The following is a 144,179-nucleotide window of genomic DNA, read 5'->3' as shown; positions in this document are numbered from 1 at the left end:
ACGCAGCCAGTGACTCACTGTTGTATGCGACTGTCTCGTGTTCAGATATATGGATTCCATTTCCCGTGCATACATCTGAGTTCTCATCTGTATCGTGTTCTTTTCTTTTTCTCTTTTTGTCTTGTGTTTCAGCAGTTTATTTCAGCACATGTTTATGCTTCCACCGCTGCTCCACTTCTGACATGGTATCAGTTTTCAGGATTTGTGTTTCTGCTGTGTTTTCTTGCTGATTTCAGGACTGTTTTGTACCCCTGCTGATCAGACGACTGCAGTTGCAGCCAGGCGACCTGTTTTGGGGCTGTTTTCAGCCTGCGTTTTTTGCAGTTTTGCCATCGCCTGCTGCCTCCGCACCCTCTGCTGCCTGCGTTTTTCATCTGCAGCTGCTGGCGACAGTTTTCTACCTGTTTTCTCCAGTTTACAGCCTGCGTTTTGCTGATTCAGCATCTCTCGTGGCTGGGTGACTGTTACTTCAGGCCGTTTTCTCTGTTTTTGGCAGTTTTTGACTGATTTTTTGACTTTCTGCAGCAGATTTTGTCTTCTATTGATCAGATTTTGGGTTATATTGCATGTGAACTCTCTTTTTCTGTAGTCTGTGCTTGTGTTTTGGCTGTGTTTCCTCTCTAAATTCCATCTCTTCTCTACTTCTCTTCTTATCCTCTCCATATGGCTCCTCCGTGCACTTCCACTGATGATAAGTTACATGGACCTGATTATCTCACATGGAGTGCTGTCATGAAAGCTTGGTTTGTGCAGAAGCGGTTATGGTACATCGTCTGTGGAGCTACTCCTCGTCCTCTCCGTCCTTTTCCTCTTCCTGAAGATTTTGATGAGGACAACCATGCGACATCCTTGAGATTACAGGGGCGGCTTCCGGCACATTATGGAGGTGAGGCTTATGTAGCTTCAGAGAGGGGTGACGGGAAGAAGAAGTCGAAGGCCCAGTGTTACCACTGTGGCAAGAAGGGACATTTGCGGAAGGACTGCAAGAAGTTAGCGGCTTCCAGGAAGAAGGAGCAGAAGACGAAGCGGGATGCTGACTCTACCGATGACTCCTCTCCTTCATCAGACTCCGACTCCGATCCTCCGACCAAGGTGAAGTCCAAGGGGCGGAAGGGATCCTCTTCTTCAGATCGCGGGAAGGGCTTGGTGGCCCCTTCCTCGGCTGCTTTCTAGTGGTGGTGATGAGGTCATCCCTCACGACTCTCTTGTGCCAGAGAGGGAGTGTGAGCGGGTGTTCAGATGGGGCAGCCGCGCCTCATCTATACTTTTATACAGGTGCACAGGTTCCAGAGAGGGACGTCCCTGACGTATCGACTTCAGTCTGGCGGAATCAAATCCTGGAGCTGGGATTGACATCCAGGTTCATGCTGAGCTGGTTATCTGACAGAGAGCGGGAGGCTTTCGTCTGGAGCTCACATGAGGGGACACTTTGGCGGTCTGGCCAAAGGCGGGGACTCCATGGTCACATATGTTCAGAGGCATTTTTGACAGGATGGTCTTGTATGCTACTGCGAGACATTGGTGATGGACACAGAGACATGCTATGATCTTCTCTATTTTCAGGTGTTTGGTACGATCGACATCGACATCAGGTTCTCTCCGAGGCACCTTGGTGGTGGCTTGATCACCCACTCCTTGGGTATCCATGGTTCTACTTGGTGGTTCTATGTTATATAGTTTCTGATCCCTTTTCATTGTACTATTGTATTGTATCAGATCACTCATGATCTGAGAGAGGGTGTTAGCAGAGTATTTGTCAGCTCATGTGTGAGTCTGAGCTTGATCTGGGCTGGGCATTTTTATTAGGTATTTTAGGTATTTTTCTAGTGTGGCATTTTATGCCATTGGGGCATTTTATGCACCAGTCGGCCAGCATTAAATGCTGTCCGACCAGCATTATTGCTCCCCACTTTTTCAGCCTATTTATACTCAGTGGCTCCTCCTCAGTCAGTCACTTCATCTTCACCATCTGCAGACTCTGTGGAGAGAGGAGCCAGAGCCAGTGCCAGTGCCCACGCAGCCAGTGACTCACTGTTGTATGCGACTGTCTCGTGTTCAGATATATGGATTCCATTTCCCGTGCATACATCTGAGTTCTCATCTGTATCGTGTTCTTTTCTTTTTCTCTTTTTGTCTTGTGTTTCAGCAGTTTATTTCAGCACATGTTTATGCTTCCACCGCTGCTCCACTTCTGACATTACCATCCTCTCCATCAAGGAAGATTGGTTTCACCATTTGTTGCTCAATTTTGTGTTCTTGGTTGCATGGTTTATACATTGATACTTGTGTACCATTGCAAAAAATTGGATCACAATGTTGTGAAATGCATCTTTGTAGGTTATAGTTTTAAAAGTAAAGGTTGTAGATTATATCATCCACAAACTAAGCATATTTTGATTAGTCATAATGTCATCTTTGTGGAACATGTTGCACAATTTTTTAAAAAAATGTACCAAGGAGATATTTATACATTCATAAGACACATATGTTATAGTGTTTACGTCTTTTAGTGGTGGATAGTGAAATATAGCACATGTTTTTTTCAGCCTATGTAGGTTTCTAATGAATCTACAAATCTTCTTATGCAGACGTGGATGATGCACTTGTTGATAAGAGAGCAAAGATTGAAGTCTAAGACTACGCCCAAATGACTAGTGCAGAGGTTATGTGATAGTAAATTGGATGCACTTTTGTCTAGTTGTACTCATTTTGGCTCTCATAGTACATCTTATACATTAGATTGTTATGCATTGGCTATTTCCAATATATGTGATAAGGATATGTCTATTTCTTTTGAAGAGGCATCAAACTTAAAAAATTGGATGGTTGGTATGTAATTTGAGTACAATACTATTATTAAGAACGACACTTAATTCTTATGTGACTTACGTTGTGGCAAAAAGACCATTGGTACTAAGTGGGTTTACGAGTTGAAACGTAAGCTAGATGGTAGTGTTGATAGCTATAAGGTTAGAGTTGTTACAACAAAGGACATTGACTTTGATAAGATCTTTGCTTTCACTTGTTATATAACAACAATTTGTAGCATTTGTGCATTAAGAAATTATAATGGTTGGCATCTGCATCAAGTGGATATCAAAATTGCACTATTGAATATTGATTTGCATAAGAAAGTATATGAATTTTGGCCTGGTGGTTTTTTATTTAAAAAGGGAAGAAAACAAAGTGTGCAAAATGAAGAAGGCATTGCATAAGCAAGCACCTTGGGCTTGGTATACAAAAATATATGCATACTTGGCTACACATGGTTTTTAGAATATTTACAATTAAGAGTACATTTTATGCTCGGCATGAGGGTGTTGCGCCTCTAATCATTGTGGTCTATATCGATGTTGTGTTGCTTATTATTTTGACGTTTAGATTAATGAGTGTGATAGTGGCATTGCTTTGTACTAGTGTGTTGAGAAATTGTTATAAACATTTTGACTTGAAAGCCCATTGTGGAAACTTCTAGTTGTGAAGTTGAGTATATAGCATATTTCACACCTACGATTATGTGTGTTTTCTTTAGACGCCTTTTAGTTGATTTAGATGTTGGATAGCAAATTGTCAGAATCATCTTCGCTGATACTTAGAGCGTAGTGGCAATTTCATGGAACATAGTGTTTTATGCTCGTACCAATTCACATCGAGGTGCATTATAATTATGTCAGCGAGAGAGAGTCTATGAGAGAGATCAATTTGGCTTGTCAAACATATGATAACCTTGAAAATCTTTTCACAAAGGCTTTGCCTCGTGAGAAATTCGAAGCTCTTCGCAAAGCTTTGGGCTTACTGTCCTTTTTTTATTGATCATAGTGCACCATGCTTGACTCTTACCTATCAACTTTGGTTCAATGCATCACTCCCAAGGGCAATTTGTTAGTATATTTTGAAAGTGATGTGTGTGAGCACACTTAGGACTGCCAAGGTACTTTTTCCCTATCTAGGAGATCTTTTTCCTCAACCTTGTATATATGCCAATTCTCTTTAGGGAAAATGTAGTCTAATATATATTCTACATTGCTTTTTCTTAATGTAGTTTGTGTTGTGTTCTCTCAATCTTCTTCTCCAAGCTATATGTGTGCTTTGTTGGAACCCTAAATCCAACATTGCAAAGATTGCCTCAGCTCTTTATGTTTTGCCCAAAAAAAAACATTGTGCATACTTTAGATAGGTTGGAAAAGAAATTGCAGCTTTTTAAAAGTTGAAAGAAATCCAAAATTTTCCATTGGGATATTTTAGGTTACAAAGGAACAAACCAAATAGTTGATTCAATATATAGTGCATTCAATTTGGGTATGGAGGATCCTTTATTAGATGTATTTGGTGGTCATGGATACGAAGAAGGTTACTACAAAATCATTTTCCAATGGAACAAAACCTTGATTGGATCCCTAGTTTTATTAAGGAAGAGAAATATTTGCCTTCCTCATTACTCATAGACCAGAAATTGTTTTGCATACGTCCATCATGAAAATCATCCATACCAATAGGAGAAAGGGAAATCATCATTAATAGAATCTGAAATGATAGACATACATGGCATCGGAGAGAATAAGTATGAAGGCAATGGAGTGTACTCTATGCCAGTTTCTTTGGATCCAATGTTGATCTTGCCACATTTTAAAAAGGCTTTAGTATAATGTATGTGGAAACAACATTGGTGCAACTATTATGCAAGAGCGGTATATCGAGGCTTATGAGAGTAGAGTTTTTTAGGGTGTAGAAAATAACTTGCAGATCTATGAGAAAGAGCAATTGGTTATTATTTGAGCTCGTTCTACTTGGAAATACTACTTGCTTGGAGCCGATTTTACTATACAAATAGATCATCAAACTTTGTGATACTTCCTAACATAGACTACTTTGGCTGTGATATGAAGTATTACCAACTTCTTATCCATGTTTCACTTTTAGATAGTGCATACGCAAGGTAAAAAAATATTTTGTGGTTCAATGTAATGTCAATGAAATCACAGGTTTCTATAGTGTCTTTCATATTATCATGAGCCAAATGAAATAAAGGCACAATATGCAAAGGATGGGGATTTTGTAAGAGTATATAATCAATTGTGTGATGGTTTGCAACACAATCATACTCTTAGGCATGGCTTTCTTATGTTGCATGATTGCTTGTGTCACAAAGTAGTTGAGGGCACATGTAATACTAAAAGTTATGGTTCATTGTATGCTAGGCATAGGGTTTAGACATTATAGTTCAGCTAGTGAAACAATTTTTTTATTTGCAGTTTTGAGATGTTACACTAATAACTTTGTGGGGACATTCATCATTTGTTAGAGGGTCAAGCTTGATTTATTCTTGAGCTTAATGATTGGTTGATCTTCGAGGAGAATAGGTATGTTAGGAAACTCAAGAGCCTACATTTTGACAAGGGAGGGGAGTTTGTCTCCAACAAGCTAGCCAAGTTTCGTGCAGATCATGGCATTCACCAAGAGTTTGTCAATACAAACACACCTCAAGAGATCAAGATGGCATAGACTATGATGGAGCATCGAGTAGACACGTTAGTGTGTATGGTTCAAAGCAATGGCCATTGCTGTCCACATCTTTAATCGATCCCTTGCATTGGCCGTGGTTGATATAACACCTTTTGAGGCGTACTTTGGTCAAAAGCCTGATGTGTCATATTTTAGGGTATTTGGGTGTGATGCCTATCTTCACATTTGAAAGAAACAAAGGGACGAGTTTAAGCCAGCTTTCAAAAGACAAGTGTTGGCGGATCATAGCTTGGAGTCCCAAGGATATATGATTCATGATTGCGTTTCACGAGAGATATACGCGAGTCAAGATATTTGGTTGGTATTCCCAGCTATAGAGGGGGATGTTGACCATTGCGTCCTTGGAGATCCAGGTGCCGGTTGGGCACCTAAGCCAGTGCCTTTGGAGCCTATGCCTCTTGAGGCTCAACGGAGAAGGAGATTGCTTTACCACTAGATTCACTCATTGAGTCAGTATGAGTGAATGCTCCAACTTTCAGAGACTACATCAAAGCAAGGTGGCGAGGGGAGTATTGGTCTCCTCCTCGTTGGGCATGTGATACACTTTGCGATGTTGGGATTGAGGGAGTTCTTGAGAAGTGAAAGTTGCAAGATGGCCCGTGTGAGCTTGTTTATACTAATTGTTGCTTGATATCTCATGGCATAGAGGATAGGGAGACCGCCTTTGTGAAGGAGGCTTTGCAATCACAACATTTGGAGAAGGCTATTGTGTAGAAATTAGATGTAGTTGAGCAGAATGTCACTTGGGATCTTGTGCCTCGACCTTCATAGGAAGATGATCGAAATCAAGTGGGTCTTCAAGTTCAAGTAAATGGTAGTCTAGATAAGCATAAGATATGGTTTGTTGCTAAAGGATTCGCACAACTGCTCAGGGTGGATTTCCATGATGCCTTTGCACATATAGCTTGGATGCTACCATTAGAGTTGTTCTTGCCTTAACCAGTCCTAGGAGATGGCTTGTTTATCAGCTTGGTGTGAAGACTGCATTCCTTAATGGAGATTTGAAGGAGGAGATATATGTTGAGTAAGCTTTTCCTCATCAAATGGCAAAGTGTACAAGTTAAGGAAGACCCTTTACGACCTCAAATATGCTCCGCATACTTGGAATGAGAAGATAGATTCGTTCTTCCAAGGTAAGTGAAACCGGTCTATGACTCACATAAAACGGTCGTTTCTTCAATTAATACTTGGTCTTTTCACACACACACATAAACAGAGACCTCACTCCCTCGCTCAACACTAGATTGGCCCTGAAGACCAGCGCCCCTCTCAGTATTTCTTTATCAATTAAAAGATGGAAAGTTACAAAAATAAAATGTTCCAAAATACATAACCTGTGAATAGTTGGTTTTCATCCTTTTTGAGTAAATCCCAATTGCATAAGGATAGTCTAGCATGATCAAAACAATATCCCTTTTAGGAAAGCATTTTCTGTGACCATAACTCAATGATTCATGTGCAGAATTGCAATCTGCAGAACTCTGTATTTACTGTTCTCACTGTCCAGCATATCCAGAACATCTCTTTTAGGAAAGCATTTTTTGTGACCATAACTCAATGATTCATGTGCAGAATTGCAGACTGCAGAACTCTGTATTTACTGTTCTTACTGTCCAGCATATCCAGAACAACATCCCTTTTAGGTTGGCATCATTCCAACAGTAAAAGATTCCCACAAATAGCACTAAATCAGAGCTGAAAAACCCTGTTCCTGTGTGGCATGGTCATCACTTTCTTTAGTTCCTGCATTGGAGAAGCCAACTGCTCCTGAACTGGGACAATGAGGCTCTTGCCTCAACAGAAGTGCAAAGAGAACACAGAACGGTACCTTCGATGGAATCAGCCCATCATGCAGAGCATTTCCTCTAAGAATAGAGAGAGAGTTGACCAGAGGGAGCAAGCTCTACCTTCGTACATGAGTCAGAGACGAAGAAGTACTCTCCATAGCTGATAAACTTGTAGCAATTTGCCCTCAGCTCCTCCAAACTTCATTTTCAGATCTGCCCCTCATGCCTATTACGTTTTTTTTAAAAAAATGCTCTCTCTCTCTCTCTCTCTCTCTCTCTCTCAGGAATTTATGCTACATGACATACGTGTAATAATTTTCCCGTTTGAACCGTCCGGTCTAAAATTCTCCATGATTGGTGCAAAGTTTGATCTCGGCACAGATCAGAGAATTAATCCTAGTGCAAAAACAAAGATAATGACACGAACAAATTTTGGGGTTCAAAAATAGTAACTTCCTAAATTTTAGGGATGGTGATCCCTGCATTTCTCAAGTTGTTCTGAGCAACTTTTATCATTGCAACCACATCAAAAAGTGTAATATGGCTCAGTTACAATGACTTTTATTCCGTGGGCATTCTCACATGTGCATCTTTTGTCTTGGCCAGGCTCATTGTCCTGCACCATCTCCAGTGGCTAAGCACATAGTTTCAAACCACTGGCATTCTATTCTTTAGTGCCCATTCAATATGAAATCGGTCCTAAGGCTCAAAGAAACCATTAGTCCAATTTGTCCCAATGGCTGCCTCTTCTGGCCATGCAAAGATCTTGGCTTAATCCAACAGAACTCTTGGGGTAAAAAGCAAGAGCAACTAAAGAAAAGAAAAATAAAATATTTATGTAAGTAAATAAGAAAAGCAACTGCAAAAAATATCACCACCTGGTGACATACCTCTCTCTTGAAAGAAGCAAGCGACCTCGATTGCATGCCACACATGTTAACGGATGACACAAGATGATAACACGATTCTCCATGTTATTAGTGCCATCACATGTATCACTTGCTAATAGATGACATGGGGCGATGGTAGGAGTTTCCCCACTACCATTTGTGTCATTGCAAGTTCAAGTCTCACATAGGTGGAGAATCACATCCTATATCCAACTATGATTACTAGGAGCTGTTCTAATATACATGTTTTCGGATGCAACACAGGGCAATAGCACGTATCCCCGAACTATTAGTGTCACAACATGTATAATCATTCAACTGAAGTGTAACAAATACGACTTCAAAGCACTGAGATTTCATTCAATGATACACATGTTAATGCTAAGTATAAACCATACATTGTGCATTATTCAATGAGATGCAGTATTCAACTGTACAATAGAGAATGTACATTGCTTCAAAAAGCATTCTAAGTCACTGTAGATTCCAATAAGAAAGCTTCTCGGTAAAGTTGCAATAACTGAGGCGAATCTGCCAATTTAGCCTCTTCCATTCATTTGGCATCCATTGGTGAATAGTTCTTGAACTTCACCAAAAATCTTCTTATAACTCTACCTTTGACTTTCCTATCCTTATGTGCTAAGATTTGCTCAGGAACTAGAATCTCATCTAATTTCTCTACTTTAGGCTCTTCCTCTTGAATCATATTTTCTGGCACTTCACCAATAAAAGGCCTCAATAGGCTCACATGAAATGCATTATGAATTTACAAATTCTCTGGCAATTTCAGCCTATATACCATGTCATTGATCTTCTCTGAGACTTGAAAAGGGCCATAGTAACGCATACTCAGTTTTGGAAACAAATGTTCCTTAGGCGCATTATCAGCATTCATTTCACCTGTCTTAGCTGCCATATACCCACTAGGCTGAAAAAAACTAGCCGTTGCATTTTGTACTCCAGGCATCAAATAAGGACTCTACAAAGTTTGATAACCGGGCTGTAGATCAATATTAGCATAAAGTGGGTTCACTATCTCAATAGGCATCATTCCTAGTGGCCCTCCAGGCAAGTATCCCTTATAACCCGTGGGTAATCCAGCCATTGCTTGAAAAACTGACCCACCCCCAAAGTAACCAAGATAAGTAGCAAACTGAGGAGGAATAGTTTGTTGTGCCACTTGTGCATAACTGCCCTGACCATTTACTCCATTATCCTGTGCTTGTGCTTCTTGTTGCACTGGACTTGTCTCCATGTTCGGTATCTTTTCCACATGCTCCGTACATTAGAGGTTTGCCTTTTTGAGCGCTCCATCGTATGATGTGATGACTCAGCCTAAGAATCCTCATTATGTGACTTCAAAATTTTTTGCATTCGAGGATTCTTTACAAGCTGTTGGAAAGAGCCAACCATATTGAGGAGTTGTGCCATAAACAAGTTCTCCTGTTTTTGCTCCTTATCCTGTGGTTCAATGTCGGTTCTAGAAGATGTTAACACTTGTGCACCAATACTCTCTCTTTGGTGTTTGTGAGTAGAAGAAGAACTCTCTTCTTCATGAGGGAGTTTTTCTTTTGCTTTGTCCATGTCTGTCATCTCTCTAGTCCGGTAATCTTTGTAAAACTTGTGTGTATGGCCTTTTCACCTAAAATTGTCCGAGCTCAAATTCTTATAGAAAAGAATTCAAATCCCGGCAATGAAACCATGAAACCGGTCTATGATTGATAGATGACGGAGAGACAGATCAACCAAAACGATGAAAAGCACGAGTATCCTTTACCTCCCAACCACGCCTAGATAAGTGCTGGCCTTCTACCCGGATTCCTTTGCCAGCCGTCAACTTCCTGAAGTCCCACTATTCCTGGACTCCCTTACTCTCTAGGCTCCCCTTAACCCCGTTCGGGCGCCCAAGAGCCCGGACGGTCATTCTCGTGCATGTTTCCCTAGATTTACCTTAATGTGACATTAAATGTCACTTTTAATGTCACATTCCATATTTATGACCTTAATGTGACATTAAATATCACTTTTAATGTCACATTAATGTCACATTTCCTTCCCCTTAAGAATCGGTTTCGTCCTCGAAAACGATATTTGGAAGGTCCAAGTGTAAATCGGGAAACCTTTTCTTTAAAGTACTTACTCGCTCCCATGTTGAGCTTTCTTCTGAACAATCTTTCCACTTAACCAAACATTCTTGATAAATAGTATTCCTCGTTCGTCTATTACGAACATTTAATATTTTTTGTGGTTCATGTGGATTAGATTGGTCATAGAATAACTCCTCAATGTCATCATTTAAGATTAGATTATCCAAATCACCCAGCTTCTTCCTTAGTTTACTTACATGAAAAACTGGATGTATTTTACTACCAGCAGGTAGTTGGAGCTTGTAAGCCAATTCTCCCACCCTTTTAAGTATTATGAAAGGACCACAATACCTTGGTGAAAGCTTTGGACAATGTCCCTTTTTCATAGTTTTAGTTTGTTCAGGCACCTTAAGATAGACCAATTCTCCTTCTTCAAAGGAGATGTCTCTTCGGTGAGGATCTGCATATGCTCTAGCTCTATTTTGAGCTTTTTTAACATTTTCTTGAGCAAATTTTAACATACTATTCATATCCTCCAAAAAGTCTTTAGCTGCCTGAACCTTTTCCTTATGCAGTCCTACTGCAAAAGGAGCTCTGGGCTGAAACCCATACATTAACATAAATGGACTATATCCAGTGGAAGAGTGCTTGGCACTGTTATATGCAAACTCTGCTATCGATAAATACTCTTCCCAATTAGTTTGCCTTTTACTTACATATGCCCTAAGCATATCTTCAAGAATTTGGTTAACCCTTTCAGTTTGCCCATCTGTTTGCGGATGATCCGCCGTACTCATGCTAAGTTTAGTATCCAATTTCTGAAATACCGCACGCCAAAAATGGCTATCAAATTTTCTATCCCGATCAGAAACTATATTTGCCGGAAGGCCATACAATCGGTATATGTTCTCTACGAACAATCTAGCCAATTCTGGTGTTTTAACATCAGTTGAAGTTGGAATAAACCTAGCCATTTTGGTTAATCTATCCACAATCACCCACACAGAGTCGTGCCCCCTCTGTGTTCTAGGTAGAGCAACAATAAAGTCCATGGAGATACTCTCCCATTTTCCCGAAGGAATTTCTAATGGATGGAGAAGTCCTCCCATTTTTAATTTTTCAGCTTTATTAACCTGGCATTTATTACATTTGACCACATAGTCAAGGACGTCCTTATTCATTCCAGGCCAATAGAACTGCCTTTTAATAAGACTATAAGTCTTATTAACTCCTGGATGTCCCGCACTAGGGGTATCATGACACTCAAAGAGTATCTGGCGCCTTATTTCTATATCTTTCGGGACACATACCCTACCCTTGTAGAGTAAATAACCATTATCAATGGTAAAATTCTTCCACTTGAATCCAATTTGAGCAACCCCTGATGCTCCATTTCCTTGTTGAACATCCTCAGATATTCCTTCCTCAGTAGAAGCACTTTCAGTTGGATCCCCATTTTTTATTGCTTCCCATATGTTGGAATATACCGGATCAACCTGGCATTTCCCTTTTAAAGATTCAAGTAAGTTGGAAGTGAACTGAGTAAAACTCAATTCATTAATGATGGGCATTCTGCTGAGTGCATCAGCTACTATATTATACTTTCCTTTTCTATATCTGATCTCATAGTCGAACTCTTGGAGGAGTTCGGCCCATCTGGCTTTACGCCCGTGTAAATCTGGTTGATCATTAAGCCACGTAATGCTTTCATGATCCGATAAAATCAAAAGTTTGGCACCATACAAATAGTGCCTCCATTTTTTCATTGCATGTACTATTGCATACAGCTCCCTCTCATAAACAGAATAATTCTGTTTTGCACGATCTAATTTCTTGCTTTCAAAAGCAACTGGTCGACCTTCTTGTAATAAGACCGCGCCTATTGCCTTATCACTGGCATCAGCTTCAACCACAAATGGTTTGTTGGGATCCACTATTAATAATACTGGAGCTGTAGCAATAGCTACCTTAAGTTTTTGAAAACTTTCATTTTGGTCTGTTCCCCAATTAAAACCTTTCCCTTTCCCTTTAAGTTGGTCTATCATTGGAACAACTATTTTGGCATAATCTCCAATGAATCTACGATAAAATCCAGATAAACCTAGGAAGATCTGCAGCTCTTCCAGGTTCCTTGGAGGTGGCCATTCAATAATTGCCCTTACTTTTTCTGGATCCATGTTGATTCCCTCTTTCGAGATAATATGCCCTAGATATTTGACCTCTTGTGCAAAGAATTCACATTTAGTTTTCTTCGCATAAAGGGAATGTGTTCTTAACAGTTGGAATACTAATTGTAAGTGTTCCAAATGTTCTTCTCTTGATTTACTAAAGATCAAGATATCATCCAAAAAGACTACTACAAAATGTCCTAGATAGGGCCGTAAAACACTATTCATCAGCTTCATAAAGGTAGCTGGTGCATTAGTGAGGCCAAAAGGCATCACCAAAAAATCATAATGCCCATATCTAGTACGAAATGCCGTCTTGGAAACATCTTATGCCTTAATTCTTATTTGGTGATAGCCTGATCTTAAATCTATCTTTGTGAAGAATTTTGCCCCTTGCAATTGATCAAAAAGATCTTCCATTCTGGGCATACGAAATTTATTCTTCACCGTTATTTTATTAAGTGCTCTATAGTCAACACAAAGTCGCATAGAACCATCTTTTTTCTTTACCAATAAAATTGGTGAAGCCCAAGGTGAATTACTGGGTTGAATAAACCCTTTATCCAGGTAATCCTTAATTTGTCTTTCAACTTCTTGATGCTGTGTTTCACTTAACCTATACGGTGGTTTTGAAATTGGGTGTGTATCCTTATTTATGTCAATTGGGTGATTTATATCACCCCTATCTGGTGGAAGGCCACTTGGTAAATCAGAAGGAAACACATCTTTAAAATCATCTAACAAACTGTTCAATTCATTATTAACATTCAACTCACAAACATAAGAAAATTGTTGCTTTATATTACAGAAAGTAAAAGTATTCTGTACAGGAAGAGACCATAACATATATACCTCACAAATTTCCTTCTTTATCAGCTTTTGAACTTCAGTAGAACACAGCAAAGGATTATCAGATACTTCATGTTCACCTTGAATAACAAAAGTCTTACCATCCCTTTCAAATTCCAGTGTATTATGATGATAGCTACGTTTTAAGGATGGTTCGAATCCCCATAGCCACTCCCTCCCTAGAGCAATATCAGCTCTTTCCATGTTCATTATTTGGAAATCAAGCTTATCTTTATATCCTTGAATCTCAATTTTCAAATTGGATACCATTGTATCCCATATTTTATTGTCTTGGCCTTGCATCATACGAACAACATATTGATGCTCACTGTTTTGTTGGGGAAGTTTCAATTTTTTGACAAGTGCATAATTTATAAAATTATGTGTGGCAGAGTCATCAATCATGACTCTAACCCGTTTTCCAGCTATCAATCCATGTACTCAAAGTAAATCATGTGGCCCAAAAGTAGGCTGCCACATAGAAGTTGACATACAACACTTATGTTGTACATCCATGTGCAAGACCTCTAAAGATTTATACTTTTCATGGCCCTTTAATTCTAAGGTCTGCACTACATGGATTTGTTTTTCTTTTCCCTTGCCCTTGTCCTTTCCTTTGTCTTCCCCCTTTTTCTTTTGAGGGCAATTCCAAGTAGCATGGTTAGGGGATAGGCAATTAAAAGACAATTTTTCTTTTTTGGCCTTATCAAAGTCATCAGGACTTAACTTTGGCCTCATATATAGTTTCTTTTCAGAAGGTTGTTTTTTACCCTTGAAAAATGGCATTTTCCTTTTAAATTTGCCCACAAATTTTGAGGTTTCCAATTCCTTAGACTTGGGCTCCGTATCAGTGAGACTAGTGAGTGTCCCTGGACGCGTACTATCTTCATAGATTAATGCAAATTTAATTGCCTCTTCCAGCGTCTTAGGTAAACTCCGTTTTACTTCCTTTTTACAGGCTTTATCCAGTCCCCTAATGAATCCTCTTGTTTTTTGGAATTCATCAATTCCTTCCAGTTTGAGGATTATCTCACGATATTCCTCCAGATATGTCAGTAGGGGTCGTCCCTTTTGTCTGACATAATCCCAATCTTCCCAATTTCTTTCCATTTCATTTTCAGGAAGAAATTCTTTTAAAAAGACGGATTCAAATTGAGCCCAAGTTTCAGGTATTTTATTCGCCTCCTTTAAAGTTCGCCACCACTTATATGCTTTGGGCCCCAAAGTTAAACTAGCCTCCAGTGCTTGGAGATGTGGTGGGGTATTTTTCAATTTATGTAAATCTTCCCATTTTTGGAGGAAATTAAAGATTGTGTCTTTATTCCTATCTTTTTCCTCCCCGTAAAATTGAGGTGGTTTCATATCCTTTAAAACTGGATTATCCCTCAATTTATGGTAAGTCTGGGGTTCCTTAGGATCTCGCATAGTCACATCTAAATCTTTCGATGAAGATGGGACATCCGAGGTTTCTATCTTATTTTTATCTCTTTCCAACAATAAAGTTAATTGAGATTTTATTTCAGTAAGTGTTTGGGTTAAAAATTCCATTTGAACCCCCTGAGTTTGCACACGAGCAGTAAGATCATCGAATTGCTCTCGCGTGGCAAAAAATTCTTCCCATTGTTCTTCTTGTATGTCTGGTTCATGGGGATCTACCATAGGTTGATCCCCGGAACTAGAACTTTCCATTACCCTTTCTTTCCCTTTTTCTGCCATTAATACACTGGAATTGGAAAGTAAAAATAAGAAATTTGCATACAAGATAAAGTACTTCCCTGGTTTTTAATGGCAGGCTGTGGTTGCTGGTTTGGAAAGAAATCCGAAAAGTAAGAAACAGATTGTATCTTCCCGGATTAGAACAGTGAAGTTATCATGCTGGAAATTCAATTTCCTGACTTCAGTTGTATATGACATTCTTCTGTCCCTCTCACAGCAGTCGCAGTCATATCCGTCTCAGGAGCAGTCACAATTGCCCGTCAGCAGTAATCGTGACAGAATCACGTTTTTATTTTTTTATTTTTATGACCCACGTCTGATGCTGGTGGCTCCTCGCCTGATCTGGTTCTCGCCTGGTCTGGTCCTCGCGAGATGACGGATTTCTTTTTCTTTTTCTCTGCCCGTAACGAAACGGGTTACATTAATGTGACGTGGCGCTGCGCTTCTCCGTTTCGCTTTTCTTCACGGCGCCTGGTAGAATGTGACGTGGCGCTGCGCTTCTTAGACGTGACGTGATGTGACGTGGCGCTGCGCTTCTAATGTGACGTGACGTTTCTCTTCCTCATTTTTCTTCACGGCCATGATAGATGACGGAGAGACAGATCAACCAAAACGATGAAAAGCACGAGTATCCTTTACCTCCCAACCACGCCTAGATAAGTGCTGGCCTTCTACCCGGATTCCTTTGCCAGCCGTCAACTTCCTGAAGTCCTACTATTCCTGGACTCCCTTACTCTCTAGGCTCCCCTTAACCCCGTTCGGGCGCCCAAGAGCCCGGATGGTCATTCTCGTGCATGTTCCCCTAGATTTACCTTAATGTGACATTAAATGTCACTTTTAATGTCACATTCCATATTTATGACCTTAATGTGACATTAAATATCACTTTTAATGTCACATTAATGTCACAATGACTCACATAAAGCGATAGTTCCTTCAATTAACACCTGGTCTTTTCACACATAGACAAACACAAACAGAGACCTCACTCCCTCACTCAACACTAGATTGGCCCTGAAGACCGGAGCCCCTCTCCGTATTTCTTTATTAATTAAAAGATGGAAAGTAACAAAAATGAAATGTTTCGAAATTCATAACCTGTGAACAATTGGTTTTCATCTTTTCTAAGTAAATCCCAGTTGCATAAGGACAGTACAACGTGACCAGAACAACATCCCTTTTAGGAAAGCATTTTATGTGATCATAACTCAATGATTCATGTGCAGAATTGCAGTCTGCAGAACTCTGTATTTACTGTTCTCACTGTCCAACATATCCAGAACAACATCCCTTTTAGGAAAGCATTTTTTGTGACCATAACTCAATGATTCATGTGCAGAATTGCAGTCTGCAGAACTCTGTATTTACTGTTCTTACTGTCCAGCATATCCAGAATGACATCCCTTTTAGACTGGCATCATTCCAGCAGTAAAAGAGTTCCACAAACAGCACTAAATCAGAGATGAAAAACCCTGTTCCTGTGTGGCATGGTCATCACTTTCTTTAGTTCTTGCATTGGAGAAGCCAACTGCTCCTGAACCGGGACAATGAGGCTCTTGTCTCAACGGAAGTGCAAAGAGAACACATAACTGTACCTTCGATGGAATCAGCCCATCATGCAAAGCATTTCCTTTGAGAATAGAGAGAGAGTTGACCAGAGGGAGCAAGCTCTACCGTCGTACATGAGTGAGAGACGAAGAAGTACTTTCCATAGCTGATAAACTTGCAGCAATTTGCCCTTAGCTCCTCCAAACTTCATTCTCAGATCTGCCCCTCATGCCTATTACATTTTTAAAAAAAATGTTCTCTCTCTCTCTCTCTCTCTCTCTCTCTTTTGGGAATTTATGCCACATAGCATACGTATAACAATTTTCCCGTTTAAACCTTCCAGTCTAAAATTCTCCATGATCGGTGCAAAATTTGACCTCGGCATAGATCAGAGAATTAATCCTTGTGTAAAAACAAAGATAATGATGCGAACAAATTCTAGGGTTCAAAAATAGTAACTCCCTAAATTTTTAGGGATGGTGACCCCTGCATTTCTCAAGTTGTTCTGAGCAACTTTTATTATTGCAACCACATCAAAAAGTATAATGTGGCTTAGTTACGGTGACTTTTATCCCGTGGGCATTCTCACATGTGCATCTTCTGTCTTGGCTAGGCTCATTGTCCTGCACCATCTCCAGTGGCTAAGCATACAGTTCCAAACCATTGGCATTCTATTCGTCAGTGCCCATTCAATATAGAACTGGTCTTAAGGCTCAGACAAACCATTAGTCCAATTTGTTCCAATGGCTGCCTCTTCTGACCATGCCAAGATCCCGGCTTAATCCAAGAGAACTCTGGGGATAAAAAGCAACAACAAAGAAAGAAAATAAAAATAAAATATTTATACAAGTAAATAAGGAAAGCAATTGCAAAAAGTATCACCACTTGGTGATAGTAAGTTAGGGTATTGATGTTCTTATGTTGATCCCTACTTGTATGTCCACACCTGAGCCAAAGGGCAGCGTTATTCATGTTTTATGTGGATGATCTCATTTTGATAGGTGACCATGCTTAGAAGATCAAGTAGACAAAGAAGGCACTACATGAGATGTTTGAGATGACAGATATGGGCCTTATCCACTTCGTTCTAGGTCATGAGATTTGGCAAACTTTGAGGGGGATTCTCATCTCTCAACAGACATATGTGTAGGAGCTTTTATTGACTTTTAAGCTAGAGGGGTGCAAGGCTATTTCTATTCCCTTGGATCTAAATTGAAAGGCTACGACTCATGTAGATTCATTGGTGGCAAATGCTACCCACTACAGGCAATTTATTGGATGGTTGATACGCCTTCTTAATACTCAAGTTCATGTGTGTTTTCTTGTAGGTGTCCTTGCAAGGTTCATGAGTGAACCTCTCATGAACCTAAGCTAGTTCATTAGTAGGTTGCTATGAGGATTTTACTTTTCCTGAGAGGGACCTCGACTTAGGTATTTATTATCTAGCAGGTACAAGAGATTCAGCCTTGGTTCTACAAGATTGGATGGATTCCAATTGGGCTTTATATGATATTCCTTTACTTTGGGTGTAGGTGCTATATCTTGGAGTAGCAAGAAGTAGCCCACAATTGTCTATCATCTATAAAGGCAGAGTAAAGAGCGGCGTCTTTTACCACATGTGAGATATTGTGGCTTCGATGGTTGTTAGGAGAGCTTGGCTATCTTAGACAGGTCCTACTACATTACATTGCAACAATGAGAGTTACATTGCTTTGGCATGAAATTGCGTATTCCATACTAGATCGAAGCACATTGAGATCCAGTACCATTTCATTTGGGAGAAAATCTTGAATGAGACTATTGATATGGTGTATTTCAAGATGTAGGATAACTTGGTAGGTTTGTTTACGAAGGCTCTTTCTCAAGCCATTCTTTGATAACACTCCAAATTCTCAAGCCTTATGCCCCATCTAGGATTTGAGAGGGGTTGTTAGAGATTTATTGATACCCTAGATAGGCATTGGTAGTATATTGTTGTACAATTAGCACTCTCGGGCACAATTATAAATTTCTTGGATATAGTTTTGGTAGTTTTCTAGTGTTTTCTAGCATAATAGAAAGATACGTTAGAAACATTTAGAAATGAAATGTTAGAAACATGTTTCATAAGTTTCTTTCAAGAGAGGGCAAAATAAGAAATATGGTTTTTATATAGGGATTTTTAAATAGTTTTAACTAGGGAAAGAGGTTTCAAACCTCTATGGAATTCTCTCTTAAACAAAGAAAGGTCAATCAAGCTTGAGTGATAATACATGAGAGTCAATTGAGAATAATATGTTACATATCCATGATTTATTATTGCCTGATATCAAAGTTAGTCTTTAGACAAGCTATACTATGGTTCAGACCTCAAAATACATATCACACAGAAAATTGAAATAAACACGTAAATAGCTCATGTACAATATGGATCAAGTCAAGTTGCAACATCATGATTCTCATTCCAAAACAAATTGACAAAATGTCAAAATTCAGAATGAATCGCTAAAAATGCATTAGCTTTACTTAAACAGCCCCAAAACATGCTTAATTAATAAAGAAACCTTGTTTATTTAAAAGAAGCACGATATTAGAGAGTTTCTGTGTCCCACATGCACAAATCCTTTTGGGAGGGCCCAAACTTTTTATAAATAGGTATGCTGCCCTCCATTCAGCCCTAATCTCGTTTTTGCAGGTTTCATGTCATCTAGCTTTACTGCCCCCACCCCGTTCACGGAGGACATCTTAGCACAAGCTGCCCCTTGTTGTCTACTGTCATCTGGCACCCGATTCCACCCTCCTCCACCTTCTATAGCCATCGCCAGTGCCTGGGAGCTATCGCCATCATCCACAAGCTTGCGTTTGCTGCATCAAAGGCCTCCATCATCTGTTGCCATCATTTTGTAGCTGTCGCCATCATTTTGTAGTTGTCGCCATCATCATCCAACTGTCGCCAATCTCCAGAGTGCTTGCATTTTGTTGATTTTCTCTAGAGGGCTTGCGTTTCGGGTCTCCTGTTGCCGTTTGTCACTCCTTGTCAGTTTTCTATATCTTGCACACTGTCGCCTACTGTGTCCTAGCTTGCGTTTGCATCAGACAAGCTTTTGCTACTCCATCAGGTACTGCAAGCTTTGTGTTTGCATCTTTCTGCTCTTCTGCATTGCCATCTGCATCAGGTCCAGCCTCCTTTGGCTGCGTTTACTGGTGTTCGACTCACAGAGGCTGCCTTGCTGCAATTCGGTATTCGTTCGGCGTACGACACACTCTCCAACTCATTACCCCTGCCCTGATCCTTGAGATACAGGACTTCGAGGTTCAGTATTCATTCACTGCATACTGTGTTTGCTGCATGAGCATCGTATATTCAGTAGTCATATCACTTCATTCATTTATTGTGTTCATTGTCTTTGAGTTACCCTAACCCTAACTGTGTTTTTTAATCAGTCTGTGCTTTGTCGTACGGCTTTTGATTATGTTTTTGTGTTAGGGTATTTCTTTACAAAGAATAGATACTAGATTAATAGAGCCCAATAACTAAACAAAATCCCAAAAAGTTAAGTTAGTCATCCAAAATCTTGAGTCCTCATGAGTCATTTTTCATTATTATGATCATATTTAATATTGACTAGCAATTTTTGTGAAAAAACCCATGTTTTTGGATCCACCCTTAAAAGATAAAACATTGTTTTTTATTGTCAGAAGCGTTTCTTACTTTAAGAAATGTTCCGTAAGTTTCGAAATCAAAGAGGGGTGTTTCTTTGCTGCTATGTTTTCCAGCATTGCTGGACAGTACAGGCTGTGTAAATGCCATGTGGCATAGGCTGAAAAGCATAGCATTATTTTATTATTACTTGTTGCTGCAATTTCTTATTTGCAGTAGTTGGTCTGTTTTAACTGGCCAACCTGATTATTTTAATGTCTTTTTCTTGCCTATTTATAGGTTGGACAGCCTCTGGTCATCTCCACTTTGGTTTTTTTGGTGGGAGAGAGATTACCTTGGGGGGACACATTCGATAGCCCATTTACATTCATTTGCTGCAGATTTTTTTGTTCTACTATCTCTTTTCTCTGTTCATGTTCGTTTTCTTTCAATCCGGTCATACGCTTCCACATTCATTGCACTGTGAGAGTAGAACATCTTTAAGTATCATGGCATGACTACTTTGTTTTAGAGGGGCATTTTGGGGAAGATGGACACTACACTGAGGCTCTTATCTTCTTGTTAGCTATGAACTGATGGTGAGTTTGAAGCAGCTAACTCTACTATCTTAGACCTGAAATGCCATATGTTTGAGAATAAAACAAAATGGGAACTCTATTTGCCACTAACAGAGTCTGCTGACAACAACATTGTGTATCCTTTCATAGGCAAGGCGCCATTTGAGATGGTGGAAGGGGGAAAGAAGTCCTACCCATTTCACATATAAAGGATAAGATCTTTGAGGCCAACAATTAGCAAAAAGCTTTGGACAGCATGGATTTGCATGTATCCACATGTTAGAATATTTTTGAGACAGTAGCCTCTGGAAACCCCAAAGCACTGCCTTTGGTCATGTGAGGAGGCACAGGTCGTGTGGAGAGGAGCATGCCGCATCCTTTGCCATATAGCACCCAGCCTTGGATATATCTCATGGGGAGCTTTCTGTTGGCAGGCAGTCATCCAGGGCCGTCACCTTCTGTATGAGGCTGGGATGTAGGACACGATATTCATTATCGAGACAGGGTCGTGCGCAGTGGTTGATTTGGAGGTTCTACCCATCCGCTAGGTACTGGAGCCCACAATAGACTGCTCGGAGGTATGGGAGATCATAGGGAGTCTTACTGGATGGCATATTTGGACGGCGCAGTGTCAGGAGGCTTTCGACGGAGAGAGACTTTCAGTACAGACGACCTTAGCAGAGCTTTGGACCTCCATCATCCACTCCCTCCGCGGCCAATGGGATCAGGTGCAGGGTGACTCCAGGGCTTGTCAGGAGCTCCGTTCTCATTACACGCGCACTTGGGGCGGCCAGGACCTGTTTTTTGTGATGCAGGCAAGGACCCCCATTTGGTGATCCCCCCCCCCCCCCCCCCCCCCCCCCCCCCAACAAAAAAAAAAGGCTTCTTGCCCCCATGCCCCCAAGACCGCCTTGAGAGGCTTGTATACATGATGCATTTGTGACTTTGCATCAGCTCTAGCTAGTCTGTTGAGCATGAGCACTCTGTTGTAATCAGTTTTTTTTTAGTAATATAATCAGCCACATTTTACTTGCAAAAAAAAGAAGAAGAATATTTTTGGGACAGTTTTGTTGTGCACAATTGCCATAGTTGGTGAGAGCATTTTAGTGCAAAGAGCTAATAGGCAAAGCTAGAGCCTTGATTGTTTGAAGAGCTGATGTCGGAAGATCATTGGCTGATTGAAAGGTGGTTTGTGGCAAGAGGGATCGGATTTCTTGGTGTCTTGAGGAGGGTTCATCATAGATAGTACACCTTGGAATCCTTAATCCATGGCTGCATATCCTGATCTATGTACCACTCTTAAAAAGGATGAAATTCTGAAAGGGGTCCCAACCTTTAGGGCCAATTTGTGTCTTGGTTCTCAAGCAAGAGCATTCTAGTTCCTTGTGGCTGCAGGTTCTTTTGTTGATTTGTTGATTTATTCACATGTGTATGCTAAAGTAATATTTACTGCCCTATAGTTAATTCTATAGGCTGGTTTTATACAGTTATGAGCTGATACTATTGATGACCATGGGACTTAAAGAGAAAGTACAACCCATAGCCTCCTTCCTGCATGACATGCGGAAAATATTAGTGATTTCTAGCCATCTCTATAATCCTCGTGGTTTCTTGATGGTGTTGTGGATGAGGTAAATGTACCAAAAGACCTCGATATGATGCACACTGACAAAGAAAGCAATGTAGCCTCTTAGCTAGATTTGCCTTTGAATATCTGTGTTGGGGAAATAAACCTCTTCTTATTACCTAAATAACTAGCATAGCCTCTCAGTTAGATTTGCCATCAAATATCTATGTTCATCTTCTGTCCCATTTATGCCATTTGAAGGAATGCTTGGTGCAAGGTGAATTGATTATTATGATTGAGAGAGTCCTTGACCTTGTTGATATGATTTGTTATGTTCCACTTGAACTTGAATTGATTCTTGGTGGTAGGATTAACAAGTCCCATTGATTTGATCAAGTGCAAGAACCACTAGAGGCGGCGCTTACATGGAAGTTGGTGTGGCTACTTCAAGTTGCCTTTAGTCTTTTTTTGATATTGTCCCTGTGCATATTGTTGAGGACAACAATCATTCAAAATCCTTGGACACCTTGGATGGGCGCTCATAGCATTGACCATGGATCACTTACTGTTAGGTCACACTACAAGTGAACGTGCCTTGAGGCTAGGGTAGTTAAGGGGTCTTGTACTGTGAACAGGCCCTACGGCTAGGTTAGTGAAGGGGTCTTGAACTGTGAACAGGCCTCCAAGGTCAGCATTTTGGCTCTTTAGACCCTTAGGCACTCCCATCCACATGCTAGGGTGGTGTGGGTTTATAGCTGGGAGGTATGTCTTGAGTGCTTGACAGTGAGCTTGTATGGCTATGCCATGTCATGTCCTCTCATCAGACTATTTGCCTTTGGATGATTCTGACTACTAGTGGTCGTAGTACATACTGCACCTGCTTTTCATGCTATGGACTTGGAAGAGGTGGTCTTCACACCAAGGCAAGTAGAGGATTTTGAGACTCCCTACCTAGACTGCTTATGTGTCTCTCAATCATCCTGTCCCTTGATATGCCTTGTGCCATACCAGGTTTGTAGGTTAGGATCTATGGCAATTCATGAGGGTGGTTTGAACTTTTAAAGAAAAGTTCTCTTTCCTATGAACTCGATTCTGGAAGTAGGATGTCAGCTGACTGCCCTTGTATGATGCCGACTACCACCACATTGTCATCCCACACCTACTTTTTGTGCTAGGACTACGGAAAAGGTGGTCTTCACACTAGTGCAAGAAGAGGGTTTTAAGACACCCTACATAGCCTGCACTTGTGTACATGCATGCCTCCGTTATCCTCTCCCTTGCTGGATTCCAATTCTGTCAAGTCACTGCTTCTCATCTTTGGTGTTTCTTTGGACAATATTAGTTATGACTTTCCCTTTGCATCACCAGCTGCATTTCTTTCTTGCAAGTGCTGTGATGGAACACTTGTACTGGTCACCTTTTCTGTTTCATCATAGTCAATGTTGTATATGGCTTCTTTTGGAAATTAAACAGGAATTCTTTTGCTTTGAGTAACTTCCATATCTTTACAAAGATCTTAATGCAGATATGCCATTTCAACTTGAGAGGAGACTTTTAGTTACCCCTTTGTGAATTTATTCAATGTCTAACAGTTTCAATCTTAACTTTTATATCTTTACAAAGATCTTGATGCAGAGCTAACAGTTCAAGTTAAGGAGACCCCTTTGTGAATTTCACCTCCATGTCTGACAGTTTCAGTCTTTTATTCTAATGTGCTTGAGGGACATGTTCCAGTGGTTGCATTCCTCGGCGAAGCTATTCTGCAATATTTGCGAGATCTATGTAGCTCATAATCTCTGATCTCCCGGGACATGACAAACCTCTCAGGCATGATACACATGTGCTGAACAGCTAAGATATTGCGATATCAATGACTGGTTAGCTTCACCAAAAGGAGTTACTCTTAGTTAGCGGTTTAGCGGGTAACTTGTGGGGATGGACACCACCTATGAGATGACAACCTAGCTGGGTATGGCACTCTCTTTGCAGGAACCAGTCGGGAGGGGATTTTTAGTGGGTGAAACCCCCACAGTACCTGGTTTCGCTTCGGGGTGACCTGGTCCCTGGTACGCCCCTCTGTCTTGGACAAGGGTCTTCCAGAATCTACCCAGAGGGAGGTGATTCTCCCTTTTTCCCTAAGAAAGTTGCAAAAGGTGCACTGGGGCGGCCTATATTGCACATAATAATCAATTACCAAAAGGTTTTGATCCCTTTGAGCTTTGCCTATGCAAGTTACAGTGTTTGAATGATGAGCATTTAGCTTATGCAAGTTCCTCCACTGTAACCTGCACCCAACTCGAAAAAAATTGTAAAAAAGATTTAATTGGATGTTCTATAGTGTGCTGTGATGAAACTTGGTGTATGTTGTAGAGAATGAAGATCCTATTTCTCTACAACGTACACCAAGTTTCATCGCAACATACACCAACTCTGAATAGAATGAAAAGTTTGTGATTCGTTTATGCTGATGAAGATACAGTTAACTTACCTGAGAGACTGAGGCCTTTGGACAAGAACACATTGTTAAGGTGTCCACATTCTACACTTCTATTTACATGTGGTTGGGATAAACGTTAATGTCACAGTTTACCATTCTCTAGTTGGTGTACTTTCATGTTTTGGTTTGATCCTCGTGACATAATGTTCATAGATACAGCTGAATTTGTCCAACTCCTAGGGTGGGGTTTCTGGAAATGCTTATCATTCATGCATAGTGAGCATCCTTTTGAGTTCTTGGCATGTTGTCTTAACTATTGCCTTTAGTTCTGAACATTCAGGGCTATAGCTCTGCTGTTCTGGTATTTTGACACTATGTATGTTTGTACACCTCTTCTCATAGTCACTGACTTGGATTGCTCATTCAAAATACTTCAGGCATATGAGACTGAATGAAGCTGAAGCATTTTCATGGAGTCGCTGAGGACACCTACCAGTTGCCTGGTTACTATAGAGCATCTTCCCTTGATATGAAAAGAGTTATTGGTATGACATATGCTCTATGTTAGGGTATAGGAGTTTTAAAAATGCCAAAAGAGGTGTAGTAAGCTTTAATTTAACTCGTTGGATGTGTCCAACTTCAGGGTTGAAGCAAAACAAGGCAAAATCTTATGCTGAGGTGAGAAACCTTGGTCTCCCAAGTTCAGATACAAAACAAAAACATGGACTACCTGTGTGAAGAGCTCAGCAGATCTTCCCCAGCTGTGCCAGAAAAAAGGGTTTTCTACCTCTTCCTCAACATTCCTGAAGGGATGAAAAGTGATTCTTTCATCTCTTCACTCTGCATTCTTGGATGAAGGATACATCAGGAAGATGAGTGACAATGGCATTTTGCACTCACAAAAGCAAGGTTCTAACAAAGGATTATTCACAAGAATTTACATGGTAATCCCATCTGGAAAAATAGTTTGTCATTGTTGTGAGCAACAGGTGTAATGAAATTTAATCCTTGTTTTGTATGCAGTTGTGACTTGTGGGGGTGTTGTACCTCTTCATTTTATATTTCTTATAGCTTAATGTTATCTTTGCAAGTCCTTCGGTCTATCTTGTTTCTGCTTGCTTACTTTTTGAGTTTGGACTCCTCAAAATTGGATGTCTGAACCTCATCTCAACAAGTCAGGTACATGATAAAATTGATACAGTGTTGGGTGGATAATTGCCTTAGAAATTAATAAGAATGGTGATGACACATGTATGATCACAATATCCTTGTGGCATTCGTCAAGCTAAGCTTATCATAATCTAGTAACTTGTGTACTGGTGCGTGCTTACAAGTTATGTTGGTAGAAGTTTTTATAGTCTGCAAGTTACTTTCACTTGTGCGATTGCATTGTATGCAAGTCATCCACTAAGGCAGCCAAGCCATCTTTGGAGACTTGCAAGAACTCAATAGATATTACCAAATCTAAGTTAGTGTTCTAGAACATGGTACTTCTATGTATATTCATCTAGATATTGCTGTTACCAAACAAATCAACACGCACCTGGAAGATTATACTTCTTTATGCATTCATAAATATGAACATAGACAAAGTGATGAGAGCTGGGTTGGGATACGGAGGGGAGTTGACATTTTATGCGTTCCAATCATTTTGTTCTGAAAGTAATCTGCCCCTCCTATCTGGGTATGTGTGAGGTGCAACCCACAATCTGCTTTGCAACATTGATTGCTTCAAGCTTTGAGGCTTGCTTCAAAGCCTTTCGACATGGCTTCATAAAGTTCTTTAATTATCAACCTCTAGAACTTTGGTGTGCGTCCCAAATCTTGGAGCTCTTACTAATTTGCCTTAATCAGAAATGTTAGTGTGGCATCTAGTAGTGAAAGTAGAAAGAGTTTCGAGTTTTAATGTAACATCAAATAAGATTGATGATTGGTTAATAGCACAACCAGTAATGTTTTTTAGCATTTTAACAATGAGTGTTCATGGAAAGTAAGGTCTGCTAGGGAGATGCTTCATAGAAACAATTATCCTCATAATATGTATTTGTACTTAGTAGTTGGTTTCTATATACTTTAGCGTGATTTTGTCACCTAACTTGATGGAATAGTTGAACATTTTTTCATGACTGGGGAACTGAAGCATGGTTGTAAAGACGAATGATATTGGATTTTCCAAATTGTAATATTGAGTTATTTATTTTTTCTTGAGAAGTGGTATTGAAACCATATCCTAAGATGCTTCTAGTTTTCATGGTTGTCTATGGCTAGACTTGTTTCTTTGCACTTTAATGCCATTGTATTATTCCCCATGGGTCAAGCGTGCTAGTTAGAAAATAGTCACAAATTGTTATAAGCTTAAAATATGTGCTTGATCAATGATGGTACATCCAATACTGGTAGCTGAAATGTTAGTGTCCACAAAGTATCAAAGATTGTGTACGCTTTATGTTACACATGTCTCTCAAAGTGTGCTAGCATGTTTTGTAAAGGCATGATGTTGAAAAGGTTGAAGTGTTCCAATGGCTCTTGGTTAAATCACTAATGTGGGTTGAAGTTTTAGATAAAGCAAGGCCGCAACACTTTTTCATGGTTCTTTTTTTGCTTTGTTTTTAATTGTGTTTGTTTTTTCCTCTCATTCTTTTGTAGTGTTTTTGAAAGGCGCAAGTAAAAACCCAACACAACCATTTTAAAAGAATTGTTACAAGGCAATGCTCCAAGACAACAACTTTGCCCTTGTTCCAATTTATGTGTGCATATATTTTAAATTGAAATACAAATTTCAAAATTTCACATTAAGGGAGTGTGCTTTTAATCTTTGTTATTTTGATTTATGTTATCTTTTAATGTGTTCACTTCCCCAAAGGTTTGTAAGAGTGTGAGGGTATGCTTTTGTAATACTTGGAAGGGCCACAATGAATCTTAATTGAATTACTTCATGCATCAACTCTTTGTGTAGGTTTTCTTCCTTGTCTTTTCCATATTTCTTGTATTTTTCTCTCTTGTCTGTGTGTTTTTTTGGAGGCCTCAATAGAAATACATTGCTACCTTTAGAAAAGAGCTCATACTACAACAATGTAGTAATGTAGCTAAGTAAGATGCCTTGCTTTGGTTGCAATATGCTTTGGATTTAGTAATTAGTTTGGAAGTTTACATCAAAGGCAAGATGATTTTGTGAATGAATCCTTCGCTCATGTCCTATTGATAGGAAAGCATGTGAAGTTTAAGTTGAAGGCTCGCACCCAACTTACATGTTTGAAGACCCTCTTTGAAGTTCCATCGTGGTAGTGAGTTTCATGTGTTTCGATTTAGTTTTGGACCTTGGTTTTGAAAAGGAATTGGGGGCTTAAGTTCTTGAGACTTTTTTGGATTATGACATGTCAACTTTGCTTTTGGTTGGCCTTGATATTCAAATTTATTTTGGGCAAGCCATTTTTGTAATTTTCAATACATTTCTTGAAGTATCTTTGATGCAACCTTTCCATTTGTTGGATGTATTCCTCTAAAAACAACAAATTCTTTGTTTATTTGCATGTCTTTAGGACTTGTTGGCCGGCTTGATTTAAGCTAGATATTTTTGGTTTCAGATAGACATTTTTGAACTAATGGATCAATATCAAACGATAACTTCATTTTTAATTCTTTGAAACCTCTAAACTTACTTCCTTACCTATTCCACGATTGCTTTGTAAAATAGAGGTAAAATGATATTTTAATGATGGAATGCCATTTTAACTATACTAGCTAGCCTAGCCAACGTCACCAATTAGCTCCCTAATTGTGATTTGTGTGGTTTGCATAGTTGGGAAGCTCACCTCACTCGCTTCGCATTTTTGGTGACCAAAGGGAAGCAACCAAGTGATATTAGTTGATGCACTATCCACCCTAAAGATAACCTGTATTATAAAATGGTGCAACATTTTAATATACTTTAGCCTTCCATACAATCTTGAATGAACATGAAGGCATAACTTTGACAATGGGAAAACAAATTACATTTCAAAGAATACAATTGTAGATACTATCAAAGAATCGTCTATTCGAGAATATAGATGGATTGCAATCATACAAAGCTGAATGTAAAAAGTACTAAGACATTAAGTAGACTCTTGCAAAGCATTAAAAAAGCTTCATCATATTTATACAAATCAATAAGTCATTCAAAAAGTCTTTTTTTTTTTGCAAATGGGCTTTGTTAGTCCACATTCGAGCATCCACCACATGGTGATACTTGCATTGTTTTTTTTTTAAAAACACGAATAATTGCTACCATTCATTTTTGTAAACTTTTGTTTACCCAAAAAGCCACATGAAATAATTATTAGTAGGAGATTTGTGTTAAAAGAGATGAAGTTGAGGATAATGAATTCACACTCACTAGATTGGGTAAAGGTACGTCAATCTCAATTTCATTTGCCATGATTCATCATGCAACTACTGATGCACCCTAGCCAAGGATGATTGATCCATGAATTCATGATGTTCCCAAAACCAAACAGTGTGCAAAGAATGGGTTTTTTGTATCGTAAACATATCCAAAGGGGCCTACATGTGAAAGCATTTGATGTAAGTTGTATACTGCACATCTAAAATGTTCAAATGATCTAAGTACGAGAGTGTAAGAAGGTGCTTGACAACTAAGCAAGGCTCCTACATATGATTGGATCTATCAATAGGGATGAGAATTGTTCCTGCAAATGCAACCAATTTACTGAAACCTGATAATATGCATATGTGGAGGTAGACATCTAAAAAAGGAATTGCAAAAGGAAAGATCTTGAATGATGTAAAAGAGCAAGAAATGTCAAATTGAAAGAGAGTCGACCTATATATATGCATAAATATCAATGGTTTTATAAGCCGGTTTATAGAAAACTCCATAACACACAATGTAACAACTAAACTATCAAATTTCCAAAAAACATGTAAGTCATCATGACATTTCAACACAATACTATTTGTTGAAATCAATCACCAAGTAAAGGCACTCTTAGTCCTGCAAAGCAAATAAAAAGAGAGAGAGCGTTTTTATTAGTATTCTTGAATTCAATAATCAAGTAAAGATAATCTTAACCCTACAAGTAAAAAAAGAAAAACAAATTGAATAACAAACTTTTAGTATGATAAGAGTCCCAATGTAGTTACACAAAGAAAAGTACTTGGCCTTTCAATTAGTAGAAAGTAAAACTAATTATAAAAGCATTTCTTGAGAAGCCTACATCTCAAGTGAGACCCATTTGTATCAACAAACCATTAAATCTTAGCCCAGCCATCTTTAGAGGCAACAATTCCTTTTGCATAAATGACACTTTAACAAATCTAGAAAAAGACATTATGTCATCTTCCATTGAATCTAATGTGTTACTCTCATTCTCCGTTCCACGAAAGAAATCCTAATTTCCTTTATGACGACATCTATTAATCACCTTGTTTCATATATAGCCTTTGTTACACCTTTCACTTTGTAACACAACATGTTAATGATATTGTGTAAGGCAACCCGTGCAATCTTTATTTCTTGAGCAATATAATGTAGAATGTGTTTCCATTTCCCTGGAAAAAACGTTAATGGTATTGCAAACATGACTCAATGCTTTGGATTCAACATCAAGAGAGTAGTGCAATGGTTATGGAAAAGTTAGGGAGAGCTTAGCACATCCTAATTTTCCAAAAAATGTACACAACATGTCGAATACACCATACCTTCTTGAGTGATACCAAGAAGGCAATTGTCGAGATGTAATGTTGTTATCTTTCATATTTCACATATTCATTGGATTCAGAGATGTGGTAAGCATTGTATTTGAAATGACCATAGAAACTTTTTGGTGATAGGATTCTCCACATCCTATCACCATGTGGAAGTTAACTCAACACGACATTTCTCTTTTCCAACAAAACTTCGACAGAATTGGCAAACTTAACATGACAATGCAACATAAAGTTAGCTGTGGTGGGAGACCACTGGTGGCATGAGATAGAAGCCAGATAGGTCAATGCCTAATGTTGAGACTTGTTATTCATTGCAAAAGCAAAGTGAATGGAGAATTGTCTTCTTCTTATAATGAATGCTAATCCTACTAACACTGGAATGAAGAGAAAATATTACCAATATATCCACAAAGAGTCACCAATGGGATAGAAGAAGTCGAAATATCACTTTTTGAATCTTTGATCAATCATGTTTGAGAGTGGATCAACATCAATGAAAAATAGAAGGGGGGGCAACTGCCAACAATACATTCACCGATTGGTGTAGATGGGAGTTGTATCATAGGCCCATTGATGAAGGTAGAAGATGAAGCATTCATAAAGACGGCACCAACCATTTTGGAAAATTCAGATGAAGAACCAAGGTTGAGCATGGTTACTATTATGAAGTCCCACGTGATATAGTAATATATCTTATCTAGGTCCACAATGGTTGGGAAAAATTGGTCACCTCTCTCCATAGCATACTCAATGGACATCACAAGTTTAAGGATAGTGTCATGTATATTGCATCCAAACAGGAATCTATATTTCCTTTTGTTAACCTCAGTTCAAGATGGCAGAAAAATGAAGCAAAAGTGAAAAAAGAACAGAAAAAGAGCAAAGGTGTAGAGGCAGCTCCTAAAAGCTAAGCTGAGGCAAAAGCGCAATTTTAAATAGAAGGCGCCTAAAAAAAATCTTGTAAAAGAGCGCCAGGCTCCCTCCTGTGCCATTTGTAAAGGATAGACGGGTGTAGGCTCAAGGCATGAGGCAAGAAAAGGGAAATAGGAAAAAGAACCTTGCCACAAAGGTCAATCATGTAAAAAGGGATGGGCGCCCATGGAAATCTAGGGCTTGCATATACAGTTCAAAAAGTGAATGGAAGCTCATTCTTTGGTGTGTGGGTAACAAGAGACCTCTCTTCTTCTCTTCTCTTTGTTTGTGTGTGTGCTCTTGAGAGAGGGAGTGTGAGAGTGTGAGGGAGTGAGTGTGTGGGAGTGAGGGATCAAGAGGGTGAGGGAGTGAGTGAGTGTGAGGGAGTGTGTGAGTGTGAGGGAGTGAGTGTGTGGGAGTGAGGGATCAAGAGGGTGAAGCTCTTCACCATCTCCTCTTCTCTTCTTCTCTTCTCTTCTCTTCTCTTTTCTTGCGTGCGCACGACTATGGTGGATGGAGCTTGATGGAGGAGGCTTGAGGATGCTTGAATTAGCATCTAGGATCGTGGAGCTACCAGTGTGTGCGAAGGAGGAGTCAACTCATTTTGGCATCGAGGTAAGCTCACTACATTCATAGGTTCGAAGGCACATCGGCTATGTGAGAGGTAGCCATTAGAGCTTACTTGGAACGCTTGAAACAATAAGTGGTCCATGGGTCTTGGCGGTTGAGCGAGAGCTCCCACACCTTTGATGTAATATGCTACATAATAGGCCTTGGAAATAATTTTATACGAGACATTTAGCATTGTAAGTGGCATGGCTTGACTATATTGACAAACTTAGGAATGAGGTTTATGAGGTCTTCATTATTGAAGGGAGGCATCTCTCTCATACTTCTACAATTGTTGGTAAATGTGCAAATATATCTACAATGATCCCACCATGCATCATAGACCTCAATTAATAAATCCCATTTGGCTCTAGTTTTTTTCCTAGTTTATTCTCTTAAGCACAAATATTTTCTCTTCCTCTACAAAGGACTACAATAACAACACAGATGCCTCATTATATTAACCTTCCTTGAAGGTCTAAGGAAATCCCACCTTCTGCTTATAGTATGGGCCAATGAGTGGTTGGGAGTGTAAAATAGTAGAGAGGTGTTCGAGAAACACATGTACATTCAACCAATAATAATTTTGTAGGACACCATACTCATCCTCTATGATAGTAATAATGTCCTATTTTTACTTGCTATTGAGAGATTAAAAACAAAGGGGAGATGCAACATCCCCCTCCAACATTCATTTTCCTTTGCCTTGAATTACATTCTAAAGCCTAGCCCTTTCTTGAGTTTCAATGAAATCTTAATCCTGTAAGATCAATTGAAGAATACAATCATTAGTATAAAAAGAAATAGCATTGAGCACACATCTTGGCATTTGTAACCTCCATATATATTCTTCCTCTTAGAAAGAGCCTAAGAATAACAACACTTCTTTGTTGCCACCATCACAACTTTAAGACAATCTTGGAGCTAGGGGGTCATCCTAAAGCATCCTAGCTTCCTCCAAGGCCTTTGTACGTAAGTGCACATGCATTTAATCATTCACAAAAGAGGTGTAAAATTTGAAAGATGGCAAGTCATAGTTGGTCTAATTGGGCCTAAAGGCCACTTCCAAATGGCTAGGATTAGATTCAATGATGTCTCCTAATACTCTAAATTTTGGGGAGGCAGCCATCCACCATGCACCCTACCTTGTACAACTCCTATTCAACCTAGTGGTCATCCACAAGATGTCGTTGTGTTGATAATGCTAGGGAAAGGCCTCATCTTTTGAATGACCAAAAGAATGCAAAGGTTTGACCAAATAGTATTTAGAGTAGAGAGCATTCCAACTTGTCCTTTTATCCACTACCATAGTGCTACAAGCATACAACCTATTGACTCCATCCGTAGTCATATTCTAGTTGCCCACAAGCAAGGTATATTCATGAAATTATTTTGCATGAAGCAAATCCCACGTGTAGAAAGGGCACATCAATATACCAAAATGATTATTGCTTTGATACACTCCACCATGGCCATTGTCTCAATGATGTGACCATCTTCATCTTTCCATTTGATTATATGTCTTTCTTTGAGAAGCACTAGAGTCTACCCTTGACCCACAAAGGGGACATATCTAGGGAATGGATGAACCTTGGATAATTACTAAGATTTGTAGCCAAAATGTTTTACATGTTCATACAAGGTGCCTTTGCATGGATGTTGTATATTTGATCACATCCATGTCAATCATTTTCTCTCAAAGATACCTATGCATGGATGTGTATATGCCTCCATGTCCATCTAAACCTCTCTCTCCCACCTCATGGCTACAAAACATGCAAGATCAAAAGCTTGATTAAGGGAGGAGGTTCTTTATACTTCCTTATGCACAAAATGCTCTTCGTAATAACTAGTGTAGAGACACTAAAGTCAAAGAACTTAGAAAGAAGAAGTTTTGTGATATCAATGCATATTGTGTTATACAAGATGAAACTTACAATCATGGTTACAAATAACACTTTCCTTCATATCTTGAAACAACAAGAGAACAAAGTAAAGCATTGATTCATAACCTTGAAATTTGCATATAACACCACTTAGAAGACATAAGCCACTCAAAGACAACATCCCAGAAGTCCTCGAAGTCCAACACTTGAAATGTACATACCAATCCACTAAGAAGACAACATCTAAGAAGTCCTCAAAGAATTTCTTGGAAAGTACTATGCAAACTGGGACAAGTTTGTTATGAAAATAAGTCCAATGAGAAATTTGTTTTCATTTACCTTGCCAAAACTACAACTCAAACGGGTTCTATTCTATCATCTATTTTATAGAAGTTGCTAGCCCAAACCATCCAATCCATTCGCATACACCTTTTGGAGATTTCCAATGACAAAGGGGACTTTTTGTTTATGATTTCCCACATAGTAAGCCTTGCATGAGTGCTAATGTAAAGTGTGCAATGTGGTTGGAGAAGGAAACTAAGATGCCATGTGAAGTGAGTTCACCAATGGAGATTAAATATTGTTGTAGTCCTAGCACATAGTAGACTTTGTCTTATATTGATTTGGTGCCATTAGAAGGAACATTGTGACTTTTCCATATATGTGAGCATGTTGTGCATGGTGATCCCCCATAAGAACATCAAAAGAATAGTCAATATTTTGATAAGAAATGAATAAACCAAAGTGACATGCCATGTGACGTGTATTTGTTGTGTCTAAATACCATATGTAATTATTACCTTTAAGCATAGAAGTGCCCATAAACCACCTTAGAGTAGTGTGGATGTCCTCAATAAGATATGCGGAAAAAGTGGATAATGTGCTTGTGCTTTGTGATGAGATCTTTGGGAGCTACTATAGATTTTGTCTCTTGAGTGACAACCTTTTACAATATGCCCATACCTATGGAAATAATTGCATTAAACACTCCAAGTACCTTGTAGTGTTTGAGTAATGAGAACCACTTTTTCTATGAAAATTCATGTGACTGGCAAGAGTCATTGGTTAGGAACCATTTGAATTATCCCTTAGGGCCTCCTCTTGTTGGATTTTAATGACCAATCTTTGAAGTTGGAGGTTTGATATAGCCTAGGTGGTAGTGAAGGGCCTCCATGATGATAGAGAATTACATGAAACTTGAAAGCACTTCTAGGCTTTCTTGTGAAGATGAGGAAGAAATGTTATGCCCCACAAAGAGGTGAAGGCTTGAATAAGCAAAAGCACTTGTTAGCTCAAGAAGAGACGAATGGTGGATAGAGTGAGGATGCTTAGGTGATGCTTTGAGCTTGCTTCAACTCTAATACCTTGTGAGCTCATAAGCATAGAGAGAGAGAGAGAGAGAGAGAGAGAGAGAGAGAGAGAGAGAGAGAGAGAGAGAGAGAGAGAGAGAGAGAGAGAGAGAGAGAGAGAGAGAGAGAGAGAGAGAGAGAACACGATGAAAAGAAGCACTCAAATTTGAACTTAACTATAACGCAATCCTAGTTACAATGCATCCCTTAAATAAATGGATATGCCTCAAAGGTAGCCATTGGCTTAGGCTATTACTAAGTGTGATTTGTGGTTATGAGATGGAATTTGGCTTCCAGTGAGACTAGGATGGCTACTATTGATACATTCTAAGGTGGAATCTTGTTTGACTTTTCACAAATCCATGGCTAACCAAATGGAGGTGCTACAAGGTGAAACTATTGTTGGCCATATTAACATGACCTTAAAGTTGAAAGGTGGTGGTGTCACCCTCATGCATGGAGTCTCAATACTAGGTCCTAGGATGGCATACATGGCTAGTTTCCTAAATCCCATTTCACTTGCAAATTCCAACATGCAAACATACTCATATATGGGATGATATGCTAGCATTTGCATCTAAAAACTTGGAATCCACTTCAAGATGTTGCCATTGAGAGTGCACTATGAAGATCCATTCAATCAAAGTATTTGGTTAACTTTCTAGTGACCTTAGGTTTTGTAGCACTCATGTTCCTATAGTGCCTCTTCTACTCCTTGACAAACCTTGGCCATTATGCATGTTCCTACTAGTATGTTGAGCACAAATTTGCTGGCAAGATTGACACAACCAAGCATCCACTTGCACGCATAGCACAAGTCAATTGATAATTTTTGTGTTCCACTATGAAGTGGCTAGCTTGATGAGTGCCTTGCCACTATCCTAACAATCTTATAGGATTTTTAGTAAGGCCATGTTACACGTCCTCTTCATACTTGGGTATAAACAATGTGTCAATTGGGCCCACTTCCCCTTAGACGTGTAAATATGCACACCACAAGGTTCTTCGTCTAAAACTAATAATTCACATATCAAGTATCATATAGAATGGTGAATAATAAAGAAAATTGAGATTCAACAATAACTTTCAATTTGGCTTATTCATGATGGGACTATTTCTTAACTTGTAGCATGGTAGGTCATAGTACTAGGCAACCACTCCCACGAGCTAATAATGTTGCTAGTCCACAAGAGATGTGGACAAAAGTACTCTCAAGATGCATGAAACTTGTGCCAACCCCCATTGCTATGTCTCTAAGGTTTGCACTCCATTGGTTCAAATGTGGAACATCTAGAGAACTTTTGCAAGGTGGTGCTGCTTGGCACATTTTCCCACACCAATTGGTACCCTTGGCAACAATTGGTCTCCGACTCACCAAACACAAATTGTGATGCAAATCCTCCAAATTGTGCCATAAGTATATGAGAGATTTTATGGAAAGCTCGAAAGAAAATCAATACCTCACCATGAGTGCAAGTTATATCATTTGTGCTGGCAACATCATGTTGTTTGGTTATGTAATGATTGTATTGGGCCTTTCTACCCTTGCTTTCCCTTGTTTCATCAGATGATCAAAAACACATGACACAAAAGTAGGCGTACCTAATCAAAGAAAAAAGTTGACTAATGATAGCTCAAGCAAAAATACATTTTTGAATTCAATAAACATGGTCAACATCTTGTGCCTACATGGTAAAATCCCAAAGACAATGAACCATTTGCCTTAATCCCATTGCAAGTCTCCTTATGTTCCTTCCCTAAATCACTGATTCTTGCCAATACAAGGGTTTAAAATCGTTTGCACGTTTCCTTGATATCCTTTCAGTTGTTTGTTATGGAAAATAGATATGTTTCATCAATATTATTTCACATTAAGGTAATGTTGATCATGCAATGCCCTATGATCTTCTCAACTACCTTCGTCTCTTGCAATTGAAAAGCATTGCACAATTGCATATCCATGCCACAATGAAACCCCATATAAAGTCAAAGGCGGCAAATTCAATTTAGGGATTGGCATTTTGCTACACAACCAATTTGAAATTGTTTTTGAATTGCAACATTTACAATACTCTTCTCCGAAATGTCTAAACATGTAATCCTTACTCACACTTGGAGAGTGAGAAGTTGAACCATTCACATGCATATGATAAATATGCTTTGAATCAACCCCTTCAATCTAGGGAAATGTAGATATATGAGGCGTTTGAGGTATAGGCTTGGCATATTCCAAGAAGTAGCAAAAAGAATTGAGAAGGCAATCTCCACGAATGCAAGTATAATGAAGGTGCTTGTTGTTGAAGATGGCAAGCATGAAGCATTCAAAGTGATGTTCAACAAAGATATCACAAATGTTGCTACTCGATCCCCTACTATCCTAATCAGGATGGAAAAGGGAGATTGTACCTAGCATGCAAGCACTTCTACATTATGTTCTCATGAACTTTTTAGCCTCCACCAAATGAAAAATGTATATATACCAACCAATGCTGACACCAGTAAACTTGTAGCATTGCATCCAAAGAAGAAGAACCTATCCCTAACCTTTGTAATGAGTTGGGCTCTTTGAAACGTAAGCATTCATTTCGTGTCCACAATAGGTAAAGTCTACATGTCCCTTAAGTGCCATTGTTTTGTGCAAACAAGTTGTATTAACGTTCCTTCACACCCCCTCCTCCCCAAACAAACAAAATCCACGTGCCCACCCACACACAGGGAACCACATAAATGACTCTCTCAAACATGCACACCCATGTACAAGCACACAAATGACACGGGGAGAATTTAACCCCTCATGCACAAGAGCACATGCACCAATCATGAAGTCTACACAAACGCATACATGCACGATCGCCAAAAACCAATGTCTCACAGTCCACGCCCCCTCCTCCATTCCTTTATTTATCGTTCTTGTTTCAACTCTTCCCCATCCATGCCTCTGGACGTAGGTAAATATTGCCCCCCCGCCCCACCTGCAAACCCCCCATACCCTTCCTCCCTTAGCTCCCTCTATTTCTCTTTATCTCAACTATCCGCTTCTATATCCCTGTCCATGCCTTTACACAAGCCATATCTCCACCCCCCTTCCCCCTTACAAACCCACCACTGTGAACCCTAAACCATAACCCTCTATCCGTCGGTTCCGTACCATGACATATCATGCCTCCATTCCCCTTGCTTACCCTTCCGCTCTACCTAACCCAACGGTCACCTTTTTCCACAAGTATTTTCACCCAATTGGTTACATTGAAAAACCTTGACAAGGTCATGCTAACTTGGCAAGTTTTATTTACATGGCTTTGTGTTTTAGGCACTCGGATTCATCAAAATGGTTCTACGAAAGAATTTCAACTGTTCAACCACCGGTTGTAATATGTATGGTCTTGTAACCATTAAATGCTGATAAAAGCCTTAAAATGCCCAATCAGTTGTCTTAAACATATCCCAAACTTGTTTTTAACCACCTAAACAATGTGATCGTCTGTGTTCTTAGGCTGCTTTTTGAAGCATGCATGCTACTTTGTATCTAGCAACAGCTAAACATGACATATGACATGGACATGAAACATATAATGATGAACGATCATGTCATTTCTCAAAAATAAATTCTGGTTTATTGCATTGAGGCTCCCAGTCCTATTCCAGATTGAGAGCCTTCCTTACCTGGTGATTAACCATATCTTTCCAGGAAAAACCAGCGTGTCAGCCATTATTGATGGTGAAATTTTTTGCTGGAAGTTTGAATTTAGTACTGCCGTTATAATCAAATTAGGTGAACTACACAACTTTTCATCTCATCTATTTTTGGGAAAATCCAATCATGCGATCATTAAGTACACCAGTGGTTCAGATAAAGGTCAGAAAAAACCAAAAATGCTTGGCTTGACCTGTGTTCGTTGCCATCTCAACCGGTTTCTCTGCTTTAGACCTGTAAGACGGTTCCCATGATTGACCTCCCATCATTCTGTATTTTCGGGAGCTTGCGTATATACAGCCCCCATTGCAGAGCTCTCTTTGTTTTGGGAACGTACTTTCTCAGTGGAGTATCAAGTTTAGCTTGCATCTGTATGGCCCGTCCCCTATGTCACGTCTTACAGTATGTCACATGCTTTAGTTGCGGTGCTTTGATGCTTCACATCTAACAAGATCCACCAATGAAGTTAAATCTTGATGAGCAAATCATCGCATAAATACCAATATCTTCCACTCAATTCTCAGCTGAAATTCGTCCATATTGCAGATTCAAGCTCTGCTCTATTCTCTCTCAAGGATATTTCTGATCTATGCATGAGAGAAACCGTGGAAGGCTTCCAAACTCTTTTAGCAGTGCAGTTAAGTTCCATGCTCCTGTACCAATTCGAGAGCTCCGTTTCTTTACTTCCGACCAATGTGCTTGTCAAGGAATCCTTGATTTAACACTGCATTTGCAGGATTCAGCATATCCATGGCAACTTTTGTGATACAAGCAGAAGACACATGGAGCCCTGGTATAATACTACATAAGCACAGAAGACACATGGAGCACTTCTATAATACTGCCAACTTTGCAACACATGAGCACTCTTCACCATAATGCCCCACATCGACATGTAGATGCAACTGCTGCATGTTACAAACAGCTTGGACTAATGTTTCAGATGCGAACGGAACCAATCTGCATGTTTCAATGAAAGGTTAACACAATGGCATTGGCTTCAAGATCATCGAGGCCTTACCTTTGGCCATCTCATGTAATAGTTTGCAATTTTCAGAACATTACCTTAGTCAAATGAAGGAGAACCTTTGCAACAAAAGAATCTGCATACACGCCACCTCCACCGCCGTCGAATGTACCTTTTGTCTGGTTGGGCCATCTTAACTGGACTGCTATTCCATTCAAATGGTAGGCTGAAAATCCATGCACACAAAACTCCCACAATGAGTAAGAACTCATAAAATAGTAACCACACTGAATCCGATTACCTGGCTACCAATATGTACCCGGCTGAGGGGCTTACATAAGAATACATCTATATGATTGGTAGCATACTATATGACTCAAATGGTAACAAAACTACATTGTACATGTAAGACTTACATTGGAAATGCAAAGGAACGAGTGCTGGCAGTGCTGCTGTCAGAACGGTGGGAGAGGCTTCCAGAGTAAGGGATGTGATTTGAATGACCAATGTATGATATGGGTCCAGAGAGTGGAATTGGCCCAGAAAATGTTGCTGATACTGAGCCCACATCAGCATCATCAGACCATTTCTCTGAGCATCCGACACTGTTAATAATGGCTGGTACCAAAGCCCCATTGCAACCTTCAGCTTTGAAACAAGCAGGAACCTCTGATCCATGAGTCTCAGGTTGGTCATCAGACATCAGTGACTTACTCCCAGAAAGTCCTATGACCGATTTAGTTCTCCCAGCATCCAGCTCTCTGTAACACTCTGATCTTAGTTTCATTCCCATAAGAAGATGTTGATGGTCTCCTTCGAAGGCCCTGAAGAATTCGCTGATCTCAAATGCTAACTCATCCACTGAACCTGTCGACATCCTCACTATTTCACCAGTTTCATCCATAGAACTTGTTGATATCCGGTACTCACAGGCCTCATAGAGTTCTGTATACTCTGAGGGCATTCTGAATGAGACATCTACTAAATCTGAAGTAGAAGCTAGATTAGGTGCAGCCAATTGTTCAGGTCTATTACTGGTCCTCTCCTCCCCATTGTCACTGATGTTTTGCACCACTGAATTGTCATTGCCGAAACTTTCCACATTCATTACTTCTATATTGTGATCACTGTTGTCGACCAAGCTGATCCGACTACTGTTAGTGCCATCAGGAAGTTTCTGGATCTGGAAATTTTTATTGGTAACATTTGAGGTAGAGGTGGAAAGCTCTGGTACATTATGTGTCCCATTTGATTGGACATAAGATAATTTCCCATGGGCTTCAGGCAAAAAGCACAAAAAAGAAGGTGGCACATTAGATGCTGACATTTCTGTCCTTATAATATCACTCTTAGTTGCACTGGATGTTGCATCAGTGTAGGTCTGGCAGAGAGTATAAGAGCTAATCAAAATCTATAAGTGAACCATAATAACAATCTGCCAATACAAGACCTATGAAACACTGAACATAAGTCCAACACCATCTGGAATTGAAGTATGGTTGCAGTCTGCCAACACCAAATCTATGAAACAGTGAACGTGTTACTTCCCCAGACATAATCTGTCAGGTAAGTATGGTAATAATCTACCCGTAATGTTGCACAACTGCTATCCCAGTTACTGTAAACGCTTACAAAGGGCCTGACAGAAGGTCATCAAGAACAAAATAATACTGCATGCTCTCCAGTTGCCCCTATACTTGGATACACAGGGTGTAGCTATAATTAATGAATTCCTTGTGTATCCCTAGAACCATATATCCTGCACAAAATGTACATTAAGTAAGAGAAACAAAAAAGCACGCTTGTATATACATTACTAGTAGACACCAACCAACTAAGTAAGATCATTTTCAGGTGACCAAGTGCATCCAACTGACTCCTATCTTTCTCTGATGGAACATTGCAATTCTCATTTTGATTGTAGAACCTGTAGCTCATAGAGCTTAGGCGGTACAGATGCCCATAAGCGGGCTACTGAAAGAAAGATAGTGCAAAAGTACTCCATCAATACACACATTAGATCCCTGCTCCAGCATTCAACTATGTTAACTGCTAGGTTAAGGAAGAAGCCAAGATAGATTTAGATGACCCATAATATGAGGCATTGAGATGCCCAAAGGATTGCTCTGAAAGCTTTCAATTGTAAAACTAAGCACAACTTCAAGCATGTCAAAAACTAACATCTTGTTCTTCGTAAAAAAAATTGTGTGTATAAAGCTCTCAGAAACATTGTTTTTAATCATCATAATGATTTGCTTAAGAATTTAGTGATTTTGAGTTGAAAATCAAATTTGAAGTAAGATTTCCAATTACTAGGTGTTTTTAAATACTTTTCTGAGCCATCAGAGTAATTATATGAAACCCTTAACAATTTAGTGATTTTGAGTTGAAAAACAGATTTGATGCAAGATTTCAGATTAATAGGTGTTTCTAAATACTTTTCTGAGCCATCAGTATAATTTATATGAAAGTTTATATATAAATAACTTATAATGCAACTACCTCCAGTTTAAATAGCTGGCTGCCAGGGTGCCCATTTGATGAATGGTCTGCACCATGCATTCAAAGCGACTATCCAGAAAATTTTGATTTAAATTGTTGGATTAAATAGGTAATTTATTATTTTTCTGAGCGGGTCCGCACTCATGCATTGAGGACACCGTCAAGACAATTTTCATCAAAGAGAATATTGCATCTGGACATGCTGGCACACCAATCAAGGCAACAATCTTGAACCTTACCTCAAGAAGCGTGCTCGCTGTGTGGGGCACTATGCTAAAGATACCTCAAGTGCCACATGGATGATTGTATAACCTGGTGGGCATACTTTTCTCTCACCCCCCCCCCCCCCCCCCCTAATTGGGAGCCTACAAGTACAAGACCTCACCCCCCACCCCCCCCAAGAACAACGTACCACCTCAACATTCTGTAGGATGCACATAGTACAAGCTACCATTATGCCACTGCTGCTCCAACGGGCCAGCACCACCCTCTTGACAGCCCACCGGTTGTACCACCATCTCATCTGAACATCCCCTCTCCATTCACTTGATAGCCCCAAAATCTCGTAAAAAACACTCACCAGAGTCCACTCCCAAACTGCCCGAATTTTCCCCCTCTCGAGTGGAAGCCAGCATCCAGATGATCAGGGCAGCAACAGCAGATGGTCACAAGAGCAGCTGGAGTGGTATGTCAAAAGATGATGTACCAGCGAGACAATAGGGTTTGCAAGGAGGAACACGGAGTGAACTCCACCTTAGTCGTTGACAAAACATGCAAAACATTATGCATGCATGAAAAGGAAAAATAGGAAGAAAAGAAAAATCATCCAATTAGTCCATTTCTAACTAAAAGCCAAAGAGTAGTTAACTAAAAGAGAGAAAGAGTTCAATTGTAAGTAGGACTTTACAAGAGAGAATGACACCTAGTGAGAGAGAGTTAAACAATGATTCGAAAGAGTGTGTACTTTTTCTCCCATCTCTTGCCACACTCTTGCCACATAAGTACTCATTCCCTTATTTTTCCAACTATCATATAATTTTTTTTAGAAAAATCCTAGTACTTTTAAACCTCCACAAGACACCTCATTTCTCATATCCTAATTTAGAATGCGAAACCCTAAACACAAAATGCAGAACACAAAGTGCATGTGAAGGGTTCTCTCAACACGGAGCCCCTCTCATGCCCAAAAAGGGAAAGAAGAAAAGAGTGAGGTGGAGATGGAATTCTACGGGCTGAAGAATGCTCATGCAGGCAGGTGCCACTTGGACAGTGTCCCTCGTGGGAAAATTATTCACTTGCCCAAGCGCCCTAGTACAAAGATGATGAAATCATGCAATGCATAGGAGGAATGTCGGACTTTGTGTGGTGCCGAGAACCATAAGAATATGCCCGTACTCGATCTCGAGAGTTGGCTCCATGTTGACCAAGTGACCAAGGCAAGAAGAAGAGGAGGAAGAAGATGTAGAAGATCCCTAAGATCCAAGATTTCCACCTGAACATAACCTGCAATAAAGAATAGTAGGCAGAGTGAATTGGAGAACCCGAAACTCAACCTTGAGAGAGAAGCCACTAGCTCCGTGCATCCATGCAAGAAGGAATACAAAGGCCTTGTCACCAAGTTGTGGCTGAACCTCCAAGGCCCCAATCTGGGTAGATCTTCGAGATCCTGGGTATCAATAGGTGAGACGACCGTTGGAAGGAAGCCACCCCATCCAAGGGTAAAAGAAGAAGGTAAAAGGTCTCTGCCAAGGTGTGCGAAGGATTGAGCGGGGGCTGGGAACCCCCTTTGAAACTGGAGGAATAGGAGTCCCCTCTGAAGTTGTAGTAGATGTAGATGCCCCCTTGAAGGGCAAAGAAAGACCATCCCCCTTTGAATCCCCCTCTGAGGTAGATAGGAAATCCAAAAACTCATGGATCACGGACTCTGAAATGTTTGAGGATGAAGGAAGTGCCGCCGGTCGTGCTGAAGAAGATACCTAGGGTGGTGAAGAACTCCCAGAGATGGCCTGTTGAACCTAAGTAGGCAAGGGTGAACGGTGGGGCTCAAACTGAGCGGCAACAATCGCTGCTTCTTAAGGGAGCGCATCTCGAAGCCGAAGAAGAGGGAGTCGAACAACCACTGTCTCTCCAAGGAGCGGACTGACGAGGAGACAGCATCAAACAATCACTGTCTCTCGATGGAGCGGATTGCAGAACCACGGGCCGTGGCAACTACTGTACCTGAAAATAGGTGGGAGAAAACTGCTACTAGCATTGGGACGATCTCCAAGAGGTCATAGTGCCAATCGATCCTCCATGTGCTCGAAAGGACTGAGTGCGCATCAGATGCATCTTATTGCCTTGAGCATAGTACTCTGATAGCCAATGCAGAACGATCTCTGTGGCCCAGAAAGGAGAGGTGGCACAAGGAGTGCCTGGTGGAGAATGCATATATTCCAAGGGGGTGAGGAGCAAAGTTTGAAGTTGGCAAGTATTGGTGGTGTATCCGGTGATGCCATAGTAGGAACACCCAATAGTTTGGTCATCTATTGGCAAAGAAGCCATGGGTACCAATGCGTCTTGCTAAAGAAGAAAGAGATCAACCACACTTCAATGTCTGCCTCAAGGGGTGTGAGAGCAGTGCAAAGCACGAACTGCAATGTCCACCTCAAGGGGTGGGAGGGTAGTGGAGGGATTGGAAGTGAACTCCCAGTTTGGGAGGAGGATGCGACCAGTAGTAAGAGGTTGCAACCAACAGAAAAACACACGTGAGGAGAGAGAAAGACTAAAAACGCAGGCTGCAAGAGAGAGAAAATAGCAAACACAGGCAGTGGAGAGAGAAAATCTGCTTGCGACAGGCTGAGGAGAGAGAAAAATAGTAGCGATAGCAGGGAGGAGAGAAAATCTACTACGACAGGCTAAGGAGGGAGAAAATCTGCAACTAGGTTATAGAGAACAGCTGCCAGTAGCAAGGAGGAGCCGCCTGTAATAGGGAGATGGAGATGGCAGCTGTCATGAGAACATGTATTTTTGAAACCAGCCTTCCTTCCGTGGATGGGCGGTAAATCCCTGATTACAACTTAATTACAACAGTAAATAATTAGTGCAAATCAGATTAAAGACTTCCTCGTGATTTTGAACAGCAAGGCGAAGTATCAAGAATTCTCCATCAGTAATGGACTTGTCTACTTTAGGACTAGATTATGTATCCCTGCAAGCCAAACTCTCAAGCAGAAGATACTTTGGGAAGCCCATGACTCCCCTTTCTTAGGACATCCAGGTTATACCAAGACCCTTAATATGGTTAGAAAGAGCTATTTTTGGAAAAGGCTCAAGGGAGACATACTCAAATATGTCACAAAATGTTTGTCTTGTCAACGCATTAAGGTAGAGCATGTTAAAATGCCTGGGAAATTGCAACCACTTGACATTCCCCAAATGAAATGGGAGTTCATTAGTATGGACTTCATTGTTGGCTTACCCCAAGTTCAGGGAGGATATAACTCTATTATGGTTGTAGTAGATACCAATTTTTGGGCCAATCGGGTATGCATTGTCCAAGATTCGTAGGTAAATTTGTATTTTCAAATTTGCATTAATTGTTTGCTGCTGTAATTAAGTTGTACCACCCATCCGCGGAAGGAAGACTGGTTTCATATGGCACAATTATTTTTGCAGCACATCTTTAAGTATCATGGTATGCCAGAGTCGATCATTAGTGATTGAGACCCCCGAATGACTAGTTTATTTTGAAAGGGCTTGTTTGAGAATATGGATACCATGCTGAAACTCTCATCATCCTTCCATCGGTAGATACATGGTCAATCTAAGGAAGCAAATTTCACAGTGTTAGATCTTTTGAGGTGCTATGTTTCAAACCACAAGACACAGTGGGAGCAGTATTTGCCCTTGGTTGAGTTTGCTTACAATAATACAGTGCATAGTTCTACGAATAAAGCTCCATTTGAAGTGGTTGAGAGTGGCAAGAAGATACCACCTATTCTGCAAACTAAAGGATAAGATCTTTGAGGCTGATCGTTATGTGGAAAACTCGGATGTAGCCTATGCAAAGATAAAATATACACTTCAGAGATCACAAGAAAAGCAAAAGAGCGCAACTAATTGCCACAGACGTGCTTTGCAGTTTGCAGAGGGTGATTATGTATTGTTGCGTTTTGAAAAGGCAAGGCTGAAAAAGATGAAAGGAAGAGAAAGATTGAATCCGAAGTTGAGTATGAGATACTCTAGGCCCTTCCAGGTGTTGGAGAAGATCAGCGGTGTGGCATCTCGGCTGAAATTACCTCCACATTGACGGATACACAATGCCTTTTATGTCAATTTGTTGAGGCCTTTTCCATGGTGATGTGCCAGAGGATATGTCTACTGAAATTCAGACTGAGGTTGAGGAGATGAGATTTTGGTACCTGAGCAAATTTTGGCACATAAGGAAAGAGAGGTCAAAGGTAAAGTTTCCAAGAGATACTTGGTGAAATTTCAAAATTATTCACCAATGGATGCCAAATGGATAGAAGAGGATGACTTGGCAAACCATCCTCAGTTGTTGCAGCTTTACCTAGATACCCTTCAATTAGAACCGACTTTAGTTTGGGCTCCGTCAAGTTCAGCAGAGCAAGGGTCTAGAGTATTGCCTGATGCTTAAGGGGGAGGTAGCACTTCCCCTCCTCTAGTTATGGACAACTCTTGTATATAGTGGATCTTGGATGTATTCAGCATGCATCCAAGGTATTGCGCTAACAGCATGTTTGCCATGAGATCACTACTTAGTCTACTAGTCACTGTGAGATGTATCCAGATGAGTATGAGTTTCATCCGTGCACTGGAACTATACTTTTGCATCAGCTTATGATCATTTTAGCATGAATTTGCCTCAATTTTGAGACAAAAATTCTGATCAGTTTCAGCTCAGTTTTTTATCAACTTGAGAACAGTTTATGATCACTTTTTGGATCAGTTGTGCATCAGTTTTTGCACTGATTGTTGGTCAATTTTTGCAATGAGTTTGTGATCAGTTTGGGGTCACATTTGCAGCAGTTTGTGATCAGTTCTCAAATCAGCAGGTGATCAGTTCTCAAATCAGTAGGTGATCAATTTATGATCAAATTATGCTCAGTTTTCAATGGTTTACAACTAGTTCCATGGACAACAGCATATGTTATGATGCCATTGATGTTTTAGCCATGGTGTATGCTTGGTTTTCCCTATACCATGGTTTGGTTTTGCCAGATGAGTTGAGCTCATGAGAAATGGACATCTCACATGATAATCTGGCAATGTTTTTGAGATTCTTTGTGAGTCTTATGCTATGTTATGTTGGCTGGTAATTTTCAGCATATGTTGGGCATAGGAATGGTTGAACAGCAATGCGCAATGTTATATTACTATGATGCCCTATGGAAATTCCAGTGTAGTACTTTTCTTTTGATGCATTTAGCAGTGCAATCGAGAACGATTGCAAGGATTTCAAGGGGGAGGGCTGTCATGAGGACATGTATTTTTGAAACCAGCCTTCCTTCTGTGGATGGGTGGTAAATCCCTGATTACAACTTAATTACAGCAGCAAACAATTAATGCAAATCAAATTAAAGACTTGCTGGTGATTTTGAACAGCAAGGGGAGTTGGAATACCGAAAGGGATTAGGAGAATCCCATTGTAAATCAACTTCTTTTTCAATAAAGCTAAAGAAATACCGAAAGAGACGCCAATTTTGGAGCCAATCGGGTGTGCATTGTCCAAGATCAGTAGGTAAATTTATATTTTCAGATTTGCATTGTTTGCTACTGTAATTAAGTTGTAATCAGGGATTTACCACTCATCCATGGAGGGAAGGTTGGTTTTAGCAGCAACAGCCCTGAATGCAGACTAGAAAACAGCAAACACACGAAGGAGCAGCCGCAAGTTAGGATGTTGATGCAGAAGAAGAAGAAGAGAAGTGGATGCCGAACCCGCCACCGGTCTTTGCCTTCATTGGAGTGGAGGATCTTTGCTGCTATTTGAGAAGATCCAACTCTAATACCATGTAAAAAAAATGGCGTATCAGCGAGACAGTAGGGTTTGCGAAGAGGAACACGGAGTGAACTCGACAAACATGGAGAAGAGAAGAGAAGAGAGAAGAAACTTTGATGAATGGAATGAAGTTCTGAATCATGGAGTGAATGTGATACAAGGAAACAAGGGTGTCGTAGCACAAGGAAGATGATGAAGACAACCACGAACCGCAATGTCCTCCTGAAGGGGTGTGAGGATAGTAGAGAGGCTGGAGAGAAGAGATGACGAACTGAATGCATCAACCGTAAAGAATGAGTGACAGAGGCAACCTATAAATAGACAAGAGACTGTCTAGGGTTGCGCCCGGAGGGAGGGCATCACAGTTGTCTAGGGTGGCGCCACACTGTGGGCGCCCAGTCCTTTTTTGGGGCTGTACACTGTGAAACCCTAAATGCAAAACGCAGAGAACACAAACTGCATGTGAAGGGTTTCTCAACATGGTAGACTGAAAGATTGCAATGGCAAAAAGGGATGAAATTGAACTTGTACGCTCTCTATTTATAGAGATTGAAAGGAACCAACCAAAGTTTAGGTCTTTTCTTATAGGACACTGAAGCACACTAAGTGCATTGACCTTTGGGGTTGTTTAGTGAGGTAATATGAACCTTTTTAGATTAACAAGGTTCCTTGATCATGATACTCAGTTCATCCTACCTCAAGCATTCTTTCAAATGGCTTGCTTACATGGGACACCAAATGACATGCATATCCAAACGTAAATCCAAGAAAAAAGATACTCACAAATCTTCTTGGTAATTTGGACTAATCTGTAGTACCATGAAGTATTGTACAATACATGTCGGTATGCATTAAGTTAGACTTCTTTGGTACACTCAAGTACATGCACATGCTTTCAAGCATTTCTAGCATATAGTATAGAACGTAAAGTATGGATTGTGTAGAAAGGGGTTTCATTTGAGATATAAAAAAGTATGAAAGTTTTTGTGTGTGTGTATGTGTGTGTGTGACTCATGTAACGTAAAAACACAAATTGATATTTATTCATTATTCTATACATTGCAAATGGACATTCAACATAGCATCAATATTTTCATGCATCATGGTCCACTATCCATACCCAACATCAACTTTAGTTTTTAAAGGAGCCATCGATATATGCAATCATCATGGATAATACGCAAAACAAAACTCCAACAATTAATACCAATATCCATGTCAACGTGTTAAGTAAATCCATGATAAATGATGATTACAAAAGTCCCAAGACATTTAGGGTTTGGCATCTGTGAAAATTTAAAATACATATTTCATGCATTTATGAAACGCCTAGGTATGAAACGAGTTTCCTAACTTTATGAAATGGGTTTTTTGGCAGCTATAGACAAGAAGGGCAACAAGAAGAAGAAAACTACAAAGGACTAGAGAGCAATGGCTACTCCTTCATTGGCCGCCTTCCTCCATTTGGACGTGATTCAGAATACTCCAACGGCCTTTGATGCAGCAATGTTGGTCCCCCAACCTCGTGAGTGAATTGTGGATAGTGGCACTTACCACCACATGACTCCTTCTTCACATGGTATTGCATGTATGCATCCGATGCATGGGTAAATTCAACTATTCTATTCCTATCAAAGGCAAAGGTTATATGCAACTCATTCCGGATGGGCAAGGTGGTGACCACACATTAGAAGTTCTCTATGTGCCGAGTTTGGGATATCATCTTCTTTCCATGAGCAAGATTTGTGCTCTTGGTCTTATGGTCGAGTTTGATAAGGATTCTTTCTAAGTTCTTGATGCAACTCATGAGGGGCACCTTATCCAATGTCTTTGAAGCCTATGTCTCTTAAGGCTCCAACCTCAATGAAGAAGGAGATTGCTTCACCATGGGATTCACTCGTTGAGCCGACCGCAGTGGACATTCTAGAGACTTCAGCAAAGGCTAAGCGGCAAGGAGAGTATCAACCTTCTTCTTGTTGGACACATGATACACTTCATGATGCAAGGATTCATGGAGTTTCTGAGAAGTGGCAACCACAAGATGGTCCACCGCCATCTCAAAGAAACCAAGCACACTCCCCTGAGCTTGTTTTTACTTGTCACAAGAATATGAAATTTTATTGCTTTGCTGAGCATTTGATAGAAAGTTAATCAAATGTGCTATTGCGACTTGCACATGTGAGCTGCAAGTTAATTATTTCACAGTGTGAGACACAACAAAAGTTGTAATACGTTATGTCTAATAGATACTACGTGGTAGTAGTGTCATATTTGGGGCTAACCTAATTTATTAGCCACAATGCTAATGGTGACATTAGAGACTAGGACATTAATTAATGTCAGACTAGGACATTAATTAATGTCAGTCTAGGGGTCAATAACTACTCAAGGACACTTGGGAGACAAATTGACCTAACCAATTTAATTATTGACTGGTGGAATATTTTTTTTGGACACTAGAATAATTACTCAATTAATTTTCAGAATATTAATGCTAGAAATTCATTTGATAAGTCGGATAATGCTGAAAAATGGGATTAGAAGGCTGCCACTTGGCAAAACTTACCCATGCAAGTGGGAAAAACTTTTTTGGGGACTGATGGAAGTTTATTCCAACCAACGTGAGAGAGAGGGAGATTATTAGAGAGCTCTGTGATTTACAACCACTAGGGACCATTCCTACAACATGTGACAGCCCTCCAAAAGCAGGTAATACTAGCTCAAGATCCTTCTAATGTAAATGACAGCATACAAGAGGGGACAATAGTCTTTCTAGTCGTCCTAAGCTGTAGGTGATAGTCTCCATGGTTGTTTGAGTAGGGTAGTAGTAGTTTTTCAACGTTTCTCACAATGAAACACTGAAATTTCTCTCTTTACAACATTCTCTCTCTTCCCCCAACCATCTCTCAAGTTATTTGTATTAGAATTTGCCGATTCTAGGGGCAATGCCCAATGTAATTTGTGCGTGGACACATATTGTAAACGCCCCGAACAATGTAGTATGCTTAACAATTATGATATTCGCTTGCTTTCGAGATTTAATATAAAAGAGAATGATCACTTAAAGCTGAAAATGAAAATTACTCACAAAAATTACAGCCATGAAAATGTAAAAGTAATGGAGCCTCGAATTAGCCAAGTAATTTTTCCAAAATTACTTGACAGCAAAAGTTACTTGACAGCAAAAGTTTTTCCACTTGGCAATTTTGGAAAAATGTAAAAGTAATGGAGCCTCGAATTAGCCAAGTGGAAAATGTAAAAATTACAGCCATGAAAATGGGACGATGTCCAAAGCTTTCACCCAGGTATTGTGGTCCTTTCACAATACTTAAAAGGGTGGGAGAACAGGCTTACAAGCTCCAACTACCTGCTAGTAGTAAAATACATCTAGTTTTTCATGTAAGTAAGCTAAGGAAGAAGCTAGGTGATTTGGATAATCTAATCTTTAATGATAACATTGAGAAGCTATTAGATGACCAATCTAATCCACATGAACCAGAAAGAATATTAAATGTTCGTAACAGACGAATAAGGAATACTATTTATCAAGAATGTTTGGTCAAATGGAAAGATTGTTCAGAAGAAAGCTCAACATGAGAGCGAGTAAGTACTTTAAGAAAAAGGTTTCCCAATTTACAGTTGGACCTTCTAAGTATCGTTTTCGAGGACGAAACCGATTCTTAAGGGGAAGGAAATGTTACATTACTAAATGTAACTTATGGGAGACAGGCGCGAGAGATGACCGTCCGGGGGCCTTGGGCACCCGAACGAGGTCAAGGGGAGCCTAGAGAGTAAGAGAGTCCAAGAATAGTAGCACTCACCTCAAGCGGACGGCTGGCAAAGGAAACGGGGAGAGAGGAGCCAGCACTCATCTAGGCGAGGTTGGGAGGACAGATAGACTGTCGTCAGGAGTTTGGCTACTACCGCTACTACCCGTCATATTATCTGACTTGTCATACCTGTCATAGGCAAGAAGAATAAATGTGGGACAACCAATCATCTACAACAAGCAGGACCAAATATCTACAATAAAAAACTTCTCAAAGTATGAGGAAGCGGGAAGGAGTAAGAAAAGTAGGATGAAGTGAGAACAAGAAGCAAGAAGTAGGAAGAAGAAGAAGCAGGACAAGAAGAAAGCAGGAGGAAGAAGAAGAAGGTGAGCAGGTGGCAGCTCCAGTTTATGCACAATAGGTAACAACTTCCTCCCCATGTGTTTCACATGCATAACAAGTAGACAGTTAAATTCCTACGTGCTTGTCACATTTTGTCACATGTAACCCATTTGTGGACCACAAGGCATCAGCCCAAGATGTTTGGAGGAGAGCCATCCAGATACTTGCTACTTGGAGAGGAGTAGCATGATCACTGACAGGGAAGGCATGTGTGGCTATGCGGATACTTAGAGGAGCATCTCTAAGATCATCTCAAGCCAGGAACCAAGGGTGATGTAGACTTCTAACACCTCAGGAATCAGTAGACTGCAGGACATAGTCATAGGGGGGAGTTATTATTAGCATTATTGCATGGTATATCTGGATGGCCAGATCCAGAAAGGCTATAGATCATCAGGCTACCTCCACCGCAGAGATGCTGTCTCAAAATTAGATGGTTGAAGAGAGTGTGTAGAGGAGACCGGAGCCATTATTTTCTCACGTGTCTTGGTAGTCTACTCCTAAAATGGATCTTCGTTGAACCCTTGTGCAGGACTTTCTCTCTTGTGAGTGGCCAGCCAAGTTTCTGCCTTGTGAGTGGCCAGCTTAGGAGTTTGATTTTTTTCCTCCTGTACTTTTATTTTTTCCCTCCTGTATTTTTATTTGTTGATGTATACAACACCTGCCTTGTAATTTAACTTAACTGCAGTTTTACAGGCAGGAGGAGACTTTCTATTCTGCCCAGAAAATTACACTGTTTCATGGCACTGGGTTATCTTTAACTGACACAGAAGAGCATTGGTACCTCCACAATGGTGTTGGTGCTTCTAAGCACATACCTTGTAGGCTGTTTCTAAGCACAGCATGTCTATGTGAGCATGAAAGACCGTCTGAAGCATGGTAGGGGCATAAGTCAAATTGACTCCCACATTCACACTTTTGTACACATGTTCCTACATTCCTACACAACAATGTCATTAACTCTAAGATAAGGCAATTAAGGCATTTACATTGGATACAAACAAGAAGGCAAATGTAAACGCCCCGAACAACGTAGTATGCTTAACAATTATGATATTCGCTTGTTTTCGAGATTTAATTATAAAAGAGAATGAACACTTAAAGCTGAAAATGAAAATTACTCACAAAATTACAGCCATGAAAATGTAAAAGTAATGGAGACAAGATTGAGGGTTGAAGATGGGCAACCCCCCTCCCCCCCGAACGAATATATTTCTGCTCAACCCAAGTCCCTTAGGGAAGAGCTTAGTTACAATCAACCTAAGAGTGAGGAAAAGTAATTCTCACTCTCACAAGATCATGCAAAGATGTACAAACACACATGCATTATCTATTATGCAATGATAAAAACTGAGTTATTTACAATATGAGAGAAGAAATAGGGGAAATCAGCCTTTCTCCATCGTTGATCGGCAGTACATGGATAGGGCTTGCTTCTTGTTGCTAAAATGGAAGAAAGAGCTCGAGAAGGAGGTGCTATAATGAATTTACAGGCTTGCTGTCCTGTAAAACAGCAGTGATAGAAGAGGGAATATGGAGGAATTTGATAATGGAGAAGTGGTGGATGATGATGGGGATGGATGGGGCCAGTTTCTGGCTATCTGTGGGTGCTGTACATGAGTTTACAGCAAAGAAAAATGATGCTGAATGAAGAAAAACGAGCTCTTATTTATAGGAGAGGGAAGAGCTAGTACAAAAGGGGAAAGTGGAGTAGCACAAGACAAGTGTCCAGCCACATGTCATGAGATGTGACAAGTGGTGGGACACTTGGAAACTTGTGTGACAAGTGTCTTGACACTTGTCTCTTCTCTATGGCCTTCCTTTTTGGGCTGAATACTGTCAAGAATAGAAACAACCAAATTTAGTAAGCACAGTCAGAGTACAGAATTTACTATTTTTAGAATGACATCACTATTTTTTAGGACTAGCATTTTTAGGCTAATTCGAGGCTCCTAAAATTTAGGGACCCCCCAATATGGGTGTCATATGAAAGCTTTTTCCGTGTACATCGCAAAAACGGTATCAGAATCTTCATGTGACTTTCCTATGCAAAGAAATGTGCATTTCAAGCTTTCAGCCCACACATACACATTGTACAAGCATTTCATGATCATGCCATCTTGTTGATTGTAATTGTCTGTTCTGGCAGATCTAGCCCACACTTCAAGGCATCAATCCTTTCTGTGTGCGAGTCTAACCCTGATATGCGTGAGTTCTGGTCACAGGCGCCCAATCGGGCCATATAGGTGGAAGTGTGAACTATCTTTTCTCTAACCCACCGTGTGGGTCCACCATAACCTGTGACCACTCATCAGTGGCCAGCTCCAATGCACTTTTCTTTATATCTAATTAGTGCAAAGGAAACAAATTTAATAAATCATTATATAGATAAATTAATGAAAAAGAATACAAATTTTGTTTCTATAGAGTTGTGACAGCCCTCTGGCTTTTATTCAGCTGTCCGCAACTGAAAAGCTTCTTGATATGGCTGAAGAATGTCTCGGTAATCCTTCATGATTTTTTCATCTACCCACTGTGCATCTGATGTGGGTAGATTCTTGAATTTTAGTAAGGATTTTCGTGTCACAAGGCCACTTCTCGTGGTTCAATCCTTGTGAAACAAAATCTGTTCAGGTTCCAATAGTTGCTCTGTTTCTTGAACTTCTGGGGGATCTTCAGTAATGGGTTCCTTTGGTTCTGGTCCTATGTAAGGTTTTAGCAAACTTACATGAAAAGCATTGTGTATTTTCCAATGAGCAGGAAGCTCAAGTCGATAAGAAACTTCATTTATTTTCTCAATCACTTTGAAGGGTCCAAAGTATCTACTGGAGAGCTTTGGAAAAGATGAATTTTGACCGGAACCTTGTTTGAGCCTGCTTTTATCAAACTTTAGCAAGACATTGACATTTTTCAAAAGCCAAAGGTCTTCTTCGTTTATCTGCTTGCTTCTTTTGTCGCTCTTGGGCAACTTTGATAGTGGCTCGAACTTCATCCATTGCTGTTTTTAAATCTGAAGCAAACTCATCAGCAGTAAAAATCTTATCTTTAGTGTGAATAATTGGAGGAGGAATCACTTTACCCTGTACTATTTCATTTGGAGCTTTCCCTGTGGATGAATGCACTGTATTGTTGTAAGCAAACTCCAATAATGGAAGATATTTCTTCCATTGTGACTTATGTTCACTAACATAAGCTTTCAACATATCCAAAAGAGTGAGATTCATCACCTCGTTTGGCCGTCAGTTTGAGAATGAAAAGCTGAGGAGAACTTTAAAGTGGTTCCCAAATTCTCAAATAAAGCACGCCAAAAGTTACTTGTGAATTTGGAGTCTCTATCTGAAATTATCTCAAAAGGCATACCATGTAATTTGAAGATATGTTGAATGAAAAGTCTTGCAGCTTGTGCGGATTTCAATGTTTTATGACATGGAATAAAATGTGATTGCTTGTTGAATCGATCAATTATGACCCAAATCATATCATGACCTTGCGGTGTTCTTGGAATACCTGAGATGAAATCCATTGTGATAGATTCCCATGGATCTGTCAGAGTGCAGCGGTGCGGAAGTGTAGGACTGAGAGAGAGAGAACGCAGAGAGAGAAGGGAGAGAAAGAGACAGTGGACGATGAAGATCTGCTGTATAAAGAATGCTGAATACAAAGATATACACGGGCGCAGTGCGCTGGACTGCGTGTCTCCACCTCGACGATGCGACCTGCTGTCCACCTCGAAGTCTGCTGCAGTCTGCACTGTCTGCTGTCTGAAATCTGTGAACAGAGACAGAGACTGCGCGTCACCGGTCTGTAATCTGCGTCAAAGAAGAAGTGTATAGACTGCTGAAAGTGTCGACTATTAAATAGTCGAAATCTGCCACAAACTGGGGCGCCAGAAACAGGGCGCAGCCTGGAAACAATGCAGCCGACTGGGCTGCAGACAGTCGGACTGCCACGTGGCAGTCCGACTGCACAGTCCGACTGACTGTGCAGGCTATGATCTCTAACACCCCCTCTCAGAGCCTGGACAGGGCAGAAGCCTGAGGGATCTGGAATGTTGCCGAAGTAGAGCCTGAGGAAGCGCCTTCGTAAACAAATCCGCAAGATTGTCCTCCGTCTTGCAATACTCCACAGTGATGGTCGCATCCAGAAGCTTTTCTCGGATGAAGTGGTACTGAATCTCAATGTGCTTCGTCCGGGCATGAAAAACAGGGTTCCTTGCCAAGGCAATGCAACTTTCATTGTCACATCGCAGCAATTTAGGACGAGTCTGGGGGCACCCAAGCTCCTCCAACAATCTCCGAAGCCACACAACCTCGCATATGGTGGAAGACGCGGCCCGATACTCCGCCTCAGTAGACGAAAGGGCTACCGTGGGCTGCTTCTTGCTACTCCATGAAATAACACATGCACCCAAAGTAAAGCAGTAACCTGTAGTAGACCGCCTGTGGTCCACATCACCGGCCCAATCCGAGTCGCTCCAACCTGCAAGTACAAGATCTGACCCATCTGTCCCTGCGGGGTAATGAATCCCTAAATCAGACGTCCCCCTCAGATACCGAAGTATCCTCTGAGCAGCCTGCCAATGCACCGTCTTAGGTTCACTCATGAACCCTGCCAAGAGCCCAACAGCAAAACATAGATCAACCCTCGTGTTGAGAAGCCAAATCAAAGACCCAATCAACTGTCGATAGCGGGACGCATCCGCCAAAGGAGAAGCTGAATGGGAAGTGGCCTTCCAGTTCGGATCCATAGGAGTAGAGAGGGCCCGACAGTCTTCCATCTCAAAAGACACCAAGAGCTCCTGTACATATCTCTGTTGAGAGATAAAGATCCCCCTCTGAGACTGATAAATCTCATGGCCCAAAAAGAAATGGAGTAGCCCCAAATCCGTCATCTCGAACGTCCGATGTAAAGCTGACTTTGTCTCCTAGACCTGCTGTGCATCATCACCTGTGACAATCAAATCATCAACATATAATACAAACAAAACACAACCATCCTCGGAAGTGTGAACATACAGCTACGGATCGGCCTTGGACCGCCGATATCCCAACTGAGACTGGAGGAACGAATCAATTTTCTCGTTCCAAGCTCGCGGGGCCTGCTTAAGGCCATACAGGGCCTTCTTCAACCTGTAGACTTTCCCATCGGAAGAACCAAAGCCTGGAGGCTGCTCAACGTAGATCTCCTCCTTCAAATCACCATTCAGGAAGGCCGACTTCACATCCAACTGATAAACAGGCCATCTCCTATTCCCAGCCAAAGCAAGAACAGCTCTAATGGTTGCCATACGAGCTGTGGGGGCAAAGGTGTCATGACAGTCAATCCCTGGGCGCTGTGCAAAACCCTTAGCAACAAGGCGAGCCTTGTGCTTATCCAAAGTACCATCACTGAGATATTTGGTCTTGAAAACCCACTTGACTCCAATCACCTTCTTCTTCGGGGGGCGTGGGACAAGTGACCAAGTGCCATTCCTCTCAATAGCCTCCAACTCAGCTTCCATAGCTTTCTTCCATGGGGCGGACTGTAAAGCCTCCTTCACGGAGGTGGACTCTCGATCCTGCATAAGACGGGACATCAAACAATAGTTGGAGCAAACAAGCTCCGAAGAATGCGCCTGGTGCCTCCGTGACCGCCGCGGACCATCCTGCGGTTCCCACTCCTCAGGAACCCCCTCGATCCCTGAATCACGGAGTGTGTCACGGGCCCAGCGAGGAGGAGGCCGAACCTCCCCTCGTCGTTCTCCATCAGCAAAAAACTCTGGAATATTCACCGGTGGTAACTCCTCAGAGGGGTCCGGTGGAACAGTAGACTCTGTGTCAGAAACAGAATCATAATCAAAAGGCACGGGCTCCAGTGGAACTGTAGAAGGAGTCCAACTCTCCCCTGGATCTCCAAGACCGGGATGCTCCTCACCCGTTGAAGTAGCCGGAACCTCCACAAACCGCACATCACGGCTAGTATATACATCCCGCTTGACGCGATCATACAATCGGTAGCCTTGGGACTGGGAGCTGTAGCCAACAAATACCTGTTTTCGAGAAGCCGCTTCAAATTTATCACGGTGAGCCTTGGGAATATGAACATAGGCATCACACCCAAAGACCCAAAAGTAAGAAACATCTGGCTTCGTCCCAAAATAAGCCTCAAATGGAGTCATCCCTTCCACGGCCGAAGTAGGGGATCGATTAAGGATGTAGACTGCAGTAGCCACAGCCTCGGCCCACAGAACCTGAGGGGTCTGTCGGTGCTCCATCATGGTGCGCGCCATCTCGATCACACTGCGGTTCTTCCGTTCAAGAATACCATTTTCTTGAGGAGTATTGATATTGGCAAACTCCTGGTGAATGTCTCTATCTGCACAAAACCAAGCAAACTCATTAGACACAAATTCATCTCCCTTGTCGGATCGCAAGGTCTTCAACTTCCGGCCTGATCGGTTCTCCTCAAAGAGAAGCCAATCCTTGAAGTGCGAGAAAGCTTCTGACTTGAGCGCCAAAAAATAGGCCCATGTCATCCTGCTATAGTCATCCACGATCAGCATGAAGTACGAGCTCCCACGCAGGGACTCATTCCTCATAGGGCCACATAGATCCGTAGATACTAGCTCCATCGGGGAAGTAGACCGCCGCGAAGCTGTGTGGGAAATGGCATCCCTATGCTGCTTCCCCCGTATGCAGGAGACGCATTGCTGCTGGCTCACCACTATATCCGGCAACCCTCGAACAAGCTGTCCACGCGATGCCTTCCGAAGATAGTCATAGTTCAGGTGACCAAACCTAGCATGCCATAACTCTGACTCTGACTGTGAGGTAAGAAGAAGAGTAGAGAGGGCGGTGGAAGACTTCAATTTGTAAATGCCGTTCTCCTCATATCCAGATGATAGAACCTTCCTCGATTCACGATCAAGGACTCGCACTGTAGTACTGTCAAACTCCACCAGAAGACCAAGGGAGCAAATCTTATGAACTGAAAGGAGATGGTACCCTAGACCTGGTACATGCAAAACCTCTGAGGTATGGGTACCACCTCGTCCTTCCGGAATAAGCTGCATCTTACCCCGACCTGCAACAGAAACTGAAGAGCTGTCGCCAATGAGAACCTGCCCACGCGAGGGTCGCAACTGGGCAACACCATCTGATGAAGGAGTCATGTGCCGTGAGGCACCACTATCAACAATCCACTCTCGAGCCTGGGGGGCCGTCATCGCAGCATCAGAAGCATTCGGTAAAGCGTCCTCAATGACAGCTAGATGAAGAAATGCAGCTGATGAGGGTGCAGCCACTGCTCCAGAATCCTTGGTTTCCTTCTTCTTGGTGTCCTTCGTGTCTTTGTCAGGGCAATCCTTCTTCCAATGGCCAGTCTTTTCACAAATATGGCATGTGGAATCTTTGTCCTTGTCCTTCTTGGACTTGTTATCCCCCTTCTTCTTCTTTTGGTCCTTCCCCTTCTTCTGAGAGGCTTGACCTGTCAGCGCCTCCGACTTGGAAGCATTCTGTCCCTTTAACTGTTCCTCTTGGTCCAAGACCATAGGAACCAACTCTTCCCACCGAAGAGTAGACTCTCGCCCAGAAGCAATGAGGGCAGAGTAAAATGTACCGAATCGTGGCGGCAACTGGGACAGTAGTGTGATCGCCATGTCTTCGGAGGAGATCGGCTTCCCCGCATTCTGAACCTGCATCTGTAGCTGCCTTAGCTTGTTAATGTGCTCTACGGACAAAGTCCGCATCTGTACCTCCAAAGAAACCCTCTTCATTAAGGTCATCCGATTGTACATTTGATCAAGCTCCAGCCATATCTCACGAGCCACCGTCAAGTGCTCGATGTGAGCGATCACGGCTGTAGTGCATGATAGAAAGAGAAAGGATCGAATCCTGGCATTCAGTTTGTCCCAATGAGACTGGGCCTTGGCCAACTCCGCACGAGCTTCGGAAGAGAGTTTGGACTCATCTCTTACCGAGGGCCGGTCAATCTCCTCCTGTACCAACTCCGCCAAATCATAGGACTCTAGAATGGCCAACATCATGACGCGCCAAATGCGGTAGTTGTCGCCGTCGAGCTTCTGATTTGTAGGAAGAGCCGGTAAGACAGGCACCTTCCGGTCCATAATCGCCTGGAACTCCAAGTCAATCTCTGTAGACATCTTCACCTGCAATGCCTTCACAAACGCAAAAGCAGCCCCCTCTGACTGGGAAAACTCAGCCTGCTAAGGCTCTTCCGCGTCCTGAACCTTCTTCACCCGCCGGAGGCGATGAAAAAGCAAAACCTGCACTTATAGGCTGAAAACTCAAACTTCCTCCGCGTCAAACAGCAGTAAACAGCAGCAAATCCACCACCTGTACTCCTTTCCTGTGCGCCCACACTCGTTTCAGCCTTGTTCCAAGGCGCAGCCCTCCTGTCTGCCCTTAAACGCAAAAAACGCAAATTTGTGTCGCGATGGAAACTCCTCTTCAGGTTGATTCTGCGCTCAGTCAGCCCTTAAACACTGCTCTGATACCATGTCAGAGTGCAGCGGTGCGGAAGCGTAGGACTGAGAGAGAGAGAACGCAGAGAGAGAAGGGAGAGAAAGAGACAGTGGACGATGAAGATCTGCTGTATAAAGAATGCTGAATACAAAGATATACACGGGCGCAGTGCGCTGGACTGCGTGTCTCCACCTCGACGATGCGACCTGCTGTCCACCTCGAAGTCTGCTGCAGTTTGCACTGTCTGCTGTCTGAAATCTGTGAACAGAGACAGAGATTGCGCGTCACCGGTCTGTAATCTGCGTCAGAGAAAAAGTGTATAGACTGCTGAAAGTGTCGACTATTAAATAGTCGAAATCTGCCACGAACTGGGGCGCCAGAAACAGGGCGCAGCCTGGAAACAAGTCGGCTGCATTAAATGCAGCCGACTGGGCTGCAGACAGTCGGACTGCCACGTGGCAGTCCGACTGCACAGTCCGACTGACTGTGCAAGCTATGATCTCTAACAGGATCTTTGGGCACTGGAAAAGGTTGCAACAATCTTGGAGTCTTCTGCCAATCATACTTGGATTTTTAGCATACTAGACAAGCCTCAATGAAGTTATGTGTATCTCTTCGTAATGTTGGCCAATAAAAGTAGCGCTCAATTGTACTTAGAGTGGCTGCCCTCCCTCTATGCCCTGCATAAGGGGGTTCATGACTTTCTTTAAGCACCTTTTGTCGAACAGGAAGAGTGACACAAAGGCGATTGTTCATGAGAAAGTAATCGTCTTTGATGGAATAATCTGGATGAGAACCTCCTTGCTGTAAATTTGACCAAATTGCTGCGAAATCAATATCTTCATCATAAGTATTCTTCATCGTTTGAAAATCTTCATGATGAGCCACTGTAATAGTTGCAATGCGAGGCACTCTAGAAAGTGCATCAGCAACTACATTTTGTTTCCCTGGAGTGTACATAATTTGAAAATGAAACATAGACAAGAAATTTTCCCATCTTGCATGTTTCTCCTGCAAATGCTTTTGAGTCTTGAAATACTTCAAGCTCTGATGATCAGCTTTAATAAGGAATTCATTGCCTAAAAGATAATGTTTCCATATCTTCAAAGCATGAACCACTGCTAAGAGCTCCTTTTCATAAATGTTATACCTTTTCTCCACATCATTTAGACAGCGGCTTTCAAAAGCTACGGCATGGCCTTCTTGATTTAGCACTGCACCAATACAATCACCGCAAGCATCTGCTTCCACCACAAATGGTTTTACCAAGTCTGGAATGATAAGAACAGGTCCAGAAGTAAGAGCTGTTTTCAGCCTTGTGAAGGCTGCCTTCTCTTTTTCCTTCCATTGGAAAGAGGTCTTCTTCTTTGTAAGGTCATGAAGTGGAGAAGCCATATGTGCAAAATGCTTGATGAAGCGGCGGTAATAAGAGCATAAGCCAAGAAACGATCGCACCTCATGTACATCATGAAGATGAGGCCATTCTTGGATTATCTTGATCTTTTCAAGATCCATCTGAATCCCTTCAGAAGAGATGACATGCCCAAGGTAATTTATTTTATCCATGAAAAATTCACTCTTTTTACCATTTACCAAGAGTTGATTTTGTTGAAGTAATTGTAGAACAATCTCCAAGTGCTGATGATGCTCCTCTTCATTCTTGCTAAAAACAAGAATATCATCAAAGAAAGTACCAACATATTGTCGATGCTCTCTAAAGATGCGCTCCATCATTCGATTAAAGGTGGCTGGTGCATTGGTTAATCCGAAAGGAACCACCAAGAATTCATAAAGACCGTATGAAGTGCGGAAAGCAGTTTTGTGTACATCTTGTGGTATTACCCTAATTTGATGATAACCACTCTTTAGATCAATGCGGTTCAGCCTCCTAGACGATCCAAAATGTCGTCAATTCTGGGAATAGGAAACCGATTCTTCACAGTGATTTTGTTGAGGACTCGATAATCAATGCACATCCTGAATGTGTCATCTTTCTTTTGAACAAGAAGAACCAGTGAACAAAATGGTGAGCTACTTGGCCTAATTAGCCCACGATTGAGTAGGTCTTCGACTTGCTTTCTGATTTCTTCTTGTTGAGGACGGCTCACACGGTATGGTGCTATATTAGGAGGAGAACTGCCCGGAATAATATCAATATGATGGTCTTCTGGCCTTTCTGGGGGAAGCTAATAAGGAAGATCTTCCGAAAAACAATCTTTATACTTTTCCAAGAGCTGAAGTCGCTCTTGGTTTTCAGCATTCATATTATCTTTTACATCAGTGGCATAAAGCAAACAACATTGAACACAATTCTTAATTGCTCTAGAGACTTGCATATGGCTTACCATAGGTATGGTGTCTCCAGAAACTCCAGCTTGGATCTCGTACTTCTTGCCTTTGTTGGTGAGTTCTACCTTCTTTTTCTGAGAGAAGATGGTTGAATCTACTCTATGATTCCAGGGCATGCCAAGAATCACATCGCAACCATCAAGGTCTCCGATACAGAAGGTATCTTTGTCACTGTAGCCTTGAATTTGAAACTTGAGCTTGCCAATGTAGGGTGTCACAGTCTTCACTGTGTCACCTTCATCAGCATTTAAAGCTTGGCGAACTTCTGCCGGAGTGTCCATCTCTTCATTCTTTAATCCAAGCTCTTTAGCTAATTGCAAGGAAATGACATTTTCATTCGCCCCAAGATCTATCAAGAATAGTGCTTGCTTACCTTGCAACTATCCCCAAGCTTTTAATAATTTGCACATCTCTGGAGTGTGAGTTGTGTTTGCAACTACATCACTGATAGCATTGATTTTCACTAGCGATTTAGGCTTGTTGTCAGAAACCTTGCTTTGTCCTTTGTTTGGACATTGCTTCGCTATGTGGCCTGTTTGTCCACATTTAAAGCACTTCTCTTCTTTCATGAAGCGCTGCTTTTCTTCTTCGGAAAGTTGCTTTGCTTGTGGGTATAGATTGGAGCGAAATTGAGGAGCATTAGGAGGTGCATAGGGCTTCATCTTCTTTTGATTTGATGACTGCTTTTGCCGCTGTTTTTGTCCTTCATTTGGGGCTGAATACTCCTCATCATCAGCTACTCTCTTCTTATCATTCTTTTGGAATGATTTGTTGCCATTGTGCTACATTTCCCATGTCTCAGCATGGTCAATGAGTTCCCTAAGACTAGAACAATGATAATGATTAAGAGCACTACGAAGTTTAAAATGCAAACCTCCTTGAAACTTCCTAAGCTTTTCTAAACTGCTGATCTTCTTGAAATGTTGGACCTTCAAAAGTAGCTCCCAAAATCTCTTGGTATAGCCACCAAGTGACTCATTTTTCCTTTGCCAAAGCCGATCCCATTCCATTTTTACATCTCTTTTGAAATGAACAGGAAGAAATTGGCTTTATATCATGCGAACAAAGGACCGCCATGATTTTGGGGCAGATGATCATATTCCAACCCCGTCCACCAAGTATGGGCTAAGTCAATCAAATGTAAAGCTGCAAACTTAATCTTTTCTTTTTCTTTATACTTATCACGACCATACAAAATTTGAAATTGACGAATAAACTTCAGAAGAAGATCAGGATTTCGGGAACCATCATACATACTGAACTTGATCTTCTTTTCAAGTTGAGATAGTAACTTAGTCTTCTTCTTCTTCTTATGCCTTCGTCCATGCCCGGATCTTGAGGTTGAAGATGATGAAGTGCTTGATGGGGATGAAGATGGAGACGAGGGTGAAGAATGTCGATTACTTCTCCTCACTCTCAGGTTGATTGTAACTGAGCTCTTCCCTAAGGGACTTGGGTGGAGCAGAAATACATTCCTTCGGGGAGGGGGGGAGGGGGGTTTACCTATCTTCAACCCTCAATCTTATCTCCATTACTTTTACATTTTCATGGCTGTAATTTTGTGAGTAATTTTCATTTTCAGCTTTAAGTGATCATTCTCTTTTATATTAAATCTCGAAAGCAAGCGAATATCATAATTGTTAAGCATACTACGTTGTTCGGGGCGTTTACAGTGGTATCAGAGCTTTGGCTCGGTCCTCACCCCAACACTGGTAGTGCTTACAATTATAAGTTTGTTTGTTTTCAGCCCTTGCATTGAGTGCTTGAGCATATTTTTCTTAGAGTCTCAATGGATCAGTCGAGTGCTATCCTTCAAGCCATTCAAAGTCTTAGAGAGGAGAATCAGCAAATTCGTGAGCAACTTCTCAAACTAGAAAAAGTTGAGAATCCCAAAGAATTCAAGGAAAGAAGCCCATCTGCTTCAAGGAGACAAAGCCATACCAATGAAAGGAGCCGATCAAGAAGTCCAACTACTTCTAAGAGGCAGTCCCATTCTACTTCAAGACAAAGAAAGAGATCGCGTCGAACCTCATCCTCTTCTTTCATACTGTAAAGAAATCAGTTCTTATCATTGCATAATAGATAGGGGAAATCAGTCTTTCTCCATCGTTGATCAGCAGTACATGGATAGGGCTTGCTTCTTGTTGCTAAAATGAAAGAAAGAGCTCGAGAAGGAGGTGCTGTAATGAATTTACAGGCTTGCTGTCCTGTAAAACAACAGTGATAGGAGAGGGAATATGGAGGAATTTGATAATGGAGAAGTGGGGGATGATGATGGGGATGGATGGGGACAGTTTCTGGCTATCTATGGGTGCTATACATGAGTTTACAGCAAAGAAAAATTATGCTGAATGAAGAAAAACGAGCTCTTATTTATAGGAGAGGGAAGAGCTAGTACAAAAGGGAAAAGTGGAGTAGCACAAGACAAGTGTCCAGCCACATGTCATGAGATGTGACAAGTGGTGGGACACTTGGAAACTTGTGTGACAAGTGTCTTGACACTTGTCTCTTCTCTATGGCCTTCCTTTTTGGGCTGAATACTGTCAAGAATAGAAACAACAAAATTTAGTAAGCACAGTCAGAGTACAGAATTTACTATTTTTAGAATGACATCACTATTTTTTAGGACTAGCATTTTTAGGCTAATTCGAGGCTCCTAAAATTTAGGGACCTCCCAATATGGGTGTCATATGAAAGCTTTTTCCGTGTACATCGCAAAAACGGTATCAAAATCTTCATGTGACTTTCCTATGCAAAGAAATGTGCATTTCAAGCTTTCAGCCCACACATGCACATTGTACAAGCATTTCATAATCATGCCATCTTGTTGATTGTAACTGTCTGTTCTGGAGGATCTAGCCCACACTTCAAGGCATCAATCATTTCTGTGTGCGAGTCTAACCCTGATATGCGTGAGTTCTGGTCACAGGCACCCAATCGGGCCATATAGGTGAAAGTGTGAACTATCTTTTCTCTAACCCACTGCGTGGGTCCACCATAACCTGTGACCACTCATCAATGGCCAGCTCCAATGCACTTTTCTTTATATCTAATTAGTGCAAAGAAAACAAATTTAATAAATCATTATATAGACAAATTAATGAAAAAGGATACAAATTCTGTTTCTATAGAGTTGTGACACATATTAAAGTGTCAATGTAAGGTGTGTACACCTAGTGTCTTAGAAACTTAAACTAGTGACACTAGGCTCTAGAGTAAAATAAACCTAACTCTAGTTAGTTAGTGGAAGGCTGGTTAGGTCAACCCTTGACCTAAACATAAGTTGTACTTTCACTCTATCTTTCATTCTAGCAAGTACACTCTTCTCTTTTTACTTCAGCTCACTCTTGCTGTCATTGTCTCTTCTCTCTCTCTCCATAGCTGGCTGCCATTTTCCAACAGTTGGTATCAAAGCAGCTCGTATGCATGGATTCCGTTCAGCCACCATCAGCCGGTGCCATCCCACCCAAGGTCCTACTGCTGCCAACTCGGTTCTCAGCTCAAGGAAGAGTTTTCAGTTGCTGTGAGGTGTTGCTAAAGTGGAGGAGGAGCTGTAGCTGAGCCGTCTCTTGTCTACTCCAGATCTGTCCAGTTCAGCCATCAGCTCCAAATCTGTCCATTTGCTCCAGATCTGTCCAGCTCAGTCATCTGCTCCAGATCTGTTGTATTCAGCCTGCATGCAGTCCAACACGCCTGCACGCAGTCCAACGCGCAATCCCACACGCAGCCCTGCACGCAGCCCGAGGAACTGCTGTTTTGGAAGAGCTGCTACTGTTTTCAGCTCTGCCCGCCAATTTCTGCAAACCCTAAAAAGTGCAAAAACCCAATTTGGGGTTTTCTCGAAATATCTGGAATTTCCAATCTATTTCAGCCATCTCTTCTTGAATCTCGACTTGTTCTGCCAAAAAATTTGGGGCTTTTGCTAATTTTTACTCCCGGAGTTTGAATTGACAACCAATTCAAAGAAATTTCTCAATTTCTTGGACATTCCCACCAAAAATTTGGGGCTTTTGCCCGATTGGAGGCCCTTTGCGCAAATTGTTACCAAACGCATAGACATTGCGCAATTTCTTCCACATTGGCTCAAGAAAATTTGGGGCTTTTGCTCGGCACGCACTCCAAGGCAAGCAACAAGCAGTACAGCAACATTTAATTGCTGCTACAATCAGATTGGGCAGAGGATTTTGGGAAAATTCAGTAAATTTTAGTAAGAGTCAAGCATTAAGTTGCTGTATTTTGTACTTTTCTCGGCACACATTTCGAGGCGGGTGTGGTACAACAATATAGTGCTGTAATTTCCTAGCTGAGTGTTGATTTGGGTGGCATTGTGCACACTTTGGCATTTGAGTGACATTTTGGTACTTGTTTCTTAATCCCGTGAGGGATTTTGGTACTCTGAGGACTATACTCTATACTTCAGCATTGAAGTATTTGGCTGCAGATTTTTGTCTATCATTGACAACATGGCACATCAAGGGAATAATGATCAGAGCAACATCCTTGGTGTCCTCACTCAAGAGGACAAACTTAATGGCTCAAACTACTCACTGTGGAGTTTTATGGTCCATAACCTTCTTGTGGCAAAGGACTTGTGGGACTATGTTACAAGTGATTTGCAACGACCAGGAGGTCTTGCACCTCAGACACCTCAGCATAATGCTCGAGGACAGGTTGTTGGTGCTGCTGGTGGTGGTATTGGTGCTGCTACTGCTATTGCCCCTCCCCTCCCTCCTACCGAGGATCAGAGGAAATGGAACTCAAAAGATACGCACGCACTTTCTTTGATTGCCTTGTTAGTGAAAAGGGCAATTATTCCACACATTCGGTCTTGTAAGACATCAAAATCAGCATGGGATGTACTTAGAGCGTATGTTTGCAGCAAGCAATGAGGCCAGGATATCCTATCTCTGCAGAGAGTTTTGGCCAATGTGACCATGGATGAAGGTGATAGCATGACAGAGCACCTTACTTACATACACGATTTACGTGAGTAGCTACTCAATGTTGATGAGGTCATTCAGAATACTGAATTGGTAAACATCACACTGAACTCTCTTCCAGAGAATTGAAAGGCCTCTTGTTGCAAGAGGAACAAACTAGGAAGAATGTGGCATTGCGTTCAAGTGATGTGGCTATGCTTTCCAAGTTCAAAGGCAAAGGAAAAGTCAAGCAAAATGTAAAAAATCAACAAAAGGGTGATGCTGGACAGCCATCAAATAAGATTGTCCGAGACACAAAAAAGACTAAAAAGAAGGGGAAATGCCATTATTGCAAGAAGCCCGGTCACTATATCGATAAATGCAGAAAGAGATTGGCCAAATACAAGAAAAAGAACTCCGGTTTGGCTGTCCAAGAAACATCCGCCAGCAAATCTACAAATGATGATACTTCAGCCAACTTTGTAGAGGAGGACTATGCATTTCTCACATGCAATTATGATTCTTCAATGGCTGATTCAGCATTTAATGCTGCTGAAACGCAGCAAACATGGTATTTTGACAGTGGGAGGTCAAAGCACATCACTTCCAGGAAGTGTTTGTTTACCTCTTTGCATTCAGCCCCTACTGGGAAGCATGTTACATGTGCGAACAGCAGCAGTTATGATGTATGTGGCATTGGGACAGTCACTATTACTGCTGCAGATGGTTGTGATTTCACGCTTCTAGATGTCTTGTTTGTACCTCGCATTACAAAGAACTTGTTGTCTATCTCTGCTTTTAATAAGCATGGCTTTCAAGTCATCTTTGAGGATGACAAATGCATTGTTAGAGACAGAGAGATGGATTATGCACTTAGGCTATCTGGCACCATGCATAAGGGTCTATTTTTGTTAGATACATATGATAGACAGTCTCATGATGCTTTAGCAGTCACTACTCTTTCGCCCACTATGCAAAATGCGGAGCTATGGCATGCCCACTATGGACACATGAGCTTTGGGAGTTTGATGACCCTTCAGAGGTGTCATATGGTAGATGCATTGCCTCCAGTGGAGACTCAACCTCTTCATGCATGTGAGGGATGTATTTTGGGCAAGATGCATAGGTTTGCCTTCAAAAAGGATGGTGCAATGCGTGCCGTCTGAAAAATGCAGCTTATTCACTTTGATGTTTGTGGTCCCATGAGGACACGTGCACTTGGAGGTCATCAGTACTTTGTTATATTTATTGATGACTACTCTCGGTATACATGGGTGTATGGGCTGAAGGCAAAATCCGATGTGTTCATGCATTTCAAACATCTTGCTGCAAAGCTTGAAGCTAAAACTGATTTAAAAGTGCAAACACTTCGCACAGATAGAGGGGGGGAGTACATGTCTCGTGCTTTTGAGACATATTTGCTTAATCATGGCATTATGCATCAAGCCACTGTTAGAATGACTTCTCAGCAAAATGGTGTTGCTGAAAGGAAGAATCGAACTCTTATGGAGATGACTCGTTGTATGCTAAAAAGCAAGGGGCTACCTCATACATTTTCGCTAGAAGGCCTTCAGTGTGCAAATCATGTGTTGAATCGTGCACCCACTAAGGCACTGAAGGCGATCACACCATTCGAAGCTTGGCATGGCAAGAAACCCAAAGTAGACTACTTTCGGGTGTTTGGTTGCATAGCCTAATGCACAGGTTCTGAAAGAACTTCGTGGGAAGCTTGATGACAACGCTGTAAAATGCATATTTATTGGCTACAGTTCAGAGAGCAAGGACTATCGCTTGTATGACCCACGCATGAAGAAAGTCTTTGTTAGTAGGGATGTCCTATTTACTGGAAATGCTGCATTTTCACATAATCAGTTTCAAATGCCAATCACCCATGACATTGGTGATGTCTTTGAGGGTCTTTTGCCACTTACTTTGGAGTTTGTGCCTGCTGTAAATGGCAGGACAAACTTAATACAACAAGTTGTTGCTGCACCATATGCTCCCGAACAACAAGGTATCGATGATGGTTTGCCACATGCAGTGGAAGAAGCAGTACAACATCATTCAATAGTGAGCTCATAAACACAGTCAAAACAGTCCCAAGATGGCTGTTACAGACTCTCCAAGAGAGTAAAATCGATGCTTCTATACCTCCATGCACTAGAAGGGCTGCCAGAAATGCAACAAATGATGCAGGGGGGGCACATTTGATTGATTTTACAGAAATAGATGATTGTGATGAGCATGTGTTTATGAGCTCACTATTGAATGATGATGAGCCTACTTCCTTGGACGAAGCTCAACAAGATGTACATTGGATGCAGGCCATGTAGGATGAGTTAGACTCTATTGCCACTAACTCTACATGAGATCTTGTGGATTTACCACCTGGCAAGAAGGCATTGGCACAAAATGGGTTTTTAAACTCAAACACAAGGCTGATGATACAATTGACAGGTACAAAGCACGGTCGGTAGCAAAAGACTATGCACAGAAGAAGGGCATAGATTATGAAAAAACTTTTGCTCCTGCATCTCATATGAGTATGGTGAGATGTGTGATTGCTATGGCTGCAAATTATGGCTGGAAAGTACATCAGTTGGACATTAAGACAGCATTCTTGAATGGGGATTTGCATGAGGATGTTTATGTGTCACAACCTCCAGGGTTTGGGTTTAAGGGGAAAGAGCACATGGTATGCAAGCTGCATAAAGCTCTTTATGGTCTCAAACAGGCTCCTCGTGCATGGTACTCCAAAATTGATGCTTATTTGGCCAGCAAAGGGTTCAAAAATAGTCCAATTGCTCCCACTCTATACATTAAGAATGAGAGGGGGGACTTGTTGATTATCATTCTTTATGTAGAGTGCTGTTCACTGGACCTACAAAAGAAAAATTTGCAGATTTAAAGCTGAATTAAAACATGCATTTGCTATGTCAAATATGGGCTACCTACACTATTATTTGGGGATTCAATTCGCCCAAGATCAGCATGGTATCATCATGTCACAGTCACAATATGTGGATAAGCTGTTACATAGGTTTAGTATGCAAGATTGCAAACCTATGTGCACTCCTATGGAGCTAGGCTTAAAGCTGTCTATGCATGATGGTGAAGAGATGTCTGATGTTGCAATTTACAGCCAAGCTATTGGCTATCTTATTTATCTTTGCAACAAACACCCTGACATTCAGTATGCGGTATCTTAGGTGAGCAAGTATATGCATAGCCCACAGACCATACATTGGCAAGCTGTTAAGCGGATCTTCAAATATTTGCAAGGTACAAAGTCACATGCATTATATAGTGACGGGTTAGGCACGGAGATCGAGACAGTCAGTCTTTACGCGCAGTGAGAGACAAAGAGAGTGAGATAGAGCAAAGTAGAGAGTGAGCACGTTTGTAGGTACAATGAGAGTGTGTACCTTTAGGTTTTTAGATAGATATATATGTGTAAGTACAAGTGCTAAGGGTGTGTTCACACCCGAGCACATTTAAAGGCACGAAGCCTTTATTCCCAACAACCTCCCACCTAAAGGCAATGTGCCTTAAGAGGAGAAAAGAATCAGCTAAGTCTAGTATGTACAAAGCTGAAATGCATATATCTATCCAACTCCCATCATCCATCGGCAATGAGCAAACCGCTCTGCTAGAAGACCCTTCGTGAGAAGGTTTGCAGGATTATCATCTGTATGCACTTTGACAAGTGCAATGCTCTTGCTGTCAAGTACATCTCTAATGAATTGATACTTCACCTGTATGTGCTTTGTCTTTGCATGAAAGATAGGATTCCGTGCTAGTATGATAGCACTCTGACTATCACAATGGAGAACAGGTAACTCTGTGATACCAAGCTCTCCCACCAGATGTGAAAGCCATAAAGCCTCCTTACATACCTCAGTGGCAGCCACATACTCTGCCTCTGTAGTAGACAATGCAACACACTTTTGTAGCCTGGAGATCCAAGAGACTGCTCCTCCTGCGAAAGTAAACACATACCCAAAAGTGGACTTTCTACAATCCGCATGACTAGCATAGTCTGCATCCGTAAAGCCAACAACAAATGCATTCTGCTTCCCAAAGCAGATGCAGAACTCCTTTGTGCCTTTGAGGTATCTCATAATACATTTCACTGCATCTCAATGCTTCTTGCCATGGGGTTGCCATGTATCTGCTAACCACTCCCACTGCAAAGGCAATGTCAAGACGTGTAGCAACCATAGCATACATCAAATTGCCAACAGCTAAAGCATATGGTATCTTAGCCATTTCAACCTTCTCATCATCAGATGTAGAGTTGTCCTCTGCAGTGAGTTTCACATATGGAGGCAATGGAACCCCAATCGTTCCCCCCCCCCCCCCCCATATTGAAATGCTGCAAAACCTTGGAGATATACTCCTGCTGAGATAGATAGAGTAAGCCTTTTGAGCTATCTCTGAGTATTCGCATGCCAAGAATGTGATTTGCATCACCAAGATCCTTCATGTCAAAGCTGCTATGAAGACTTTGCTTCAGTGAGTTCAAGGCATGAGTATCCCTGCCAGCAATCAGCATGTCATCAACATACAAAACCAAGATAATCAAGCTACCTTCCTGGTGTACAAGCAATGATCCACTTGACTTCTATGAAAGCCTTGAGACTGCATGAATGTATCAAACTTATGATACCATTCTCTTGGTACTTGTTTCAACCCATACAAACTCTTTTTGAGTTTACATGTCATCTTCTCTTTCCCTTTTTCCACAAATCCTTCAGGCTATTGCATATATATGTCTTCATGTAGATCACCATGTAAAAGTTCAATATCCTCAACTGCAACCAAGCCCAAAATGGTTCTTAATGTAGTCATCTTGACTACAAGAGAGAAAATCTCGTCAAAGTCAATTCCATGCTTCTACTTGTACCCCTTTGCAACCAATTTTGCTTTGTACTTTGGTGAGGAACCAGAAGTGACCTTCATCTTGTAAACCCATTTGCATGGAAGGGTTTTCTGCCCTTTAGGCAACTGCACCAAGTCCCAAGTGTCATTTTTCTCAAGAGATTCCATCTCTGACACCATGATTTTATACCATTTCTTGCTGTCTTGTCTATCCATTGCATCCTTGAAGAAAGACGGTTCACCACAGTCTGTCAATATGACATAATGAGCCACATTGTTTGCACCGGAAACAAATCTATCAGATTATCTAGTAGCCCTAGATGATCTCCTAACCCAATGGTCATTGTTTGCTGGCTGTTCCTGCAAAGTTCCATTTTCAGCATGCTGTCCTAGCATTTCAACCTGCAAATCAGCATTAACAGCTTGTTGTCCTGGCTGTTCCTGCACATGTAGTGGCTCATTAGCATGGGCAATAGCAGTCAAAAGGTACTTCTTCCCGGAATACAACCCTACGGACCTCCTCAGTCGTTACGGATTATTTATGCATGCGATCTTCCCGGAAGATAACGTCATTGCTGCATACTACTTTCCTTTTCTCGAGATCCCACAATTTATACCTCATTTCACCCTCGTCACCATATCCTAGGAAATTGCATTTACAAGACTTTGGCTCAAGTTTACTGCGTTTTTCTTTACGAATGTGCACAAAAGCCTCGTAGCCAAACACTTTTAGATGAGCATATGAAGGTGGCTTGCATGAACATGGTTCTTGGGGAACTTCCCTCCCCAAAAGACCTGTTTGGTGACCGATTAATTAAGCGAACGGCTGTCATAACAGCCTCTGCCCAAAAACCATGGGGTAATGCAGCATGAGACAGCATCGTACGGACCTTATCCTATATGGTCCGATTCATACGCACTGCAACTCCATTTTGGGGCGAATTATGAGGGACAATGAGCTCCCTCTTTATCCCTTTGTTGTCACAAAATGCCTAAAAGGCCTTGAACATATATTCCCCACCATTATCAGAGCAAAGACACTTAAGTGTCTTATGTATCTGATTTTCAGCCAATGCCAATAATTTTTTAAACTTGTCAAGCACTTCATCCTTGCTACGAATAGGGTAAACCCATACCTTTCGTGTAGCATCATCAACAAAGGTGACAAAATATTTCTTTCCCCCTAAAGATAATCCTGGCATTTTACATACATCCGAATGTACTAACTCTAGAGAAGAAGATTTCAAAGAAATAGACTTTTTATGAGATGTATGTGCATGTTTGCCATAAATACAATGATCACAGTGCTCAAAATCAGCATAACGAAGACAAGGCAAATAACCCAAACGAGAAAGCACTTTCATTCATGTTTGACTCATGTGTCCCAACCGGCCATGCCACAAAGAAACACATGGTTGCTCGATCACGGCAACAACATGGTCACGCACACTAGATACATGAAGTGGATACAAAGTATCACTCTTGCAAGCTCTGGCAATAACCCTAGATCCCTTACAGATCTTCCATTTTCCATTCACCAAAGGTGGTATGAAAACCATCATCATCTAGCTGCCCTGTGCTAATCAAGCTCTTCTTGAGCTAAGATACATGCCGTACATACTGAAGTGTAAAGACAGAACTATGTTGAAACTGTAACTGCACACTGCCAATACTGCAATCTCACATGCATAGTTGTTCCCAAGATGGACAACACCATATCGACCCCCTGTATAGGCGGAAAACCACTCAAGATGAGGGGTGACATGAAAGGAAGCACCTGAATCCTGAATCCAGGCGACTGATTCATTCAGTCCGTCACCTCTTCTCTCCAGCCTCTCCACTACCCTCACATCCCTTCAAGAGGGCATTGTGGTTCGTGGTTCGTGGCTGTCATCATCATCTTCCTTGTGCTATGGCACCCTTGTTCCCTTGTATCACATTCACTCCATGATTCAGGTTTTCATCATTCCATTTATCTGAGTTTCTTCTCTCTTCTCTTCTCTTCTCCATGTTTGTCGAGTTCACTCTGTGTTCCTCCCCACAAATCCTACTATCTCGCTGGTATGTCATCTTTTGACAAAGGAAATCTTTGTTGATTGGTCTCCTAGTTTTTCTTCATCAAATAGCAAGGTATATAAATTGAAAAAGGCCCTTTACAGGCTTAAACAAGCTCCACGTGCTTGGAACCAGAAGATAGACTCGTTCTTAAAATGGAAGTTAGAATATCGGCATTCCTCTTCTGATCCCCAATTGTATGTCCACACCTCAATTGGAAGGCATGCATTGTTCATGCTTTATATGGATGATCTCATCTTGACAGATAACCGTACCCAAAAGGTCAAGCAAACAAAGGAGGCACTACACCAGATATTCGAGATAACGGATATGTGCCTTCTTCACTTCTTTCTAGATCATGAGATTTGGCAAACTCTAAGGGGGATTTTCATCTCCCAACAATGGTATGTGCAAAAACTTTTGACTACATTTGAGATGGAGGGGAGTTAGGCTCTTTCTAATCCCCTAGACAGGCATTGGTAGGTTACTATTGTACAGTTAGCACTCTCGAGCATAATTATGCATTTTCTATTTATCAAGTTTGACAACTCGATGCAGTTTACAGGTCATTTTCAGCTTTACTGAGCAATTGAGCAAGCTAGGCAAGCTAAGCTAGTTGCCATGCGGCAACAACAATTTTCGTGCAACACTTTTAAGCATTATTTTATTCAATGATTTGCATATATGCAATGGTCAATCCATTTTTTCCGGCCAACCTAATTATTTTATTATTTTTTTAATGTCTATTTATAAGCAATGAAACCAACCTTCCTTCTCAGATAGGGTGTTAAATAACCTAATTTAACGCTACTTACAGTAAGCATAAAATTCATGTAAACTGAAAATGCGCACTTTACCACTTTAATCTTGGATGTTGGATACCTTGTTGGTCCCCCGTCCCTTGCGGTATTTCTTTATCTTATATTGCAAATGGAAGGAGTATAACTGAGATCCTCTAATCTCCTCCGCTAATCCAAGTGTCGCTTCTTGCCAACACTTATAAGCAAGCCTCCAAACCAATTTGCCCCTTGGTTTGCTTGGGGGTTAGCCTTTACCCTACTCCTTGAACGACAAATTCAGTCCCAAATATGTTATTGGCTAGCTAACCTCTTGAATCTCCCTAAAATTCCTCAATTCAGCTATTGGAGTTCCAATTCTAGGCCCTCACTTTTGAGCACACACCCCAAGGCGGCCATCAAAACCCTAATTTTTGCTATAAATTAGGGTTTACAACAAAGATTGACTAAAATCGCTCTCTAATGGCTCACATGCTGAAAAATGTTGAGATAATTTGAGAGATGGTTGGGAGATGAGAGAGAATGCTGTAGAGAGAAATTTCCAAGTTTCATCGCAACAAATGCTGAAAAGCTACTGCTCCCCTGCTCAAACAGCCATGAAAGCTGTCACCTATAGCTTAGGACCACCAAAAAGACTCCTCCTCTCTCACAATGGTTGGAATAGACTTTCACCAGCCCCTAGAAAGGTTTTTCCACTTGCATGGGCAAGTTTTACCAATTGGCAGCCTTCTAATCTCATTTTTCAGCATTATTCAACTTATTAAATTAATTTTTAGAATATTAATTTTAAAAATTAATTTTATAATTATTCTAGTGCTCAAAAAATTAATTTCACTAGCCAATATTGGCTAGACCAATTCGTCTTCCAAGTACCCCTGAGCAATTATTAGCCCTTAGGTCGGCATTAATTAATGGATTAATGCCTAGCCTCTAATGTCACCACTAACATTAGTGGCCAATAAATCTAACACCGAGTACCGCCTAGCATTGGTCAAGCATAACTTATTACAACTTTTGCCTTTGACACCCACTGCATCCTCGAGGTCCTTGGCTTATTACCATGAAATAATTGCCATGTGCATCACATGTGCTAAACAACCTTGCACATTTGATTAATAACTTAATCAAATGTTATCCACAAGATTAAAGCATCTTAAAATTTCACGTCCTTGTGATAGACCTCTCCCTTGGAATCCCTGCAATCCTTCTTGATTACACTGCATTGTGCCAAAAGAAAGCATACTACACTAGAATTTCCATAAGGCATCATAGTCACAACATTAATCATTGTTGTCCAACCATGCCACAAGCCCCAAACCTTACTGAAAATTTCCAGCCAGCATAAACATCATATAATACTAAGAATTAGCCCAAAATTATTGCTAGAAACCCATTAAATGCATCCATAACTCATGTTTCTCAACTGTTCTAACTTCAAAACTGTAGTAAAGCATATTCTTAACATAACCATGGCTGAAACTATCAATGGCATTTACTAACATGCTGTTGTCCATGGAACCACCTGTAATCCATTGAAAACCGAGTATCAACTGATAATTTTCTAATTTGAGAGCTAATCACAAAATGATTGCAAAAAATGATCGGTAACTAATGCAAAATCGATCTCAAAAGTGACCATGAATAATTCTCAAACTGATCAACAACTAAGCAAAAATTTATCAAAAATTTTGTCTCAAAACTGAAGCAAAAACTCATGCCAAACTTATCATAAACTAATGCAAAAGTATAGTTTTAGTGTCCGAGTGAAACTCATACTCATCTGAATACATCTCACAATGACTAATACACTGAGTAATGAGCTCATGGCAAACATATTGTTAGAACGATACCTTGGATCCATGCTGCATATATCCGAGATCCACTACATATGAGAGTTGTCCACAACTGGAGGATCTGAATACATCTCACAATGACTAGTCAGTAGTGACCTCATGGCAAACATATTGTTAGAACAATATCTTGGATGCATGCTGAATATATCCGAGATCCACTACATATGAGAGTTGTCCACAACTGGAGGAGTGGAAGTGCCCCCTCCCCCTTAAGCATCGGGCAATGCTCCGGATCCCTACTCTGTTGAGCCCGACTGAGCCCGACAGCTCTAACTAAAAGGCATCTCGGTAAAGTTGCAACAACTGAGGATGGTCTGCCAAGTTATCCGTTTCCATCCACTTTGCATCTATCCGTGAAACGATGCTGAAGCTTCACCAAGAAGCATATGGGAACTTTACCTCTAACTTACTTGCCTCAAATCTCCACTAGGTTGTGGACCTTTCTTCCCCTTAAGCATTGCGATGCTTTATACTTTCACACTACTGCAATTCCTACTTAACTAATATGCAACATTGCATCCAATTGACTAGCCCCTCATGTGTACCTAGCATGCTAGAAGTACCAGATGCATTAGAAAACATTCTTATTTGCATAGTTTGGACCATTGGATTGTGAATGGAAATTTGCATTCTACCAACCATACCAAGGTATATTTTTCCATACATTGCATGCATTACTAGCAGTATAAGAAAGTGATTGGTGTTAAATGGGTCTTCAAGACCAAATATCACAATGATGGCACCCTGAATCAGCACAAACCATGGCTCGTTGCAAATGGCTTCGCATAGCGGCCAAGGGTGGATTTCCATGACACTTTTGCACCTACCGCTAGAAAGGCTAACATTAGAGCTGTTCTTGCCTTAGCTAGCCATAGAAGATGGTCGGTTTATTAGCTTGATATAAAGTTTGCCTTCCTCAATGGTGATTTGAAGGAGGAGATCTATATTGAGAAGCCTCCTAGCTTTTCGTCCTCAAATGGATGGGTATACAAGTTGAAGAAGGCTCTTTACAACCTTAAACAAGCTCCACGTGCTTGGAATGAGAAGATTGACTCGTTTCTCCAAGGGAACTTGGGGTATCCATATTCCTCTTTTGATCCCCTATTGTATATCCACACCTCAGCTCAAGGCCATGCATTGTTTGTGTTTTATATGGATGATCTTATTCTAATAGATGACCATGCCTAGGAAGTCAAGGAGACAAAGGAGGCACTACACGAGGTGTTCGAGATGATAGGTATGGGCCTTCTCCATTTCTTTGTAGGCCATGAGATTTACCAAACTCTAAGGGGATTTTCATTTCCCAGCAATGATATATGCAAGAGCTTTTGGCCACATTTGAGATAAAAGAATGTAAGGCCATTTCTACTCCTATGGATCCGAATTGACAGGCCACAGCCCATGCAAATTTACTTTGGCAGATGCTACCCGCTACAAGCAGTTGATTGGGTCCTTGATATGGCTTTTTAACACTCATATTGATTTGTGCTTTACTGTAGGTCTACTAGCAAGGTTCATGAATGAACCTAAGATACATTGGTAGGCTACTATGTAGATTTTGCGGTTCCTAAAAGGGACCCTCAATCTAGGGATCTTCTGTCCAACAAGTACAAGGGATATAGCCTTTGTTCCTAGAGGATGGACTCATTCAGATTAGGCTAGAGATGTTGACCACAAAAGGTCGATAACAAGTTATTGCTTTACCTTGGATGCAAGTGCTATTTCATGGAGCAGTAAGATGCAACCCATAGTTTCCCTATCTTCTATTGAGGCAGAGTATAGCGTAGATTCTTCTACCACATATGAGACACTGTGGCTTCCAAGGTTATTGAAGGAGCTTGGCTGCCCACAAGAAACAAATTCTACTATACTTCATTGCAACAATGAGAGTTGCATTGCTTTGGCTCAAAATTCGGTGTTCCATGCTAGGACAAAGCACATTCAAATTCAATACCAGTTCATTCGAAAGAAGCTCTTGGATGAGACTATTGATGTTGTCAATTGAATATCTAAGGACAATCTAGCAAACTTGTTTACGAATGCGCTTCCACGGGCTTTACTTCGCCAACATTCTAGATCCCTCAACCTCATGCCACGTCTAAGATCTGAGAGGGGGTGTTAGAGAGATATGGTCATCCCCTAGACAAGCATGTGTCAGATATAGGCAATGTTCGTGCATTTCTTGTCAGACAAGGCACTCTAGAGCAATCGCCATCATGTTTTTACCTTTGTTGGGCAAGTTAGACAATTTTTGTCAATCGTGAGCAAGCGAATATGCAACGTGGCAACACATCCTGTTTTTCGTCATTTTTTGTCTACGTTTTTCACACATGTGAGTAGTCACACTGATCAACATTCTGTCGGCCAATTTTGACTAGCCAACCTGCATCATTACACGGCATATTATCAAGCTATACATAGCCCACTTACTGCCAACTCACACATTCATCTTTTGCAAACTTCAAGGTGCACAAGCGGTGAGACTGTCATGGTGGAGAGATACGTAGACATACGCATTGCGCCTATGTACATATATGCTTCCTTATTCAACATTCTTCATTGCAGATTTTTTGTGTTCTTCTATCTCTTGCTCTCTCTCTCTCTTCTCTCTATGTTCACTCTATTCTCTCAATCTGGTCATATGCTTTTGCATCACTGCACTCTAACATACCCTTGTCTTTGTACAGGTTATTTAGGAGACAATGTCTTCCAAGATCTAGGTGGAGTTTCATGCTATTATAGACCGTAAGGTCCCTATGTTACCGGCACTTCTTCCAATCAGAAGCTTAATGGGGAGAATTACTGCATCTAGCGAATAATGATGTTTGCCCTCCTGGAGTTGTATGATTTTGTGGAGCTCATGATCAAGGCTATAGACCATCCTATAGCTCGTGATACCTCCAAGTTTTTTGCTATTAAGAAAGCTGAGTTGGTCAAGGTACACGCACATTGGGATAAACTAAATGTCCACATCTACTATTTTGTCTCTCTCTTGCACTCCAACAGTTATAGCTCACATTGAGCATTTGACCGTGCTCAAGAGATATGGTTGGAATTAGACTAGTTGTACAATTGGATGACTATTATGAAATGGATGTCTCTGGAGGTGTAGATGAGGACATCAAGTCTGCTTCCATGCAAGAGCATGTCAATGAGCTTCAGCAATTGCAAATGTGGGTCTAGAATGAAGGGAAGGTGATTACCTCGAAGGACATGGTGATAAGTCTTCTTTCGCCAAACCTATTTTAACCACCGAAAGTGATAAAAACTCAAAATCTGCACCAATGGGCTGAAAACACAACCTTTTCTCCTTCATGAACAACAAAAACCTGAAAAAAACAGCAACTTTGCCCCTTTCCCATGCTTCACCTGTTCGCCTCAGCCTTATGTCAATGTGCAGCCCTCCCACTCACCTTTGAACACTGAAAACGCAAACTTTTGTTGTGCTGAAAGCTCCCGTTCAGGTCTGTCCACAATCAATCTACCCTTCAACGCTGCTCTGATACCATGTCAAAGTGCATCAAATGCGGACGCGAATGACCAGACTGAAAGAAAATGGACACGGAGAAAAGAGGGAGAGAGAAAAGAGACGAACTGTAGAGCACATATATCTGCCACGTGGCATCTACACAGCCCACATGGCAGGGATGCTAATATTGACTACCAATCTAGCTTTTTTTACTTGCACAAAGGAGGCTTAGAAGGCTTTATCCAAGAGGTTTGGCATAAGTTGACAGCTACATCATGACAACTTCCAAACAGTCCAAGAAGCACCATTTGGAAAATTCCAGCCAGCTATTCCTGAGCATTAACTGGCCCAAAACAGGATGGCTTGAGCTAACAGAATCCACCCTGCACACCTCCTCATTCATATCACCGAATATCCAGAGACATATAAAAGCCTCTTCTATCTTGATTCCCAACCATCTTGGAACTGTTTCTTCAGCTCAAAGACTGTCAAATCAATTTATCATCACTATTGCAACTATCATGAGAGCTTCTGTCATGATTGATTCAAAGACTTGAATAGTTATATGTATACTATTAATTGATGAAGCAACCCAAGTTAGCTGACAAAGATCCTAGTAATTTACTTTATGAAATTAAATCCATGTTTTAGCTGCATCAAAGGTTGAACTTGTACTAATCAGAGTGCTAGACAGCTCTGTGACCAGTAAGAGACATGGGAGGAAGGTGTATGAGAAGAGTCTGCATCCTTCTGACAGCATGCTACAACTCGTCTCAGCTTGACAGATAGAACCTCTTCAGCTAGGCAATGACAATGTCAGGTAGAAAGACGAGACCAGGGCGCCATGAGCCTGCCAAATGTGTATCAAACACCATGCCATTGACAATAGTTGTCGATGAGATATGCCCGTGCTCAGATGCTATAGCTATGCCTCGAAATGTGAACTCCACGGACATAAAAAGCCCGCTACAATTATTCCAATGTATTCTAGCTTGCAAGCGGCAGAAAGGACAATGAAATGGTCATAACAGAATGTCTCAAAATATGCACTTCAGAACGTTGACCATTAATTCAACATAATTCTAACTTGGAAGCAGCAGAATGGAGAATGCAACTGGTATAGCAACAGACACTGAACTAACGCGTCGGCTTTGATTTTGTGAGAAAAAGTGATGAACCTGTTTTCAAATCGGAACGTACTGCTAGGCTGTTGGCAATCCTGCACAAGCTCCCGTCCTTTATCTGTCAAGGTAAACTGATGAAGGCAACTGCAGTATTCCGTATGATGCCTGCATTTTCCTGTTCTCTGATGGGATGGCAAGACTCTCTTCGGCAAAATTTTCTTCTTCTTTCCAGAACGAAGCTTCGAGCAGCAATACAAGCCAGCCTTTTCTTTTGTCTACTAGTGCATTCAACAGTATCAACCAAGGAGGCGAAGACCCAGAGAGAGAGAGAGAGAGAGAGAGAGCCTTTTCCTGTGGGGAAATCGCTCGCCTTTTGCCTCGTATTCATTCATGGCTAGCTAGCTCGCGATGGGGCATAAGCCACCCGCACGAAATACACGCATACACATGTGACATCCCGTACCAGATCCAAAATCTAATAAAGGCCTTCTTTTAACTTGCAAGCTGTGCAAAGCGAATGCTAGATTTCCTTAATAAACGCTGGAGCAGTGGAGCTGATAGTGCTCGAGTCACATGTGTACCCGCCACACAATGTAAAACTCTATAGAGAGTTAGCGGATTAAAAACCTGTGCACCCCAACAGGATAATGGCATAGTGGTTCCTCTGTGGGTTGAGTAATAACGATGCATAAGTTCAAACCTCATCATGCCTTGCTTCCTCTATGGCATATATCTTCACATCTAAGAGCCAGCCCGCCATCATCGTGATGAATGAGTGCACGTTTCATGATATAACATAGAAGAGAGCACCCACAAGTCACCAGGTTAGTAAAAAGCTTCAATCAAAATTTGATTACATGATGTTAAAAATTTGCACCATGCTACGACAAATTTGTGGCTATTTTTTGCTCTACTATTCCTCATTCATAGCACCATTAATGCCTTCACACCACAACTTTATTGGCGTCCAAATTTTGTTTCAAATCAAGCCAATCCTCTACAAACACAACTTGAGAGAGAGCACAACAATGACTTCTTCTTTTTTATGGGGCCAGTGGTTGTCACTAAACTAGCCCCTTTACCTTACATTGCAAAAGCTTCATCTTCTTAGGCTCCTCATGTACTCTATTGACCTCCAAGAATTATATTACATTACCAAGCTACTAGGCACTCTGCATGTAGTCTCCTCCCAACACTTCACGCCGAGGCTGGCCATACACTCCAACTTATGTTTGGTGCTTTTCTGCCAACCTTTTTGAATATTTGTTATTCTCTCTTTCGTTTGTAATATTCTCTCTCTATTTTTCTATCATTTCCCCTTATCTCTTTCTCTTTGCAAAAATCTCTCTCTCTCTCTCTCTCTCTCTCTCTCTCTCTCTCTCTCTCTCTCTCTCTCTCTCTCTCTCTCTCTCTCTCTCTCTCTCTCTCTCTCTCTCTCTCTCTCTCTCTCTCTCTCTCTCTCTCCCAATATTTTCTACCCTCTCTCTTTCCACATCCTAATTTGAGATTGTCAAATTTTGTGTGTGTGTGTGTGTGCGCGTGCACGCACATGCGTGTGCATCGTAGAAAGAGGGGCAACTATTATATATATAATTTTGCATGTTGTGAAAAGAAAAGGAAAGGAAGTGGGGTGCACACCGGGAGGGGGGCAGAGGGGGGTTTGAGGGAGGGCTTCACACCACATGGTGCCGCTCTCCCCCCTTTCGTTAATGATAGTATAAAATAAGATAAGATTACGTATTAATGTATTTTATGATACATTATTATAACATACACACGCGCACATGCATACAAACATACCTACATGGATGCATGCATGGACACGCACACATATATATATGCATATATTGATATTAGTATATGTATGCATTAATATTATATAATATGTATATATATATATGTATTATATATTATATATTATATATTATCATATACAATATACATGATTATATATTATAATATATAATAGCATATGTTAATTATAATATACAATATATTATATATGATAATTATATATACGTATGTTATGTTTGTGTGTGTGGTGCATATCATAATTATCACAAATAACATATAACAATATTAAGTATAATAGTATATATATGTCAGTATAATGCATATGCATACACATATATACGACAATATACACACTATATAGATTATTATATATTATATACATAGAGACTCTAAAGGGTGGGGTTGCCTGGCCCAAATGGAGAGAGGGGCAGAGAGAGAGAGCACACCGCATGAATTCCAAGTCTTTTGTTTTTTAATCTTTTTCATTTATTTTCATTTTCAATGCACAAAGATTCTCACGGGCAAAATCCTCGCGTGGAGGATGACCCATCATGCCAACAGGCCATCATTTCACAAACTAAGAAACCCATTGATCTATACTATCCTCCTTTCTCTCTAGGGTTTGGGTTGCTTGACATAGGCTATGCCTATGGGATAGGCGACCATTTTGTGAGCAAAACCAAGAACAAAGGCGGGTGTGCTTAGGGGACATGTGGTGATCGAAGGGGACACATGGCGATCGAAGGTTTTCCGTAGGGAGAACATGAAGCTGCCACGTGTCCCCCCCAAAAACCTTTGCTTCCACTCTCTTCACTTCCTCTTTCCTCTCTCTCTCTCTCTCCTCTTTTTCTACTCTCTCAAGTCTCTGTCCCTCTCTCTCATAGTTGATGTGATTTATCATCTCTCTCTTTCTCTCTTACTGGATGTGCTTTGCAGTGAACCACGAATTCACATCCTTTTCTTTCCATTATAATACGATTTGCCCCCCATAATGGTTCCTCCAATGCCTCTCTCTCTCTCTCTCTCTCTCTAGGACACATGCATGTGGGTTCTCCAAGATGGGCGAGTGGGTGAGAGCACAACATGTGGAGATAAGATGGCATGCGATAGGCATAGTGCATAGCCAACACATGTCACAAAACCCCCCCCCCCCCCCACCTTTCATTAATAATAAGAAGAGATGATACAAATGCAAAACACGATCATGCAGTAAGCATACCTACCAATCTACTTCTCTCTCTAGGCTTGCATGAAACATGGGATAAGATCGAGGTCTTCAAGGCTAAAGAGATAGAGAAATATCATACAAAGAAAGGTTTGTATGGCCCATCCCCTTGATTTAACATTGGAGACCCATCAATCACAACCAAAGGCAAGCATCTAGTTTTGCAATACTCAACAATGTAAGAAAACTAGATAATGAAGCAAACTAGATCCTTTTAAGAAACTAAGATATAAATGGTGGATGAGCTCACGCCCATGCAGCTCAAGAATATGAAAGGAGAACTAGCTAAAGTATAAGAAGCACAAAAACAAGAAAAATGGAATGTCTACATATGAGGTGGAGTCATCATTGTAGAGTTCCTAACATCCAAAGCTTAAAGGAAGTGATCATTTAAGAGTGTCTAGGTGGATCATTTGTAGATTGTATCCCTATAATTTTAGAGTTTACTTTCTCCCTATTTTTTAGTTTCTAGTTCAATTATGCTTTTTGGCACTTCAAGTGGAATGTACAAACTATGATATGGTTGTGTGCTTTTGGCTAGTTTTGACCTCCACATGGTGTTAATCTCTCTCTCTCTCTCTCTCTCTCTCTCTCTCTCTCTCTCTCTCTCTCTCTCTCTCTCTCTCTCTCTCTCTCTCTCTCTCTCTCTCTCTCTCTCTCTCTCTCTCTCTCATAAAAAATAAAAAATACTAGAATATACTTTTTTCCCTTTTTTGTTTCTAGCTCGATTATGCCTTTTGGCACCCAATGTGGAATGTACAACTATGACGTGTCTGATCTTGTCCTTTAAATCAATTTTGGTCTCCATGTGCCATTAATGTACGCACACACACGCACACACACACACTCTCTCTCTCTCTCTCTCTCTCTCTCTCTCTCTCTCTCTCTCTCTCTCTCTCTCTCTCTCTCTCTCTCTCTCTCTCTCTCTCTCTCTCTCTTTGATATTCATGCACTAAGCCAGTTATGGTATGAGAAAGATACACACACACACACACACACATGTGCACATGCATACTTGATCTAGCATGCCTCTTGACTCCCTCATTTGAAGAATGCTAGTGTGATGCACAAAAATGCAAGTGTGACTTTGACATGATATCTTGACTAATGTGAGAATGCTAGTTTTACTCTAACATGTGAAGATTTACCTCCCTAATAATCATTCAATATTGTTGTGACGTGTCATGACATAAGCTGATAGTTTCAAGACCTGGAATACTATGGTGATATTATTATGTACCTATAAGTGTTGATCTAACGCCCAACTAACATTATTGGGACTTGGAACATCATCATGATGTTGTTAAGGGCCTACACGTGACCTAGGAGTTTGCATGAATTTGTCATGGGCTATGTTGTGTACATGTGTGAGAAGGAAATTGGACTAATACTAACATGAATTGATGCTAAGGTCAATTGCAATGCTTGCATGAAATTGGAATGCTATCGTGATCTAGAATGCTCTATTGACATGCACATGCCTAGGAGACTAATGTAATTTATTAATACTACTATGGACTTATCTGAGGCAAAAATAAAGCAATACCATTGAATTTTAAAAAATAATGTAATATTGAGTATAGTGTACATATAGCTCACACAATTACAAATGCAAATAGTAATATACACTTGGATGTAGCCTCAATGCTTGTCACGTGAGATCCTACCATAAGTGTATGTTGTAGACGTGAACACTAGCTACTGCACTATTTGTCCTAAATGCTATGTAAGTAAACACTAAATGCTACAAAAGGTGCAATCTAAAATACTACAAGTGAATATCAAGGGTCCAATAATAGACAATCTCACACACTATTAATCCAATAAAGAATAGAGGGAATAATCTAGAACAAACTAAAGATAATGGAAAAAGGAGAAGATATGATCAATAACATTGATAAACATGGGAGTTCCCACACTCAATAAAAATCTAGTACTTTCATAAGAGGACCCAAAGACTACAATCTCTTCCAGTACAATAAGGGTGGAAACAAATTCATGAACAAAGAATGATTGCATGTACCAAGATTTTGACTACTACAAAAGTGAACATTGCATGCTACAACAATGGTCATCTAAAATGCTATAAAGGTAAACACAAAATACTACAAAAGTTGTGATCTTCAATGCTACAAAGTGAATATCTAGGGCAATATAGAAAATCTCACACACCAATAAATCTAGCTATGACTATAGTGAATACATTAAGACAAACCTACAATGATAGACAAAGGAAACCATATCATTGATAACATTGATGAACTAAGGGAGTTTCCACACTTGTAACAAAAGTTTAGCACTTTCGTATGAGGACCCAAGAGACTACTATCTCTTCTAGTTTGATAAGGCTCCAAAAGACTCCTAAATGAAGGATGGTGGCATGTACAAAAAAATCCAACTAATGATTAGAGAAGGGGTGATTGTAATGATAACTAAAAATATCTCAAATACTAGAAAAGTGATTGTTGGGTGCTACATTAACTCATGTCCCACTTTCCATAGAACTAAACATTAAACGCTATAGAGGTTGCAATCTTGAATGCTACTGAGGAGGAACTATTAACTGTAGGATTAAAGAATCTCACGCACTAGTAAATCTACCAATGAATGGGGGGTTTCCACATTCCCAACAAATCTCCAACTGTTTAATAGGAGGTCCAAAACTATAATCTCTTTGGGTTTGATAAGGGTGGAAGAGACTATGGCATGTATGAAAAGATTCAATGAGATTCAACTGAAGCCAATATGCTTTTAGCAAAAGTGGTTTGAGCATGTGGGTGTGTGAGTTCAAACCCTAGCTACACCCTTGAGGCATCTTAAAAAGTTCGCAACTTCTCAAAGAGGGAACAAAAAAGAGTCCAACCAATGATATTGAAATGAAAATGGAATTCATAAAGGCAATCATGAAGGAATCTATACTACCACGAAATAAGAAGGAATGACAATATGAGCATGTAAACCAAGAAATCCACAAAATCACGATGTAAGAGCTACACATTGAGATACACAAAATTTGCAAATAGAAATGCAATTGGTCCTGAGAGTTGAAGCAAATGTTATATCAATTAGATTGCAAAAGAAAATGGATGATTGGATAAAATGAATGCACGAAGACCCAAAGTGCAAGAAGAGATGCCAACCCAAAGTAAGAATATCATTGGGCTCAAGAAATAGGTTGAGGGATATAAAAAATACTGGAATAGCATGAGAGGATTGGTTGGAGCACCCAAACTCAAAGTGGAACTAAAAGAAATTCAAAGCATGTAGAGAACAAAATCAAGATGTTTGTAAAAGTGGCTAAATAGATGAAGGACATAATACATGAGAATGCCAAATAGTTTAAAGGGGTTAAGAAAGGTAAATCCACATGTGCAAAAATGACAAATCATGAATGAGACACTATAGGAGGAAGTCGGAGAAGAACTAGAGCCCTACATGTAAGGGTCATTAGATGGGAGAAGAAAGGTGGAAGACATTGATATAATAAAATCAAAGACTGGTGCAATGTGGTACTAGTATCAAGTGAACGAGGAGTTGGCAAGGACACTAGTAAGATCAAGATTCTAACAAAAAAAAAAAGATTTGGAATAGAAGAGAGCCGCCTTGACCAAGAGGAGGCACTAAAAGAAGAAAAAATTTACTTGGATGGAGATCTTACACTAACTCAAGCGGCACACAAATACATGTTGGAATCCAAAAAGCTAACACGTGAACTATTTATAGGACGAGAAGATCATCATTGTGATGCAAACTATTTAAAGGATGAGAAGAATATCATTATGATGTCCATGTTGCATTACACGACATGACATATGAGAACCTGAACCTCATTGTATGGAATTGTAATGGGAGCCTCTGATTGGATGTGCATGTTGCATTACATGGCATGACATATGAGAACTTGAACTTCATTGTATGGAATTGTAATGGGAGCCTCTGATTGGATGCAAAGTACTTTGAAGACAATTTCAAGGATAAGGACATTACTTTCTACACAAAGACACACTAGTGCATAGGTAGCATGCTATGGATATGGATTGGCATCCACTTTCCTCCCACACATGATAGGGGACCCTATAACTTCAAGGATAGGGACATTGCCTTCTACACAAAGACACACTAGTGCACAGGTAGCATGCTATGGATATGGATTGGCATCCACTTTCCTCCCACACACACCATAGGGGATCCTACGACTTCAAGGATAGGGACATTGCCTTCTACACAAAGACACACTAGTGCACAGGTAGCATGCTATGGATATGGATTGGCATCCACTTTCCTCCCACAACCACATACCATACGGGGCACTATAAGCTCAAGAGGAGTGGTAGCACTATTCATGGAAGCACTAGTGGATGTAGTATACATTCTATAACAAGACACGCACGTGTGAGAAAGTATGCAAAGAAAGAGATATCTTCATTGCATAGTGCTATTTTGCACTAGCTCAATTTTGTTATGTATCAAGTATGTATCACAAGGGGAGTGAACCTATGTGCCACTATTCAATGATATCATGTGCTTTGCCAATGAGTGGGCAATGTATTGTTAGTGGGTGGCTTTATTGCATATACATGCTCCTTGCATATATCATTGTATGATACAAAGGACATCATATATAAAGAGATGCCTCTAAAAGAGAATGGGCTTATAGAGAACCTCATATGACAAATGTTGTGTAATAGAGTATGCAACCCACCTCTTGACATATGAAAACACACATAAGCTAGTAATCACTTAGCAAGGTGGCCATGCTCGCATGCCCTAGGGTCACCTAAATTGACAGTGGACATCTAAGCTTCACAATTTAGATTGATGGGATTGGCAATAGAACACCATGTATTCTTGACCTTATTCATGGGAGAGAGGCAAGATCTAGCATTACATGCAAGTAGACACATGGTATATCATTTTAGATGCAAGATGGTTAGTAAATATAATAGTATAGTACGGGATGGTTTATGGAGCATGGCTCATACAAGCCTTTGGATGAGCTCACAAGAGTTTTGGTAGCTATCCTACATAAATTTGTAAAGTCTACATTTCCATAGAGGAAAGCTTTGCTTCCCAATGTGAAAATCCCCTAGAACCACTAGTATGATGAATCTCTCTCTCTCTCTCTCTCTCTCTCTCTCTCTCTCTCTCTCTCTCTCTCTCTCTCTCTCTCTCTCTCTCTCTCTCTCTCTCAAGGATAGGTAGTAATCCCAATCATCGTAGGGGGGTGACATTGATGTGAAGATCTCAATATGACACACATGAGCATGTATTCATACATGTCAAGGTACATGGGTTCATATTTTGGTATGTGTTGTGTATTCATTGTGTTAATTAGTACTTAGGTATTGTGTGCATTCATGTCTAGTATTTGTATAAATCTATGCATGTATGGCTATGTACACAAGTAACAACCTGTGCAAGTGCATTATGTGTATATTACTTATCTTAAATTGTGTTCTAATGTTTTTGGATGTAGTTGTAGCAATTTCCACCGTACGACACATTGTGTGACATGTTTGTTTATCACCTAAGTGCAATGTGTGCATTGTGTCTAAAGAGCAACATAGAGTGAAGCCATGCATTGCAAAGTTGCAAAATGAGATGTGTGCGCTAGTGTAGACAAGGGTAGCATCAAAATGATTGCCTCAATCTATGTTTTGCTAAATGAGTTGCTTACAGAAGGAGTGAAATTCTCAACTTCTTGTTTGGTCATTGATAGCCTATTTTTAGTAGAAAAGGGGTAAGGAAAGCATTTCAAGACTTAGTTTGTGCTTGGTGGATTCTCTATTGAATGGATTACTTTTTGACTTAGTCATAAAGGCGAGGTTCTTGATCACACTTACATCAATGAATTAAAATTTGACATATCATCAAAATTCCCTCCCTTATTATGTAGATTGCACAAAAGACCTTATTATGTAGATTGCACAAAAGATCTAAACTATGTCAAGCACCCCAATACTAGTACATCTCATACATCTACAATTGTTGTGCACATCTATATTTTGTCGTGCCTGACAAGCAAAATTAGTTGAAATAATTTGAGAACACTCTAAGTAATGCATCTCTAGAAATAATTAGACAACGTAAAAAGTAATGCATCTCTAGAAATAATTCATAGATGCACAAGATGTTTATACCAATCGAGAATATCATTCTCAATGATAGTGGCTATGTAGATCACACTATAACTGTAGCTATCTATCATTTGGAGGACACCATCCTTAAGAAAAACATGGACAAAGTTTTTCTTAAACCATGGTTCATTAATTGCAAGGTGAACAAACTTATTCTACTTTAAAATTTTAAAAACTAAGTGACAAAACACACCCACATGAAATGTCTCTATGTTACTCAAACTCATCCATGTGAGAAATGAGTACACTATCAATCTAGTTACTATCATATAAGGGTTGATGCAAGCATCTAATGTAGATGTGGGAATAAATTCACTATCCTCCCAAGCATGCATGATTCCTTTGTGTCCAAATTGCATTGTCCAAATGGCAAGTTCACAAACATAAGCACACAAGTACACAAAGAAAGAGAAAGCTTTATTGGTATTGCTAAAAATTATGCTCCATATGATGTTAAAACCTCAAATATAAACTTCACATTGTGATGAAATGAAAAGAGAATATTTACAAGTTTACTAAAACTTTCACATGAATCATGCATGGTTATATGAACTTGGTTAAACTATGAATGCCATAAGACAACATAGAAGGTCTATGCCTTAAGCGACATTGATTAGAGACTTTTGTTTGAGATAGATCTATTGTTGCGATTGACTTCTATTTCATGTGCTTATGACACTTATTGAAACAACACTAAAGTAATAAACATATGAACACAGAGACTCCCATGGATGATCACTTTGCAAAGTAAAACACTAATAGTATAACTTGTCTAAGGTAAATTTTTCTTTTTCCATGTATTGTGCTTACCAAAATTTTAAATGTCCCATTTTGAATATAGACAACAATGTTAAATCATTTGTGCAACCATGCAACTGTTCCAACTACATGTTGATACTTTATATGCACACAAAGATAATGCTTAGGCAATGTATGTATCTCCTTGAAGAATCTAAAATCCATACTATCTTTTGGCTCCAAGCATGTGGGTTGTTTATAGACCTCGTAATGTGTTACCTTGTTAGCTTGAAGCGAACAAATCATATTCACACCTAGAAAATTGTTCGATTGCTTTTTGTATCTCTCTTCATCCCTTTGTGCCACTATCACTTTTGTATTTCAATTATAGTTGGAGTCAATAGATTTACAGGGTGAGAGGGTTTTGACTTGCATTTTTTATTGTAGATGTCTCCTTCTCTCTCTACTCCCTCTTTCAAGCACTTACTTCAAGGGTCTTGTGGGAGGTGCACAAGGCTCACTCTAGCCCAATGATTTTGTGCCCTCCACTCACTCTCATGCCTACCATCTCAATATGCTTCCCACCCCTTTGGTCATCCACTCACTCTCATGCCTACCATCTCAATATGCTTCCCACCCCTTTGGTCATCTCTCTCTAAGCTTCACCTACCACACCAATATACCTCCCACAATGGCGCTTCACTTTTGTCCCCCCCCCCCCCCCACTCCCCCCAAAAAAAAAACACAAACATCTATAAAAGATGCCATTACAAACTTCAAGTGTGGCCTCCAATCAAGGCTACACATTATTGTAGGATTTCTTTGTGGTAATTATATCCTTAATGGGATATCAATTTGACCTTTCTTGAGTACATAAGCTTTAGTAATATGCATCATTTCTAAAATTTATGGACCATAGGCTTTGGAGTACATGCATGAATGCTGCAAATGACTTGTCAATTTCTATGAATGGTTTGCAAATCTAATCCTTAACTACAATGAAGTTCAAATAAAGCAACATCGAAGAATGTGACTACTTGTCACTTTAGACTTTTTACTTTTGGAGGTGAAAGTCAATCGTAATGCTAGAGTATCATAATATCTTTCTCTAAAGAGCGATGGAACGTGCTCAATCTTTTGACCTGTTTAAAAATGTTACTTGTCTATCTCATAACAAAACTTCAAAATCACAAGACACTAAAAATCCCATTTAAGTCATAAATAAGCTTTCTTTAGTGTAGCAATCAACACTTACTCAACAAGTTCCACTTGCAAAAGGTGATACGATATTGTTTGTTTCTATCCATAAAGTGTATGCTTGCGTTTATGAAATACAACATGTGTATGCGAGTAATATACTTTGTGAGTTTAATATTATGGAGGGTGCATCATGTTTCACCCTTATTTTAAGCATTTCCTCATCCAAAGTATGTGCATTATGCCTAGCAATTGCAACCTTCAAAAGGAATCTAACATTCTTGAACTTAACATTTGCCCAATATTTCAATGGTTGTCCTCATCATCTCACATGATTAAATAATTATTTTTGGTATTAAGCGCCAAAGTGATTCTAGACTTGATAGGAACGTGTCGATTTTTAGAAGGTACTCTCCTACAAGAGATGCATGTATATTATTTATGGTTCCAATTTCCACTTAAATCAAATCTCATTTGCTAGAGTACAAAACCTAACAATTTGCATGTATTTGAACATTTAAAAATAATTAAACTTATCATGATAATAATAGTCAATTGAAAAATGTTTAAACTTATACTTATCATGATGATAATAGTTGATTGGAATACATTTTTCATATGCAAAGACAATAGAGAGCAATTGCCAGGAGATGTTGGAAAATAGCTCTTTTGAGCCCATATATACAATTTTAAACTTAATTGAAAAAGCATTTGGGGCTCAAATTCAATCAATTACTGGAGTTTGACCTTTACACAATTCTAATAGACATTTCCTCTTCAAAGTAGGCATTGCACAATTACCTTATATTCATTGTTGAAATTGATGCATAATGATATTCCTTAAATTGAGGAACTTAACAATGAGACATGAAGAGAAACTTCCTAGCTAAAGCAATCTACCAAACCTATTACTTATCCTACATGTCACAAGTAGAAAACCTACCGATTATAAAAGTATTGTATATTCTAAAATTCATACATTCATATAGAGTGGAGTGCATTTAATGCAAACGGTGGCTTCATCAAAGACTTTTGGTTCTTCAAAACCAAAGAGCCGGAAGCCCTTGTTCTTATTAAGAAGAAATCGATCAATTAGGATGAGTATGTGTATTCACGACTCACAAGAGTTGTATGCCTAATCGCATTAGAATGCAACTTCGTAATTCCTTTGTCCCCAGCCAATTTAAAAATATTGAGTCATCTTGATTATTGTCTCTTGGCCATGGATGTACATAAAAATCCTATTGAAAAATATGTAGTGGAGCCTAGCAAAACCACTATCAATTTAGCAACAAGTGAATAACATATGAAATCCAAAAAACTATAAGAAGCTGAAAAGACTATGTTTTAGTGAGAGGTCATTAATAATACCTTGTCTCACCAGCATATGTATCAAAGGTGTGAGGATGTAATTTTTGACATCTTTTACAATAATACAATTACAATCTCTCATCTCACCTGCTTGTACATAGCTTTCATGGCTTCTCTCTCTTCTTTCCTATCTTTCTAGTCTCTCTCTCCTCATCACTCATTCCCTCTTCTTTTTTCTCTCTCTTCTATTATTTTTCTCTCTCTCCTCTCAACCCTCTCCTTGACAAGTTGTATTAGAGCATTGGTTTTTGATCCATTTGGTTCAACCTTTCTTTAGATTTTCTTCTCAAACTAGTTACATTCTAGTTACTCAAGGATAGGGTGTCAACCTAGAAACAAACAAGTGCAGAGACCAAGAAGACCAAGGACAGCCTAGCCAGAGCTAACTGGAGTACTTGAAGATAAAGTTGGAGGTACTGTGGATAAAATGGTAGGTAGTGCACAAGATGCATGCTATTTTTGAGATAAAATGGTAAAAGAAGGGAGAAGTAGAGTTAGTTTGGGTTAATAGTCCAGTTATTTTTGTCTTTACTTACCTCTTCCTTCAAGATTTTGGCTAAAGCTTTCATGGTGGTTGCCAAGAAAATGGTCTTTCTCTTTAGTGATCTCATCTCTCTTTGACATTGGGACAATGATTCTAAACCTTTTGAGCAATAAGTAAAGTACCATGGTGCCGGTTGTTGTTGGAGGATTTCTACAAGATCAGGCCTGTGATTTTTGGTTCAAATTTTGTTGCCCCTATTGCTTAGATTTCATGCTCTTGATGCCTCCAATCTTCTCTATGCTTATTAAGCCACCTTGAAATACTCAGTTGGGAACTATTACGATAAGCCTTTATAAGATTTGAGCCCTAATCTTTATTCTCTTTGCTAGAAATCCTAAAAACTAGTAGGGCAGCCATAGCCACAGGTTTTAAAGCTTCAATTACTTTACTATTTGGCTCTTTTTGACGTCCAAGGTTTCTCTACTACCATTATCAAGCAAGATTGGCTTCGCGATTGAAGACATAGGAAATATTTCAGCACATTAAGCTTCTGCGAGTACATAATGGAGTTATATTTTGGGGCTTTTGCTCACAAAGCTTGAATCTTTGGCATTTAAGCATTCAAGAAGGCTCAATGCATCGATTCTGTAAGGATTTTATCTTCTTTAAGCATGTATGGGTTGAATTAAATCGATAAATGAAAAAATGAAGCTTTACAATGGATTTTGGATATTCTCTTCAACTATTGGACTGAAGCTTGATTCTAAGTGAATCAATCATCTTCTCTAATCTTAATAGAATTATTTTACTTACTTAATCCTTAAAATCTCTCAACATCCACTTGTTCTAAGCTTTTTCACTTGTTGATGGGAGATTTTTGACCAATTGAGTCTCTAAATTGATCAATAGATCAGAGATTAGCACTTCTTTTCATCAATCAGAGCCTCTTAATTGAATTTCAGCATTCATTTTAGTTCCCTTTCATCATGGTTACCATTTACATTGTCTTGATGCATAACTTTGATTTGATTGTGTGATTCTCTTCTACCCCATAAAGAAATATTGTAAAGGGCAAGTACTTGCAACAATCAGCGAGTCATTAAATTGCATTGGTAAGACCCTTAGCTAATCTCCATTTCTTGATTCCAATTTTCATTGATCAAATCTTGCATATCATTGAAGGCTGAAAGAAAATTTTAGTTATGTATTTCATTCCCGTTTGGTTAAATAGAATGCTCTTGTTGTGTTGATATTCCCATCGAGGAAAACAAAGAGGTCACCCTCACCCATTCTTATAGATCCCAAAGGGTTGCAACCAACTGACCTGTGGGAAACTTTGCCTACCTTTCAGTGATTTGGAGCCTGTGTAGGGACCCTATTATGCAATTATATCCTTCACCACATGTACCGCAGATGAAGTCATTGAAGACCCACGATTTCAAATGAAAAGAATTAATTTAGACCTCGTTGATAAGTTATAAGGTTAATACATGTTTATTATAGGTTAACTATAGGGAATTTTAGCATATTACGTCCTTTAGTATAGGGAATAGGTGTATTCAGGAGTAGTAGGGAATTTTGACATTTATTTTGCTTGATTCTCAGTCATCCATAGGTGCTATAGGATTTCTAAATTGGTTATAGGTTTTACACAATGTATTTTACTCAAATAGTGAATTGGGACTATTTTGGAAAAACTTTATATTTGGTTATATCTATTGCAGAGCAATTCTAAAAAAATTTAGGGTCTATAGAAGAAATTGTAGGTTATATTTAACCTTGGTCATACACAGGATATCATAGGGTTGGGAGACCTTAGTTTGGACCTAAGAGAGGTTGAAAGACTAAAATAATGCTTTTATAGATTACAAGACTATTTTATATAGTAGTAAAAGAATATTTTAAAAATATTATATTCTAATTATAAAATAGAGTACTATATCTCATCCAAAAGAGATAATCATTAGCTTCATTTTCCATTAAAAATTTTTTGATTCCAATATCATAGTAAAAAGTTATAGCCATTTTTGTGTTAGGGGGTCTACTAGGACTAATAATATTGTAATATTGAGCAAAAATGGTTGGAAATAACGGAAAGAACAAGCCTAATGATGATGTTCAACAAAAAATCAAGGAAGCACATGGGACAATACCTGAGGTACATCAAGACAAATAAGATTCTTAGGAATATGGTGCATATAGTACTCTTAATGCCACTCTTGTAATCATGAGATTAGGCATTCTATCATACATATGGAATTAGTCTCCAAACTAGATCAAGTGGTTGAATAGATGGTTCAATCCAACATTCAAACCAAGAAAGTCATAGAGTAGGTGGCCACAACAAATATAACAAAATGATCCCACATCATGCAAAATATCAATGCCAAAGTTGTTAACTTTATATGAATATATCAATAGCTCAAATTTTTTGCATACAATATCATAGGTATCCTCAAGATTGATATAAAAAATATAATTTCCTTTAATGCTCTCATCATCCAAGAAAATGCATATTCTTCGATGAAGCACCTTTGTTTGTTGGTTGCAATGTGGATCTTGAGCCATATTTCTTACTGAAGTCTTTGTGTATTCTGGTAAAATACTATAGAAAAATGAAGCAGAAGGGTATTTACATTCGGTCCAATGAAATGCAAACAAAAAATCTATGAGCAAAAAAGTCTAATTCAAAATCATCTTGGCTCACTCCTTCCAAACAAACCAATAGACCAAAAACTATCCATGTTAAGAAGCCAAAATAAGTACATATATCAAATGACACAACAAAACCCAGTCCATAGACTCCAAAATATCACTGTCAATAAGCCAAACCATGCATAGACACCAAGCAATAAAAGCAAAAAGAAAATCCCTAATTAGCACTACTACATATCAAAGGAGGCAAAATGCTCACTAGTCATCATATGGAGATACTCCTAGCAAAACATTCATTGCATCATCACTTGCCTACAAACTGCTAGTAACCTCCTGTATCTACCTCTTCTTAGGATGAAGAAGAGGCAAAACATGTGGTGAGATCAATTCCCCATCACCACTCATTGAGACATAGAGATGTCCTGCTCTTGGAGGTAGGCTTGCAATAATGGGGCGGTACTAGACCCCAACTTAAGGGGGATCCCCCCATGAAAACAAAGAAGCGTCAAGTAACACACCACAAATGTGCAGCTCCTTTGCATGGACTTCCTCAAATCATGCCCATTGCTATCACATGCTCTACTCTTGGGAGGTAAGTGGTGGTAGACAATCTAGTCCCAAGGGTCCAAGTTAAAGCACCTCAAATAGAGGATGACTAGAATCCAAATACATAAGTGACTCATATCCATGCCTTTGAACAACAAACAACATGGAGGTAGAACACTACATAGCAATAAGCAAATAATTGGCCCATTGCCTCATGCCATGAAAAATATTGTCAAAATCATTAGCCCATTGCCTCATTACCTCCACCATGGCACTTGCCAATTCCATATAGCCATAAGACAAATGATGCAACATGAGGATACAATGTCGTATCTCCATACCAGAGATGTGTGCATATCTCTTTACCCATCATTAGGGGAGTTTTAAGGTCTCGAAAATGCCTTTTAGGAGATATAGAGAGAGTGCTGTAGACTAATGGGAGCAAAGCCTTTGTAATGGAACTTCTATTTTTTAAAAAATATATTTTATGAAAACATATAAAATAATATTACAAATTTGCATTATCAAGATCTATTTTTAGCCTCTTATATTCATGATTATGACATTCTTTGCATTAATGGCAACATTCTCAGTCCCTTTTATTTAATGATATGTCTGAATTAATGATAGTGTTGAACAGTTTAATCTAAATTCAAATTAGTAAAAATATTGGCACTCATTTTTTTCCATCCTTTCTTTTATCCCTCATGTTTTTTCCTCCTTTTTGGTGGCCTAGTCCTCTCTTTGCCGCCATGGATACAAAAATTCGACCTTCAACAAGTCCAAGCTCCCAAATCACATCCATATTATGTTTAACTCGTTCCAAATAGATGGAAGATGGATTTCTACTATCATTAGCAAAGACAGTTGGATCACCATGTAGTAGGCAAAATGTGGGAAAAGATGAAGATATGAGAGCTCGTTCATCTCTACTTGGAAGGGTAGAATCCAAGATTTCATACTTGGAGTAAATAAGAATAGCATAAAAGAGGTACTAGTGTAACATGTGTTTATGCATAGAGAGCTATATTTGGAATGTGGAACTTCAAAACTTCCAATCCATAGACTAAATTGTAAAGTTTTGGTTCTTAAAGTCTTTCTTTTCTTGAACTTGATTTAAGGTTTTCCATTATAACATTTGTTTGCCTCTTGTAGATGTCTACCCCTCTAATATTGAGGAATGGCAATTGGTTGAGTCTATTGTTGATGTTATTGATGTTATGCATAGTTTGATTGGAGAAGAAATGTACAGGTAGAAAGAAGATAGAGCTTGCAAAGAATGGAATATTCTTTTATGACCATTCTTATATTGTCCAAATGCAGTGCAGCCAATGAGGATCAATATTCCCCTTCCTTTGTGAGATTTTTCAAGCTTTGAGTGGCCTTTGCCAAGTCCAGCTACTAGTGAGGGCTATAGATGTAAAATATTTTCTAAGATGTAGAGAGCATTAAAACCTAATATCTCAAGTAGACTAAGCAAAGTTACTTCGTTTATGTCTATTAATATATTTATTAATTTCTTTTCTAATGTTGAGATATGAAGATCAAAGGCCATGCTTTCAGTGAAGAGACTAACATATGATCATGTCATACAATTTGTTGATAAGGGATGGGACACTAGGATAGAATGAAAAATTATATGTAAGATAGATCAAGACTCTATAGCTTGTAAACATATGGTTGTTGCTCAAAATTTTATCCTTAGTTTTTATTATAGTACATGGCATTATGTTGGTGGTAGTCTAGTTGCTTTAAACCAAAATCTTGATAATTTTAGCAAAGATCCTATAGTGGATCTTGATGTTTGGTTCAATGATGACATTACTACAATCTTAAAGGTTAGAACATCATGTATACTACATCAAGTGAGGATGGATTTACAAAACGAAGATATTGAACTACCATGCTCATTTGTGTTCCAACTTAATAACCAACGAATAAGTTTTTATATCATATTATATCCACTTAGGTGTATGTTAACCTTGGTGCAAAGAAAGCAAAAGAAAATAAAAAAGACATAGGACAAAGCAGAAAAAGGCGGGGCAACAAAAAAATACAAGAAAAATGGCCAAAAGTGCAAGAAGCAAATTTAAAAGTCCAGGGCAAGTGCAAAAGGGAAAAGGCGCATCTTAAATAAAGAAGCACATGCTAGATCCTTGTAAAAGAGAGCCAGGCTCCCTCCTATGCAATTTGTAAATGTAGATGAACATAGGTAAATAAACAATGTAAATAGGGAGAAAAGAGGACCTAGGCTATAATGGCCAGTCATGTAAAAAGGGATGGGCACCCAAAAAGGAGTAAGGCATGTATAAAAGACAAAAAGTCAATGAAGAAGCTCATTCTTGTGCGTGGCCAAAACTAGCTCTTTTCTTCTTCTTCTTCTTGTTATTACCCTTGTGCTTGTGCTTGAGAGAGTGAGTGTGAGGGAATGAGTGTCTGAGGGTGAGGAACCGTGGTAAAGAAGCTCTCCATCTTCTCCTTTCTTCTTCTTTTCTTTTATTTTCTTCTCTTCTCTTCTCTTGTCTCGCATGTAGTAATGGATCTTAGAGCTTGGAGCTTGAGGATCAAAGCATGCTTGAGTTTGCACTTTGGATCATGGTGCTACCAAGAGCTTGTGCGAGGAGGCAACTCGATTGGGCATGGAAGGTAAGCTCACTACACTCGTAGGTGTGAGTGTGCATGGCTATGTGAGAGGTAGCCATTGCACTTGGCTTGAAACACTTGAAACAATAAGCAGTATGTGGGTCTGGGCACTTGAGCATGAGCTCCCACATTTTGATTATGTTGCCGTGACCAACATATTCAAGCTTTGAGTGCTTATGCACTCTGAATCGACCTTTGGAGTAGGGTTTATCCTGAATCGGTGCTTGAGATAGGGAAGAAGTGAGGGAGTCGGAGGGCATTTGATCTCTTTTGCAAGTAAGTTTTTTAGTTTTTAAGGTTTAGGTGGGTAGGTTGGAGTAGCTTAAGTGTTTACTTGTGATTTGGAAGTATTTAGGTAGGGAAAACATAGGAAAAACAAGGAAATAAACAATAGGATTACTGTTGTAAAATAAGGTGAAATAGGGAGAAAAAGGGGCTTCAATGCATTAAAAGAGGAAAGAGAGAGGGGGGGAGTGGAAGACTGAAGGAGAAGGGGTTCAAAAGGCAAAGAGAGCAAAGGGGAGCTCATTTTCACACTCAAGGTTTGAGAGAGAGAGCTAGATAGGTCTATTATAGGGTAGCGGGGAGGCAATGAGAGCTTCAATTTGTGCAATCGAATGCATTTGCAAGCTATAGGTGAGTTGTTTTGATTGTTGACCCTTATTGTTTGATCTTGGATCTTACCAGAGACTAGGAGGAAGCATCAAGAGGGTTGCGCCGAATTTTTGTGATTTTTGTCAGGTCTGCACATGTTTTCATCGTCGCAGTTGGATTGCCTGATTCCTAGAATTAGACCATCTGATTGTCAAAAGTCATTTGATTTTCATATTCAAATACATTGGATTATCCAATCGGACAACACTTGACTAGCCAAAAATCGAATAGCTCTAATCGTCCAATTCAGATAAATCGGACTTGAGTAGTCTAGAATCGGACGCAAGAATCAGACAGATCAGACGTCCAATTCTGGGAATCGGACTGAAACCTGCAAATTGGAAAATAGATGAGAGCATTAGTTTTTGGTAGTTTCTAACCTTCCAAGACCTTGTAGGGGCAAAACCCTAACTGTAGACACCCCAGTAGATCCCAAGGTGAGTGGATAGGGCAATAGAGTTGATTGACTCGAGGGTTGAGACTCGACAGTCTAGGAGCAACTGCAGTCATTGAACATACCCCAATCGAGGTTCAAACTAACAACTTGAACACGCTGCCCTTTGGACCATGTATTAAATGTGCAATAGGAACCTAGATGGACCAATACGAGTGGCTGCCACACTTGTACATGAGAGCTACAACTAGTTGAAATTAATTGAAGGGAGTGTGATTTGCATGGATTATGATTGAACAAACACACTTTATCACATAAAGACTCGAAATGCACAAAGAAAGATAGAAAGCATAATTTGGCACAAGTCCATTCCACCATTCATGTGTCCAATTCATGTAACATTGCAAAAACTGACTTGTATCACAAGGAACACACTAATGGGGTCTAAGTAAGGAACAAACCCACTAATGTGAGTAAACCCCGAGAAGCCGAATACAATCTAAGAACCAAAACTTGCACGAAACAATTGTGAACTATCAAGTGACAGAGAAGAGAAAGAGAACTGACACGATTAGGGGTGCAACTTTACTCGATCTGATCAATGTGATCGATACATTAGTTGCTCTGGAAATTGCTGACATGTCGGGAGCTAGCACCAACCTTGCAGATGATGAGCTCAACTTGGGAGAATTCCCATTTGATATTTAGCAAATTGTAAACTAGTACGACTTGCAAACCAAAATGGTGCATCATGGTAGACTAGCTGAGGAGATTATATCCGATCTCCAAGAAGAGAGAAAGTTGGCAAGGAAAGCACTGCAAAGCATAGCCACCTACAAACAAGAGCAATTAGCTCAAAAATTGAGACAATACATAAAAATGTGTGAGGTCTAGCGTATCTTAGCTCTCGCCAACACAATCAGGGCAGGACCAAATGTTGAGAGGGAGAGAGCACTAGAGGCTAATCTTACGTTGAGTTAGCTTCTCACAATGTGACTCTTAAGACAATACAACTATAGAGTAAAGCAAAGCAACCCTAGTGACTACATTGCTAGCAGGACTAGGATTCATGCCAAACTCTACAAGCTAGACCAAAATACCTGTGGTTGTTAAGCAACTCAATAAGTATCATCATGGCAATGACTCGTACAACTTCCTGGAGCAGTTCAAGTAAGTATGCAAGGCGAATGGGCTTATGGATATTGCTCAGTGAGCATAAGATTTCGGACTTTGCCTAGGAGACAAAGGACGATAGATGTGGTTTACTAGCCTAGACAATGCTGAACGTCATAATTTTAATAACCTGAAGATCTCTTCATCAAGAGGTTCTTCGAAGTAGGATACTCCAACAACATCATTGTCAAGTTGATGAATGTCAACCAAAAGGATAAGGAGGATATCCAAGACTATGCCACCAATGTGTGGAGTCTCTTTAAGAGAATCCTAGTCACAGAACAACCTAATGAACAAGCGATCTCCATTTTATTTATAAACGGGATCCGAAATGAACTATAAGGCCTTGGTGAGCAACTCGAACCTTCAAAGGGATGTGCTAGCTAGGGTCTTTGAAGAAGCCATATACATGGATGACCTGCTCAAGGAGAGAAGCTCCAGAACTACAACTCGAGATGGCACGGCCTCTAGATCCTTAGAGAGAGCTATGACCAGTAGTAGCGAGAGATCTAGCCAGAACACATAATAGAAGGGAAAGGGTGTCGACCAGAGCCATGAGTACATGAAACTAGAGTTGGCTAAGCTTCAAGAGATAATGAGAAGGCCCACACGACCTCATGTGCAATGCATGCATTGCGGAGAAAAATCACCTCCAAGTTGAGTGCTTGGATCCTAAGTCAAGACCATGTGCTAATTGCAGTAGGTTTAGCCACGATGTGATGCATTGTAGATTACCAAGATGATTCCCATAACTGCAACCGTACAATCAACTGTACTACATAGGGAATATGTTGTCGAACTTTGGAAGGGAAGCTCCATTACCTCCCCTAGCGCCCAACAACTCAAAGCCAGTCATCCTTAGGACGGATAACAACCCTACAGGGATATCTAGACCACCTAGACCCATCATGACCCATCCACATAGCAACACTTTGATACATTACATAGAGGAGTCGAACGAGGATGAAGCATATGTGAACCCTTACATCTTGTACAGTGAAGAGGGTAACCCCATCTTGATGAATTTCAGACCAGTGCTAGTGATGGCATTAGGCATGGGCAGAGGAAGAGGTCTAGCAGGATTGCACCAAGAATCCATCGCATGCTAGACTTGTGGTCACCCAAGGCATATCTCATCTCATTGCTCCAAAAAGGAGCAAGCCAATCAAGACAAAGCCGACTTGAGATGTCCAGAGTGTAGGATCACACACTTGTACACCAAGTGCCCTAGGCGAAAACCTTCCACTAGTTTAGCAATCATGCCATCCATACCTTTGGGGCTATTTAGAGTCTAGACACTCAATGGTGAGGCCACATCGATTGCGTTGAACGTCATGACCCGAGCACAAACGAAGTGGGCCAATATCACACTATCTACATTGCGCAACATTTAGACAACTTCAATAGGGAAGAAGAGCTGTAGGAGAAGGAGAAAGAGGGTTGAGGCAAAGGTAACACTTAAGACAAATAGTGCCACCACATTATCTAAGGGGAAGCAAGTCACGGATGTAGAAGCGGAAACATATGTTCCTAAGATGACAAAAAAGGGGAGTGCTAAGATTGGGGAGTATTCCGATCTAGGGCACCAGCTAGAAGTAGTGGATAAGGTCAAAGAGTGGGTGAGAGAAGCCCAAGAGCACCTTAAAGATGCTAAACCTATCATAGGAGACAAGATCGATGAGCTCTCTAGTGTGAGCACACCAGTCTCACCAATGCAATTAAGATCAAGAGACCCATCCACACCCAATGTAGCATCTCATAGACAAAGCCTAGATACCACATATAGGTAGATTGATTGAGGTCACTGGGAAAAGGGCATAGAGACTAACCTAATGCAAGCGGTTTGCAACCTGCTCATGACATTGATATTAGCCCTTGTGACTCTACCTTTGGGAGAGTTGCTTAAGTAGAACCCAATACTATGGTAAGTGTTGAAGCAATGGGTAGAAAGACATGGCGAGCTTGGAGCGATCGACTTGCCTAACCATGATGCAGTAATGCAAATACTGAGCTTAACCCTGAACTTAGTGCCTATGTCTTTGCATGTAAATGCTTTTTGGGAAGGCACATGGATGCATGTGGTCTTACCTATCAATGCATTAGGAGATGCTACAAGGAAGGAAATTGTAGATACAGAAGCGGGAGTCAGTGTGCTCAGCCATATAGTCCTACAGGCTTGGGATAACCCACCTATGGAGAATGCTAGGTTTAATGTCAAGCTGGCTAATAGAATGAAGATTAGACCATTTGGAGTACTTAAAGACTGGCTCTTGAAGATAGCTAGAGTCTAGTTCTCAGTGAACTTCATAGTCATGAAGGGAGTGGACTATGACATCCTGCTAGGCCAACCCTGGATGCGAAGTGCACGTGTAATAGAAGATTGGGGCAATAGTTTAATATTCTTAGGCAATAGATCAGAAGCTATAAGATTTGAGATGGAAACTTGGAAGACCATGCCAATCAACCTAGATGCCATCTTTGCTATCTTGAAAGGAGACTCACAAGTCAACAATTCCTATAGGCCACTAACAAAGTATATCCCTTGCCCCGAGGACGAGCGAGATTGGATGCATGTGCTAGCCACCATTGATTTTCCCTTCTCAGCTGATGAGGAGGATTATAAGCAAGTTTCCAAGGTAGTCAGTGAGTCCCACAAAGTCACATCATCTTAGCTACCGAAGAGTAGGATCCTACCATCAATTTTACTTTACATGATGGCTAGGATCTCTAGCAGTCGACCAACACATGTCCCCTTCCATGTCCCATCTAACAGACTCAAACTCCAGGGGATTCTTGAATACTTTAGGAGAGAGCTAGCTAGTAACCCAGTTGCCAACCTCAAACCCCTCAAGGATCTCATGGACAAGCCAAAGTGGCAATGGACCAAAGTGCATGACTTGAATTTATTGTACAATTGGGCACTAAGCGTAGATGAAAAGAAGACTGAGAGCAGAAGCCTAGGAGATGATGAGTAGTCAGAATATGATGATTTGGACAACAAGTTCAAAGACTACTACTCCACGAATGAGGAAAGTGAGGAAGAGACTGATACAATAGAGTAGGATGTGGATGATCGAGTGATGGAATAGATACAAATAGACTCCAAGCCTCAGAAAGCCAATGTCTTTAGGATTGAAAGAGGAGTCATCAGGAAGGAATGCGACCGTGGACCACCTAGATGTAGTAGACTATGAGTAAGATAGATTAGTTCAACCAAGTACGACACCACTCTTTAGAATTGAATCGGCCTCAGAGCTACAACCATCAGGGTGAAAGGTGAGAAGGATCAAAGCTTGCTTGGAAGTGATCTATGGCGGAGAGCAAGAGCAAGAAGAGAGAGATACACAAATGGGAACTCCAACAGTCACAATGTGTGACTGGGCCTTCCTTGATTTAAATTGTCACTAAAAGAATAAAGAATAAAGTGACGGTGACAGGTGCCCGCCACTTTTGCAGTGTGCAGTGGTGAGTATTGTCAGTGTAGTAATACACAGGTGGCTAGGCAGAGGGGCCTTTACCCCCAACAACCTCCCACTTAAAGGCGAATACGCCATAGTGAGGAGTGAAAAGAAAAAGAAAAGATAGTACAATGTACACATGTACAATAGGATGAGGAAAAACGTCATCTCATCCAATGATCATTAATCTCCTGAGGAAGGAAAAGCCCTCACTAGTGAGACTTTTCGTGAGCAGATCTGCAGGATTTTTGTTAGTGGAGATCTTACAAGGTCAATAGACTTGTCCTCCTTGACCCCATATATGAAGTGATATCTCACCTCAATGTGTTTCGTCTTCGCATAATGGAAGGCTGGATTCTTGGCTAGTTGAATAGCACTTATAGAATCCGAATGCAGCGTAAGTATAGTATCAATCCCAAGATCATGAACCAAATGACCCAACCATATGGCCTCCTTGCAAGCCTCAATGGTAGAGAGAGTCGTACATTTCTGAACCCTGGACATCCAACAAACAACACCTCCAGCATAGGTAAAGACATAGCCAGAAGTGGACTTCCTACTATCTGCATGTCCTGCATAATTGAGTCTGTGTAGCCCACAACTCCTATATCCTGGCTGCCATATCAAATACACATATCTGCTATGCCCTTCAAGTATCTCATGATATCCTTTACAGCATCCCAATGCTGTTTGCCAGGTGTAGCTATATAGCGTGCCACAACACCAACTGCAAAGGCAATATCTGGACGAGTGGCCATCATGGCATACATCAAACTACCCACGGCTAATGCATAAGGGAACTTGGCCATCTCGGCCCTTTGCTCATTCATCCTGCAGACAATCGGCCTGTGAAACATTCACATAAGAAGGTAATGGACAACCAATAGGCTTTACGTATTGCATGCGGAAATGCTCAAGGACTTTATGAATATACTCTCTTTGTGAGAGGTAGAGTAGTCCCTGATGCTTATCGCGCTTAATGCGCATACCAAGAATGTGAGAGGCCTATCCCAAATCCTTCATCTCAAAGCTCTTCTTTAGCTGAGATTTAAAAGCATCCAGCTCATCATGAGCTTTCCCTGTTATCAGCATATCATCCACATAAAGTACCAAAATAAGTAATAAGCCATCATGGGCTTTCTTCGTGGAAAGACACGGATCCATAGCACTCCTGTTGTAGCCCTGTGACTGCATAAAGGTATCAAAGTTACGATACCACTCCCTAGGTGCCTACTTCAAGTCATAAAGACTTTTCTTCAACTTGCACACTAGGTGCTCCCTGCTAGGTTCTACAAAGCCCTTAGGTTGCTCCATGTATATCTCATCATGAAAATCCCCATGCAAGAATGCAGTCTTGACATCCATTTGATACATGTCCAAGTCAAGCTGCACGACTAAGGCCAAAACCAAGCATAGGGTGGTCATCTTGGCCACATGAGAAAAGACTTCATCAAAGTCAACTCCATGCTCCTGTTTAAAACCCTTAGTGACAAGTCTTGCCTTATAAGCCGGCTTGGGTTTCCAGGGGTACTTTTTAGCTTGTACACCCATTTGCATGGCAAAGTCTTCTTGCCCTGAGGTAATGCAACCAAATATCAAGTCATATTCTTGTGAACGGAGTGTATCTCAGACTCATAGCCCTCTCCCAGAAGTAACTGTAACTCTTACGCATAGCCTCATCATAGGTGAGAGGCTCTCCTACATTTGTAACCAAGACATAAAGCATCGAGGGCTCAAATCTATCAGGTGGACATCTATCTCTTGTAGACAGTCTCATGGTAGGATCTGTGGGGCAGGTCCAACAGCCTGGCCACGTGTAGCAACTACTGTTATAGGCTGTCCAACTGGCTGTGCAAGAGCATGTGGCTTCTCCTGGAATATAACCCTGTGTATCTCTACCACCTTCTCAGGCTCCTTCTCAGGCTGCATATGCATCTTGTCTTCATGGAAGACTACATCATGGCAGTGGATGACTTTCCACGCTTGTAGATCCCAGAGGTGGTAACCTGTCTCGCCTGCATCCCCATAGCCAAGGAAAATGCATTTGACACTCTTAGGATCCAACTTAGTACGCTTGTCTTTGTAAGAGAGGGGGATTTAATAATGGGAAAATACTAGCTACACTGGCTAGTATATAAGGTGTTAGGGACTTGATTTTTGGAATCAGATTATAATACAAGTCTCCTTTCATCTTCATCTCTCTCTCTCCCAGCTTTCATGGCTTGTTTCTCTCTCTTTTTGTCTTTCTCTCTCATTTTCTAGTCTTTCTCTCTCTTCTTGCACTCTTTCTCTCTCTTCTGCACACACACTCTCTCTTCTTCTCCTTCTCTCCTGTTCTCTTCATGACAAGTGGTAACAGAGCTCTAGTTCTGATCCATTTAGTTACCTTATATGCTCAGTTTACTATCCTTTTCAGTTAAAAAATCCAAGAAGCTTCAGGTACATAGGGACATGCACTAAAATGGAGGAGCACTGAAGGATCCAGAGGTCAAGGACTAGGAGGACAACAGTCAGGAGCATTAATGGAGTCCTTGGACCAAGTTTGGAGGCTGGAAGATTGGATTTGGCAGCTCGTAGGTCATTTTGGGCCAAATTTGAAGGTAAATCTCTAAAAACAGTGGTTACAGGAGTTAGAAAGAGTTTAATCTTGGTTACTTTTCACATGGAGTCTTCTCTCTCCTCATTCTCAAGCTCCTGCCAAGCTCCCATGAAGGAGAAATACCATGGGTCCTCTCTACCTCAACCCTAGTGATCTTCACCACTCTTCCAGAGCTTCATAGGGATCCTAACCATCATTTCAAGCTGTCAGAGACTGGTTCGACCCTCCCTTTCTCGCCAGGCAGCAGCCCGTAAATTTTGGCACAGATTCAGGGGCTGCAACCTGATCAGACCAAGGTCATCTGCAGCTTCTTCTCCATCTTGGCTTGCTTCTATAGCTTTTAGCAGGGGTCTTTGACAGGGATAAAGCCTCTTTCTCATCTTCTTGGACTTCCTTCGACCTCTGAAACCCTAACAGGTGTAGGCCATGGACAGGCATGGATTCTTCTTCAAAACTCATTGATTCTTGAGGGATTTTGCCTTTCTTGGTGCCAAGAACTTGTGTCTACAAGAATCTTTGAAGAAGCAAGCATCAAGAAGCCCGTATTTGAAGAGGGAGGCAAGAATGCAAGCTTGACATTTGGGGCAGCCATAGCCATAGACCACGATCTTCAATTTCTTCAAGTTCTCTTCAAGATTGGGTCCTAGGGATTCAAGATTGGACTCCTTGCCATCAATGGAGCTTGCCTACCCAATTAGAAGAGCTTTGGAGCACGGGAAGGCATCATGGGGTGAGATTTTGGGGCATTCTTCTTCTATGACCTTCAAGGCATGCTGAGAGCTACTGAAGTTCAACCCCTCATTCTCCCATTGAAGAATCAAGCTTGAAGATTCAATTCTTGGCTGAAGTTATCATCACAGAGCTAAGGGGAGCATTGGAGAGCAACCATGGGACATTGGCCATTGATTCTCAGCCCATCTTCACCAATCAAAGAGGTAATTGACTCTTGAACTCTCTTTTAATTCCATCCTCTTGCTGAGCCTAAAAGCCGATTGTTGGAAGAGATTCAAGTAGTCAATCATGCATTTTCTTCAAGATTTCAATGCTTGCATGTTGGCAAGTTAATTTCAGTCCTCTCTTAGGCTTCCTTGCATTCAGAATGATCCATTCTATGCTGAAAATTCTCACTACTGTTTAGTGATTGCCTCACCCTAACCTCTTGACTTGTGATGATTGTTTGAGCACAAATTAATATCTGAAATCCATTGTAAATGAGGTGAGTTAGCAATGAGTCACTGCTCGGTAAGCCCTCTCCTCATTCCCAACTCAATTCCATGCACTTCATGAAAAGAATTACTTCCAAGCTCCCATGCATAGCATGCTGATTGCTTAATTAATAAATGTTTGCCATGTATACTCCGGGTGAGGAAAAAGCCCAATGCCAGGCGAGGTGGCAAGACAAAAGAGGGGTGACCCCCCTTGCCATCAAAGACCGTGAAGGGGTGCACAACCTAGCTTGGGGGGCACTTTGCCCACCTCCCGATGATCCGGAGCCTGAACTTGTTTGCACCTAGGTGCAGGGATATTTTGGGGACAGTGAGAATTGGCATGTCATGATGATGCCATTGATGTCATGATTATGCCATTGATGTCTATGACATATTCATGTACTTGGGATTCTGTCGTTGATGTATATGGCATATAGATATCCCATTGATGTACTTGCAATGATGTATGACTAAGAATCAATGCCACGTGCAATCATGTATGCAATTATGATAGTGAATGTAAGAAACATTGCATGTATGATGGTCATATGTGAGTGATACGGTCATGGGAATGCTCATTTTCATGCTCAACAATGATGTTATGGTGCAGACCATGTATATGTATGATGAAGCAATGTATGGTGCCATGGGAGAAGCGGTTGCAGACATACAATAGACGAGGGGACCATATTTCAGCTCTCTTGAATTCCTATAGGGTGCTGTAGGCATTTTTTAGTCAGTTTAAAGGTAAAGAGTGAGTACCAAAACTGAAGAGCAGGCCCCAAATAGTGTTTGCAAACCTCAAAAACCCCCCTATTGGTTTGACATTTTAGTTGGGCACTACCCATCCCTTACAGGCCAAAAATAGTCCCCTACTACTCTCAAACAGGGTGCAAGACTGCATATAACAGCCGCAGATTTGCTATTACAGAAATTTTTGTATTAAACCTACAATAGTATGCTTATGCACAATTTGAAGAGGGTATCCTTGGCTTCGACTTGAATAAAAAAGTAGGTCAATCGGAGCTTCCTAGCTCAAGTTACGGGCAAAACAATGTTAGGTGGTCTAACGCGACTGCATCTAACCATGGCAAGGAATAAGGGGAAAACTAAGGCAAATGATGACCTCCAGCAAAAAATAAGGGATGCACGCACCTCGAGGGCTGAAAATAGCCCTGAGATGGAAGATGAAGATTACTCTCATGACGTGGGGGACCTCACCGTGCTCACTAACACCCTCAGTTCGAATGAGACAAGGCATGCTGAGAAGCAGAGAGAATTGATGGAAGGCATTGGTCAAATGAAGACCACTATGGACATCCTTGCTACCCAGCTCACTAAGTGGATGGAATTCCAAATGAAAGGGAAGGAACATGAGGATAGATCGGGTATGCATGCTGAACGAGTGATGGGCCCATCAGTGAATGCAACAAATATAAACTTCCAAGGCATTTTGGGGAGAGTGGGCATCCCTAACAACACTTTTGAACAGGGAGAGCCTTCACATAGACAAGAGGAGCCCATGAACAATGCAATGAGGTGCAATTTTCAGTCATCATAAGGGCCCATACCATCCATGCAAGTTCAACCATCTTTTGGCAGAAATTTCCCTAACAATGGTTCATTTTTGGGTAGCCACATGGATCAGCCTCAGTTTGGACATATGGGACAGCCGCCTAATCATGAAAGAGAGCTGAGAGACAATATTATTTTCTCGAAATTCAATGGTCAGTCGTCATCTCCAACTGAACTCGAAGAGTGGCTCTCCAAGCTTGAGGATTATTTTGACATCTTGCCTCGTAGTGATGACCAAAAGAACCATTTTGCAACAATACACTTGGAAGGATTTGCACATACATGGTGGAGGTTCATTAAAAGAGAAAATTAGCAAGTGAACTCGTGGGAAGCATTCAAGGCACTCATGGAGCAAGTATTTGTCTCACCGGTGGAGAAAGAAAAGCTTGCCTGCCAATGGTATGGCCTTGAACATCGTAGTCTTGTTGTTAGATAATACAAAAATAAGTTCCTCAACCTTACCATGTATGTTGAGTCGATTAGTGATGATGCCAAGTTACACAAGTATGTGCACGGGCTGGATCCCCAACTCTCGGCTGATATTTCAGCTCAAAACCCATCAGATTTGTTCAAAGCTATTGAATTGGCTGAGAGGTACTCTCGCAAGTATCACTGGGATGCTTCATTTCAGCATGGACATCAAAGAGGGGCATCTCAGCCAGTGTTTGGGCAGCAAAGAGGACCTATGTAGTCATATTTTGGACAATAAAGAGTGCTGTAAGGCTGGAGCAGTTTGGGGCAAGTTATGGTGGTGGTAACATGCCATTCAGTACTCCAAAGATCCCCACATACCCCACTTTTAATGCCTCAAGACCACAAACTAATTTAAGGAGAGCAAACAGCCCAAGAATGGATAATAGGCAAGGGGACAACAGAAATAAAAATGCTTCAGTCTTCAGTCCAAAGTCCATCCCATGGATTTGTATAAAGAAAGAAATGAAAAAGGGCTTTGTTTCAAGTGTGGCGAGAAGTATACTACTGATCATGCCTCAAAATGTGCTTTTAGAAATGCTAAGGCACGGGCTCACAGCATGTTGGTATTTGAGGACTCAGAGGAGGACCCTGAGGATACACATGCTTTTATGATGACTGCTGAAATGGATGATGTTGATGAAGAGTTTGGTCAAGAAGAGTTCTTTGACCATACTGACTCTTTTCCTTTTGACCCTGGTGGCCATGTATCACGAGGTATGGGTAGAAGGAATGAACCACATGCTGAAATGCATGTTGCCATTGTTTATACCATATCTATGGATGCTTGGACATAATCCAGAAGCCCTAATACATTGTGTATCAATGGCCAAATTCATGGGAAGGATGTGTTTATACTCATAGACAGTGGTAGCACTCATAGTTTCATTAACAGAGCAGTCATGGATAGGTTGAAGTGTTTTCCCACTGATTTACAAAAGCCATTGAAGGTGCAAGTTGCCAATGGGGATGAAGAAATTAGCACGCAAGTATGCCCTGCTGTTCATATTCAGCTTGCTAAAAAATTTGGACAGAAATTGGATTTAATTGCATTGGAAATGGGGCCTATAGATGTTGTCTTGGGTTGTGATTGACTGAAAACTTTGGGCACTATAACTATGGACTTTTCATTGCTGTTTATGGAGTTTTTCAGTGTGAGACAGCTCATTCACTTGCAGGGAATTCAAAATAACAGTGAATTTCAGCTCATTACCAGCAAACAACTCAAGAAAGAGTTCAAGAAATGGTCCCAAATCTTTGTATTGTAGTTAAATAAAGAAAATTCAGATCACTCCACTAAAACACTAAATAATTCAGCATTGAGAACTCTTTTAGAAGAGTACAAGGACCTCTTCCAAGTACCTACAGCACTACCCCCTACTAGGGTGGTTGATCATCCCATAGATTTGGAGCCTTAGTCAAAGCCTGTAAACAAGCCACCTTATTGATTGTCTAGGTGTGAAAGAGAAGAAGTTGCCAAACAAGTCAAAGAATTACTGGACATGGGATTTATTGAGCCCAGTTCTTCACCATATGCTTCCCCTGTGTTATTGGTAAAAAAGAAGGATGGATCTTTCAGGATGTGCATAGACTACATGGATCTTAATAAGATCACTGTGAAGAACAGGTATCCCATTCCATGCATATATGACTTGCTGGATGAACTCAAGGGGGCTAAGTACTTTACGAAGATAGATTTAAGGTTAGGCTATCACCAAATCTGCATGAGGACAGGGGATGAGGTCAAAACAGCATTTCGAACTGATCGGGGCTTTATCATTTCTTAGTTATGCCTTTCGGGTTAACTAATGCACCGGCCACCTTTCAGAGCTTAACGAACAAAATACTTCAGCCCTTTCTTTTCAGATTTGTGTTGGTCTTCTTTGATGATATCCTCATCTATAGTAGATCAATGAAGGATCACCTTTGGCACGTGAGACATGTGTTTGATGTATTGAGGCAACATAGACTCTTTGCCAAGGAGACAAAATGTTCTTTCATGTAGATGGAGGTGGAATACTTGGGGCACATTGTTAGTGAAGATGGAATTAGGGCTGATCCTAAGAAAGTGCAGTGTATAAAAGAGTGGCCCACACCTGCAAATACCACTTCACTTAGAGGACATCTTGGTCTCTCATCATTCTATCATAGATTCATTAGGCATTATGCCACTATTGTAGTTCCCTTGATGGATAGGCTTAAGAAAGAGGCCTTTTTCTGGGATGCCATAGCTGATAAGAGCTTTAATCAGCTCAAGAAATTGCTTACCTCAGCGCCCATCTTGGTTTGCCCAGGTTTTTTGAAAGAATTCACCATTTAGTGTGATGCCAGTGGTAGAGGCATAGGGGCTGTATTGTTACAGGAGCATGGGGTTATAATGTTTAAGAGTTGCAAACTTGCTGAAAATGAGATGACCATGAATGTATATAACCAAGAAATGCTGGCCATCCTTCATGCCATTAAGAAATGGCACCACTACTTGTATGGTAGTAGATTTAGGGTCAAGAGTGACCATAGGGTCCTCAAATATTTCCTCTCTCAGTCTAATCTTACCCCAAACAATGCAGATTGATAGCTACATTGCAGAACTATGACTTTGACATTACACATACGTGGGGAAAAGACAATGTAGTTGCTGATTCATTATCTAGAATGTGGGCTTGTAAAGTTTCAGCCATCATGGAACTTCATAATGATTGGATAGAAGAGCTTCAGGAGGCCTATTTGTTAGATGCTGATTTCAGCCACATTTTCGAGAAATTACAGTAATGGCATGTAGAAGAAAACTCTCCATATCAGCTTAAGAATGGTCTCTTATGATTTCAAGGCAGGATTGCCATCCCATACACTTCTCCATTCAAGCAAAAGATCATGCAAGAGATGCATTTCTCATCTATAGCTGGTCACTTGGGCATATTTAAAACTTATGACAAGATTGCTAAAAGCTTTCATTGGAAGGGCCTATGGAAGAATATAAAAGATTTTGTCTTGAGCTGCGTGCCATGTCAACAAAACAAGGACAACACCTTAAAACCAGCTGGTTTACTACAACCATTGCCTATGCTCGAAGGCAAATGGACACACATTACTATGGACTTCATAACCGGCCTACTGGTGACCAAGGAGGGATGGAACATCATCTATGTAGTTGTGGATAGACTCACCAAGGTAGCCCATTTCATTCCTACAAAGACTCAATATAATGCTTCTCAAGTAGCCAGCCAATTCATGGAACATGTTTTCAGATTATATGGCTTACCACAGGTCACTGTGCATGACCGGGATGCTAAGTTCATGAGCAACTTTTGGTAGGCATTTTTCAGCTCTATGGGCACTCAGTTAGCCCCTTCTGCTGCTTACCATCCACAGATCGATGGCCAGACAGAGAGGGTTAACAAGTGGCTCGAAACTTACTTGAGGTATTTCTGTCATGATGTGCAGAATGCTTGGGACTCATGGTTGCATTTGGCTGAGTTTGCCTATAATAACTCTACACACTCTAGCATTGGAGTTTCACCCTTTGAGGCATTGTATGGCTATAAGGTGCCCCTTCCCACGGTTATCTTCAATGATAAAATAAACCCACAAAGCAAGGAGGAATTGGATAGAATTTAGACCTTACTTCAGCAGTGCAAAGTCACTTGAAGAAAGCTCAGGATCAAATGAAGTTTTATGCTGATGACAAAAGAAGGGATGTGGAATTCCAAGAAGGGGATTTGGTGCTTTTGAAGGTGCCCAAGTCTAGATATGCCACCCTTAAGGATGGGTCTTGGCTCACAGATTCTATGGGCCATACCGGATTGTCAAAAAAGTGGGAGACTTGGCATATTAGTTAGCATTACCCCCATCCATGAAGATTCATAGTGTCTTCAATGTGAGTCAATTGAAGCCCTTCATTGGATCATCAATAAATTATTTTGAGGAGTTACCCCACTGATAGATGAAGAAGGCATCATTCAATACATACCCGAGCAAATAATAGGACAAAGGGGAAAGAAGCTTCACTCTCGCTCCATCATGGAATACTTGATTAAGTGGCAAGGTTTACCACTTGAGGAAGCTTCTTGGAGGCCAGCTTCAGTTTTGGAAGAGTTTTCATACCTATTAGAAGTAGATTTGGCTGAAATCTAGCTAACTATGGTTAGGTTTTCTCTCAGATTGACTGTAGACAGCTCTCTGTTTCAAAGCAGATTTTATTCTGTACTATGGACAACAAGGGACATCATACATGGGCTGACAGTACTCCTCGATGGCTCCGTTTTGATATATGGCACACCCCGATTGGAGTCTCCTACAAAAAGTTATGACAGATTTACTCCAACAGGGCCCTGTAGTAAACAATTTGCTGTCCACTGTCTGCAGCTCGCATTCACTCAGGATACTTGGGTCAAAATTCATTTTTATAATTCCCCAATAAGGCCCATGTATCGTACGTACCCCAATGACCTATCATATGCAATAATACCTCTTTATTCATTTGTATACCCTTGTAACAATGCAGCAGAGTAGTAATCTGATCTGCTCTTGCCCAGTTATCATAAGTACCCAAATTGTTTTTGAGGGCAAAAACCTTCGGGTGGGGATAGAATGTAAGAGAGGGGGATTTAATAATGGGAAAATACTAGCTACACTGGCTGGTATATAAGGTGTTAGGGACTTGATTTTTGGCATCAGATTATAATACAAGTCTCCTTTCATCTTCATCTCTCTCTCTCCCAGCTTTCATGGCTTCTTTCTCTCTCTTTTTGTCTTTCTCTCTCCTTTTCTAGTATTTCTCTCTCCTCATCACAGTCTTTCTCTCTCTTTCTGTAGTCTTTCTCTCTCTTCTGCACTCTCTATCTCTCTCTCTTCTTCTCCCTCTCTCCTATCCTCTTCATGATAGTCTTTGGGCACATGGCAGAATGCCTCATATCCAAAGACACGTAGATGCGCATAAGATGGAGGTTTTCTAGTCCATACCTCCTCTGCAACATGGAAATCCAAACCACTAGAAGGTGATCTATTTATGACATGCACAGTTGTACTGACTGCCTCAGCCCAAAAGCTCTGTGGTAAGCCTATATGGCTAAGCAAACTACGTACACGCTCTTGGATGGTTCTATTCATCTGCTCAGCCAAACCATTCTGGGGTGGGGTATAGGGGGCGGCCAACTGATGCTTAATACCCCTCTTGTCACATAGTTGCTCAAAAGCACATGACACATATTCTTCCCCATTGTTAGTCCTAAGGCATTTCAGCCTATGCCCAGTCTGGTTCTCTCGACCAATGCAAGCTATCACTGAAACATAGCCAAGACTTTTGCCTTCAGTTTAATGGGGTAAGCCCAGACTTTATGCGAAAAATCGTCAATGAATGTCATAAAATACTTTGCACCACACCCATAGACTAACATGGCATGGATCCACAGACATTCAAATGTACTAATGCCAGGGGCTCACTCATGCATGTCCTACTAGACTTCTTATGCATATTCCTAGTCTGTCTGCCATAAAGACAATGCTCACATGAATCAAAACATGCCTAATCAAGGGGCAGTAAGTACTGCAAAAACTAGAAAACATTTTCATTCCCTTCAATGACATATGGCCCAAACGGGCATGCCAAAGAGATACATGTGGGATGGAACCCATTGACAGAACATGGTCAATAGAGGACCCATAAACTACAAGAGGATAGAGGCTGCCAGCTTTGGCACCTCTAGCAAGCACATGTCTGCCCCACGGGTGATCTTCTAGGCAGAATCCCCAAATGAAACATGAAACCCAACATCATCAAGCTGCCCTGCAGTGCCCTGTAGACATAAGACCGCATGTAAGCATAGATACATGACATACATCTAGTAACAGAAAAGTATTGCTAGTAGAGAATTGCAGCTGTACATTCCCAATGCCAACAATAGCAAGTGACTATCATCACCCAAGCGAACTAAACCAGAGACAATGCGGTAGGAGTGGAACCACTCATGACATAGTGCAACATGAAATGAAGCACCAAAATCCAAAAGCCAACACTGCGCATACATAGAGTGAACATCGATCAATGACGTAGCATCACAAGAACTAGCTACAAGTATGTACTCCCCATCGGAGTCATCAGTCTGCATGACATTTATCTCCTCAATTTTCTTGCGATCAGAGGACTTTTCATGTACTTTGTCTTTTCCTTCTCTTTACGCTTCTCATTGCACAACTCATGACACTGTGGGCGTATATAACCCTTCTTGCTGCAATGATGGCATGTCACATTAGCATTTCTCCCACGAGACTTACTACATGACTTACCACGCGACTTAGACCTAGACTTCTGCGAGTCTCTACCACGCCATTCCCATGGTCATTCTTGCCATTACCATCTCTGCCTCTAACAGTCAAAGCATGCGACATATGAGAGGCATCCAAGTTCTTATGATTGATCCCTTCCTTGTAGAAGAGCACTCTCTACATCAGGCAAGTTCAAAATAGTAGTAGGAGCACATAAGGCAGTGCAGAATACATCCCATGACTCACTTAGAGTCCCAAGCAAAAATAATGGAGTACCCTCATCATTAAAGGTAATACCCTGTGAAGTCAAGTTCTTGAGAATAGCATGGAATTGGCTCAAATGAGCAGACATTGTCATATTCTCCTTCATGTGCAGGTCCATAAGCTGCTTCAGCCAATACATCTGATTTGCTGGACTTTTCTTGTCATAGAGGTTCTTAATTTTATCCCAAATCTACTAAGCACTCTGTGCTTCCTCAACCACATTGTAATGCACCTGTTTAGTGAGAGACAAGATGAGGGTGGACTTGCATAACTCATCAAGCTCATCCCCTTCATCATCAACATCATAGTTTTAGGCTGCTCGCCATGCATCTTATTTTACATAACAAACAATCGTCACTATCGGCCCATTCCCTTGTAGTGTTTGTTACCTAAGCTTTCTTTGGAGTATCTTAGATAAGCTTTCACTCATGTAAATCAAATATATTTATATTTATAACACAATATTTCAAAAAAAAGATATTTAAAAATTATAAATGTATATTGAAAGAATTTCTAAAAGACTCTAATCTTTAAAATTGGATTTATATAAATTATGTTTTTGACAATTACAACTTGACAAGATATAGTCCACATACTAGCATTCAAAGTAACGCAAATATTCCTTACAAATTTTATCCATGTCATCGTTAAAAGCATCGGTATAAGTGTCTTTACAAATTCGTCACTATATTTGCATCATTATAAGTAATGCAGATAAGCAACACAAATATTGACATTTTACGACGTACATACTATAACTGAGATAGTGACATAAGTAGTAAAAATGATGGTAGGGCAGCAAGCTACCTTGCCACCCACAACACCATGTGCTAAATAATATTCTACAAAGAAATTACATATTGAATATGCAATAGTCATCAAGACATGCACAAAAACTACTTAAAACCATAAGATTCATAACTTATAAAATAAGTACAAGATGATGACAACTCATAAAATTACATGGAACCATGGAGAGGAGAGTCAAAACGAACATGAAAATCTATTTGTAAATATTGCAAGTGTGATTTTATACAATAGATGATAAATATATCTAAGGAATGCTACATGAAAGAGGCCTGCATGGATCACACGACAAAAAAGAAAATGATGTACGCTCCACAAATCCAAGCGCATGCTATAAATCTTTGCCATCTAAAAGATCATCACGATGCAAAGAAGCGTCGAATAGACTCTGCAAAATAAACAACCTGACATTAATCCACCATACATAATGCATCATTAAAAAACTAATGACTACAGACAAGAAAGAGGATTGACTTATTGGGCCGTCGCGCGCATATAATCTATCAATAAGTGCAGTGAGACTATGTCTCTCTGCATATCGAGTCTTCAAACCTATGGGTTCACAATTTGTGATGGAGTGTTGTAAAGAAAATAGAATAGCATTATTAGAAACAAGGTTGTTAGTATAAGTGATATTCCAAATAAGAAAGTGAGAAGAACTAAAAGAAAACTTATAAAGTTCTCCAAATAAGTCCTGTGGCTGCCACTCCCCAAATGATGCACAACCCTTGCCACCAATTGTGTCATCACTGTCTCCCGCTGCTACTGCCATCATCCTAGAGAATTTGTGGCCTCCTCCATGAGTCTCTGCCAATCCTTTACATTTAGCCACTCGGGGTTTGAGGCACCACTCTTGATTGCCTTGCATACATCTGATTGTCTATGTGACATGTATGCATGCATACACTTCATCATCCACCCAATGGAAAACCTCTCTGCTGCTTGAAAACTCCTCATGTCCTTGCTTCCTTCTAGTATATTCTTCCAATGATCTAGAACGTTGTGCTTAAATACTTGTTGGCACAAATCTCTTATGCAAGACATCACCCTCCTCCCCTCATTCATGATCACAACACCTGTCTTGTCATCTATGAAGTATGCCTAAGATGTGGCCTCTCCCACCTGCAACCACACTCTTGGGCATTACCAAGAGACCATTGTACATTTGGCGTACTTGTGTGGGTAGTATCTCTTAGAGTAGCATCCATAGGGGTGTCTGTGGATGGCTGAGCAAAACTCGGAGTCACAAGAGTAGATGTCCCTATAGGTGTGACAAATCCTAGAGGTGACAAGTGTCCACTAGATCAATGAGATGGAGACATTGCATTGGTGCCTCCACAACACTCACCTGAGCTACCCTCTCTAGAACTAGTATGAGAATGAGAAGTACTAATCCTCTCTACAACTGACCACCTTGTCTACTAGAGATTAAAGCATCAAAGTGTTGCTGAAGTAGACCTCACAGAACAGCCTAACGATGTCCCTGTTTGATATATCTCTAAGTCGGGTCATCTGATCCAGAGACATTCGTGACAATATCTCCTATAACTCCTCATCGATCATCCCTCAACTCATCTTGCTCTTTGGGTATCGTCAAAGATAACCTACCTAGACAGAAAACGATATTAGCCATAATCAATATAAGGATTTAGGTAAAGCACAACAATATAACTCAAGGAAAAAAGGATGCCAATTAAAACACATATGCTAAAGTATCCTTAAAAGTGAATTATCAACATTTGAGCAAGAGTAGATGCAAATACGACCCGGCCTATGGCTTCATATCAATCTCTTGGCATAGCTCGACATATACTAGAAGGTTCATAGATAGGTCATCATAGAAAGATGAGTCTATATTCTCAAAAAATTCATGGCCTCTTGTCTCTTCGTCTACGTTATCCATGCATATCTCCTTTGCACACTCCAAGCTCTGTTCGCTCTCCACCCTTTGCAATATCAACCCCTCTACTTGCATACTCTCTTCGTCCACACTAGGAGACATTGCTTTCATCATACACTTGCACACTTTGAGATGTTGACGGCACATCATACCACCATCGAGGTTGTCGAGGACTTGGATGGAGGATTACCTATTCAATATCACATATAAGAGTGAATCAACATTTGTAACTATTTCATATCGTGGAAAAATTAACAAAAAAGGTCATGCACATGTTCACAATGATCTAGCAGGACAAATGTGTTGCATAGTTCCGTCCATCTTTTCTTGGAATCTACCTCCAGAAATCCAAATGGACCTCATCAAATGGTTGTCCTGGCTCCTTCCAATACCACTTTAAACCAATATATATCGAATGTGATCATGGAGAAGCTACGGTAATCCACTAAGATAACACTTTACAAGTTGACAAAATACTCCATCTCATCTACTACGATATTTAAATCCCTCATCTACTATCGGCTCTTTTGCTCAAACTTTGCCATGACACCACAATTTGTTGTGGAAAGGAGCGTATTTTGTTGATGCGCTCAACACAAAAATGTCACCCGCACGACCAACTGCATTGTAGATTTTGTTGTGTACACCAAAATAGTTAGATTAGTTATTGCACATAAAATTTAGACATGACAACAAACAAGCATGCAATCACCTTTGGACTATATCTCCTCAAGAATTTCCACTCCTCGGTAGAGACATGTTCCCCTTTGCGAGAAGCTATGATCAAAACTTTATACAACCACTGCATAGACATAAACCATGGCATCTCCTCCACGCCCTCGAGATTTCGAACCAGTCGATGGCGTGTACTACATTGAAATTTTGATCATGCTTTCTCCCACTCTTTTCTGGTTTGGTCGTACCTAATGGGCCACTTTTTCATGGATGCATGATGCAATATGCAAAAATGATTCACTTTCTTCTCCATGGCACCATCCATCCTTTTTCCTATCCTATTTTCAACCACCATATCTCTGGTCAGTTTATCATTGTCCTTCAAGGACCATAGCATACTATTGTTTGAATCCACCATCGGTAGCCATTCTGAAATATACACTAATACCTCTGATAGTAGCCAACCTTCGGCCATGCTACCTTCTAGCTGAGCTCGTCGCACAAAGCCTTTTAGGGGTTTTCATGAAGCGCTCTAAGAAGAAAATCCATTGTGTATGTATGGGTTCCTCAATCACCACTTCATCTATGAGATGTACTAGGAGGCGAGTTTGTATTGTGAGCATGCTCATGGGTAGGTACTTCTCAAAGAGACAAATCGTCTCCACTGCTCCCTACCTTGTGGATTCAATAGACGATGTTTTGATCTTCTTCTGTGAGATCCATCACACTAAATTCGACAACCTATAAATCACCAAGCGTATTTCTGGAGTGAGGCACCCCATGACCGTGATCGGTAGTACAAACTATAGAAAATTTGAAGCATTATGAACGTCGAATAGACACTAAATAGCGAAATACTAAGATTACTTGTTATCAAGGTCAGAACAAACCATCTCTCTACTTATCTCCATTCCTTTTCTCTCCCCTTCTCTTTATCCTTGTATATTTTTATCTATCCCCACTCCTCTTGCTCTCCCTCTTTTCCTTTCTTTGTTTGTCTCCCTCCATCTCTCTTTTTCATTCCTTTTTTCTCTACTCTCTCTATCTTTACCTATTGCCCTCTCTATTTCTCTCCTTGCCCCTCTTTCTCTCTCTCTTTCCCTTTCTTTATTTGGCTTCCTTTATCTTTCTTTGTATCTCTTCCCCCATCTTCCCTCCCCACTCTCACTTCTTTTCTCTAATTCTTTCCCCTCCTTCTTCTCTCTATTTCTCTCTCCTTCCCTCCCCACTGTCACTCGACACAGCTCGTTACAATCAAAATCAAAGATAGAAAATAAGAAACTTAAAAAATAAGGACATTGAAAGACTCTCTCTCCCCACCTCTCTTTGTATTTCTCTTCCCCCTCCCTTTTATTTTTCTATCTTTCCATTCTGTCTAATTCTCTCATTGTTTCCCTATTTCTCTCTCCCTCTCTCTCGCTCTCTATTTGTTTCTCTCTATCTCTCTTTTTGTCTCTTTTTCTCCCCCCCTCTCTCTCTTCTTTTCACTCTCCTTCCTCTCTTTACCTCACCCTTATTTTCTATCTCTTTCTTTTCTCTTGCTCTCTCTTTCTCTCCCCCCCCTTTTCTTTCTCTCTCTCTTTCTTTTCTCTCACTCTCTCTTTCTCTCCCCTCTTTTTCTTTCTCTCTCTCTTTCTTTGTTGTCTCTCTCTTTGTTTCTCTCCCCTTCTGTTGTTTCTCTTGCTCATTCTCCTCTCTCCCTTCCTTCATATCTCCTTTCTCTCTTCCTCTTCCTCTTTGTTACATATTCCCCTTTCTCTCTTCCTCTCCCTTCCTTTTTCTCTCTCTCTCTCTCTATCTCTCCTTTTCTCTCTCTCTTCTTTTCACTCTCCTTGTCTCTTTATCTCACCCTTCTTTTCTACCTCTTCCTTCTCTCTCCCTCTCTCTTTCTTTCTCTTTCTCTTCCTTTATTCCTTGTTTCTTTGTTTCTCTCCCCCTATTGTTTCTCTTACTCATTCTCCTCTCTCCCTTCCTTCATATCACATTTCTCTCTTCCTCTCTCTCTTTGTTATCTTCCCCTCCTCTCTCTCTTCCTTCTTATCCCTTCCTCCTTTCCTCCCTTTGTCTCTCTCTCTCTCTCTCTTTCAATGCATTTTATTACAAAGAAAAAAGAAAGAAAGAAGAAAACACAAAAACAAAGCAAGAAGAGGCAGTGCACATACCTCAAAGGCCCAAAGATAAGTTCTTTTCTGCCTCCTCTTTGCGGTATCTCCTCTTTTCTCATTGCACACTTCTCTGTCCTCTTCGTGTATGGTGGTAGTGGCGAGAAGGCGATGATGAGCTCTCTCTCTCTCTCTCTCTCTCTCTCTCTCTCTCTCTCTCTCTCTCTCTCTCTCTCTCTCTCTCTCTCTCTCTCTCTCTCTCTCTCTCTCTCTCTCGGTGGTGATCTCTCTTGCTTTATCTTTTGCTCTTTCTCAAAATGTTTGCGGCAAATGCTATGCTTGGGTTTTTTGCACTTTTTTTCTTAAACCAATGCGTAATTAGCATCGTTATTAGTGTCTTAATTTTGGATTATGCAATCACTATTAGCATCGCAAATGCATGACACTAATAGTGGCATGCATAATGATGCTAATAGCGACGTGGATAGTGAGGCCGCTATTTTGCGTCACAAATCACCGTCGCTATTGCCCCATTCCCTTGTAGTGATTGTAAATAGTTGTAAATATTGATTCTTTATTTATATTTAATATTGATGATAAAGCTCATATATTAAGTAATTATAAACATCCTCATCATATTATATTATATATATAGGTTGAGGTTTAAAATAGTTAAAGTTCATAATTTATCATGTTATATTAAAAAATAATAAAGTTTATAGTGTATTACTTATATTCTTAAGTAATGGAATAATTAATGCTTTAAAAATAATATTGAAATGACATATACTAACTACAAGTGAAATGTATCAAATGAAAAATATATTTATTGATTTTGAAAGATTGGCAAACTTTAGGTAGTCTCTTTTGTAATATAAGTGATACTTTAATTCCAAATGCTAGAACTAGACACTACATTAGTATGTAAAACAAACTTTGGTAACTCTTCTTTTAATAGTGTAGATTTAATTTAAAATGCATGAAATGGTTAAGTTTATAATTTATCATGTTATATTTAAAAAATAAGATTTCCTATATAATACTTATAATAGTAGATCTTTTTTAAGGAATGGAATGGCTAGTGCTTTAGAAATCAACTTGAAGACAGACAGACACACACACACACACACACACACACACACACACACACACACACACACACACACACACACACACACACACACACACACACACACACACACACACACACACACACACACACACACACACACACACACACACACACACACACACACACACACACACACACACACACACACACACACACACACACACACACACACAATTAAACATATATACAAATCGATGTACTTAAGTTTCTAAACATAATATTTCAAAAAATAGAGATATTTCAAGATAGTAAGTGTATATTGGAAATACCTTTAAAACCCCTAATTTTAAGAAGTATGTTTTTATAAATCAAATTCTTAATGGTATGTAATTTGAGATTACAAAAAAAGTGGAATTTAAAAAACATTTATGATGACATAACTATAAATGATTGTGTATTTATGTAAAGGGAAACATTTTTATGCTAATTAAATAAAATGCAAGCTGAACAAATAAGATTAATAAAAAATTTATCACTTTTCTAAAAAATGTTATATTTACTAACTTTCTTTTATGCCATACTTAATATTCTAATTAAAATGTTTAAATTATAGTTCATACTCATAAATAATATAAAATTTAATAATTTTTTAGTTGTATGTTCAATGCTTTAGTTTAGACTGCTTAAATTAGATTTTATACTAATATACATTAGTAAGATAATTTTAAAATATTTGTAATGTTTGAAAAAATAGAGATATTTAAAGATAGTAAGTGTATATTGAAAATAACTATTTACAAAAACATAAATTTAAAAATTTGAAATTTTAAATAATATTCTTAATAATATATCACTTAAGATTACTATAAATATAGAATTTATATACGGTTTATGACGTAATTATAGATAGTTGTACATACGGATTGTAGAATGACTATAAAGAGAGGGCGAGGGTGGGAGGCAGGAATGATGTTAATTAAATGAGATGTAAGCTAAACGCATAAGGTCAATAGAAAATTTATTGACTTTTTGAAAATAATAAATTCATTTTATAACATAATTAATGTTTTAATTTAAAATATTTCAAATAAACTTATATTGATTAATAAGATAAGCCTTAATATTTTTTTAAACTTTTGCAATCACTAATTTAGTTTAGAATGCTTAATTAGAGCTGATACTAATACATATTAATAGATACTTATTAAATTAATATATTTCACTTAGGTATGTTATTTATAAATGATATTCTTAACGCTATATGATTTTAGATTACTATAAATATGCAATTTCGAAGGGATTTATGATGTAATTGTAAATGGTTGTAGATATGGAGCATGGAATTAATGTAAATGGGGGGAAAAAAGAATGTTACAACTATAATTTATTCTAATGTAGAAGGTAAAATTTAATAAAATTTTCAATTATATGATTGTTTTTCTAGTTTAGATGCTCAAATTAGCATTTATACTTATATAGATTCATACATTACATTTGAGTATATTGTTCACAAATGATATTTTTTACAATATATAATTTGTGGTTATTATAAGTATAGAATTTAGAAAGGATTTATGAGCTAATTGTAAATACTTGTAGATATGGAATGTGGAATGAATTTGGGGGGGGGGGGGGGGGGGGGGGAGGATATATAGTTAATATTTTAATTTGGAATGTCTGAACTATAATTTATACTAACAAATGAGATATATTTTATGCATTTTTAAAATGATTGGTCAATACTTTAATTTAAAATATTTAAACTAGAGTTTGCATTAATGCATATTTATAAGATAATTTTAAATTTATACATTTTATTCAAGTATATTATTCATTATTGTGAGTATCCTCTAATGTTATTCTTTATTTTTTGTAAACAAAAATACTCAATGTAATGAATGAGAAAAAAAGTTAAAATATTTTTATAACATGATTAATCAATCCTCAATATTCATGTATTTGTGCATTATATTGATGAAGATAATCAAACATCACATGATATAGTATAATGGTAAATCTCACTTGATTAGTTTTTCATATGTGTTTTCTTTTATTGGTTTTTCACTTTTATCTTTATGGAAGTATATATATGATATTTTATTTAAAAAAGAATTGTTGCCACTTCTAATCATTAAGATATTATAACATAAGTGTTATTATAATATTAATTTTTTAAATGCTAAAATAATACAAGTAGATATATTATATTAAAATTATATGTTAGTTACTTTTTCATTACAATTATATGATAGTTGTTTTCAATGATACATCATAATATTTAACTAGAATGTTTTATCTTTTTTCTCAAAAGATATCATTAATTTAATAAGACCATTTTATTTGTATCTACATATATGCAAACTTCTTTATCTTTTTGAAGAGTACAAGTTTAAATAGTGGTGAAATAGCCATATGAAATTAATCAGAATAAGTTAATATTTACATAGCTTTTAACTCAATTTTATACAACCCAGCTATCTAATTGTTCCAAGGTACATATTACATACAAATAATTAAATCTTATATTAAAGTTATTTAAAATATATCCAAACAATTCAACCTAGATACTATATTTGTCAAAATTGCTATGATAATAGTAATTAGGATATCATTCATCAATAAATTGATGAACCTATTATTATATTATATTGATCAATTATTTAATATTGTATTTCAAACATGTTATATTTTTATTTTTGTGGTATTATAGATGATCTCTCTCTCTCTCTCTCTCTCTCTCTCTCTCTCCTCCCCTTTCATTGACATAATTATTTATTTTTCATAGAAATAAAAAGTTAACAAGGCAATGAGGTATACAATAATACCCAATTTGAATAAGCACATGAGTACTGATATGCTAAAAGTAATTAGCAACAATATTCAGGTAAATAGCTTTAAAGAGTTCGTAGTATTGAAAAAGACATTAAGAAAACTAGGATTAGAGAAACACAAAGAAATATTGAAAATTATGATGATGAGAAAATTCAAGAATCATTTTCTAATGTAGACAATGAAATAAAATTACAAATAATTGAAAACTATGATATTTTAATATATTTTCAAACATTATAATTACCTAAATCTCATAATAAAATACTATTTGAAATGCAAATATTTTATTTACTCAATAAAAAATAGTTATTTTAATAAACTAAGATCATCAAATAATAACCAATGATTCATATTAGATAATTTAATTTATAAAAAACAAGGGGGACCTTATAAACCAACATACATGTTTTAGTTGGTGTAGTAGCAATGAGAAAAACTTATTGATTAATTATTGTTTGAATAGATGAAATTTCTTAAAATATCACTAATTTTAAAAATACAAAAATAATATAGATACAATTTCATGATCATAAAGGTGAAAATTTAGCTAGAGAAAAAAACGTATACATAAATGAAATAAATAAAAAATTGGAGATCAATATTTCAATTATATAAATAAACTCAAATGCATAATATTCCTCAATAATTCTTTTACTAGAAAACGATTCCAATTAAACCATGTGTAGGTCGAATAATATATGGATTGCAAGGTTTGACACTAAATAAGCTTGCACTTGATAAAACTATATATGGAAGGACATGGTATTTATATACATTGTTATTAAGATTACATGCTTGCATTTGATGGAACTAATATGGAAGGACATGGTATTTATATACATCATTATTAAGATTACAAAATAAAAAATAATAATTTTATTATAAAAATAATAAGTCAATTATTGTTGAACTTAATAAATTAAATAGAATAAAAAGTAGAATCTTATAATTCTAAATTTACAACACAAAACAAAAATTTAAGTATAATATATGTATATATTTTTATAATGAATAATCATATGTATAGAATAATAAATATGTATAAAAAACCAAACACAAATGTATGTATTCTTTGTGAAGTTTTTAAGCATTATCTTTCAAAAGATTTTGATATCGACGTAATTTTGTTATGAGACTTAAGTAAAACATTTGAACAAGTTATTAGTAATTCATTATAACATAAAATATTAAAAAATTATAACTGATCAAATAATCTATATACAAAAACAACTACATATGTGTCACAAATAGATCAAAAAAGTTATTAGTAATTCATTATAACTTAAAATAATAAAAAAATATAACTTATCAAATCATCTATATTCAAAAACAACTACATATGTACACAAATAGATCACTTATGGAGAACCATAGCTGAAGATTATATAAAAATAGGTTCCATTACAACATATTAGTCCAATCATTTGTGACTTATATGATTATTTAGAATCATATAAAGTTTTTAAATTCTCTTTTATATGTACACACACACACATACACACACACACACACACACACACACACACACACACACACACACACACACACACACACACACACACACACACACACACACACACACACACACACACACACACACACACACACACACACACACACACACACACACACACACACACACACACAACTCCTATTAAAATACAACAAAATATATAAATTATATATAATATAAGTAGAAAAACCTCTAAATTTTATAAAATTATATAAAAAATCACATTTAATTTAAGAACATAACTATCGTAATTTTATTAAGTCAAATATATAATTTCTTAATGAATTTATTTCAATAAATTTATTTCATTTATAATAATTATCTTTACAACTTTACACACATAATAACATTATAATATATATATATATATAAAATTTATTTAATATATTATAATATAAAAATGTAATATATTTTTATATAACTTAAAAAAGTAGTCAACTTTTATTTAAAAATTAGTTATTTAAAATTTTATATTAAAAATATTAAAAATTTGTTATGATTTATAAAAGAAAAATCAATCACTAAATTTTTAATTATTTTATCATAAAATTTTACATCTTACTTTACAAATAAAATGATAATATGAAAGTAAAATACTTTAATTTATAGTGTAGTAAGCACACCTCAATTAAAAAAAATCAATGATCAAACTTATAGATCTAAAAAAAATATAATATTCTAATTATATTATTTCAAAATATTCTACTTCTAATAAACCTAATACATACTACTTCGATATAATCACTAAACTGATACACTGCTTTGAAGGATTAAAAAAAAGACAACAATTAACAATGGAAGATTTAGCATTTATTGAAGAATTACTAGCCAATGTGAAGTGGCATATATTTGAAAAACTTCGAGAGACTTAGTCAATAGGAGTTTGGATAGACAATAGAAGTTGGGATCGCTATGGCAATGCTTTACAAAAACACACATGGGATGCTTGATGCATAAATAATCTATTGTTCATTCAATTAGCAACTTATTGGAAGTTAGTGGATTGTGTTATATTTACAACCTCCATCATTGAAATGGCTAAAAGCTCTTACTACTATAATGATAACACAAAAGAAATCTTGAAGTGGATGAATTTCAAAGACTTTAAGAGGCAATTCCTCTACATTGTTAGCTTCCTCACAATTCTTTTAGTAAGTTGGATACAATAATTTTTTGATATCACTTGAAGAAGGCTACTATTTTTGGCTAGTTTTTCAAAGATTTAAAAACTCACCCAGGAGGCACACATGCATTGACAACAAAAAGGCTAAATCAAAAACCCCTAGTACATCTTTTCACAATGTTTTCCAGTTACAATTAAAAATGTGGCTCAATAATAATAATGCCTCCTAAGATGCCAAAGCTCATAGTCACACACCACTAGATTAAATAGAGATATACGTAGAAATGACTCCAAATTTGGCTAGGTTGCAACCTTTGGCCCTTATTTTTGTTCTTCTAGCAATAATAAATTCCTACATGAACATCAACAATGGATCCGATATGCTTAATCGTATCTCCTTCTTTAACAACAATATCATTACCAAGTATGACATTAGATCATATACTGTAGGGATGCTAGCAAGCGATTTTTTTTTGTTTTATCTCATCCCACATGCTAGGGCTACTAAAAAAGTTAAAATAATATCTCGGTCTAAACTTTAGACATGATTCTTAAAACTTGCTAGAAAACATACATATATTGGCTACAAAAGCACTACATGAGAAAACCTTGAGAAGACCTTGTGTAATGCACCAACTTATAAGTAAAAACTATAAACTTCAACTTCAATCCATGCAGCCTTAAAGCCCCCCAAAAAACTAGGTCCTAGTAGAATGATCGATATGTCCAAGTTGAATAAGTCTTGTACTAGTAGTCAAGCATGTACTTGTGTGCTTATGTAGGCATCAATGATTAGATTTGCATTTTCCATGTCATGCATGTCATGTTTTCTTCTCATTCACCATGTTAATTTTAATCACACCTTCCAATTCAAAAGTCTGTTTGCTACTCAATTAATGATGGATATTCTAATGTACTAATCTAAAGTTTTTGCAATTATTGAGGGAAAGACTATTAATAGATATTATTAGCATTCCATAATGCCACCACATTAGAGTATGCCATACCATCTTGGCCTCACATTTAATGTTGAAATAAATATGGCTTCTAGGGTTCAAGGTAGCTTCATCTTATTTCAAACTTGATAATGTTAATTCATTAGATGTACATCATGTTCTTTCACTTATACTCGCAATTATTGACATGCATGTATTCAGACCCTCAAGGCACACCTAATAGACTTGTCCAATTCATATTCAATTGGGATAAAGAGCAGTGCTTGTGTCTACCCGTAAGGGCCAGGCTGTACATAGTACATATATCTATCTAAAATCATTATTGAGGTACACTCTTCAATACCACAAATCATGTGTCTCTATCTCTTCTCTCTCTCTCTCTCTCTCTCTCTCTCTCTCTCTCTCTCTCTCTCTCTCTCTCTCTCTCTCTCTTTACACAGAAGCTCCATTGTAGCTAACTCAACAAACTGGTATCAGAGCTTGGTTCAAGCAATCAGGAGCTTGGCATTTCTACAGGTGCAAGAGCTTGAAGTTGAAGAAGAGTTCACTATGAAGAGTCTGCAGGTAGGGCATCAAGGTTTGAAGCTTCCCTATTCATTTGAGCTTGTTGGCAACCATCATTGGCCACTTGGGGACCCTCCCCATCATCTCCAACACTTGGACCAACATTCTAATCTCTTCAGGGCCGAAGGTGCCATTAGCATGGGCATGCAGATTCGGTTTTCAACATGCTTAGGACCTATAACAACAACTGCTCCTTTTCATTTGGCATCATGGTTGTGCTCCAGACTTTGCATCTAATGCTTAGCATTGAGCATTGAAGTGTAGTATTACACTTGGGGCTGATATACATTCAGCTTCAGGTTTGAAATACACAATATTCAGATCTGAAATAAATAGAGTAGCACATATCTTTGTGTGTATGGTGCATACACATCATGCTCATTTGATGGCTATTGGATATCAGTGGTGGATGCTGGATGTCTCAGGGATCATGTGGCATTGTGTTGAGGGAGCTAATCTTGGCAATTATTTTGCTCAATTTGTAGACTTGTTTATGGCTGGAATGCACAGTCCGCAACCTACAATTTAAAGGCAGCTCTCTATCCTTTAATGACATTGGTCTTTGGACATGCATGTTGATGCATATACATGCTCAAGTGATGTCAAGACACTGAGGAATGTTATGCCTATGTATTGAAGTGCACTTGGGCTGATTTTGACTGAGATTTCACTCAATTTTGACAGAGATTTCACTAAGTTTTGATAGAGATTTGGCTGCTAGAATAACATGGCTGAATGACATTTTGACTGTGTATGCATCATGTCTTGCTTCTTAACTTGGTCTCAGGGATTCTATACCATGTATTCATGCTTATGGTTGATGTTACATGCTTGGATTTGATTCGGGAATGCATTTGAGTAGTGATTAAAGCTCATTTTTTGGATCAACTTTACTTACAGGTCTACTGCTGTACATTTAGGACAGTTTCTTACACATCCAGGACATCATACCTCATTGTTAGGAAATTTGATATGTTTCTATGCATGAACATTGTGGTGATGTTTTGAGAAGCTTTGCATGGTCTTTGGAGCTCAATCTAAGTCAATTTGAGAGATTATTTCAGTTTTGAATTTTTAGAACAGATTTTTCTTGAATCTCTAGATTGAAAGGTGTGAAGGATCGAAGCTTGCTTGAAAGAGCTATAGCAGGAGAGTAAGAGCAAGAAAGAGAGAGAGACCAAATGGGAACTCCAATAGTCATAATGTGTGACTGGGCCTTCCTTTATTCAAACTGTCACTAAAAGAATAAAGAATAAAGTGATGGTGATGAGTGCCCACCACTTGCAGTGTGTAGTGGCGGGTATTGTCAGTGTAGTAATACACGGGCGGCAGGCAGAGGTGCCTTTACCCTCAAAAACCTCCCACTTAAAGGCAAATCTACCCTAATTGAGGAGTGAAAAGAAAAAGAAAAGATAGTACAATGTACACATGTACAACAGGATGAGGAAAAATATAATCTCATCCAACACCCATCAATCTCTTGAGGAAGGCAAAGCACTCAGTAGTGAGGCTTTTCATGAGCAGATTTGCAGGATTTCTGTCAGTGGAGATCTTGACAAGATCAACAGACTTTTCCTCAACAACCCCAACTATGAAGTGATATCTCACCTCATTGTGTTTCGTCTTCGCATGGAAGATTGGATTCTTGGCTAGCTAAATAGCACTCGTAGAATCCGAATGCAGCGTAGGTATATTATCAAGCCCAAGGTCATGAACCAAACAACCCAATCATATGGCCTCCTTGCAAGCCTCATTGGTTGCAACATACTTGCTCTCAGTGGTAGAGAGAGCCGTACACTTTTGAACCCTGGACATCCAAGAGACAACACCTCCAACATAGGTGAATACATAGCCACAAGTGGACTTCCTACTATCTGCATGTCTTGCATAATGGGAGTTTGTCTACCTCACAACTCCTGTATCCTGGCTGCCATAGCAAATACACATATCTGATGTGCCTTTCAGGTATCTCATGATACCCTTCATGGCATCCCAATGTTGCTTGCCAGGTGTAGCCATATAGCGTGCCACAACACCAACTGCAAAGGCAATATCTAGACGAGTAGCTATCATGGCATACATCAAATTGCCCATGGCTGATGCATAAGGGATCTTGGCCATCTCGGGCTTTTGCTCGTCTATCTGCGGACAATCAACTTGTGAAATCTTCACATAAGAAGGTAATGGACAGCCAATAGGCTTCATGTCCTACATGCGGAAACACTCAAGGACTTTATGAATGTACTCCCTCTGTGAGAGGTAGAGTAGTCCTTGATGCCTATCGCACTTAATGCTCATACCAAGAATGTGAGAGGCCTATCCCAAATCCTTCATCTTAAAGATCTTCTTCAGTTGAGATTTAAGAGCACCCAGCTCATCATGAGCTCTCTCTATAATGAGTATATTATCGACATAAAGTACCAAAATAAGCAATGAGCCATCACAAGTTGTCTTCATGTAAAGGCATGGATCCATAGCACTCTTGATGTAGCCTTGTGACTGCATAAAGGCATCAAAATTATGATACCACTCACTAGGTGCTTGCTTCAAGCCATAAAGACTTTTCTTCAACTTGCACACTAGGTGCTCCCTGCCAGGTTCTGCAAAGCCCTTAGACTGCTCCATGTAAATCTCATCATGCAAATCCCCATGCAAGAATGCAGTCTTGACATCCATCTGATACATGTCCAAGTCAAGCTACGCAACAAAGGCCAAAACAAGCATAGGGTGGTCATCTTACATCATGTAACATAAAAGTATTGCAAGTAGAGAACTGCAGCCCTACATCCCCAATGCCAACAATAGCAAGCGACCTATTATCACCCAAGCAAACTGAACTAGAGACAATGTGGTAGGAGTGAAACCATTCACAGCATGGTGTAGCATGAAATGAAGTACCAGAATCCAAAAGCTAGCACTGCTCATACATAGAGTGAACCTCGGTCAACGGCATAGCATCACAAGAACTAGCTACAAGTATGTACTCCCCATCAAAGTCATCGGTTTGTATGACATTGTTTTCCTCTATTTTCACACTGGATTTTGCAGTACCATGATGCGATCAGAGGACTTTTCTTATACTTTATCTTTCCCCTTATCTTTGTGCTTCTCATTGTGCAACTCATGACACTGTGGGCATATGTGACCCTTCTTGCCGCAATATGACATGTCACATTAGCATTTCTCCCATGAGACTTGATGCGCGACTTACCATGCGACTTAGACCTAGACTTCTGCGAGTCTTTGCCACGGCCATTCCCACGGTCATTCTTTCCATTACCATCTCTGCCTCTAATAGTCAAAGCATGTGACACACGAGAGGCATCTAAGTTCTTATGGTTGATCTCTTCTTGCAAAAGAGCACTCTCTTTAAGCAAGTTTAAAATAGTAGTAGGAGCACATAAGGCAGTGCGGAATACATCCCATGACTCACTCAGAGTTCCAAGCAAAAACAATGGAGTAACCTCATCATTGAAGGTAATGCTATGCAGAGTCAAGTTTTTGAGAATAGCATGGAGCTGGCTCAAATGAGCAGATATCGTCATATTCTCCTTCATGCGTGGATCCATCAGTTGATTTAGTCAATACATCTGACTTGCTAGACTTTTCTTGTCATAGAGGTTCTTGATCTTATCCCAAAGCTACCAAGCACTCTGTGCTTCCTCAACCACATTGTAATGCACTTGTTTATAATGAGAGACAAGATGAGGGTAGACTTGCATAACTCATCAAGCTCATCCCATTTGTCATTAGTCCTAGTTTCAGGCTGCTCACCATGCATCCTTAGTGGCTTCATCTGCGATTTCTGCACCAATACTTGCCAAACTTGACTCTTCTAGTAGGCATACTTTGTAGCATCAAGCTTAGTGATGTTAAAGATAGCACTATTAGTGGAAGAAGATGTCATACTGCAGTCCAAAACGGTGCAGACAATTTAAAACTACTTGATGTTTTCTGCTGTAAACAGCCAAAATACTGCCAAAACCAAGGCAAAATGACCACGAACTGATAGCGACTGATGCTGCCCACCAAGTACCATCAAAAGTACATAAAATCAGGATGATTCAACAAGAAAATTCCACGTCAGTCTATGTTGAGAAGGAGAGAGACAGAGTGAAGTAGAAGATGAATATCAACTCATTGTTGTTGTTTTTCCATTATTCTTCCATCATGCTCATTGAAAGATACTTACACACATAGGCCTTCAACAAAGCCAATCTAGCTCTGGATGCATTTTCAAGTGTCAGTCTCCTCTTCTTGGCTGCATTCCTTCCATGCTCCTTGGTTATTTTAACCAAAGCAGCATTGCATGCTATCCAGTTGCTGTTGGGTGAACCCTATTCGCCACCTACTCCTCCTTTAGATTGGTGACAAATTGCTTGTAAAAAAAAAAGGGGACATTAAATTTAAAAAGTGGGGCCCCTCTTGCATCCTTCCTTCAGAGACCAATCAAAGGGTGAACTAAATCGACACATAATTTGAAACGACCATGTTAGTTAGGGTCTCAAATTTACAGTCAACTGCCAGCCACCATCTATTGTTGTTGGTGTAGACTCAATTAAGACTGGAAGCTCGCCAATAGGGGATTGATCGGTGGTTATGCCATGTGAAACATCTTTCGCTTTAGTTCAAAAAGATACATGCTAGATCTACCAATGAGTGGGAGTGTTGTAGGAGGCCCCACTGGGTTATTTCGGCCCTTGTCATGGATCCCATGCCATGAGACTTGTCAACTGGATTTAGAGACATATTCCAATCCCCCACCAGCAATCTTTGTAATCATCCTTGTAATTTGTTCCCCGTTCAGCTTTGAGGACAAATATCTTTTAGGCCGGGATGGCTTGTGATAAAGCATAAGTTACCTTAGTCTAGGGTAGGCTAGTATAAAAGGTGGAGATGTAACATGTGAAGGATCTTCTTGCCATTTTCAAGCAATACATGCTTTGAGGTTTCCTCCTCCCACCAATTAAGAGGGTGCATGCTCTTAGCCACCAAGATATGGGGTGCATACCATGTCCCACCTTGACATGAGGTGAGTATTCATGTTGCAACATATATCTATGATTCTCAGCCTTCCATGGCAATACTATTTCATGCCTAGCTACCTTGGCTATGGCTTTCTTGCAAATATGGTGTATTTCTTGTATTTCTTTTCAAGTATGGTGTATTTCATGAATTTCTAGTTATTTGATTTGCTGTGAGAACTAGTATATTACAGATGGTTTTGCTTGGTTGCTCTTCCATGTCCTTTTGCCCCTGTATGAGGCTTGAGAAGTCCATTTCCAGCCCCATTTCTCCCTCTACCTTCTCCACTTGTAGCTCTTTTGCACTTTCTTCTTCCTTCTCTGCCTCCATTTTCTTCCTTGCCTCTAGTTCCTTCTTTAGGTCGTTCACCTATCTCTGATAGATGGTTAGCTGCTTTGTCTTCTCTAGTTGGTAGGCAATGAATGCATCCTTCTCAATCTCTAACTCTGCCATAATGGCCTTCCTATCTTCCTTCATCTTTTCAAGTTGGCCTAGGAGCTCCTACACATACTCATCATAGTTGATCGCTGCCAGTATGGCCAATGGCATGGACGTTGTTGATGCTTTGACCTTAGACTTTTTTGGATCCTTTCTAGATTCTATGTCCACGGTGGCAGCATGTCTCTTTGTTCCTATTATTGGGGCTATGCCACTAGGCCAAGCAACTTCATTGAGTTCAGTAGTAGGTACTGCACCCATGCCACCACCTTTATTTCATCCACTCCCCCTTCTGAGGTCTCTTGGGTGGTGGCTAGCATGCTAGTAATGGTGGGTTCATGGGGGCCTTTCCCTTCCCCGGCATAATGGGCCCTTGAGCTCTTTCTTTTGCTACAGTGTTGGAGCCTGGTTCATCACCTAGGCTTGCTTTACCAATAACCACAAGGCTAGGGCCATTTGCTCATCTTCTTCTCTTTTCAACCTTTCCTCATTTTCTATTTGCTTCCTTTTTTGTTCCTCTTCTACCCTTCTTGACTCCTCTTTCACTTTCTTAATCGCTCCTCTTCCTCTTCTTGCTTCTTTCTCTATTCATCTTCTAATTCTCTCAACTCCTTTTGTGCAGCTTTTACTTGCTTGTCTTCTTCTACCATGGTTTTCTTCTTCTTCCTTGAGATGTTTAACTTGATTTTTCTTTTTTCACCTTCACTCGATGGGATTGAGCCCTCCTTCCCTTCCCCACTAATGGTTCTCTCATTCGAAGCCTCTTGTTGCTGCTAGACTTGGAGTAGAGCTTCCCTCTTTTCGGGTGACTACATAGGAAATCTGTGGGTTGGTGAACGCTTAGGGGTTTCTTCCACTACTTCTTGTCTTTCCAAGTCTCCAATGACCTCTAAGATGATGGTGGTGAGCACACCTCCAAAACCTATGTTTTGGAGATCTTAGCTGCTAGCTTTTTCCTTGTTGTCTCCGTTGTGGAAGCCAGAGACTCCCCACCTACTACTATGGCTCCTATGGTGGCCAGTGCTTTCACTGAGGATTCCACAGTCTTACGCATGTAGCCATTCCAATTGATTTCATCTAGAGACTTGGTTGCAAGGCTCTTGAGTAGTGGCACTCCAATCTTGCTCATTAAGGCATTGTACCTTTGACTGGAGAATAGAGCATGGAATGTCTTTGCCTACAGTTTGTTGCCTCTAGCCTGATATCAAGATCGGGGATGTTGGCTAAGCTAACTCCATCATTCGTGTACACTTGGGCCTTGTCCATCCCTAGTATACTGTAAATATCTCTTTTGGACCGCCTCTCGAGCTTGTTGACTAGCCCTAGAGATCTCTCTACCATTTTAGGGCTCAACTCCACTTCTACTCTACGAGTCTCTCCTCCTTGTCTCATTGTCATGGTGCTACGGTTCCTGTTTGTATCGAAAGTTTGCCGAAACTCCGTGCACTTGCTGTAGCCAATGGCTTGGCCAACCTTCTCCATATATTTACAAAGATTACCCTAGGTGACAACCTGTTTTATCACTTCCTCTTTCATCGTGGTGCTTTCTAAGTTCTGGATGCTTGTGAACTTAAGCTGATTAAGGGCCCTTGTCTCCATTGTTAGGCCATATTTGGCATGTTCTTCTTTTGTGAATGGGAGCTTGTTGCCTTTCTCGTGCCTGGCCATCTTAGATTCCTATCATGATGCAACAGCTCACCGTTAGGGGATTATGAATATATGCTATGAAAAGATAAAGTGCTCAAGTAGTATGAAACGAAAATTTTTACTTCAAGCAGTCCACATAGTCCAACCAAGAATTCCATGAAAATTTTCCTTAAGTAAAAATTGACTTTTATCCATCCTTTTTTCTTTTTAAAGTTTGGTTTAAGGTTCAAGTCATGTCTTCCCCCCCCTGGAGTAATGAAAATCCTTCTTAGGATTGGAGGATGAGGGGTTAAGGGCACTAAGTATATGATTGATGTGCTTTACTTCATCATGAGCCAATCGTAGAAGTTTGGGTTATACTCCAAGTGAGCTTAATGGTCCATGTCATGAGGTTTAATGCCTACATGTGTAATGTAGGTCAAGACATTAGTGAGGAAGTCACTAGAGTTCATCCTGCTAGTGATGTGTAGTTCTTCCTCGGTCAGGATTCGATCAAGATAGGGGTGGGCCATGATGTGGTCCTCTAATGGTCGATTGCAATCGATAGCCAACACTCTAAACGAGGTGGAAGCCACATAGGTTGGATCGTACTTGGAGGTTTTGGTCGCCCGTCTCTACTCGGCATTGGTCATAATTTGGCAGCCCTCTTGTTCCCATTGGAGATCAAGAGTGTACCACTTACGTAGAAAAGAAGAGTTAGTGCCGACTAGCTTTTTCACCTCTTCTAGGTCCTAGCTTGTTGAAGAGACTTTGTTCTTGCTACAGGATGTGATTAGCCGCATTGTTTGTGAGCTTGCTCTTGAGAGATCTCCTTGGCAATCAATTCCTCAATTGCTACCATGGGAATCTTGACAAATATGAATTTGAATTCTTTCTAGGTGCATGCAAGAAGGAGGGTGCATCTACTGCTAATGGCTCGTCTAGGAGGCCTAAGTCCAGTCGTTTCATAGCTCCTATCCACCATGGTGAAGATGGCATCTAATTGTCTAATGCAAGTGACTAAGTCGTCCCATCTATTCATGGCTAGGTCCAAGGCCCACATAAGGATAAATCTATGCTTATAGAAGGGTCTAAGACCTATAGCAAGAGGTTGGGGTTTGGCTACGTTGGACAACTTAGGAACTAATGCATGCTTCATGGATTGGTTAGTACGGTACTTAGCAGCCACTTGTGCAATGGGTTGGTCTTGGGGCTCAGGTGACACACTACTTTCGGCTTGTCGAGCGATTGGGACACTGGGGGTGGCAAGTTGAGTGGATCTAGGGGTAGTTGTTGCGATTTTGGTCTATAGACTCGTTGAAGTTCTATGGGTTTGGTGTTATTTGGGTCAATTGGTTTCTCATTCCTCCCTGGCTTACCGTTTTGTTGAGATAGGCTAGAGGGCCTACATTGAGGGGCACACATGCCGCTTGTAGTCTTGGGCAACCAAATCCAGTTGTTGCCTTCTTAATAACCTTCAACATGCAATAGCTCTTTGTGCATTGATCACAACTTGACCGTTTATCTACTTTTGTAGCACTAGCTTTGTCTCCTATGTCTAGGGTGTGAGATTTAGTGGTTATGGATCCATGTGATTTGACTACTAGGGGATTGTAGTTGGAATTTGGGCACCCATTTGAGCTATCGCTCAATGGTCTTGGGTGTGGCTCCTTTGGGTTGCGGCCAATTCATTTTGGCAAGGTGGGATAAGTCGTGACCCCCCTCCTTAGAAATTGCACTTGGTTCCTGGTGCACAAATCGGATGCTGAATGTGTACGTAGTGAGCGTCAGAACGTCCCCAAGAACAAAGAACTCTACTTAAGCTCAAAAAACAAGAAAGAAGATTTGCACGACATGAGGCAAAAAGACAAATTGGATACAATCTCCCCCCATGCCCTTGTGTGAGTGAGTCACAAGGCATGTATTTATAAATTTATTCATCTCAAAGCTAAAAAATAGCCCAATTTTACAATAAGCATGCTTTAGCTTTGTGTTTGCTTTTGTCCAAATAAAGAATAAAGCGGTTGGGCAGCCCAAAAGGTAGGCTGTGTCCAAATACAATATCCAATAATGAAATATTTGAACCATGTGACCATGCGCATATAAAATAATAAATATTTGTCAAGCACTTCAATAAATAAGCACACCTAAATAAATATTAGCACTGCGCCTTTAATGACAAGACGCACGCCCATCAAAAATGATAATTTATTCTAGGTAATTTGAATACATGCTATCGCCCAATGCTTCCCAACGCCACCGCTGCCTGCTCTACACATCAACTAAAGCATTCACAATTGTTAGAAAAGAATAAAATTAAATCGACAAAAGTGAAACCTAGGAGTCTTCAGCTGCAAAATAAATAAATAGGTTGGAACCTTGTCCTAACCTTAATTTAATACGAGTGCACTCTAAACTCATAAACGTCCATTAATTTAAATATGTATTTTGCAGAATCACCCACGTGCACATTAAATTAACATGACACCAGAAAAGGACATGCGTCCCTGTCAACTTCTCGCACAAGGAATCCACCTTGTGTACGAGCCCTAGCAAATAAATATAGTTTTATAGAATCCACCGCAAAACCTCACAGAATCCACAGTGGTCTCACAGAATCCACTGTGGAATATGCCTCCTAGCATCATATCCCCAAGGTGGGATAGCAATTGTCCTCAATTGCTATTAGCTCAATGTGGAGCAAGCAGTGAGGGGTAAGCACTTAGGTCACGGGCATGCATCCATTGGGCCTCTTCAACAAGATGATTTTTAAACTTAACCAAATATCTATAGTATCTACTGCCAGTTCTAGTGGTCATAAAGTCAATGTCTAGAATAGTTTCAAGTTCAAGGATTTCAATTTCTTCTTCTAACAAAGGAGGATTTTCATAGACAGGGTGAGCAGGTAGTTGGCCTCTAAAAGGTTATAACAAACTAATATGAAAAGTATTGTGGATTTTCCAGTGTTTGGGTAGTTCTAATTTAAATGCATTATCATTGATTCTGTGAATGATCTTGAAAGGTCCATAAAATCTAGGGGCTAACTTAACAACATGGTGTTTCTCAAAACTTTGTAATCTTCTTTTTTCAATGCATAACCAAATATAATCATCAATTGTGAAACTCATAGCTTTTCTTTTCTTGTTAGCTTGTTTAGGGTATGATTGCTGGGCTTTGGCAATCATGTCTTTGACTTCAACAAAAATAGTAGCATGTGTATTGGCAATATCATCAGCAGCTTTAACTTTGTTTGATAATGATGTAACAATTGTAGGCTATGTCCATAAATGATTTCAAAATGTGCTTTTTGTGTAGCTGTGTGCAGTGTATTATTGTATGCAAGCTGAAGTAAATGCAAGTTTGTATCCCATGTTTGTGGTTTTGAAATTGTGTATGCACACAAAAGATCTAATATTGTACTGTTAGTAGCTTCTGTTTGCCCATTTATTTCAGGATGAAATGCGAATGAAAAATCAATCTTTGTATCTAAATTAGCAAACAAAGTGGTCCAAAAGTTATTGCAAAATCTAGAATCACAATCTGAAATAATAACTTTTGGTAACCATGATTAGTGAAAACAATTCTAAAAAACAATTGTGCAGCTTGAGATGCAGTTAATGTTTTCTTGCATGGAATGAAATATGCTTGTTTGCTAAATCGATCTACAATGGTCCAATTTATATCATGATTAGCTTGGGTGTTAGGCAAACCAGTTATAAAATCCATGGAAATATGTTCCCATGGTCGTTCAAGAATTGGTAAAGGCATTAACAAACCATATTGCTTACCATGGTGTCGCTTAACTCTTTGACAAATTAAACATTCAGATACAAAGTTAGAAACATCAGACTTCATCTGTTGCTAGTAAAAATCTTCAACCAATGTACGTAAAGTAGAGATAATACCTCTATGGCCTTGATATGGGGGACAATAAATTTCGTGCAACACAAATGATCTAAATGGAACAGTTGCACAAAACATTTTCTCATAAAACATAAATCCATCAGAATAAGACAATGAATCTATTGGAATCCAGCCATTTGCAACTAATTTAGTCCAATCAGCTTGGAAACTGGGGTCTTGGTCATAGGTAACTTTCATGGGAATAAGAAAATCAAAAGATATAATGGAGATATTATGGATACTTGGTCTTCTACTTAAAGCACCGACAACAACATTCTCTTTTCCGAGTTGATATTGGATAAGTGGATGAAAAC

At 39.9% G+C, this 144,179-nt stretch overlaps 2 protein-coding genes across 6 annotated transcripts in view; one reads left to right on the top strand and one right to left on the bottom strand.

The window, feature by feature from the left end:
- Nucleotides 1-25,870, top strand: part of LOC148029705 (110 kDa U5 small nuclear ribonucleoprotein component CLO-like) — a 55,571-nt gene extending 29,701 nt beyond the window's left edge. For 2 of the 3 annotated variants that reach the window (XM_087685997.1, XM_087685998.1), the window contains 3 exons: nucleotides 2,589-2,662; nucleotides 25,207-25,314; nucleotides 25,413-25,870. The gene's annotated coding sequence lies outside the window, so the exon portion shown is untranslated. The remainder of the gene's footprint in view (nucleotides 1-2,588; nucleotides 2,663-25,206; nucleotides 25,315-25,412) is intronic. The other variant, XM_087685999.1, reaches the window with a different exon arrangement.
- A 12,940-nt stretch (nucleotides 25,871-38,810) lies between these two features.
- Nucleotides 38,811-83,247, bottom strand: LOC148029704 (uncharacterized). 3 transcript variants are annotated; one of them, XM_087685994.1, is made up of 4 exons: nucleotides 82,537-83,247; nucleotides 40,312-41,654; nucleotides 39,994-40,121; nucleotides 38,811-39,888 (listed from the first exon to the last, which is right to left on the bottom strand). In XM_087685994.1, the coding sequence occupies exons 2-3, from the start codon at nucleotides 41,220-41,222 to the stop codon at nucleotides 39,995-39,997; spliced, it is 1,038 nt and encodes a 345-aa protein (XP_087542120.1). In that variant the 5' UTR covers nucleotides 41,223-41,654; nucleotides 82,537-83,247; the 3' UTR covers nucleotides 38,811-39,888; nucleotide 39,994. The 3 variants fall into 3 exon arrangements, with proteins under 3 accessions (XP_087542120.1, XP_087542121.1, XP_087542122.1); XM_087685995.1 differs by having other exon boundaries at nucleotides 82,559-83,247; XM_087685996.1 differs by lacking the exon at nucleotides 82,537-83,247 and adding an exon at nucleotides 81,984-82,432.
- Nucleotides 83,248-144,179: the final 60,932 nt, after the last annotated feature.

The sequence above is a fragment of the Lygodium microphyllum genome, chromosome 10 (assembly GCF_053477565.2).
Source record: "Lygodium microphyllum isolate KBCC chromosome 10, Lygodium_microphyllum_v1.1.10, whole genome shotgun sequence".
NCBI lineage: Eukaryota > Viridiplantae > Streptophyta > Polypodiopsida > Schizaeales > Lygodiaceae > Lygodium > Lygodium microphyllum.
Note: the sequence above shows the minus strand (reverse complement) of the source record. Positions and strands in the feature narration are given on the sequence as shown.

Coding starts and splice junctions, on each gene's coding strand:
- LOC148029704 (XM_087685994.1), bottom strand. CDS start 41,222: ATGTCAGCATCTAATGTGCCACCTTCTTTTTTGTGCTTTTTGCCTGAA. Junction 40,122..40,311: donor CGTTCCTTTGCATTTCCAAT/GTAAGTCTTACA, acceptor ATGGATTTTCAG/CCTACCATTTGAATGGAATA.